This window comes from Pelodiscus sinensis, chromosome 22 (assembly GCF_052426305.1).
Source record: "Pelodiscus sinensis isolate ZL-2025 chromosome 22, ASM5242630v1, whole genome shotgun sequence".
NCBI classification, from domain to species: Eukaryota; Metazoa; Chordata; order Testudines; family Trionychidae; genus Pelodiscus; species Pelodiscus sinensis.
The window spans coordinates 23,822,869-23,954,906 of record NC_143073.1 but is presented as its reverse complement, the minus strand read 5'-3'; the positions used below and the strand labels follow the sequence as shown (position 1 = coordinate 23,954,906).

Here is a 132,038-nt window from a genome sequence, read left to right as displayed (position 1 = left end):
ATTGGGGGGCTGCAGGAGAGCTTCCACCCCCAGAAGCCCGCAGAGCCAGCCCAGTCCTCCCCATCGGGGGCTCGTACCCCATTCCTCCCTCACCTCCTTCCACTTACCCTTCCCTAGCCCCCCTTCTTATTGATGTACAAAATAAAGATAACGTTTCTTCCAACATTGACTCTGTCTTTATTGAAAAAAACTGGGGGAGACTGGGAAAAGGAGGTGGGAGAGGGGAAGAGAAAGGCTGGGGGAGGGGAGGGCAACTAACATGATCAGGGGTTGGGAACAGGTCCCAGATGAAGAGAGGCTACAGAGACTGGGACTGTTCAGCTTAGAAAAGAGGAGACGGAGGGGGGACAGGATAGAGGTCTCTAAAAGCAGGGGTTGGGTGGAGAGGGTGCATTCAGAAAAGTTCTTCCTGAGTTCCCATAAAGAAGGACTAGAGGACACCAAAGGAAAGGAATGGATAGCAGGCTTGAAACTAGTAAGAGAAAGTTGTTGTTCTTGACAAAGCAAATAGTTAACCTGTGGAACTCCTTGCTGCAGGAGGCTGTGAAGGCTACAACTAGAACAGAGTTTAAAGGGAAGTGAGATCAAATCATGGAGGTTGGGTCCATGGAGTCCTATTAGCCAGAGGGTAGGAGTGGTGTCCCTGCCCAAAGTTTGTGGAAGGCTGGAGAGGGATGGCACGAGACAAATGGCTTGGTCATTGTCTTCGGTCCATCCCCTCCAGGGTCCCTAGGGTTGGCCGCTGTCGGCAGACAGGCTACTGGGCTAGATGGACCTTTGGTCTGACCCAGGACGGCCATTGTAAGCTCAGGGCTCAGTGTTGGGGGTCTCAGTGGACCCCCTTGATTTTCATGCACACCTGGTCCTGGGTGGCCAGGCTGGCAGCTCTCCTGCCCTAGACGGCCACTTTCCTGTGCCTAGTGCGGAGATCGTGGACGAGGTCCACGATGTCCGCACTAGCCCAGGAAGGTGCCCGCCTCTTGCGGTCCAGGGCAAGCTCCCGGGAGCCGCCAGCCTGGTCCCGGGAAGAGGGGGTGGGCTGGGGGGCATCGGGTGGGTGGCTCTGTGCCGTGCCAGGTGCAGGGTCTGCTAGCTGGGTGCTGGCAGGCTTGCACCTGGCACGGGCACCGTAGCCAGCCCGTGCCCCTTTAAGGGGTCCGGGGCCGGGAGGGGGGCATAGAGTTTCCCTGGTGTTGGCCAGAGTGGCCACCAGGGAAACCTGGGGAGGGCTAGCCTCCCACTAGTTCGAACTAAAGGGCTACACAGCCCTTAGTTCGAACTAGCTAGTTCGAACTAGGCGTTAGTCCTCGTAAAATGAGGTTTACCTAGTTCGAACTAAGCGCTCCGCTAGTTCGATTCAAATTCGAACTAGCGGAGCGCTAGTGTAGCGCATAGGAAAGTTAGTTCGAACTAACGTCCGTTAGTTCGAACTAACTTTCTAGTGTAGACATACCCTTGGAGAGTTCTCTGCAGCTACAGAGAGGGACAAGCATGTCTCTTTCTCTCCAAGACACCATTCTCCATTTTCTGTAAGTAGGGTAAAGTTTAGGTAGTTTCGTTAGGTTTTATTGTGTTATGGATTGGGTATGGGATCTGAGATCTGGCACTGTTTAAAGATGTTTTGGCTTTTCTTTGTAACTAAGTTCTAGGCCCATGGAGTTTCTCCATGAGTATATTTTGTTACCTTCCTCTCCAGTCATTATACTTGCAACAAGAATATTGTTGTAATAATAAAAGTTCTTTCTTTTCTTTTATTAACCTGGCAGTGGTTAATTGTGTGTCCTGATTTTTATTTTAGGGGTGAGATTTCCCAAATGATCTTTCCCCTGATTTCTTTATCAACATTTGGGTGGTGGCAGCAGAAGTTTTATTCCCAAGATCTAGGTTTTTAAGATCTTGGGGGAAGTTTTATACCAAAGCCTGGTAGAGAAGGCTTTGGGGTACACTTGCTGGCCCCCACTTCGGCATTTATCATGCCAGAGTGGGGAAGGAGCCATGACAGTGTTCCCTTCCGGTTTCTTTCTTGTTAGGTCCCTTCCAAAGCTTTCAGCACTGCAGAGCCTGTGGAGAGAGCTTGAAAGCGATTACTTACCTCTATAGCATTGGGGGATTCCCGTGTTGGCCTTTTTCCCCTTCTAGAAGTTACATGCCACCAGTTCTCTTCTTGGTCACGTACTGCCCTCTCTGGCTCCTCTGCTTGCCGTGCTTGAAGGATTAAACGCTGCCTTCTATCGAGGAAGTCTTCATCCTCTCTGATCAAGCGTAGGGTTGACACTTGGGCCTCCAGTCCTCTAATTTTTTCTTCCAAAATGTCGATCAGCTTGCACTTCCTGCAGATGAAATCCGTTCTTTCTTCCGGGAGGAAGACAAACATGGCACACGCTGTGCAGGTAACAGCAGCAGACCCATCACCAACCATTGCTGCTGTCCAGGAGAAGGGATTTAAAAAGAAGGCAAGAGAACCTCGCGCCCTTCCCAACTCCCTCTCTAAACTCCCTGTTAGCACTCACCTGTTCACAAGCTCCTTGGTTGCTTGCCCACTGCCTTATAAAGGCCTGGATCGCCTGAAAGTCCTTCCCCCTACCAAGCCTCAGCCAATCAGCAGAGGCTTCTAGAATTCAAACTTTAATTAGAAGCCAACAGTTTCCACCTGCCAATCACAGCACCTACCACTCATAGCCAATCACAGCACAAACTCCATCTAGGGGAGGGGGAGGGAAAAGGGGAAGTGGAAAAAAAAGCCTCACTCTCAAACACAGGGGGAAAAAAGCAAACAAAAACAAAAAAAGAACACACACCAACCCTCACTCACAAGCACAAGCTCAGCACCCAGCAAAAAAGCCTCTAACACAGTGGTCTCCAACCTTTTTACACTGAAGATCACTTTTTAAATCTCAGAACAGGCGAAGATCTACCACACCGCCCCATTCTTGAAGCCCCGCCCCTTTCTATTCTCTTCCTGTCCATCACTTGCTATCCCCAGCCCTTACTTATACACTCTGATAAACACAAGAGGTGGAGGGCTGGGTGGCAGCGGGTGGCTGGTTCGTGCCGTTCCAGGTGCAGGGTCTGCTGGCTGGGTGCTAGTTCGACTTAAGTAGCTACACAGCCCTTAATTCGAACTGCTTAATTCGAACTAGGCGTTAGTCCTCGTGGAATGAGGTTTACCTAGTTCGAATTAAGCGCTCCGCTAGTTCCAATTAAGTTCGAACTAGCGGTTTGTACTTGTAGCGCCTATGAAAGTTAATTTGAACTAACAACTTTTTACCTCCTTCATCCAGTAAGGGCCCCACACCCTCTCTGGTCACCCTCTTATTCCTAACAGGCCTGTAGAAACCTTTCTTGTTCCCCTTCACATCCCTGACTAGTGGCAATTCCAATTGAGCTTTCACCTTCCTGATAACTCCCCTGCATGATCAAGCAATCGATTTATACTCCTCCCTAGTCATCTGTCCAAGTCTCCACTTCTTGTCAGCTTCCTTTTCCTGTTTAAGATCACCAAGGATTTCCCTGCCAAGCCAAGCTGGTTGCCTACTATATCTGCTCTTCTTACTGCACATCAGGATGGTTTCTTCTTGCACCTTCAATAAGGCTTCTTTAAACTACTGCCAGCTCTTCTGGCGTCCTTTGCCCTTCATGTTAGGGTCCCAGCGGATCCTGCCCATCAGTTCTCTGAGGGTACGTCTACACTAGCCCCCTAGATCGATGTAGGGAGGCTAATGAGGTGACTGAAATTTCAAATGAAGTGCGAGATTTAAATATCCCACGCTTGATTTGCATGTTCCCGGCCGGTCACCATTTTAGAAATTGACTACCCCGAAGTAACTGCCCGTGTCTACATGCGACAGTGAAACGGGATTCTGGAATAAAGCCCTAACTCGAATTAGCTGGTATTCCTCCTGCAATGAGCGAGAGGTGCACAGAGTGTGTCCGGCAGGGCCACTGGCAGGCTGGGAGTGTCTCATCGCATGTTGTCAGCTGCATTCCTGGATCACACACCCGGGAGTGGTCGGGGCAGGGAGGGAGGCTGAGGTCAGGGGGTGTTTGCTACAGATGCCCCTCATGTTCCCATGGCGACATGGCCCACGGGCAGGAGCAGCGCTGGGGACACAAGGGGTGTGTCTAGACTACAGAGCTGTTTTCAGAAAAACGGCCGTTTTTACAAAAAACTTCACTTACGTCCACACTGCAATGGCGTTCTTTCAAAAGAAAATGGAAACAACAGAGGGGTTTTTCCCACATTGGTAAACCTCTTTCTACGAGGAAGAAGCCTCTTTGTGAAAGCGCTCTTTTGGAGAAGGCGTGTGTGGACGGGGAAAAGGGAGTTCTTTCGAAAGACGAGGAAAGAGGAGAAAGCACAGGTGCCCTGGTGGCCACTCGGCCCATAGCAATCCCAGCTTCCATGCGAGAGAGCGTCCATTCAGTGTGGGCGCTATCTTTGCAGAGAGCACATCGCTTTTTCGATGGGCTTTCCCAGGGTAGACGCTCTCTTTTGGAAAACGTTTTGGGGAAGCTTTCTTCCGAAAGACGCCTGCAGTCTAGACGTGCCCCAGCAGAGCCAGGCAGGGAGAGGGCTGCTGTCCCAGGCGCACTCAGGGGTTCATTGTCCCCGCAGCCGGCCCAGCGTTGGGGTGTCAGGCTGTGAGGCAGCACTGCACAAGGACACCTGGGAACCTGTGACCGGCTGAGCACAGCGCCCTATGCCCAGCGCAGCACGAGTTTGCCAGGTCTCAGCCCTGAGAGGCCGTACGCTGGGCTGGTGGTGTAACAGCAGCGAGGTTACAAGGGCGTCACCCCAGAGACTCAGCCTGCGTTTTCCCTCTTGGCCTTTCTTCTCCCCCGACCTTCGTGCCTGTTTTGTCGTACGGCAGCAGGGCCAGTGACACAAACGCAGCTTTCACAGAAATGGCTCCTGGCTCTGCAGCTGGCTGGCCCCACGTCGCTCCTCCAGGACAGCCCCAGGTGCACCAGTGGCATCACCGCTATGGTGAGAGGCCTCAGGCGGGGTTCCCTCTGGCCACGCCCCCAGCAGCTGGGCCCTGGGAAGAACAGGGACATTTGGGACTGAAAGGCTGGGAGGCAGAGCCCCAGCGGGTTGTGGGGCAGTGGCAAAAGAACCTGCCAGGTCAGTCGGGTCTGGCTCTGGTTGCTGCCCGTCACAGTCCTGCGAAGGAGTCCTGGGAACTCTGGGGTTAGGCTGGGTCTCGGAGGTGAGTTCTCCTGCCAGGTCCTCCTCCTCCTCCTCGCTGCTCCTCTCTCCCTTTTCCCTGTGCTCCCTCTTTTCCCTTTCCTGCCGGTCTCCTTGCTGGATCCCCGTGTATACAGTGAAACCCGAGTCCTGCTGAACTAGACTGTAACCAATGATTTTAGTTCATTTTTATTAACCAACCCTGACGCACAGCAACAGCATTACCAAACCGATCAGACCCGCCGCCTCAGGTGCTTTACAGCCAGCAGAATTAATTACACAGCAGCCAGGAACGATTCCACCCAGGCTGAGCTCAGACAGGCGGATGATAGGGGAGTGAGGGCCATAATCAGAGGGAGGATTTCACAGCCCCAGCTGTTGATGAGCAGTTTCTTGCCAGAGGAAATCCCGTAACTAAGTTTCCTCTGCCCAGATTGAGCTCTGGCTCTGTGTCTGGGGCCGGTGGGGGCCATTTGGAGGGGATCTCCGCTCACAGCCTGGCGACACTATTGCAATGCAGGGTAGATCCATGTGAGTGTGGGACTCCAGCTGAACCGCTAACAGCTGCTGCTCCTCCTCAGGCCTTCTAATAGGGCTGCAGAACCAGTATTTGGCCAGGCTCTGCTGGGGAGCGAGAGGAGCTTTTGAACAGCTGTTGGGCGGACGCCAGGCTACACCGCCCCACAGGCCGTGGCCTCGCGTGTGCTACCTCCCCTGTGTTTCCTGGCAAGAACTCAGGGATGCCGGAGCTCTGTGCTGCTGGACAAGAGCCGACCCCACTTCTTGCCGCTCGCTCATTTCTGGGAAAGGGGCCGCTCAGCCTGTTGCTTTTGGTTTCTTCACACCCCCAGCTGCAAGCTGAAGCTGAGTCAACAGCAGCGTTTGCCTCTCACGTTTCCCACCCTGAGCTGGATGAACTGTATATGTGGTGGGGGCCAAGGGGTGGGAGGGGCTCAGGGCTGGGGCAGAGGGGTGGGGTGCAAGGGTGAGAGGGTGGGCTTGGGACCAGGCCGCTCCAGCTCCAAGCTGCTCCTGCCACCGCGGGAGGGAGGGTCCAGGCCATCCAGGCTGCAGTGAGGAGGACGGCTGGTGAAGGGACGGCAGGAGGGGGTGACTCAGCCCACCTCTGGCTGCTGCTGGATCCTGCCCTGTGGTGGGTGGCCTGTGTGGAGCTGCGCAGATTGGTGCACGGCCGCCCAGCCTGCCGGGAGCTTAGCACAACAGCAGAACACTGGTGCAAACCAGCAAGCAGGGGTCTGGGATGTAGCAGCAGGAGGGGCGTAAACGAGACGGCAGCAACCATTCTCTACTCGACTAGAGCCCTGTGTCCGGTTCTGGGCAGCACATTTCCGGAAAGAAATTGGGGAATGTGCAGAGAAGTGCAAGGAAAGTGATGAATGGTCTAGAAAACATGAGTTATCAGGGAAGACTGAAAGAATTGGCGGTATGTCTACACTACAGCACTAATTCGAACTAACTTAATTCGAATTAGTTAATTCGAACTAAGCTAATTCGAACTAGTGCATCTAGACCTAAAAACTAGTTCGAATTAGCATTTTGCTAATTTGAACTAGCATGTCCACATTGAGTGGACCCTGAACCGGGGTTAAGGCTGGCCGGAAGCAGTGCCGGCAGGGCATCAGATTAGGACTTAGAGCGTGGAGCTGCTGTCTCAGGTTAGCCGAGGGCTGTGTTTAAAGGGACCCGACCCCCACCCCAGACAGACAGTTCTCAGAGGTTCCCCGTTTGCAAAGCAGTCCTGGCTTGGAGAGCCCTGAGTGCCCACACTTGGCACATCACAGCACTCGGCCATCAGCCCGGCTGCACTTGCCGCAGGCTGTCATCTGGGGAGAGGGGGCAACTGGGGGGCTGCAGGAGAGCTTCCACCCCCAGAAGCCTGCAGAGCCAGCCCAGTCCTCCCCATCGGGGGCTCGTACCCCATTCCTCCCTCACCTCCTTCCACTTACCCCTCCCTAGCCCCCCTTCCTGATGTACAAAATAAAGGACACGTGTGTTCAAAAATAGAAACTCTCTTTATTGAACAAAACTCAGGGGGACTGGGAAAAGGAGGTGGGAGAGGGGAAGAGAGAGGGGAGGGCAACTAAAATGATGAGGGGTTTGGAACAGGTCCCATATGAAGAGAGGCTAAAGAGACTGGGACTTTTCAGCTTAGAAAAGAGGGGACTGAGGGGGGATATGATAGAGGTCTATAAAAGCATGAGTGGTGTGGAGAGGGTGCATAAGGAAAAGTTCTTCATTAGTTCCCAAAGTAGAAGGACTAGAGGACACCAAATGAAATGAATGGGTAGCAGGCTTCAGACTAATAACAGACAGTTCTTCTTCACAAAGCAAATAGTCAACCTGTGGAACTCCTTGCCGCAGGAGGCTGTGAAGGCTAGAACTATAACAGAGTTTAAAGAGAAGTTAGATAAATTCATGGCGGCTGGGTCCAGGGAGTGGTATTAGCCAGGGGGTAGAAATGGTGTCCCTGGCCTCTGTTTGTGGAAGGCTGGAGAGGGATGGCATGAGACAAATGGCTTGGTCATTGTCTTCGGTCCATCCCCCCCCAGGATACCTAGTGTTGGCTGCTGTTGGCAGACAGGCTACTGGGCTAGATGGACTCAGGGCTCAGGGTCGGGGGGTCTCACTGGACCACCTTGATTTTCATGCAAACCTGCTCCTGGGTGGCCAGGCTGGCAGCTATCCTGCCCTAGACGGCCACTTTCCTGTGCCTAGTGAGGAGGTCGTGGATGAGGTCCACGATCTCTGCACTAGACCAGGCAGGCGCCCGCCTCTTGCAGCCCCTGGCCGGCTCCTGGCAGCCTGGTCCCGTTAAGAGGCGGGGGGCTGGGTGGCAGCGGGTGGCTGGCTCGTGCCGTGCCAGGTGCAGGGTCTGCTGGCTGGGTGCTGGCAGGCTTGCACCTGGCATGGGCACCGTAATCAGAATGTGCCCCTTTAAGGGCTCCGGGGCCGGGACGGGGGCAGAAGAGTTTCCCTGGTGGTGCCATGTTTATTTATTTTATTTTAATGAAGCCGGGGATATTTAATTCCCTGCTTCATTGACTATGTAGGGTAGCCTATTTTATCTATGTAGTCTAGATGTACCCCTAGACTCCAGTCCAACCCTTCTTCCATCCCCACACTAAGCCCCCGCTCCCATCCACACCCCGATCAGTCTGACTCGGGCCTGGAAACGTCTTGGACTTGGGCCCAAGGACCCTGGAAAGAGGGTAAGTGAGACCCTGAGTCCTGCTGGGATTCCCAGCCAAGCGCTTCCTGCCATTTTGCAGTGTGGACGTCTCTGGGGTGTGTTGCTGAAAGGAATATGGGTCACCATGTGGAATATCATAGAATCCTGGAACCAGAAGGGACCTCAAGAGGCATCAAATCCCTTCCCCTGCGCTCACGGCAGGGCCCAATACCGTCTAGACCATCCCAGAGAGCTGTCAATCTAACCCGCTCTTGTATATCTGCGGGGATGGAGATTCCACAACCCCCCCAGGCAATTTACTCCAGAGTTTAGCTGCCCTGACAGTTATGAAGTTTTTCCTAATGTCCAACCTAAACCTCCCTGGCTGCAGTTTAAGCCCATTGCTGCTTGTCCGGTCCTCAGAGGCCAAGGAGAACAATTTCTCTCTATCCTCCTTGTAACACCCTTGAAAACCACTCTCATTTCCCTTCTCAGTCTTCTCTTTCCCAGACTAAACAAGCCCAGTTCTTTCAATCTGGCCTCCTAGTTCATGTTTTTTTTACCTTTAAACAGTTTTGTTGCTCTTCTCTGGAGTCTCCCTAATTTCTCTTTCCTGAAAAGTGCTGCCCAGAACTGGACACAATGCTCTAGCTGAGTAGAAGAATGATTTCCTCTCTTGCTTATGACCCTCCTGCTCTGACATTCCAGAACACTGGAACAATATGCTTTTTCTGTAGCCATATTAGAAGGCCTCAAGCCTTCCCCTGCAGCCAGGCTGAAGAGCAGCAGCCGTTAGCTGTACAGCCTGGAGTCCCACACACACGTGTAAAGGTCGGGGGAGAAGAAAGGCCAAGAGGGAAAACGCAGGCTGAAACTCTGGGGTGACGCCCTTGTAACCTCGCTGCTGTTACACCACCAGCCCAGCGTACGGCCTCTCAGGGCTGAGACCTGGCAAACTCGTGCTGCGCTGAGCATAGGGCGCTGTGCTCAGCCGGTCACAGGTTCCCAGGTGTCCTTGTGCAGTGCTGCCTCACAGCCTGACACCCCAACGCTGGGCCGGCTGCGGGGACAATGAACCCCTGAGTGCGCCTGGGACAGCAGCCCTCTCCCTGCCTGGCTCTGCTGGGCACGTCTAGACTGCAGGCGTCTTTCGGAAGAGATCTTCCCCAAAACGTTTTCCAAAAGAGAGCGTCTACCCTGGGAAAGCCCATCGAAAAAGCGATGTGCTCTCTGCAAAGATAGCGCCACACTGAATGGACGTTCTCTCGCATGGAAGCTGGGATTGCTATGGGCCAAGTGGCCACCAGGGCACCTGTGCTTTCTCCTCTTTCCTCGTCTTTCGAAAGAACTCCCTCTTCCCCGTCCACACAAGCCTTCTCCAAAAGAGCGCTTTCGCAAAGAGGCTTCTTCCTCGTAAAAAGAGGTTTACCAATGTGGGAAAAACCCCTCTGATGTGCAGTAGGAGGAGTTCACGAGGAGTAACGGTAGTTCGAACTAGGAAGTCTAGTTCGAACTACCTAGTTCGTGCCCCGTGTAGCCACGCTGCACAGGGTTCGAACCAGCGGGGTTTTAAAAATGGCGGCTCCCCGCTTATGCAAATGAAGCCCGGGAAATTCAAATCCCGGGCTTCATTTGCAAGTGCGGTATGCCTACATTACCCTCCTAGTTCCAACTAGCGGGGTAGTGTAGACATACTCTGGGATTCTATCATTCTATAATCTCTTACTGGATGAGTTACAGACAATTAGACCCCATCATTTTGCAGCTATGGATGGGATTTTATTTTGCCATGTACATCTCTTTGCTTTCACATTGTATTGGATTTCATCAGCCCCTTGGATGCCAAGTCCCCAAATCTGAGACATGTCTTTGGAACTCTTTGCAATCTGCTTTCGATTTCACTGTCTTCACTAGTTCTGTCCCCCGTTTCCCCTGTTTGCAGGGTATTTCTGAATGTGTTCATCGGAGCTGGTCCCAGCCCAGACCCCTGAGGGCCACCGAACCTTGCCTCTCTCTGTTCTGAAAATGGACCATTTATGCCTACCCCTGGTTGCCCTTCTTATAGCTGCAGGGCCTGGTGTTGCTTTCAGGATCCTCTAAGCAACTGTAATGTAGTTTAAAGCCAAATTGTTTGTTGTCCCAATCGCCCTGGATCCTCGGTGTCACTTATGTCAAGCCATTTGCTGTCCTATGCACCCTGCCCCTGTTGTTAACCCCCTGCCCCAGGGGCAGACGTTGTTAGTAGCACAGGACTCAGCACATTCCACCCACAGGCTCTGACTCCCTGGCGCTGGCACCCGAGTTTCTCCCATTGGCGCTGGAGCCCCAGAACACCCGGAGTCAGCAGCTCTGCTGCAGGGGAGCCCATCTTTGCTGCGGGAGCCAAACCAGCTGCTGGGAGAGCTCCCCGGGAGGGACGTTGCCCAGGGAGTGAGGCAAAGAGAAGGGCCTGAGTGCTCTGAGTGCCTGAGTTTCCTCTCTCCTAGGCCAGTGTATCTGCCCCTGACTCCAGTGGGAACCAAAAGCAAAAGGCTGAGCTGCCCCTTTCCCAGAATTGGGAGGAAACCAGGAACTGGGCTGGGTCCCAGGGAGCAAACAAACCTCTGACCAGCCAGGGAACAGCAGGTGGAGCTGAGATTTGTGTCCAGCTGGCAGCGGCTCGCACTCACATTCCTTTCCTGGCAGAAACTGACTCAATGGAACACGGGACCTTCCCTGACTTGTCTCGCCCCCAACCGCTGCCTCGTTGACCCCCTTGTGCCCCATGGCCTGAGGTGCAAACATGTGAGAGAAGCAGGGACCCCTCCCCCCTTTCCCGCCATGTCCTGTCGCTGCCTGCCACAGCCACGGCTTGGGTCCCTCAGACACTTGCACAGAACGGGCCCAGCACAGCCTGCCCGTGAAACCAGACAGGTTTGTGTCTGGCAGATTTGTGTGAACCTGTGAGGGTGTTTGTGTTTCCACGGCTCTTGTTTGGGTTCAGAGCTGCCATTTCCTGCAAAGGGAGCAGCCCATCGAATGAGGCGGGTTGGGGCAGCCTGACCCCCTGCCAGCAATGCAGACCCATTCCCAGGACACCCTGTGCTGATCGGCCAGCCGGGCACAGGGCAGGGCTGGAGGAAGGTGAGATCCCAAGCCAAGCCCCTGAAGGTGCCACAATAGAACAATCAGACCCCCCCCCAGCCCTGCAGAATGGGGCTTCCATGACGGTGCCTTTAGATCCTGCCCCCACCCCCACCAGCCCTTGTTAGTTACCCGGGGTAGAGAGGCTCACTCAGGCCATGGCTGATCGACTTTCCTCCTACACCCCCTGTGCCCCTCTGGCCTGACCCCGTCACAATGGGCTGGGCCAAGGCCGGGCTCAGCTGTCACCCACTGCATGGCTTCTGGTGCTATGCAATGAATCCAAGCTACCACCCCGAGAAGGGCACTGGGGGGCCTGGAGAGCTGGGGGGCTGAAGGAAACTCATTTAGCTCCTGAATGGGCCTGCTAATCAAGGGCACTGACGATAGAAGTGCCCCCCTCCTGCTGACCGTGCTAGTTATTAGGGGAGAGGGAAGAGCAGCTACATCTGGTTTCCCACATCAGTAATTCGTACTAATAACTCCCAGACCTTCTTGGGGTAGCGAGTCCACATTAACGGAGCCTGCCTCACACTCATTGGGATGTTTCCCCATAGTGAGGACATGCTGTTTCGACTTTGTTTACTCAGGAGTTATTCAGTCTAATTTAGTAACTTTGAAATACTTTCCTAGTGCAGACTTGGCCTTAGGGGAGTTAGGAACACGTTAATATCAGGGGGTATGTCTACACTACAGCACTACAGAATTAAGCTAATTTGAATTAGTGCATCTAGACCTAAAAACTAATTCAAATTAGCATTTTGCTAATTCGAACTAGCATGTCCACACTGAGTGGACCCTGAACCGAGGTTAAGGATGGCCGGAAGCAGTGCCGGCAGGGCATCAGGTTAGGACTTAGACCGTGGAGCTGCTGTCTCAGGCTAGCCGAGAGCTGTGCTTTAAGGGACCCGACCCCCACCCCGGACAGACAGTTCTCAGGCTACTGGGCTAGATGGACCTTTGGTCTGACCCAGTACGGCCGTTCTTATGTTCTTATGTTCTAAGCTCAGGGCTCAGGGTCGGGTCTCACTGGACCAACTTGATTTTCATGAAAACCTGCTCCTGGGTTCGCATGTGACCTTTGGTGGCCAGGCTGGCAGCTATCCTGCCCTAGACGGACACTTTCCTGTGTCTAGTGCGGAGATTGTGGACGTTGGAGGCCTCCCCCCAAACTTGGATGAGGTCCACGATCTCTGTACTAGACCAGGCTGGCGCCCGCCTCTTGCAGCCACGGGCAGGCTCCTGGCAGCCACCAGTCTGGTCCTGGGAAGAGGCGGAGGGCTGGGTGGCAGCGGGTGGCTGGCTCATGCCGTGCCAGGTGCAGGGTCTGCTGGCTGGGTGCTGGCAGGCTTGCAACTGGCACAGGCACCATAGCCAGACCGTGCCCCTTTAAGGGCTCCGGGGCCAGGAGGGGGACAGAGTTTCCCTGGTTTGGCCCAGAGTGGCCACCAGGGCAAGCTGGGGAGGGCTAGCCTCCCACTATTTGGAATTAAGTGGCTACACAGCCCTTAATTCAAACTACTTAATTCGAACTAGGCGTTAGTCCTCGTGGAATGAGGTTTACCTAGTTCAAACTAAGCGCTCTGCTAGTTTGAGTTAAGTTCGAACTAGTGGTTTGCATGTGTGGCGCCTATGAAGGTTAATTCGAACTAACAGTTATTAGTTCAAATTAACTTTGTAGTGTAGACATACCAGGCTGAGCTGGTGCTGTCTGAGAGTGGAATGTGCCTTTGGCAGATTGAAAGGGAGATGAAGGTGTCTCCAAGGCAGGCTAGACCTTATGGGGAGAATATTCCTGTGGTTGTAGCTGCCTGCTGTGCTTTGAACAATAGCTATGAAAATAAGGGTTAAATATTTGCCCAGGGGTGTGTGACAGGGTGCCTGCCCGGCACTGGCCCTTTAAGGGCAATACCCAGCCCTGAGCGAGGGCTGAGAGTGAAGCTCCGGCTGAGGCAGTTCTTGCTAACTGGGGCACTAAGGAAGGGCTCCTGGAGGGAGGAAGGAGACTCACTCTTGCTCAGGCTGGGGAGCAGGAGGGACCTGGCTGCCTGGGAGGCAGGAGGCTTCCTGGAGATAGTGCAGTGCTGGGGAAGGCAGAGCAGGGGAAGTTCGCTCCAGCCTAGCTCCCAGGCTGCAGGGCCTGAGGCCAGACCTGAGTGCAGAAGGGGTCAAGAGACACTGGAGCGGGCAGGGTCCGTATCCTGAAGGCAACAGCACAGTCTAGGTGGCGATGCAGCTCTGGGACACGATTGTGGAGTGAGGACACGGGGAAGCAGCAGCCTGAGGGAGGTGCCTGGAGGGCACATGAGCTAATTCCCAGCACTACTGGCAGGGGGCGCCGTGTGGTGAGTCCGCCCTGTGACAGGTGGAGCACCGAGGCACAGTGCCTGGCTGCAGAGTTTCAGCAGGTGATGCTAGCACTGTCGTGGGAGCCCCAGCGCTGCTACTGATATCAGGCTGGCTTTGAGGGAGCATGGGGTCCAGCAGTGGCATCCAATAGAACCCCTGGCCACGCCGGAAAATGCCTGAGCCGTGGAGCCTGGGCCAAGAGGGTTGTGGCACAGAAAATACGATTGTACCTCTACAAATGTCACCAGCATTGGTCACGGCACATTGCAGTGAAACATACAAAACACCTCGGTTTGATGGTAAGGCAGGACCTTGGGCCTTGGCACTTTCTGCAGGTCCAGCTGCCACAGGGAAGTTGTGCGAGGGGAACGGGCTGTTCCCAGAGAGCCAAAGGGCACACGTGGGCACAAGGGGGATTGATGGACCAGGACTGGGTGTCTGCTGTGGGGAAGGTGAGGCCCATTGGGCTCACTCGTCGGAAGCATCTCAGTTCAGTCCTCCATGGCCTTCATCATGTGGCCCAGGGCCAGCCTTAGGCCAATTTGCCCGATTCCCCCAAATGGGGCCCCGCACCTAAAGGGGCCCCGCACCCTGAACCCGGAAGTGTGTTGGGCGCCAGGGGCGGCGAGTGAATATTCCGAGCCGGGGGCCCTGCTCCAGCAATATATGGAGTGGGGTCTCTCCCTCGGCTTTGCCTGGAGCGGGTCCTGCCCTCCCCCCCTCCCCCCGCCAGCCCTCCCGTGCATCCTCTCACCCCGCCCCCAGAGCATCCCCTTCAGCCCTGGACCATCCCTTCTATGCACAGCTCTCAGCGCAGCTCCCCCTCCTCAGCTGCTGCTGCCATGTGTGGTGTTTGCAGGTGGGCAGGGAGAATGCCCGAGCGTGACGTGACGCCACGGCCCGGGACTTTAAAACTCTTCAGGGCCCCGTTGTGTCACATGGCATAGCTCTGGGTTCGGAGTGTACTTATGCAAGAAGCTGAAAGTGTAGACATAGCCTTAGAGGGAACACCTCCCCCAGTCTCTCTGCCCCCGAGTTAATGTCACACACATTGGGTTAATGCAATTGCAGGATAGTTGCATGAGGGGAGTTTGGTGGGGGCCAAACTAATCCCTGTTGGTAGGAGGATAGTGGGAAAAGTCCTTCGAGAGGGGTGACATGACACATAAATGCTTTGCAGTCCCACAGTGAGTCAGGCAAGCAAGCAGGGACACCTGAGAAGCGGCTGCCCGGGGGAGGGGTGTCCCCTTAAGCACAAGCCTCAGAGAGCCTCAGGCAACAGCCACACAAAAACACTCCTGACCTGAAGCCTTACCCATGACCTGGTTCCGGCCGGCTAGGGGACAGTCGACAAAGGCTTTTGATGTGGACCGCGAAGCGTCCGGACTCCCGCGCTGTGCCAACAAACATGATCAGCACAGCACAGCAGCCATTTTAATTTAAATGAAGTGGTGATTATTTAAATCACTGCTTCATTTTCCTATGTCTACAAACGTAATCTATATGGCTCCATCGATGAAGCCATGTAGTGTAGACATACCCTATGATTTCATGATCACTTTTACCCAGTAGTTTTTTCAACCTTCTGAAATAAAAAGTTGTCTCCAAGGCAGTCCAAGAACTTCTTGGATAGTCTCTGCCCCACTGTGTTATTTTCCCAATATATATCTGGATAGTTGAATTCCCCCATCACCACCAAATCTTGGGCTTTGGACGATTTTGTTAGTTGTTTAAAAAAAGCCCCATCCACTTCTTCCACCTGGGTAGGTGACCTGTAGTAGACTCCTAGCATGACATCCCCCATGTTTTTAATCCGTTTTAGCCTAACCCAGAGACTCTCAACACTTCCGTCTCCTATGTCCATCTCCACCTCACTCCAAGTTTGTTCATTTTTAATATATGCCGGGGACTCGAACCCGGACGGCCTTTGTTCGTTGTCTGACCGCAAAGAGACAGGCAACACCAGCAAGATCCAATCACGAGCTCTTTATTGAATAGTGCACACGACAATAGAGAGCAGCCCGTCTCCAAAGAGAACCAGCCCCGATTTCATTAACAGGTAGGCTTTTATAGACAGTTCCGTCGCGTCATAGACTATTCACCCAAGCAACCCACCCCCCTTTATCGGTTAGAAACTTCCAGTATCCATGCACACTTGGCCAACTATACATCATGGCCTTAAGCAATTCATCAACAATTTCTTATCAGCCCAAAAGACAGGTACTGGGCAACAAGGAGACAGTTTGTTATGGCCAAAAGGAGAACATAAACAGGGAGTTTGGAACTAACAGGGGAAGAGCAGAAACAGGGAGTCTCCTTATCAGTTCTCAAAACAAACTGTTCCTCATCTCAGCAGGTACAAGAATGCAGCTTCTTAGGCAAGCGTATAGGGTGCGTCCCTGCCTGAACTCATCTCCAGTTCTGCTCAGGGACTACCCAGAAACCTGGGTTACATTTGCTTTAGCATAACTGCACTAGGCCTAATTTTCTAGGGCCTAACAGATATAAGGCAACACCTCCTCCCTTTTTAATAAATAAGGCTACACCTCCCTTTTGTTCCCCGTCTATCCTTCCTGAGCAAGCTGTACCCTTCCATACCAACATTCCAATCATGTGTATTATCCCACCAAGTTTCTGTGATTCCAGCAATGTCCTGCTTGTATTTATTTATTAGCATTTCCAGTTCTTCCTGCTTATTACCCATACTTCTCACATTTGTATATTGGCATATAAGATACTGATTTGACCTTGCCTCCCAGTTTTGCCCTGATCCTCTTTTCTCTCTGCCATTATAGCCCATGCTCTCTCCCATTTCCGACCCATCTCCCAGGTCTCCATGTTCTCCACTTACCTGTGGGCTTTGCTCACCTATCCCTGTCGAACCTAGTTTAAAGCCCTCCTCACAAGGTTAGCCAGTCTGTGTCCAAATACGGTTTTCCCCTTCCTTGAAAGGTGAACACCATCCCTGCTTAGCAGTCCTTCCTGGAATAGCACCCCTTGATCGAGGAAGCCAAAGCCCTCCTGGTAACACCATCCTCGCAGCCAGGCATTCACCTCCAGGATGCACCTGTCTCTGCCTGGGCCCCTACCTTCAACAGGAAGGATCGAAGAGAATGCCACCTGTGCTCCAAACTCCTTCACCCGTACTCCCAGAGCCCTGAAGTCACGCTTAATCCACTCAGTGTCACACCTGGAAGTATCATTTGTGCCCACATGGATGAGTAGCATGGGGTAATAGTCAGAGGGCCGGATAATCGTTGACAATGCCTCCATAACATCTCCGATATGGGTCCCTGGCAGGCAGCATACCTCCTAAGATAAAATGTCAGGGCAACAGATGGGCGCCTCTGTCTCCCTCAGAAGACAGTCTCTGACCACCACTACCCTACGTTTCCTATTCGCAGTGGTGGCAGCAGACCTTTTTGATTACTGCTTACCCCTCCTGGCTTTCCTAATTAGGCTACATTCCTGCAAAGGTCTTCTAAACGCTGAGGGGGGCTCTGAGGATTTCGGGAGTGCCTAACGTTGGACTGAGGTGACACAGGTTACGTCTAGACTGCAGGCTTCTTGTGCAAGACGCTTTTATTGGAAGACACATTGCACTGCTTGGCCCAGGATCCTGAAGCGTCTCCTCCCCGCCCCACAGCTCCAGGAGGGACTGTATCTCCGGGCCAGATCAGGATGGGGTGCACCTCTTTGTCCCCCTGGGTTGGTCTTGGGACCCCTGGGGCTGCTCGCTGCAAGGGCCAGGAGGGTTGCAGGAGGCTTCAGGGGCAGACATGGCTGGCAATGGCTGTGGCAGGGAGAGCTGCATCTCCAAGGTGCTGCTCCCTGTCCGACTTCCTGCCACAAAGCTTGGCCAGGGTACTTGCAGCCTAAAGAGGGGCCAGGGGAGTGGTGATTAGTTTGCATGGAGTGGCTGCCAGGGCACCTGTGCTTTCCCTGGAGGCCTCTTCTTGAACAACCCCCCCCCCCCCCTCCCCGGCCACACATGCCTTTTTGTGCAAGAGCTCTGGAGTGAAAAGGCTTCTTCCTTGTAGAATGAGCAGGGCTTGCCGAGCGGCAGCGAGCCCTGCTCGCCAGCCGTGCGGTTCTGTGCTCTGCGCAGAACGCTCCGTGCGGGTTCTTTCGGGGTGTAATCTACTCGCCACAGGCGGGTAGATTACACTATTTGTCAAGCCCTGTGAATGAGGAATACCAGTGCAGCAAAAACCCCTCTGTTCTTTCGATTCACTGTCAAAAGAACGCGCTTGCGGTGCCGACAGAACTCAGGTTTTGTCGGAAAACAGCCATTTTTCCAACAAAACTCTGTAGTGTGGATATACCCAAAGAGCCAGGTGCCCAAATCCCTTTGTGAGTGTGGCCCTCCATCGCTGAATGATTCAGTTCCCCAGCCTGTGGCTTGCGGACAGCACCGGGCCACCTCCCAGGGATGCTGAAAGGGTCAAATTCATTGGGGTCTGTGAGGTGCCTAGACCGTATTGTAAGGAGGACTATGGACAGATGGATGGACATAGGCATTGACCCACCCTTGGACAGGATGTGGAGATGGAGACAAGAAAATCTTCACTCCAGCAGCATTAGCAGGTGAACCATCTAGGAACTGGTCGAATGCCCCGGAAGGGCCCGGACTGGACAACTCGTGTGCTGGAGCTCACAGGAGGAGGGGAGGGACGTGTGATAGAGATCTGACCGTGCCGAGTCACACAGCACAAACCGCTCAGGATGGGGACACGCAGTAGAGCGCTCCCAGCCTCTGTGTCACACACCTGCTTCCTGCAGCCACAGGCGCAGCTTCTCCGTGGATCACGTGTGCTTGGGAGCCAGGATAGGAAGCTCAGCTCTTTCTGCTGGAGAGCACAGTCCTGGAGCGCCCGTGCTGGGGGGGAACCTCCTTCAGGGGCAGCAGTGTCACCTGTACGGCAGGTGTGGCAGATGTGCGTGGCCCTATTCTCGACCCACCTTGCTGAAGGACCTTGAGTATCTTGGAGTGTGTAGAATTAAATGCCGCTGTCTGTCTGTCTGTCTGTCTGTCCTTCTGGGCTAGGGATTGTTTGTGTCTCCAGGAGCGGGGGCGGGTAACTCCAGCTCCTGGAACCATGGGGGAGTCTGGCAAAGTCACTGCAGCTACAATAGCTCCAGAACAGCACCGACACCTACGGAGCTTCACAAATATTTGTCCAGGTGGGTGCTTCGGGGGCCAACCAACCAACCCGGGTCTGGGATAAGTGAGCTGAGTGTTCACTGCCTCCAGCGTCCTTTGGGAGGCAGCGCATGCTACAAGGAGTTACTTAGATGGGTGTTTACTGCTGGTTTATTATCCTATACAATGCCCCAGACGTATGCTCCCACTTCAGCCAGAACCAACCCCAAGTCCAGGGCTTGGCCACCATGCCCAGGTGAGTGACCTCCAATCCCCACGGAGTCTCTCTCTCTCTTGTCCCACGGGCATGACCTTTTGGCTCTTCTACAAATCGGAGTCCCCACTTGCCCACGATTGCCCGTCTCCGGCCGCCAGTGGCGGAGTAGGGGGCCCGGTCCCTCCCTTTCCCCCAGGTCCTGGCCAGAGCCCTAAGGTGGGGTCACAACTGCTCCCCTGTCTGGTTGATGGGGAACCCTCCCGAAGCGCATCAACCCGTGGGCCCAAAGAGCTCTGCCCGGGGCTACTTCCTACTTCTTGCCCCCATCCCCGGGCTCCGCCGATTCACTGAACGCGATGCAGTCCTACCCTCAGAGCGTCCCGCCGTGGGGCTCGTGGCGGGAGTGGCTCTGGAGCCTTTCGCTCCTCTTCCCCCGTCTGCTCACACTGGGGGGTTCCGAGCCCACCTGCCCCTCTCCCCGGGCTCCAGGGTCAGTCTCTCCTCCCTTCTCCGCATCCCCCGGGTTCACCTCACCCGCTGGCCTTTCCCGCAGGCACCCTGGCATGGTGTCGACGTCGTGCCTGGTCTCTGCCCTCTTCCCGGCATCGCCTGCCCGGTGTTGTGATGCAGCATTCCTGCTCTGCTCTCACAGTTCCGTCTGCCTCCCAGCTGGATGCCCGGGAACAGGCGCCGCACAGCCTCCGTCCTGTGAAGGTGCTCCCCACAACGCCAGGAAGAACCCGGCATGAGTGCGCCCTGTCACAGCACATGGACGGTACCGCTGGCCCAAGGGCCCCAGTCCTGAGGCCAAGCTTGGATGGGCCAGGCTTACCTGAGGCCCACATGACTGAGTGCTTGTTCTGAGAGCTCACAGGCAGGAATTGGTGGCAACAAGCAAACCTGTGGGGGGGGGGGGAGTTCCAATGGATGCTCCCCCAGTGCTCTGGGGGGAGCCAGGGGTCTCTCCTGAGCTACCCAGCACATGGGCAGGGTCTGGTTTGTAACAGTCTCTCTGCAAGGGCAGCGGAGGAACAAAGGGGCCCCCGGTGCAGGAAGGGTGGCCACAGCTGTGGTGATTTCTCTGTTGGGGAGGGCTGAGGAGAGAGCAAAGGGGCCTGCTAAGCAACCCACTCCCTGGGGCAGGCAGCTGTGCAGCTGAGCTGTGACCTGCTGCCTTCACTTTCAGTATGAGTCAGTCCCGCCCCAGCTCTCTATATAAGGAGGAGGCTGTGCCCAGCCTGTGAAGATCACAGCTGGAGACCTGACTGCTCAGCAGCACAGTGAGTGGAGGGGCTATGGGTGAGAGATGATGCCAGTGGAAGGCTGGGTGCAGCCAGGAGGGGGAGGGTGTAGCTGCCCCCCCCCCCCCCCCAGTTTCCCAAGGAGCAGGCTGGCTGGCAGTCAGAGGGGCTGTGTTTTAGGGAGTGGGCTCCATGTGGGATGCTGTTCAACAGGCATTGGGGCTGAGTGTCAGGGAGGGGCTCTGTGCTGCAGGGAATGGCTGGGGCCCCACTTGCTGCAAGGAGGGGGTGTGGGGTCATGGGGGCTTTGTACTGCAGGGAATGTTGGGCTGTGGGGGGTGCTAGGCTGTGGAAGGGGGGCTGGATGGCTCTGGGTCCTGCTCTGCAGACAGCTGGATGAAGGTCTGTGGGGGGTGCTGGGCTGGGTGTGTGTGGGGGGGGCTGGGCTGGGTGTGTGGGGGGGGGTGCTGGGCTGGCTGGTTCTGGGTGCTGCTCTGCAGATAGCCGGATGAAGGTCTGTGGCGGGTGCTGGGCTGGGTGTGGGGGGGGGGGGGCTGGGCTGGGTGTGGGGGGGGGTGCTGGGCTCGCTGGTTCTGGGTGCTGCTCTGCAGATAGCTGGATGAAGGTCTGTGGCGGGTGCTGGGCTGCAGGGGGTGGTGTCTGGGTTGAGGGATGAAGCACTGGGCAGCAGCTCAGGGAGGATACGTGTTCTGTGGGTCAAATCGGCAGCCAGGGGATGGAGCAGGCCCTGGTCTGGAGCGGCAACGAGGCAGGTGGGGTCGCTGTGGAGAATGGATCCGGTTCCCCTGAGTTTAATGAAGCCCCGTGTTCAGTGCGAGCAGAGAGCGTCTCTTGCTGAGATGCTTCCCGTCTTCCCAGCACAGGGAGGGAGCTGGGCACTGGGTGTCTGGGAGGCAGGGACTGGCAAAAGGGCTCAGGCCGCACGGAGCAGCAGGTGCAAACGGGAACTCGCCATGGAGTGACAAACAGCTTCTCCCTCAGGCGGAATTACCTCGTTCTCGCCTTGCGCTGTGGGGAGCTGACAACACCCCCGCTGTGTCTGGCCCTTCTCCTCAGGCAGGAGGGTTAAACGGTCCCTGGGCTGGAGATGGTGGGAAAGTGATAAGAAATAAACACTCAAATGTTCACGGCCTTGGCTCTAGGGCCCGTTTGGTGGAGAATGAGCTCAAAGAAAAGGAATAATCATGCGTTGCAATGCCGGCTGGGCAGCGTCGGGAGAGGTCCTATTCCCCATAATGCATACATTTCTGGGGCCTGCTTCCTGCCTTGCCCATATTCTCCATGTGCTAATGACGTCCGGAGCGATTAGAATAACGTATCTGGGGGCAGGGCAGGGGGTGGTCTTCACCCGCTCCCCTTCAGCAGGCGCCTTTCATCCCCATCCTAGTCCTGCAGGGATCTTCCACCCCATCTGGAAGGGGCCTTTTCTTCCCCTCCACCTAGCTGCAGTGGCCGTTTCTCACCCACATCCAGAGGGTTTTCTCCCTCTGCTGTTGGCTTCAGCAGGGAAGTAGGGACAGTAAGAGGAGAGAGACCATGTCTGGCAACATGTCAAACCCCATCCTCATACAGACACTCTTTTGGTCTTCCCTGTACTCCCGGCCCCCTGGTGGTCACTCTGCAGTACACCATCCCTCTGACCAGTCCCTGCAGTCACTCTGCAGTATAGCATCCCTCTGTACAGCCCATCCCTTTGCATGTGATAGGAAACAGTCCAATTGCAGGCACTTTCCATTTTCCTTGCACAACCAAATCTGCTACCGAATTTGGTGGTCCTAGCTCTTACCATTTAGCATGACCTCTTCAGAAACAGACTCAAAGACTGAAAGATGCGGAGACAGAGAGGTGTGAACATTTCCGAAATATATAGATAAATAATTAAACTGCATCACTGAATGGGAGCTACATAAGATACATTTTGTTCTGTTTTTTCTTTTTTCAGCAAAAAAAATGGGTAGAATCTGCCCCCCACCCCCGCACGGTTCAGGCTGTGTTTGTGAGTTCATTGCTTGGTTCAGAGCTGGCATTGATGCTCCAGTGCACATCCTGTGGTCTAAGTTGAATGGCAGGTGACCTGTGCTGCAGAAGCCATGGCACAGTGCACTTGCCGTCTTCTGGGTTTGTGTGTTCTCTGTGTCTGGGGCAAGGCAAACTTCCAACAGTCTTCTGTCTGCATTGACAGCAGGATAATTTGCAATGAAATGGGACTGCTACGCTCTTAGGCCTTACAGCACATTGTTAGCTCCCTGCTACATATATAAACGTAGAGGCGGATCTTTCCCACCACTTCTGTTTTTCCTTCCCTCGGGAAATTAGTGTGACCCTTCTGACAGGTCAGGGTCGCGTTCTATATCTAGGGTCCTTTCCCACACTGTACCACAGACCAGCTAGAACCCCACCCAGCAACCTGGGGAAATTACGTTGCCCCTGGCTGCCTTGGCCAGGCCGCACTTCCCTGCCGCGCACACGGACTGAGCGGAGAGAAACCACCAACGAAAGAAGTTCCCTGACATTCATTAGGGAAACGCCCCGAGCAGGCTCCTCCCAAAACTGAGCAGGACGCCCACCCCAGAGTCCCTGGGGCAGAGCCTTGGGCCTCGTGTTCATGGGTTCTATGGCCAAACCGTCCTTCCCTGGGCCCCTCTCTGCTCCCTCTTCCCCTCACAGGCTGCCCTTGGTCAGGGAGGCCCCAGCGATTGTTCACCTCTCACCCCGGGGTGGGGAAGAAGGCATCTTGCGGGCTCAGGCAGCGGAGCAATTGCTCCGGCTGCCTCTCCAGCTCACTCCCACTGCCCTGCCAGCCAGTCTTCACTCACCTTCTGCTCCACCTGCCTCTGCTGTGAGCCCTGCAGGGCACTCTCCTGAGGTGCCGCCCAGCCCGTAGGCAGCGTCAGTGCCCAGTGAGCTCATACAAACCGAGGGTTCCCAGTGGAGCCTCTGTCTGTGTAACCAGGGTGGGGAAGCGGTTAAACCAGACCAGGGACCTGAAGCAGAATCCACACTGTGACGGGTGGGATCACAGGGGTCCCCTTGGGGTTCTCATTCGGAGGAGGGATCAAGCCACTGAGCCCTCATGCAGCCCCTCTGGAGCACCCCACCCCCACAAGTGCTGGTTGCAGCTCCGCACCGGGAGGGCTCAGCTGTAGCCCTGCCGCGCCCAGGAACACGCACCCCAAAGGGGCCAGAACCCAGAATAATCCTGTTTTCCTTTGTATAAATGGGTTACAGGAAAGCTTAGCCCCCCCTTATCAGGGAATGAGAGGTGGCCAGTGGTTGCTCCCCCTCCCGGGTAACAGCTATTCACACGGGCCTTGTATGAAAGATGAATAGTCAGTTAAGGGATTGCACGTGAAAAGTGAAGCTCAAAGTAAGTCACTCAGCCAAAATAAACAAACACGCCAGCTAGTTCCCTAAGGAACCTGTTCTGTGGATCTCCTCACTCTAAACAGCTGTTCTAATCCTCTCTCTCTCAAGCTAGGCAGCCTCTGACCTTGGGCCTGATCCTTCCTCCTGCGCAGTCTTAGGAGTGTCCAGCTGGCATCGTAAGTGGTAAGTGGGAATCTCCTGGCACCCGCCTGTATTTTTTGGTCCCCCCTGTAATACACCTTGTTGCTCAAGGCAGGAATTCTCTGTGCTCAGTCCAAACTCTTCTTGCCATGAGTGGGAAAGTGCCACATGCAAAATGGTCCCAGCATCAGGTGGGGAAAATGGGACTCGCACAAAGAGACAAACAGGCTTATTATCTAGCAAGGAAAGTTTGCAGGCCTGGCCAGACCAGACCCCTGCCAACTCTGCAAGCCTTCCCAAGCCCCCACTGACTCTGAAATATCCCCAAACCACGCAGCCACTTGTAACTGTAAAGATGAAATGGGACAAGGGGGGGTGTGGCCCCCAGCTTGCCTGGATCTGGCCCCCGAGGCTCAGGGCTCCCCCACCAGCACTGGGGAACCTGTGCTGCTGCTCCAACTCCCTGTGATCCCCTGGGGGCCCCCAGCCTGGACTCCCCTAGGCTCTGGTGTGCGAGGGGAATGTGGGGAGTGTCTCTCCTTCTCAGTCGGGGCCCACATCAGGGAGGGGCTTCTTGGTTTTTATTTTTGCTTCTCACTTGTGCATGGCCCCCGACTGATTTTTTTTTTTCTGAGGGTCGGTTCACCCCCCCCCCCCCCATCTCTCCTGTTCCAAGCTAGCTGCTGGAGAAAGCTCATTCAGGCCTTGGATGTTTGGAACTGTCTATTTGTTACGGATTCCCCCTTTAATACAATCAAACATCCTAGAGCATCGCTATTGCCGGAGGCTGGGTGTTTGCTTCTAGGCAAATCAGCCTATGTTAACCTTCATCACAGCCTCATGCAATTGAAATTGATGTCAGAATGAACTCGTCCCCCAACCAGTCACAAGCTCTGAAGGGAAGAGATTTGTCTGATTGATCCTAATCAGACACATCACTGGATGTTTGTCTTTTCCTTTGTTCAGATCTGCAGTAAGAGGAACTGAGCCGTTGCCGAAGGCTGCCATGACTGATAAAAAGGAAATTGAGCACCTGAAGGCCATCGCTGAGACAGGAAACATCACAGAAGCTGCTGCTAAACTGCAGGAGAAGCTGGAGTCATTGGATGACACCCCACTAGACATCGCCATCACGGGAGAGTCGGGGTCAGGGAAGTCATCCTTTGTCAATGCCATCCTGGGCCTGCGTGATGATGATGAAGGTGCTGCAGCGACGGGGGTGACAGAAACAACGATCGAGCCAAAGGCTTATTCACACCCCACTCTGCCAAATGTAAAAATCTGGGACCTGCCAGGAATCGGGACCCCCAATTTTCAGGCAGACAATTACCTCAAGCAGGTAAATTTCAACAGCTACGACTTCTTCATCATCATCGCCTCACAGCGCTTCACTTCCCACCACGCCTCCCTGGCCCGTGAGATTCACAAGATGGGCAAGAAGTTTTATTATGTGCGCTCCAAAGTGGATAATGACTTGAAGGCTGAAGAAAGGAAAAGGAATTTCAACAAGGAGAGAACTCTGTATATGATCAGGGAGAATTGCAAAGAAAACCTGAAAGCGTTGGGTGAAGCCCCCCGATGGGTTTTCCTGATCTCCAGCTGGGAACTGGCTGACTATGATTTCCTGCTCCTGCAGGAGACACTGGAGAATGAGCTGGATGCTCAGAAGAGACACGTATTCATCCTGGCCATGCCCAACATCTCGGCAAAGATTGTGGAAAAGAAAAAAGCTGAACTGCAGGAGCTTATCTGGGAAGCAGCCCTGGTGTCGTGTGTTATGGGTGCTCTTCCTATTCCAGGCCTCTCTCTCGTCTGTGATGTAGTCATCTTGATGTCTCGCATGAAGCATTTCTGCAAGTACTTAGGCTTGGATGAGGAATCTCTCAGCAAACTGGCCAGTCAGGTTGACAAACCCGTTGAAGAACTGAAATCTGTCATCCAAAAGTCTCCACTGGCCTCAACCGTAACAAAAGACTTTGTAATGACTCTGCTTTCTAGATCTACAGCTGGAGGCCTGATGGCAGTTGAACTTCTTCTGGATTTTGTACCAGTCCTTGGCTCCCTGGCAGGTGGAGCACTGTCTCTTGGGACCACACGCTACATGCTGAAGGGCTTTCTGGATGATGCTGCGGAAGATGCTAAGAAAGTTCTAACCAAGTTCCTTGAACTGAAAGCTGAAAAAGTTGCACAGCAGTAACAAAGCGACCTACACGTGTACAAAGAAAACCCTCCGTGCCCAGCCCAGCCCTCTCAACCTCTAGAAGTGGGTGAGAACAACAAAACCAACAGACACAAAACTGCACCTGAATCCAACAAACAGCAGAGACAACGACCGAGTCAGATCACACAGGATACTGGTGAATCAAAAGCTTGTCCCTTCCCTTGCAATATCTCCAGGGGCTCACAGCTGAGAGTGATAGGAAGGGGAAGAGCAAGAAGCAACCTGGTGTGAGCCCTGGGGGGAGGCATCACTTCCCTGCCCTCCTGAACTCCCACACCCCTGACCTGAGTGCCCCACAGCCCCTTCCTCCAGCACGGACTCCTGAAACCCCACAGCCGTATGCCTGTCCTGAGCCCCCCACAATCCCAGGCCCCAGCCCAGACTCCAGCACCCCTTCACCTCCGCCCCTCCTCACCCTCCAACCCTGACTCCTGCGCACCCCACACTCCCACCGCCTACTGTGAGCCGCCCCCACACTCCAACCCCCTGCCCTGAGAACCTCCTCACCCCAACCCTGAATTCTGCACCCCCATCCACTAACCACATACCTTGAGAGCCTCCCCACCCCAGACCTGACTCCTGTAACCCCCACTCCTCCTGGCCCTGGCTCTGAGCCCAACCCTGATTCTTGCATCCCCTGGATCCTGCAGCCCCCTGTCCTGAACCCCTCCTCCCCCCAGTCCTGACTCCTGCACATCCCTGACCCCCAGACCCAGGCCCTGACACCAGAACCCCACTGTAGAGAGACTCCTATGCAACTTTCAACCCTGACTCCAGCACCTCCCAGCCCTCTGCCCTGAGCCCCTGCCGTCTCCTAGCCCTGTCTCCTGCACCCCAGGCCTTCATTACCTGAGCCCCTCTTCACCCCCACCCTAACACCTGAACCCTCCACAACCTCTGCCCTGAGCCCCTCCTCACCCCTATCCCTGTTGCATCCCCACACCCCCAGCCTCTGGCCTTGAGCACCCCCTAACCCCATCTGTGATTCCTGTATACACACACACACACACACACACACACACACACACACACACACACACACACACTGAGCAGCCCCTGGCCATGAGCTCCTCTTTGCCCACCAACCCTGACTCCTTCACCCCACCCCCACACAACACTCTGTCCTGAGCCCATCCTCACTCCCCCAACCCTGACTTCTGCAGGGCTCCCATCACTGAGGGGGGTGTGGTGGGATATGACCCCTGCTGCCATCCCACACCAGCCCACCCCCAGTAACCCTTAAAGAACTGCTCCAGAGGATGCAGTCTCAATGAGGGCAGAGAGCAGAGCATTGTGGGAAGGGGCAGAGCTTGGGGACATCCTCCTGGGATGCTGGGAGTCCTGGGTTGTATTGCAAAAGTGCTCAGGCTGTAGTTGGTCTCCAGGCCATGACTTTGCGCCCCATGGTGAGGTTGCTGTTTACAGTGGTGCAGAGGGGGGATCCATCACGGTAGGGTGTCCACCTTTGTGAGTGTCCCCAGCGAGACTGGGAACCAAGGGCTAACCTGCTTGTTTGCATTTAAGTATCTTTTCCTGTAGGTTTTTGTTTCCTTCTGGCTATTATAATAGGCTACATATGAAAGTAGTTTTGCAGTTAGGCTGTAACGCAAGGGACCTGCAGGCCACGTCCTGTATGTCAAGCTAAGGCAAAGTTAGCAAACCTACGTGTGGGACACTTGCTCTCTGGGTGAAAGTCAGGCTACATCTAGACTGCAGCCTTCTTGTGCAAGGAGTTTTTTTCAGAAGAGATCTTCCACACAAACTTCTTGTGCAAGAGAGTGTCCACATGGCAAAAATGCATCGGAAAAGCAATGTGCTTTTGCACAACAGAGCATCCAGACTCTCGCAAGTAAGCAGTGATGGCTTTGGACAGAATAGCCATGAGACTACCTGTGCCTTTTCCTCTTCCCTCTTCATGCACAAAAACTTCTCTTTCCATCCACACACGCGTCTTTGTGCAAGAGTTCTTGATTAGAAAGGCATTCTTCCTCGTAGAATGAGTATTAACAATTGCACAAACCCCCCTCTGGATTCTTTCACTTACTCAACCAAAAACATGCTTGAGGTGTGGACTCTGCAAGGTTTTGTGGAAAAGCTCTGTAGTATAGACATAGTCTGGGTGTGCACATTCAGGATCTTACAGCACAATAGAGCGACTTTCAGTGGCATAGGGGCATCCAAGAATACTCTCTCACTCAGCTGGAACACCACCTCTTGGAGAAACCCGCAATCACCAGGTAGAATAGAGCCAGTAACTGCGCCAGGCAGAAAGAACTGATGTGGTATGTAAGCACGGAAGGGGCTATGGTAACACATGGACATACAGGAGAAGAAATGGGGGTCAATGGTAGACTGACCGATAAGAAGCGACAGGAATATGGAGTAAGGGAAACATCGGCTCCTGAATATGCATCGAGCAGAACAACGTCAGTGCACCGGATGATCAAAGTGGCACCCCAACCTAAAGGCGGTAGGAAGAGAAGTGGTCCGGGGCAGTGCCAGAATGATGGCCCCTGATGGTGAGGGGAGGGTGATAGAGGCAAATGAGGGTTAACACCTCAAGTTGCTCTAGAAGGAATGGGGTGGGTATAAGGCTCTGTAGATGTACAGTCCCTCTCTATCTTGTGGTGTTCAAGTGTTTGTGACTGGGCCCCATGTATTAATAAACTCTATTTGCAAATATACAAGAGCGCCCGTAGCGTGAGTGTGGCATCTGTGCTCAGCAGAGTTCCCAACCGCAGAATAATTTAAATTATGGGCCTGATCCTGGGGCAAGAGCTGCCAGCCCTCCAGGTGGTAACTGGAAATCCCTTAGGATATGTCTACACTACAGTGTTAATTTGAGAACTATTTTGAATTAAGATAATTCGAATTAATGCGTCTACACACAAAATGCTTTTTGAATTAGCATCTTGCTAATTTGAAATACTGCGTCCACACCGAGTGGACATGGATTCAGATGTAAGGCCGGCCGCAACCAGGTCGGGTGGGCATCAGGTCAGGAGTGTCTTTGTGTGGCTGTTGCCTGAGGCTTGTGCTTAAAGGGACACACACAAACATCCCTCCCCTCCCCTCCCCTGGACAGCCAGTTCTCAGGTGTCCCTGCTTGCTTGCCTGCCTCGCTGTGGGAGAGCAAAGCATTTGTCTCGGAGTGCTGTGGTTGCCCTCACTCAAGACACCGTAGAACTCTACACCATGGAGCTAGAGCTGCTCCTGGGCACTCTGGTGCATCTCGTGGATGCATTGCTATCAGCCTGGCTGCACTTGCTGCAGGCTGCCATCTGGGAGGTCCATCGGGGGGCTGTCAGTATCCAGGAGGCCCTGCAGGAGAGCATCCACCCTGAGGAGCACTAGGAGCCTCCCTGGTCTACCCCCCTGGGGGCTTCTGCCTCATTCCTCCCTCACGTTCTTCCACTGACCCCTCCCTAGCCCCCTTCCCGATATATTTTCATAAACACAAAGTCTCTTTATTTAACAAAATTGGGGTGGATATGAAACTCCATTGAGACTGGGGAAAGGAAGCAGGAGAGAGCGAGGGAGACGGGAGGGGGAAACCTGGGAGGAGGAAGGGGGAGGAGAAGCTCAGGGTTGGGGGTCTTGCTGGCCCTCCTGTCTCACAGTACTGCATGTACAGGAGCCTCGGCATCCCGGGGCGGGAGGGGTGGAACGGGCATAGCGGGTGGTTCAGGTGGGGAGGGGGAGAGCAGAGTGGGTGGAAGAAGCGGGAGGGGGAGCAGACGCGATCACTACGGTGGCCACGGGCTGGAGCAGCAGCAGGCACCAATCTCTACACCAGGGTCTGCAGGTGGTCGTGGATGGCATGGCCCTGGTCCAACAGCGCCCACAAGCCCTCCCACCGCAGATGCAGGTCTTCCTCCACCCAGCGCTCCTGGCAGCGGACCTGCCTTGCATATAATTCCAGGTGCTGTCGCTGGTACCCCTCCTGGTTCCGGGCCATCCTGCTGGCCTGGGTGCGGGAGGCTGTCCTTGGCGGGGTGGTGCACCCTGCACTCGCAGCTGGTGCGACTGTGGAGAAACCAGAGAAGTGGTCATTTATCCCTGGGGCACAGTGGGTAAAACCCAGCCCCACTCTGCAAGGCGAGGATGGCAGGTCTTTGCACCATCATGTCCTGCTATCCCTCGGCATGAGAGTTGGCCCGGGACTACATCCATGCCCCTGTGCTGTATATAGTGTGGGTGTGTCGGGTGGGAGGGGAGATGTGCTCTGTCTCTGTGTAAAAGGGCTTCTGGAGGAAGGGCATTGTGCAGTATCCCTCTCCAGGGTCAGGAGCATGTCATGTGCCTTCATACATACATGCCAGGGTACCACGGCCCCTGTGTGGCAGGAAACGGGCCACATGCCCTGGCTGGCACAGCACATGCACAGGTTGCTGCATGATCCGTGCTCAGCAAGGCCCACACGCACAGTCCCTGGGCTCCCTCGCCCCTCCCCCCTGCTCTGCATAAGGGGACAGTGATGGCATTCACATGTCGAGGCCTCCCCGGCATCGGACGACACAGGCAACAGGCTTGCTGGGAAGGCTCTGGGTTCCGGGCTTCACGGCACACTCCCTCCAGGCTCCTGGCCATCGTCGTCGTCCTCTTCCTCCTCCTCTCCGTGCTCCTGGGAGCTTGCAGACTGCTCCTGGGGAGTGGTGGAGGGCTGGCTGGCACCGGGTGGCTGGCTCATGCTGGCAACTAGGTCGGGGCAGCACCTGAGGGCTCTGGGCTGACAGGCCCTGTGGCCAAACAGACTCTGCCCCTTTAAGAGCTCCGGGCCTGGGCGGGAGCAGAAGAGTTTTCCTTGTTTGGCCCAGAGTAGCCACCAGGGGAAACTGGGAAGGGCTGGAGCTCCGCTAACTCAGAATGAGCATCTACACAGCGCTTATTCCGAATGAGCTAATTTGAGTTTGGAGTTACTCCTTGTAGAAAGAGGTTTACCAAACTCAAAATAAGCGCCCAGCTATTTCAAATTTATTTCAAAATAGAGGTTTGACTGTGTAGAGGCTATGAAAGTTAATTCAGAATAACGGCTGTTATTCCAAATTAACTTTGAAGTGTAGATATACCCTAAGAAAACTATATAAGGGTATGTCTACACTAGCAACCCTAGTTCGAACTACGGTGGCTAACGTAGTCATTCAAACTTGCAAATGAAGCCTAGGATTAAAATATCCCAGGCTTTATTTGCATGTTCCCGGCGCCGCCATTTTTAAATGCCCAGTAGTTCGAACTCCGTGCCCGTGGCTACACGCGGTACGGGCTACGTAGTTGGAACTAAAGCCCCTAATTCGGACTACCATTACTCCTCATTGCAGGAGTTACATGGCAGGAGTTATATGGGCATTATATTGCTCTCTGCTGGGGTCCACGTGTCCGGTGTACAGGTTCATAAGCCAGGACATGAGGGGGTAGGTTGCATCTCCCCCAATGTACAGTGGCATCTGCACATCCCCAACCACAAATTCCGGAAGAATGTGCCCGTCTCCAGCCTGCAGAAGAGGCTGGAGTTTAGAAAGATGCTTTGCCCGACCACCCCACAAAAATATCCATGAAGTGTTCACAGTGGTTGACAAGGCCCTGCAGCACCATCGAAAAGTAGCTCTTGCAATTGATGAAGTGGGCCGCTCGATGGTCCAGTGCTCGGAGGGGGATGTGGGTCCCATTGATGGCTCCCCTGTAGTTGGGGAACCCCAGGGCAGCGAATCAGGCCACGACCATGTCCAGGTGTCGCGGACAGATGACCCTCTTCAGCAGGATGGAGTTGATGGCCCTCACCACCTGCAGAAGGACACAGAGAAACACACAAAAGAGAGAATGAGATAGAGGGGATGCCTGAGCCCTTAGGAGGTATGCACCCTGTCTCTCTCCTCTGCCCCCCAAACACCCCAGAAGCCTCCGTATTAAGCTGCTCCTCCCCCAGCAGCAGAGCTGTGTGGGGGCAGAACTGTACAACCCCGTGGGGGACTGGGTTTTCCCCCACCCCCACAGCACTCCCCCCAGCCAGGACTCTCCCTACCCTCCTGTGCAGGGACTGCAGCCCCAGAGGGCCTTACCTGCATGCGGACAGCTCCAACAGTAGAATTGCCCATGCCAAACTGCAGCTGTCCAGGGTGGTGAGCTTCCAGAGGGTGATGGCAACCCTCTTCTCCAGGGGGATGGCTGCCGCAGGTGGGTGTCTTGTCTCTGGAGAGCAGGGGCAAGCCAGGCACACAGCTCCAGAAACGTCTCCTTCCTCAAGCAGTTCTGCAGCTACTGCTGGTCGTCCCACCATTCCATCACTATCTGTCCCACCAGTCGGAACCAGTGTCCTGCCTCCAGAAACACCTCTCCACAGTGTAGCCACCACATCCAGGGAGAGGGTCTCCACATTGAGCTCCGAGTCGAGCTCCTGCAGGAGCAGTACGGCGCCATGTGGACAAGAAGGTTTTGCAGAAGATCTTCTCCACAAAGAGGAGCAAGAAGCCTGCAGTGCAGACATAGCCTGGGTGTTAGGTTGGAATCATGGGCGATGGGTTTAAAAGGCAAGAGGCGTCAATGCCTCCCCGGTCTTTGTGCTCATCCACTCCCCTCAGCCCATCCCCATTCTGACTGTTCCTGAAGGCTCCCACAACCGGGTGTTGGAACTTGCAGACTAGTAACCCACCACCCCCGTGGATGTTAACTTAAAAGTGAAAAGCCTTTCGGCTTGCTAGATCTATCAGCAAAAGACTGAATCTGCAAAAAACCATGAAGAGGTAAAAACCATTTAACAAGCACGTGTCTACCTGAATTTAGTGACAAAACCAGTTGTGCTTTGTTCTGCCTGCTGGACCTTAGCTTACAATTTGATTTACCTCTTTCATTTGTTTGTTCCTCAGGCACATCTCTAAAAAATCCAGGCAGAGATATTTAGATGCACATTCTGGACCTTTAGAGATTTTTAAATACATTCTGGAAAAAACCTCCCCCCCCCCCCATCTAAAATACACATTTTAACTGTATTTGCTACCATACAAAAACTTGCTTCCAAACTCTGCCTGTTCCTTCTATCACCCCTACTCCCTTTTACCTCACTGTTAAAGAGAGTCCATAAAGAGACAATGTCCCTTTTCAGCTCGGTCAGTGATGGAAATTCCCATTGGCCCCTGTGCTGGGCAAGGGCAACCCCTTAGGATACATCCTTATACACATCAGCCCTGACGTATCAGGGTGCCTCCCTCTGATGTACCTACGTACCCCCGTCTGTGACAGGGTCAGGTCGGAGGGGCGCAAGGGAATGACAGAAGGGAGGTATATTAGCCTTAGACTGAGTAAATTTCTGTGCCCAGGGTAAACTGGCAGGGGCTAGTCCAGAACCAGGGGAACATGCGAGAATCAATCCAGACAATTTAGCACCCGGAGCTAATTAATTGGGCTTCCCGAGTTAAGTGAGCCACGGCTGGTTGGAACATCTGGGGCCGAGTAAAGAGCCAGTTGAGACTGGCTGTAAAGAGCAGCTAGCGCACAGGGAGCTGAGAGGACAGAGGGAGGGCTGCAGAGGATCTAGGAGGAGCAAGCACTGATGGATACTAGGAGGGAGAATCTGGGCTAAGGAAGGTGCGGAGAAGGAGCCCAGAGGGTGTGTAGCTGCCTCACGGCTGGTGTTTTATGGGCAGCTGCTATTACAGGGCCCTGGACTAGAACCCAGAGCAGAGGGTGGACACAGGTGCCTCCCACCACCCACTTTCCCATTTCCACTCAGGGAAAGGATCGTCTGGGGAAAGAAAAGGGTCTACTCAGCCCTGTGTGATTGGTGGCCCAGCAAGACTGCAGAGTTTGGTTTCCTGCCATACCTCATGCTGGCCATGATGACAGGAGCTCAGCAAAGATCAGGCTGGTGCCCAAGGGGTGGTGCCTAAACTGAGGACTGCTGCGATCCTCTGAGACAAGCCATCTGCCTGCAAGTGCAGGACCCACTAGGACTGAGTAGGAGCTTTGTGGCACAACCATTATCTTGTACATGGTGCTTCAATCAAGACATCGCGATCGACCAAGACCCTGTTCTGAACCTGTTCGGCATGTGCCTGTTCTCCGTGGGGACTGTGATGGTACTGTCACGGCTCACAGGTCATGCCCACGCTCGGCCCGTCCATCCCCAGGCAGGACCCCCCACTCTAGTGCGGCAGCCCACTCCACGCCAGCGGCAGTGAGACAGCCCTTTCTCAGGGAATCCACTCCAGTTCGGTGACCCTCTCTTGAGGAGCCCACTCTCACCTGGGGGTGCCGCCCCTCCACATCCAAGATGGCACCTCTCAGGGCCTTCAGCATTCCTGTCACACTCCACCACTGACTCGTCATCTGGAGAGGCCTTCCCTTCCCATTCATCCCTCATCAGGTCAAGGGGGCCCTCACCCTTCTCCCGCACAGCAACTTGAGTGGGGAGAACCCCGTGAATTCCTGGGGCACGTCCCTATACACAAACAGCAGGTGGGGTAAGTACTTGTCCCAGTCCTGGGGGTGCTGGTCCATAAAGGTTCTCACCATTTGTTAGAGTGCTCCATTGCATTTCTCCACCAGCCTGTTGGACTGGGGGGATGTGCCGAGGCCCAGGTGTGCTGGACCCCGCACTGTTCTCACAAAAAGCAGCAGGGCCGACATGAATTTGGACCCCTGGTCTGTAAGGACCTCCTTGGGGAACCCCACTCTGCTGAAAATGGTCAGCAGCGTGGCTGTCACCGTGTCGGACTTGACAGAGGGTAGTGCCACAGCCTCTGGGTGGTATGTAGTGAAATCCAGCACCATTAGGATGTATTTCTTCCCTGATCGGGTTATCCTGCTGAGAGGCTCCACTATATCCATTGCCACCTTCTGGAAAGGTTCCTCTATGATGGGCAGGGGCCTCAAAGCCTCATTACACGTATCCGGGGCTCCTCCTCCCCCCCCCCCCCCCCACAGCAGGAGTCACAGGACCTGCAACACTGGCGAACAGCCTCAAAGACCCTGGGCGAAAAAGGGATGCAATCTTGACGTAGCCTTGATGAGCAACTGTTAAACTATCCCTTTTGTCCTTAAGTCCTAGCAGTGGTAGGTAGGAAGAGGCCTCAACTCTTTAACAAAAAGAATAGGAAAGCAGGGGCCTGGGTCTTTTGGGGGGGCTGCACCTAAAGGAAGGAGCCTGAAACCCCAGGGTGGGGAGACAGCCCTGGTTTGGAGAGGCAGCTGGAAAAGAGGTTTCGGGTGAGTTTGAGTAAGTTTGTACTGAGGTCTCAGCGTAGATTTAGCCAAGCACTTTTGTTACTTTTGATTTGTAACCTATTTTTCTCTGCTTGTTCTCACTTATAACCACTTAAATTCCACTGCTGTTACTGAATAAAATCATCCTTATTTTCTATTAAACCCAGTGTAAATAATTGTTACCAGTGAACTGGCTCAGGAGAACCAGGTGGTGAGAAGCCCCGGAGAGTGGGAAGGCGAATGGCTGTGGCCATATTAGCACCCCGGGAGGCACCCTCAATGGGTCCTCTGTGACTGCACCCCATCACACATCCACCGCAGGCGCCTTTGTTTGATCCCACATCCATTGGGAGATGGATCATACTCCTGCTTCTTCTACGCCCTGGCAGAGGATGGAACCCCCCTCACAGATGTGGAGCAGATGTGTGGAAGGGCCAGGCCCCTCTATGCTAGTTTGTTCTCCCTGGATCCGAGAAAAGCCAAAGCCAGCAGGGTGCTCTGGACCGATGTCCTGACAGTCAGCACGGGTGACTGAGATCGGCTGGAGCTGCCTGTCACTCTGGCTGTGTTTTCGGACTCCCTCCATCTCATGTCCACTAACAAAACCCCAGGCACAGGCCAGCTGACTGTGGAGTGACCTTGTCAGTGTCTGGGACAAGTCCTTTGAGAGCGGGGTCCTGTCTCTGTTGTGCCCGCCTAGTCTAATACGGAGATTGTGGACCTCATTGAGGTTTGGGGGGAGGCCTCCAACGCCCACGACCTCTGCACTAGGCACAGGAATGCGGCCGTCTACAGCCGCATGGCTACCAGCCTGGCCGCCAGAGGCCACGTGGACCCAGGAGCAGGTCCGCTGCAAAATCAAAGACCTGCAGCAGGACTACTCCAGGGCCTCCCAACCAGGGGCTGACCCAGATGAAATATGAGAAAAGGTTATTTCAGTGTTTGGGCAAGGGATGTAGCGTGCTTCTGTTTGGACACATTTGGTTGCTTTTTTAGAGAGTCATTAGAGGAAAGGAGTTTGAAAAATTGAAAGTTTGATTTAGGCGGAGTAAGAGAGATTATGAAAGGAAAGAAAGCTTGTTGGGTAAGAAGAAAAGATTTGAAAAAGAGAAAAAAATGAAATTAGTGGATACATTAGGTTTAAAGGAGAAAAAGAAGGGAAAGCCCTAGGAGAGAGAAGGGTGCTGTAAAAAGAATAGTTTTGTTGCCCTTTAAGAAAATGAAAAGGGTCATTAAATAAAAGAGGAGGTAATGAAAGCAAAGAAAGCTTGTTGCTGAAGATAGGATGAGGCTTAAAAAGAACTAAAAATTAAATACATTGTAAAAGCTAATTAAATAAAGAGGAGAATAGAAAAGAAAGCTTTTAGAGGAGTGAGCAAAACACAAGAAGTCTTTTTTCCGCTTGACTCCATGCTGATTAGGCCTCAGTTGGAGTTTTGTGTCCAGTTCTGGGCACCACATTTTAAGGAAGATGTGGAGAAACTGGAGAAGGTGCAGAGAAGAGCAACAAAAATGATTCAAGGGCTAGAGAACGTGAGCTAGGAGGGAAGACTGAAACAAGTGGGCTTGTTTGGCCTGGAAAAGAGAAGAGTGAGGGGAAACATCGTAACAGTTTTCAAGTACCTAAAAGGGTGTTACAAGGAGGAAGGAGAAAAATTGTTCTTGGCCTCTGAGGATGGGGAGGTTTAGGTTGGACACTTGTAAAAACTTCCTGCCTGTCAGGGTGGTTAAACACTGGAATAAATTGCCTGGGGAGGTTGTAGAATCTCCAACACTGGGGATATTTAAGAGCAGGTTGGACAGACACCTGTCAGGGATGATCTAGACGATGCTTGGACCTTCCATGAGGGCAGGGCACTGGATTGATGCCTCTCGAGCCCCCTTCCAGCCCTAGGATTTTGTGGTAGAGAATCAGACTAGGGCCTGATCTCTGAGAGGGGGAGACATCTTGGCAGGGGAACAATTTCCCATGTTTCTCTTTGTGCACCAGCAGTTTCTGTGTGTGGAGAGTTTGGGGTTTGAGGGATACGCTCTGCATGGCAGGCAGCAGCTGCCCGAGGGAGAACAGAAGAGGGCCTGCAGTGACAGAGAACAGGGAAATGCACAGTAAAACTGGACAGGGTTTATCTAGAATCTGGTCCCACTCCGGTTTGCAAAAAGCCGCTTCCTGCTCAGCCCTAACCCATCACGTCACTATCCCTGCAACCACCTCACTCGTTAGGGGAAAGTCAGCTCCTCCTCTTGGTTCACCTCCTGAAGTAAAGCCCTGAGGGTTTCCCCTAAAGGCCGAATTTGTTCCAGCCGCAAATATCGGTTCCGCGGACCCTGCAGGGGCTCCAGGACCGGGATTCAGGGTGCACCAGTCCAGTCTGTGGAAGGTACGTCCCCAGCTCGACTGCTCCATGCTGCTGCCAGAGGGCGGGGCTGCTGGCTCTTGGGGGTTGGTTGCATTTGAACCACTTGGGCTTTGGCTGCATTTCTAAAATAAAGGCACAGCCGTGGCAGCACATTCCAGTGAACTGTGGCCATGACTGGAGTGCGGGGGCGGAGGTCTCCCAGATATCTAAGTAAACCACCTCCAGGAGGGGAGCAGCCACCAGTGCTGGGAGCCCATTTACACTGGCCTGGCGTGTTATAGCGCTGGGACCTGCTGTGCTGGTGGGGGGGGGCGGGGTTCACACCCTATGAGCCAGAAAGTTGCAGTGCAGTACAGTGGCCGTGTAGACATAGCCTATGAGTTTCCATTAGCTTTAGGCCCAGGGAGTTTTAGCATGCCCCCCCCCCATGCATTCCCTTGGGGACCAGCCACCCCCACGCATGGGGGTTCCGGTTTGGGCTTCCCCAGACTGGGGAGCTCGGGGCAGTGGGGGAGGGGAGCCAACTCACTGTTTTTATTGCGCGCCGTTTCTGGGGAGCCACAGCCTTTGGCAGGGTGCGTGGTACTAAAGAAACCCTGACACTCTGTGGCACTCATCCTATGTCCATAGTTCTCGAAAAATCGTGGGAGTTGTGTGGCGTGGAGCACCAAACGGCTGCCCCCTTCAGCCCTGAGACGACGGGATTGGTCGCAAGGTTCAGCGGGACTCTCAGTGCTTACGAGGCAGGTTTCTAGGTGGCTGAAATTTTGGCTTGAGGTGCCCGGGCATCCCCCCACCCTGGTGACAGGGAACCAACTTCCCCTTGGGGTCAGAGGCTCTGAACTCTGGATTCCAGTGGGATGTGTTTCCAGGGTTTCTTCTGGCCCTGCCGTTATCACCCTGGTGACAGGGAATCATAGAATAATAGGACTGGAAGGGACCTCGAGAGGTCATCGACTCCAGCCCCCCCGCCCTCAAGGCAGGATCAAGCTCCGTCTACACCATCCCTGACAGATGTCTATCTAACCTGTTCTTAAATATCTCCAGAGAGGGAGATTCCACCACCTCCCTTGGCAATTTATTCCAATATTTGACCACCCTGACAGTTAGGAATTTTTTCCTAATGTCCAATCTAAACCTCCCCTGCTGCACTTTAAGCCCATTACTCCTTGTCCTGTCCTCAGAAACCAAGAGGAACAAATTTTCTCCTTCCTTCTTGTGACACCCTTTTAGATATTTGAAAACCGCTATCATGTCCCCCCTTAATCTTCTTTTTTCCAAACTAAACAAGCCCAGTTCATGAAGCCTGGCTTCATAGGTCATGTTCTCTAGACCTTTAATCATTCTTGTCGCTCTTCTCTGTACCCTTTCCAATTTCTCCACATCTTTCTTGAAATGTGGCGCCCAGAACTGGACACAATACTCCAGCTGAGGCCTAACTAGTGCAGAGTAGAGCGGCAGAATGACTTCACGAGTTTTGCTTACAACACACCAGCTTCCCATTGCGGTCAGAGGCTCTGAACACTGGATTCCAGTGGAACAAGTTTCCAGGTTTGTTGTGACCCTGCTGTTATCAACTAGGCGAGGGGAAGGGCCGATCAGTCACCTCCCCAGGGGTTTGGCAGCTACCACACCCGGCAGATAGCGTCTCTCCTGCAGCCCTGCCACTGCCGGGCAGGGTCCGACCCCGCTAACTAAACACCCGCACTCTGCTCCTGCCTCGCACAGAAGAAAGCTGGTGGCTGCTCCTGCTGCAACAGAGAGGAAGCTTGGAGGTAGCTGGGGAGAGATGGGCTTTGGGGGCAAATTAGGGAGTTCAAGGGGGATGAGAAGAAGCCAGGGAGGGGGCCTGAGGGAGACGGGGGCAAGGTGGAGCTGTGGAGCTCTGAGGTGGGGGAAGGTACAAGGAACTAGGAAGTGTCACGGTTATGCTAAATCCCCGTCAGGCTGCCCCAGTGCTGTGATGAAACAGAATTGTGGGTTCAGACCCTGAATTCCTCTTCCCAAAACCCAACGGCAGTTCCTATAACTTATAAGGCCTGAAAACAAGGGATTGAGGACACCAGCCATCTCTCCCCACCCGTCCTGGAGATTTGAAACCCTGGAACCAATGCAGAGGGGGAAAAAGGCCCCGATGTGGCTTGGCAGAACCTGGTTGTACTTTATAGCAATGTCTGGGGTGTAAGTGTTTATTGCACGTCTAGTGATTTCAGGTTTCCCAATTGCATAAAATTTGGGCTTCAAATATTTTTGTCGATTTAAATGTCCACAGCTGTGGGAAGCGTCAGACAATCTGGGGGGCAGGGTGTATCATGCCAGTAGACATTGAGACACCAGAAGTGGAAACTTTCTTGCTGTACAAACACAAGCCGTCAATGTTCTGTGTCAAAACTTTGGCCTAGAATCAAATTCTCATCAGCACCTTGGGGCCAGGGCGGCAGTTTTCAGCACACACGCTAGTGAGGGTGAAACCGGCTCCCTGCTGCACGTGTGTAGGGTGCTTTGTGAGCTGCTGTGTGTTTTTAAGACTACATTTTCACTCCCTGAAACACCCCTTTTCCTTTTCTTTTCTTGGGAAGAGGGGCTCTCTTGCAGGTGCCATGGATCTGGAGTCCGTCTCCGCGTTCATGAAGGGTCTGGAGTCCGTCTCTGAGCTCATGAACGGCGTGGAGTTAATCTCAGCTCACATGGAAGCCCTAGATCTCAGGTTGGAGCCAAAGGATCTGTTCAATGGCAGCATAAAGGTGTTTGAGGAGTTCATGGATCTGTTCCAAGACAAAGGGCAGGCTGACGTGGCTTCTATCACACAGGCAGAGCTGGACTCGTTCAAATCCACCATGCTCAACATCGCAGTCACGGGAGAGACGGGGGCGGGGAAATCGTCCTTCATCAACGCCCTGCGGGGCCTGACGGCGGAGGACGACGGGGCTGCCCCCACTGGGGTGACAGAAACGACAAAGCAGCCAACTGTTTATCCGCACCCGAACCACCCCAACGTGAGGCTGTGGGACCTGCCTGGCATCGGGGGCCCGGATTTCCACCCACACACATACCTGCGTAAAGTGAATTTCAAGAGCTACGATTTCTTCGTGATCGTTGCTTCGGAGCGCTTCAAATTCAGCCACGCTGCCCTGGCCCAGGAGATCGGGAGGATGGGCAAGAGGTTCTATTTTGTGCGCTCCAAGGTGGACGAAGACCTGCGCAATGAAGAAAGGGATCGCCCCAGGACGTTCCGTCGGGAGATGGTCCTGCAGCGACTCCAGGCAGACTGCAGGGAGAACCTGCAAAGGGCAGGAATGAGCCATCCTGAGATTTTCCTTCTCTCCAGCTGTGATTTCTCGCAGTACGATGCTCCTGCTCTGCTCAGGGCTTTGCGGGATGATCTCCCAAGCCTGCAGAGACTCGCCTTCCTGCTCAGTCTCCCAAACCTGTCTGCCGACATCATCGACGAGAAGGAAGCTGCTGTGCAGAAGCTGGTGTGGCTCATATCCCTGGGGTCGGCTTTAGTCAATGCTGTGCCAATCCCACGGCTCTCAGTTGCTTGTGATATCAGCATCCTGATAGGCTCCATGATCAGCTTCTACAAGTACTTCGGGCTAGACGACGGCTCCTTGGCTGCACTGGCCAGGCAGTGTGGGAAGCCCATCGCAGAACTGAAGGCTGTTATCACATGCCCTGAGACTGACAAAATAACCAATGATGTTGTCATCAAACTGCTGCTGAAGGAGAAGGCTTTCCCGGCATTAATTGCAAACCTGCCAGTGCTCGGTCCCATGCTCGCCGTGGGAATCTCTTTTGTAACCACTTACTTCATGCTGTTGAGCTTTCTCAAAGAAGTGGCTGAAGATGCCAAAAGAGTTCGGCAGACGGCTTTGGAGGAAGGCAGGAAAAAGCTTCAGTGATCAGCAGACCTGTTCGTGGATGAGACACTCAATCCCAGATGGAGATAGATTGGGCTGTAAACCCTTCCCCCCCCCCCCCCCCATGTTCAAAACCAAGCTAAAAGAAAGCAGCTTTTTCACTCTTTAATTTCCTATCATGAGTATCTAGTTTCTAAGCTTTCTGATGAACTCTTGGAGCAGCCAAAACATCTAATGCAGGAAACCCAACCGAATGCGCCACGATCCTCAGTGGATGTAACTCGGTATCAGAACCAACTTTGCCTTCAGCTGGTGTCTCTTTAGTATCTGGCCTGCTTGACCGGCCAGCCAGTGCCTGGAGCAGACTTGGATGTGAAGAAGTAAAGCTGACGAGCAGTTTGTACGTATCAGCAGGGCTACAAATCAGCGAGGTCGCTGGAACAAGCATTTCCCAGTAACGTCGACCGGGAATGTTCAAACATCATGCAACTGAAAAAACATTTTGCTTCGTTTGTCTCCCGTTTTGAGGCTTCGTTGGGCCACTTTTCCTGCTATTCTGCAGAGCCACTAAAACTAAGGCTGGAAAATATGTTTTAAGTAAAAACAAAAATTCTCCAATGATCATACAACTCCAGAATCGGTAACGGGAAATCCAAATACTGCAGGCGTCACAAGAGTTAGCCACACGCATGTATGGAGTGTAATGGTGCTGGGTTTGGCATCAGTTGATCCAAAAAGCAGTTTGATCCTAATCCCATAATTGTGTGATAATCTCATAATGCCGTAATTGGGTGAGCACTTGGACAAGCCAGCACATTGCTACGCATTGGGCATAAAAGATAAATTCTATATAATCTATCACCATTGCAACTGCATTGCTACTTTATCAATAATTTGAATATTGGTGCTTTATGATTGCTGCTCTCACCGAGATAGCTGTACCATGTAATAAATTCACATATAACTTAAATTAAACCTCTGTGTGGCTCGTGATGACTACGTTCAGAGAGAGAAATCCAGTGGCAGGGAGTTCCACAGATTAGCCTCAGTAATTTCCAGTGACGGGGCTATGTCTACACTGGTGGGTTCTTGCACAAGTACTCTTGCACAAGAACACATCCACACTGCCATAGACTTTGCACAAGAGCATCCAGGCAGTGTGGACGCTCTCTTGCACAAGAAATCTCTGATGACCATTTTAGCCATAGGGCTTTCTTGTGCAAGAAAGCCCTGTCGCACATCCACACTGCCTTCCTGCATAAGAGCTCCTGCACAAGAGGGCTTACACCTGTTAGAAAAGAGCGTAGCTCTTGCACAAGAAGCCCTCTCTTCTGACACCGTACTGTAAATCTTCTTATGCAAAAGCGGGCGGGAAGTATGTCACTTTGGCACCTTGGAATTTTTAACCCTGATCTAGTGACTCGCCCTCCTGGGGGTACTGAAATGTCTAGGACTGATCCACAGTCAGTTTAAATCAGGGTGGTTCTGGGTTTGGCCTCTTCTCCTCTATCTTGTACCAGCTGGAGTGATTGCTCCTCCTCATAAACCTCTGAAGCTGAAAGAATTGGGCTTGTTTAGTTTGGAAAGGAGAAGACTGAGAGGGGACATCAGAGCAGTTTTCAAGTATGTAAAAGGATGTTACAAGGAAGAGGGAGGAACATTGTTCTCCTTGGCCTCTGAGGACAGGACAAGAAGCAATGGGGTTAAACTGCAGCAAGGGAGGTTCAGGTTGGACATTAGGAAAAAATTCCTGTCAGGGTGGTTAAACACTGGAATAAATTGCCCAGGGAGACTGTGGAATCTCCATCACAGGAGATATTGAAGAGCAGGTGTCAAGGCTGTTCCGCACTTTGGCATGACGAATGCAGAAGTGAGGGGCACGCCAAAGCACCCCCAAACCTTGTCTTTACAGGCTTTGGTACAAAAAGCTTTTCCCCAAAATCCTAATACCTCGACATTGGAGACTATCCACTGCCACCACACAATTCCAAGAAAACCAGGGACCAGATCACTTGGGGAATCCCCTCCCTAAAAATCAGGGTACCTCAAGCTCTTTTCCCCGTAGAGCTTGGAAAGATGAGAGAAAATAAGCTGCAGTCTGTGGTAGCTGACTCCTAGTCAGACCGACAGACCTCTCAGAACACAAAAATGAACTAATACCGGTTAGTAAGAAAAAGAAAACAAACTTTTATTATCAAAACAAAATTCCTGTTGCAAGCATAGTTGAGGTGGCTAGATGGTAAGAGCCACTAATTAATATACTCGTGGGGGAACCTCCCATGGGCTCAAAACTTAATTATAAAAGAGAGGGGGGAAAACATGTTCAAAGAAAGAAAAAAACATTTCTAACAGCACAGACCTCAGTTCCAAATCCCCAAACCAGAAATCAATAAAACCTGATGGTCTAACTAAACTTTAACCTACTTACACATTGCGAGAAGACTTTTCTTGGAGAGAGACGGGCCTTCCTAGCTCCCTGTTTCTTGGGAAAGAAACCCTCTAACTCAGACAAAGGAGGGAAAAGTTAAAAATTCCTCTGTCCCAGTTTGAAATCCCTACCTGCATTGCTATTGACAGACCAGATACCTGGATAGGAACAGGAGATATAGTTAACCCCTTAGTCACCAGGCTGCTGGTCAACTCCAGGTCTCTTGGTTATGACAGGAGGTTGGACAGACACCTATTGGGGATGGTCGAGATGGCGCTTGGCCCTGCTATGAGGGCAGGGACTGGACCTGATGACCTCTCGAGAGCCCTTCCAGTTCTACGATTCTGTGGTAGAGAATCAGACCCCCTCCTGATCTCTGAGAGGGGGAGACATCTCGGCAAGGGAACAATTTCCCATGTTTCTCTTTATGCACCAGGTAGTTAATGTGTGCAGAGAGTTTGGGATTTCAGATGTGGCAGAAGGCTGCTGCCCGGAAGGAACGATTCACCCTGCAGCTGAGACACAGAAAAGGGAAATGAAAAGTAAAACTGGACAGGGTTTATCTAAACTCTGTTTCCGGTAGGGGAGGGATCAAATCTGGCCCTACCCCTAAGTACAAAAAGCTTCTCCCTTTTCAGCTCTAACCCACCACCTCACTATCCCTGCAACCTCTACAATCGCTAGGGGAAAGTCAGTTCCTTCTCTGGGTTCAGCTCCTGAAGTAAAGCCCTGAGAGTTTCCCTAAACGCCGAATTTGTTTCAGCTGCAAATATTGGTTCCCCGGACTCTGCAGGGGCTCCAGGAGCGGGACGCAGGGTGCACCAGTCCAGTCTGTGGAAGGTACGTCCCCAGATCAACTGCACCACGCTGCTGCCAGAGGGTGGGGCTGCTGGCTCTTGGGGGTTGGATGCATTTGAGCTGCTTGGGCTTTGGCTGCATTTCTAAAATAAGGGCACAGCCAGGGCAGCACATTCCAGTGAACCGTGGCCATGACTGGAGTGTGTGTGTGGGGGGGAAGTTTTCCCAGCCTTCTAAGTAAACCACCTCCAGGAGGGGAGCAGCAGCCAGTGCTGGGAGCCCGTTTACACTGTTATAGCGCTGGGACTTGCTGTGCTGGGGGGGAGGGCGTGTTTCTCACCCTATGAGCCAGAATGTTGCAGCGCAGTACAGTGGCCGTGTAGGCTTAGCCTAAGAGTTTCCATTAGCTTTACGCCCAGGCAGGTTTAGCAGCCCGCCTCCCCCGCATTCCCTTGGGGACCAGCCACCCCCACCCGTGAGGGTTCCGGTTTGGGCTTCCCCAGGCTGGGGAGCTCGGGGTGGTGGGGGAGGGGAGCTGACTCACTGTTTTTATGGCGCGGCGTTTCTGGGGAACCACAGCCCTGCTCCCTTTCTCTGGCAGGGCGCGTGGTACTAAAGAAATCCTGACACGCTGTGGCACTTATCTTATGTCCACGATTTTGGAAAAATCACGGGAGTTCTGTGGCGTGGAGCACCGAACGGCTGCCCCCTTCGGCCCTGAGATGACGAGATTGGTCGCAAGGTTCAGCAGGACTCTCAGCGCTTACGAGGCAGGTTGCTAGGTCGTCTGAAATTTTGGCTTGAGGTGCCCGGGCATCCCCCCACCCTGGTGACAGGGAACCAGCTTCCCCTTGGGGTCAGAGGCTCTGAACTCTGGATTCCAGTGGAACAAGTTTCCAGGGTTTGTTCTGGCCCTGCTGTTATCAACTAGGCGAGGGGAAGCGCCGAGCAGTCACCTCCCCAGTGGTTTGGCAGCTACCACCCGCAGCAGATAGCGTCTCTCCTGCAGCCTTGCCACTGCCGGGCAGGGTCCGACCCCGCTAACTAAACACCCGCACTCTGCTCCTGCCTCCGCACGGAAGAAAACTGGTGGCTGCTCCTGCTGCGACAGAGAGGAAGCTTGGAGGTAGCTGGGGAGAGAAGCGCTGTGGGGGCAAATTAGGGAGTTCAAGGGGGATGAGCTGAAGCCAGGGAGGGGGGCTGAGGGAGACAGGAGCAAGGTGGAGCTGTGGAGCTCTGAGGTGGGGGAAGGTACAAGGAACTAGGGAGAGTCTCAGTTACAGTAAATCCCCGTCAGGCTACCCCAGCGCTGCGACAAAACAGAACTGCGGGTTCAGACCCTGAATTCCTCTTCGCAAAATCAAATGGCAGTTCCTGTCAATTAGAAGGCCTGCAAATGAAGGAATAAGGACACCGGCCATCTCTGCTCACCCCTCACGGAGATCTGAAACCTGGAGCTACACTGGAACCTGCGCAGAGGAGAAAAAAGGCCCAAATGCAGGCTTTGCAGAACCTGGTTTTTAAGTTAGAGCACTGTCAGTGTAACCATTCAGCCAAGAAGTGCTGGCAGCAACCAGGGCTGGGTTCAATATCTAGGGGTTCCTTTTCATCCATCCCACACAGAACCGGCTTGAACCCCCACCCAGTAGCCTGGGCGCCTGTGAGAGGCAAGCACAGAATCTGAAGGTAGAAAAGAATCTTCTAATGAAAGAGAGAGAGAAGTCACATGGTATTAACTTGGGAAAATACCTTAAAGAGTTCATAACCCCCTCCCCCCCCCCAGCTCATATGGATTGAGCCATGTCCTTTGCCCCTCAGGCTCACTAGTCCAACCATGCAAGGGTCCCATTCACCTACCCAAACTTTCTCCGTACCCCACTTCAAATGGCCACTTACAGCTCTGTCCAGTCAGTGCGAACCCCAACACGTCACCCTGATGACTCCACTCCCTGAGCCTAAGGCCAGGCCACCTTTGTGCTGCTCCTGTGATCCACTTGCTCCACCAGCCAACCTGCTGGCTGCCTGTCACTTCTCTTGCCAGCTGCCCACCAGTTGCTCCTTCCAGCCATCCTGCTGGCCACCTGCCACTGCTCCTACCAGCTGCCCACCAGTCACAATGGGTCTGACTCCAGGCCAAACCAGTGAATTCAGCTCTTAGGCTATGTCTACACTGCAGGCTTCTTGTGCAAGAACTGGCACAAGAGTTCTTGCACAAAATGTCTTGCACAAGAGTGCATCCACACTGCTATGTGCTTTTGTGCAAGAAATGTGCTTTTGCGCAAGAGCGTCCATGGCAGTGTGGACACTCTCTTGAGCAAGAAAGCTCTGATGGCCATTTTAACCATAGGGGTTTCTTGTGCAAGAAACTCCTGTTGCCCGTCCATACTGCCTTCTTGCGCAAGAGTTCTTGCACAAGTGGGATTATTCCTTGTGGGGAGAGGAATAACTCTTGCTCAAAAAGCCCTCTGTTCTGACGCTTTACTGTCAATTTACTTGTGCAAGAACACACGTGCAGTGTAGACGCTCCACAAGTTTTTGCATAAGAACAGCTGTTCTTGCACCAAAAGCTTGCAGTGTCGATATACCCAAGGACTATGTCTATACTGGCGGGTTGTTGCGCAAGAACATCTTGCGCAAGAACACGTCCACACTGCCATGTGCTTTTGCACAAGAGCATCCATGGCAGTGTGGACGCTCTCTTGCACAAAGACACCTCTGGTGGCCATTTTAGCTATAGAGCTTTCTTGCTCAAGAAACTCCTGTTGCCCGTCCACACTACCCTCTCGCACAAGAGCTCTTGTGCAATAGGGCTTGCACTTGTAAGAAAAGAGCGTAGCTCTTGCGCAAGAAGCCCTCTCTTCCGACGCTGTACTGCAAATCTTCTCGCACAAGAGCGGGCGGGCAGTGTGAACTCTGCGGGTTCTTACGCAAGAACGGCCATTTTTGCACAAGAACCTGCCAGTGTAGACATTGCCTTAGGGATTTCAACACTTAGCCGCCACCTAGGATGGCCAAAAGATTCCTGCTTCCACTGGTAAAACAAAGAGACTCCTTATGGAGTCTGCTTTAGGTCTATCCTTAAAACAGGGGGAAAGGAAATAGGTTGAACCAGTCTTACAGCTCACACCTGGCAGGCATGAAGCTGGGTGCACTGCAAGTAGTCGTTCAGACCCTGCTTACATCTTGGTTTGAGTGTTTATTGCATGTCTAGTGATTTCAGGTTTCCCTGTTGTGTAAAATTATGAGCTTGACGCATTTGTGTCGATTTACATGTCCACAGCTGTGGGAAGAGATGGAGGATCAGAAAATCTGAGAGGGGGTGGGTAGACAGTGATGCCAGTAGACACTGAGACACCAAACGTTTCTGGCTGTTCAAACACAAGCCGTCAATGTTCTTTGTCAAAACTTTGGCCTAGAATCGAATTCTAATCAGCACCTTGGAGCCAGGGCGGCAATTTTCAGCATATACATTGGTGGAAGTGAAACCGGCTCTCTGCTGCACGTGTGTAGGGTGCTACATGAGCCGCTGTGTGTTTTTAAGGCTACAATTACACTCCCTGAAATGCCCCTTTTTCTTTTCTTCTCTCGGGTATAGGGGCTCCCTTGCAGGTGCCATGGATCTGGGGTCCATCTCTGCGCTCATGAAGGGTCTGGATCTTGGGTCGGAGCCAAAGGATCTGTTCAATGATGTCATAAAGGTGTTTGAGGAGTTCGTGGCTCTTTTCCAAGACAAAGGGCAGGCTGACGTGGCTTCTATTGCTCAGGCAGAGCTACAGTCATTTGAATCCACCGTTGTCAACATCGCAGTCACGGGAGAGACGGGGGCGGGGAAATCGTCCTTCATCAACGCCCTGCGGGGCCTGACGGCGGAGGACGACGGGGCTGCCCCCACTGGGGTGACAGAAACGACAAAGCAGCCAACTGTTTATCCGCACCCGAACCACCCCAAGGTGAGGCTGTGGGACCTGCCCGGCATTGGGGGCCCGGATTTCCACTCACGCACGTACCTGCACAAGGTAGATTTCAAGAGCTACGATTTCTTCATGATCGTTGCTTCGGAGCGCTTCACATGCAGCCACACCACCCTGGCCCGGGAGATCGGGAGAATGGACAAGAGGTTCTATTTTGTGCGCTCCAAGGTGGACGACGACTTGCGCAACGAAGAAAGGGATCGCCCCAGGACGTTCCGTCGGGAGATGGTCCTGCAGCAACTCCGGGCAGACTGCAGGGAGAACCTGCAAAGGGCAGGAATGAGCCACCCTGAGATTTTCCTTCTCTCCAGCTGTGACTTCACGCAGTACGATGCTCCTGCTCTGCTCAGGGCTTTGCGGGATGATCTTCCAAGCCTGCAGAGACTCGCCTTCCTGCTCAGTCTGCCTAACCTGTCTGCCGACATCATCGACAAGAAGAAAGCTTCTCTGCAGAAGCTGGTGTGGCTCATATCCCTGGTGTCGGCTTTAATCAATGCCGTGCCTCTCCCAGTGCTCCCTGTCGCTTGTGATATCGCCTTCCTGCTATGCTCCATGATCAGCTTCTACAAGTACTTCGGCCTAGACGACGGCTCGTTAGCTGCTCTGGCCAGGCAGTGTGGGAAACCGATAGCAGAGCTGAAGGCTGTTATCACATCTCCCGGGGCAAGCGACGTAACCAGAGACATTGTCATCAAACTGCTGCTAAAGGAGAAGGCTGTCCCGGCATTAATTGCAAACATACCAATCGCTGGTCCCCTTTTAGCTGCAGGAATGTCTTTTACAACCACTTACTTCATGATGTTGCACTTTGTCAATGAAATGGCTGAAGATGCTGAAAGAGTTCGGCAGACGGCTTTGGGGGAAGGCAGGAAAAAGCTTCAGTGATCAGCAGACGTGTTCGTGGATGAGATACTCAATCCCAGCTGGAGATCGGACCATAATCCCCCTACCTCGCATGTTAATAATCAAGCTAAAAGAAAGCAGCATTTTCATTCTTTAATTTCCTACCATGAGTGTCAAGTTTCTAGGCTTTCTGGTGGACTGTTAGAGCAGCCAAACATCTAATGCAGGAAACCCAACCAGATGCACCACGATCTACAGTGGATGTAACTCGGTGTCACAACCAACTTTGCCTTCAGCTGGTGTCTCTTTAGTACGTGGCCTGCACGGCCGGCCGGCCAGTGCCTGGAGCAGACTCTGTGGCCTTTCACACCCGCCTTGGATGTGAAGAAGTAAAGCCGACGAGTGTTTGTATGTATCAGCAAGGCTACAAATCAGTGAGGTCCCTGGAACAAGCATCTCCCAGTAGCGTCAACCAGAAGCATTCAAACATCACGAGACTGAAAAAATATTTTTCTTTGTTTGTCTCCCGTTTTGAGGCTGTGCTGGGCAACTTTTCCTGCCGTTCTGCAGCACCACTAAAACTAGGGCTAGAAAGTTCTTTTTGAAGTAAAAACGGAAATTCTTCAATGATCATACAACTCCAGAATCTCTAGTGGGAAATCCAAATACTGCAGGCATCACAAGAGTTAGCCACACGCATATATGGAGTGTAATGATGCTGGGTTTGACATCAGTTGATCCAAAGAGCAGTTTGATCCTAATCCCATAATTGTGTGATAATCTCATGCTTTCCACAGAGACTTTACCAACCTACACCCCACCATCAATCTCAGCCTGGACCATTCTACACGAGAGATCCATTTCCTGGACACCACAGTACAAATCACAGATGGAAAATTAAATACCACTCTCTACAGAAAACCCACTGACTCATACAGTTACCTACGTGCCTCCAGCTCCCATCCAGAATGCACCATATGATCCATCCCCTATAGCCAAGCCCTTAGATACAACCGCATCTGCTTTTATCCCGCTGACAGAGACCAGAAACTTCAGGATCTCTACCAAACATTTATAAACCTCAATTACCCACCCGGTGAAATAAAAAAAAAAAACAAATTGAAAGAGCCAGACAAATACCCAGAAACCATCTACTTCAAGACAGACCCAAGAAAACCAACACTAGAACACCACTTGTCATCACCTTCAACCCCCAACTTAAACCCCTCCAGCGCATTTTCAATAACCTATAACCTATACTAGAACAGGATACCACACTCCAAGAGGCTCTGGGACACAGACCCATAGTCTCCTACAGAGAACCACCTAACCTCTGGATGATTCTTACCAACAACCACAGGACATACCCCACTAACACCAACCCTGGAACTTTCCCTTGCAACAAACCCTGTTGCCAGCTTTGTCCACATAGTTACTCTGCTGACACCATTACAGGACCTAACAATGTCAGTTAGAAGATCAAGAACACATATTCCTGTTCATCCAGAAATATAATTTATGCCATCATGTGCAAACAGTGTCCATCTGCTATGTACATTGGACAAACTTCTCAGACTCTTCGCCAAAGAATCAATGCCCACAAAATAGACATCAGACATTTTCATAACGAAAAAACAGTTCCTTGTCATTTCGACCAGCCTGGACATTCTCTCAATGACCTTGCTACATGTATCTTTCTACAAAGAGACTTTATCTCCAGACTTCAAAGGGAAACCTCAGAACTGTCATTCATGCTTAAATTTGACACTTTACAAATGGGCCTTAACAAAGATGCTAATTACCTCACCCCTTACAAAGATTGCTTTACCAATTACCACCGCTAATATCATTATCTCATAGCCACTAACCTTCCCCCCCCTCCGCCCCACCCTGCCTCTGTTCTAAAATCTGATTTGTCAACTTTATATGCATTCACTTTTTTTTATTGCATTCCTTTGGTATATATGGTCATGCCAATTTTCTTCCACAATTTGATCAGAGGAAGTGGGTCTGGCCCACGAAAGCTCATCACCTAATAAACCATCTTGTTAGTCTTTGAAGTGCTGCATAGTACTGTCATTTTAGCCACAGGGCTTTCTTGTGCAAGAAATCCCTGTTGCACGTCCACTCTGCCCTTTTGCACAAGAGCTCCTGTGCAAGAGGGCTTACACCTGTTAGAAAAGAGCGTAGCTCTTGCGCAAGAAGCCCTCTCTTTTGACGCCGTACTGTAAATCTTCTTGCGCAAGAGCAGGCAGGCAGTGTGGACACTCTGCGGGTTCTTGCGCAAGAATGGCCATAGTCATAGAGTGTAGATATAGTCCTGCTGGTTAACCCCACAGCTTCCCCACTGGTTCCCAGGGGCAGGAAATATGGTGAGTTTTGTCAGAAGCTGAAAATGGGTGACTGTGGAGGGGTCATTTGGGGATTCCCTGTTCTGTTCACTCCCTCTGGGGCACCTGGCATTGGACTCTCTGAGCAGACAGGACACTGGGCTAGTTGGGCCTTTGGTCTGACCCCATATGGCCACTCTTATGGGTTAAGCCCGCTGATTCCCAGTGGCAGGGAGTCCCACAGGTTAACACTGCTAACCCCCAGTGCGATAACAAAAGGCGTAAGTGTCACTTTAAACTAAATCTGATTTGTCAGTTTAGTAATGTGTTCACTTTTTTCATTATATTCCTTTGGTATACATGGTCATGCCAATTTTCTTCCACAATTTGATTAGAGGAAGTGGGTCTGGCCCACGAAAGCTCATCACCTAATAAACCATCTTGTTAGTCTTTGAAGTGCTGCACCTTTTGTTTCACTTTAAACCCAAGACTTCAATGTGATCGCTGCTCAAGGGCATAAAGTTCTGCTGCCTTTAAGTCAGTGGCTCTCACTGACATAACCCACCCACCCACACACACACCCACGAGGTTGGCGAGCCAGCGCCGGCTTCCCACTGGGGGGTGGGGAAGAAAGCCCTGAGTCTCCCCACCAGGAGCGCAAGCGGCTCCAGGGCTGCCACTCTCCCTCAGCTGGGGGGGCAGCAGCGTGTGGAAGTGCTGACTGGACACTTCCCTGCTGCTCCCATTGGCCGGAATCGTAGGTGCCTGGGAGCAGAGGGGGGCACAAAGGCAGGTAAGTTGCCCCCTTCCCCTCATGTACAGACCTCGCACCCCCAGCCCGCTCCTGCACCCTCCCCCCTGGGCAGACACCTACCCCCAGCCCACTCCTGCACCTTCTCTCCTGGCCACACACTGCACCCTCCCTTGCTCCTGCCCTCTTCCCCCAGCCAGACACCCTGCTCCCTGCCTGCTCCTGCACCCCCAGCCCTATCCCACTGACTGCCAGCCCCAGCTCCCACACTGAACCCCTCATTTTTGGCCCAACCCCAGATCCAAGGGGAGCCACAAAATCCACCCAGAACCCCAGAAGAGGCCACCCTGCCCCTGCTGTTGGCCACCACACCTGGCTCCCCACATTCACCCCCTGGCTGCCGAGGAGGGCCGAGACCCCGCCCTCTCCTCCCTGCTGCAGAGGGGGCGCTCTGAGGCCTCGCAGGGCCCAGCCCAGCACACGGGGGGGAAGGGGGGGAGGAGGGCAAAGGGAGGCGAGACTGCCCAGCACGGGGGGGCTGCGGGACGCGGTGGCCTCACTCTGTCCCGCAGGAGAAGGGTTTTTAAATGAAGTTTGATGAACTAACCCGACAAAGTGGAGGCGCTTCGACGGGTTTAAGGATTTCCAGGAATAGCCCCCTTCCTACGGGTGAACCGACAGCGCCCTGCCCGGCTGCGGCCTGGCACCGTGGCTGGGGGGTATTTACGTCAGTAGCAGCGGGTGGCCTGGGAAAGGTTTGCATTGAGCACTGAGCGGGGGGCCAGGGCCAAAGGGTGGGCAAGGCCCTGCCCTAGTGTGCGCTGCGCCCAGGGCAGGGGGACGGGGCTGGATTGAGGAGTGGTTAGAGCAGGGGGAAGTGGGTCCAGTCCCGGGCTGGCCAGCCAGCGCTTGGCCTGGCCCCAGCACAGGGGCTGTGACGCTGCCCCCCAGGGACCCTGGGGATGGGGGTGTGAGTGTGTGTGTGTTGCCTCCCCCCCCCACCGCACACAACCTGCGCGGGACCCTGGGGGGGTGAGTGTGTATGTGTGTGTGAGTGTGTGTGTGTGTGTGTGTGTGTGGCCTCCCCCCCACCGCACACACAACCTGCGCGGGACCCTGCTGCCCGTGTGGGACCCTGGTGGGGTGTGTGTGAAACCTGCTGGGGGGGGACAGCGAGCCCCCCGGAAATGCCCCAAGCGGGGCGTTGCCAGCGCCGCGGCCGGGGGGGGGGGGGGGGGGGGGGGGGGGGGGACCTGCCCCTGCCCGGCAGCCCCGCTGCTTTCGCTTTCGCTTCCCCCGCGCGCAGCTCGGCCGGAGGAAGGTAGCTGGAGCGGGGGGTCCCCGGGCCGGGATTCCTCAGCGCCCCGCGCGGTCCCTGCGCGCTGCCCCCGGCCCCGATCCCGGCGCGCTCTGGCCCGGGCGCGCAGCCGGCACAGGGCGCACGAAGCGGGGCGCTCCGCGTCCAGTGGCCCCGGGGGGAGGCGGGAGCGGCCGGAAGCGGCTGGGGGGGGGGGGCTGCCCCGCTCTGCCATTTCACGGCCCCTCCCGCGCCCCGCAGGGCAGCAGGTACCGGGATCCCCCCCCCCCCGGTTGTCTCCGTGTCTGCGCGCTTGGCCAGGCCCCCGTGGGCCGCAGCGGCAGGAATGCGGGTGGTGCCCAGACCCCGCACCCCTCCGAGGGAGGGAGGGAGTTTGGGGAGGGGAGGGGAGCCGGCTCTGGGAGGGGGTGGGGCCCTGACTGCAGGCTGTGGGGGAGAGTGTGGGGGTGGCTATGGGGAGTTTAGGGCAGGACGAGGGAGAGGGGGCAGGCTCTGGAGGGAGTGGAGTGCACAGAAGGCTGAGGGGGAGGGGGTGGCGGTGGGGATGCCACGCCTACCTGGGGGCACCCCCCTCTGGCTGTGGGGCGGGAGGGGATCTCCATGCTGGGAGCGGCGTGCAGAGACCCTGGGCCGCAGGGATGCACAGGCCAGCAGCCCTGGCAGCAAGCAGCAGGCGGAAGCCTCCAAGATATTGTAAATCACCATGCGGGGGGGAGGCAGGAGAGGGCAGGCAGCAAGTTTTGATGGAGCCTGGCTCCCAGCGGGTAATATTCCTGGTGCCGGGACACCACGGGCTCATGGAACCCACTGCCTCTGCTTGCGAGTTGGGCACCCGGCCCGACAGGGGCCTTGGTTTTGGAGTGGTTTGTGCCGCCACTGGCATGATGGGGCCCTGATCTTGGTCCAGGACTGGTCGGTGCCTGGCACAAAGGGGGCTGATCTCGGGCCGGATTCATACGCACGGTTATATTAAACATGAAATCATGACTACAGCCATGAAAGGATTTTGGGGTTTTTTTTCACACTGGCCCTGCCTCATTCCGTGCCTGGGCCAGATGTGTGAGGAGCAGAGTTAAGGTGACACAGGTCACAACAAATGTGTGTTTTCCTTACTGCCACGGGCTTGACGTTGCCAGCATAAGCTATGTGCTGTCAACACAGGATTTTCCAGCGGGAGCATTAACTTGGGGCTGAAATGTTTCTCCCGCTCTGCCGCAGACCGAGCACCATGGCTCTCGCAAGTTTCCAAGCCACAGTCTCGCGAGGGAGCCTGACAGATGCGATTTCCGACGTGCAGCAGAGAACGCCGGAGTCGTTCAACAGCCACACGCTCCACATCGCCATCACGGGGGAGCCAGGCTCCGGGAAGTCCTCCCTCATCAACGCCTTGCGGGGGCTGCGTGCTGGTGATGAAGGTGCTGCTGAAACTGGGATGCTAGAGACCGTGACGGAGACAATGGCTTATCGAGACCCTGTCCTGCCAGGCGTCACCCTCTGGGACCTGCCAGGGGCGGGCACATCCCATTTCCCTCTGAACACCTACTGTGAGCAGCTCAGTTTGGGCCGATTCGATTTCTTCCTCCTCGTCGGCTCCCAGCGCTTCCGCGCCGCGCACGCCCAGCTGGCCCGCGAGATCCAGGGCATGGGCAAGAGGTTCTACTTTGTGCGCTCCAAAGCTGACATGGACCTGGAGGCTTCCCGGCGGCAGCGTCCCTCCAGCTACAACGAGGAGCGGATCCTGCAGGAGATCCGGGAGGACTGCCGGAGGGGCCTGGCCGCTGAAGGAGTGGGCCACCCGCAGGTTTTTGTCGTGTCCTCCTGGGAACCCGACAGCTACGACTTTCCCCTCCTGCGGCAGACGCTGCAGAAGGACCTGCCGGGCCTGAAGAGACTCGCCTTCCTGCTCAGCCTGCCGGCCGTCGCCTCCCCCATCATCATCCGGAACAAAGCCGCCCTGGAGGGGGAAATTTGGAAACCAGCCCTTCTCTCCTGTCTCCTCGCTGCCATTCCTCTCCCAGGCCTCGCTTTCTTGGGCACCTTCTTCATCTTCTGGAAGCACCTGCTCCGCTACTACAGCCGCTTCGGGGTGGACAACAGGTCCCTCTCCGCACTCGCCCGGCAGGTTGGGAAACCGGTGGAGGAGCTGAAGGCTGTGATGTCCACCTTGGGACCGACCCCCATGATGGCCCTGAGACTGCTGGTGGATGCGGTGGGATTCGCAGTGATGGTACAAGAGTGTTCGTGGAAGCGTCTCCCCATCTTCGGGGCCATGGTGTCCGGAGGGGCGGCGCTGCTCGCCACTTACTTCATGCTGTGGAAGGGCTTGGCCTCTGTGGCTGACGATACCCGGCGGGTGCTGAGCAAAGCCCTGGAGGCAGAAGGGAAAAAAAGCATCTAGAATTCAGGTGTCGCACGGGAGGGGCCTGTCTAGTGGACACGGCCTTGGACTCCACGCAGGGAAGATTCGTGTTTCTCCCTGCAGGGGTCCCATGTTCCAGCCCCATAAGCCGTCCAGGGGGATCGTTGCCAACCTGCCAAAGCGCCCTAAGGAAGGAGACCTGGTGGTGACGACTCAGCGCTTCTGCGGTTCCACCCCACAAAGCAGCTTTCCCTTTGACATTCATACAAGAGAAATAAAATTGTATTGAACCCGCTTCTGTCTACCTGGGTCCCTCTGGGCTCCTCCAGCGCTTCAGTGTCTGAGCATGTTACCCACAGTAATGGACCAGGTCCCTCCACGGGGGCAAATCAGCTGTAATAGCTCCACTGGGGTCACTGGGGCAGATCCCATCTGGGGCAATGGGCCATAGCTCCCCTGAAGTCAATGGAGCAGATCCCAGCTGGGGTCATTGGGCTGTAGCTCCACTGGAGTCAATGGTCACTGGAGGTGAGAAGCCAAAGGCCTTCTCCTTGTGCGAAAGCTTTTTCCTATAAGCCCAGATGTGAATTTGAACTGATCGAGTGTGGATGCTCTCATGCTGGCAGCCAAACAGCTTTTTCAGTTCAGTGTCTGTCACCCAGGAGGAGTTTAAACTAATACTAACTAATTCTCTCTCTCTCTCTCTCACTGGGTGTATCTGCACTGCAGAGTTTTTCCGGGATACAGGAACTATCCTGGAAAAACTCTGCTGCATCCAGGGAATGTTTCTTCTCTTCCAAAAAAATTTTCAGAAAACCAGACACACTTTTTCAGCATCCCTGTCAACCTCGTTTTACGAGGCAGGAGGGATGTTCTGAAAAAGAGTTTTTTTCTGACATTTGGCCCAGTGTAGACAGGCCATATGTTGGAAAAGCCTCTTTCAAAAAAAGAAACAGAAAAAGCTACGCAAATTGCTCTGGAAAAGCAGTGTAATGTAGACATAGCCTCTGGGACTATGCCTCCAGATTTTAGAGTCTAAAGGGGTGGCGGTGGAGAGAAGATCAGAGCCTCAGAATCTCTGTTGCTTGAGCCACTTGGTGCTGGCCACATTCAAGGCCTGGAAATCACCAGCTTTAGGTGGGAGATTTTTTCCCTGCCCAGATCTTTGCCCCTTAAAATCACTGGGAGAGCTGGGGTTTCTGTTGCAAAAGTTCCCTTTTCCCCTCTCACCACTGGGGCAGCCCCATGACAGCCCCGCCCATTCGGTCATCCCCATTGTCAGGTGTGACCGTTAGTTACCCCTGCTGTTTCTTGCAGATGGCTCAGCTGGAGCCAGCAGTGGGCCGGTTCTAACCAGTGATGAGCTGGCTCAAGGCCTCCTTAGCTGCATAAACAAAGTTGTGAGATAATTAAGTCCAAGGACTGTTGCATAAAAAAGCTTCCACCTGAGCTTACTTGACTTATATACATGGATTTTCTGAAACTACACCAAACTGTAAGGTCTAAGGTTTTAAACTGCAACTTATTGTGATCTCTGTCAAACTTTATCATGTGCCGTAAGTGTCCATCTGCTTTGTACATTGGACAAACATCTCAGACACTCCGCCAAAGGATCAATGCCCACAAAACAGATATTAGACAGGATCACAAAGAAAAAACAGTTTCTTGCCATTTCAGCCAGAAAGGACACTGTCTCAACGACTTAATTACCTGCATCCTTCTTCAGAAGCCTTTCAAATCTGCACTTGAAAGGGAATCCTCTGAACTGTCATTCATACTAAAATTCGACACTCTATGCGTGAGTCTCAACAAAGACTCTGGGTATCTTACCCATTACAAAGATCGCTTCCCTAATTATCACCTCTAATACCATTAGCTCACAGACATCTACCCTGCTCCCCTGCATCCCCGTTCTGTTCTGAAATGTGATTTGTCCTTTTCATATGTGTTCATTTTTTTAATTGTATCCTTTGGTATATATGGTTGTGACTATTTTGTTCCACTATTTGATCTGAGGAAGTGGATCTGGCCCACGAAAGCTCATCACCAATAAACCATCTTGTTAGTCTTTAAAGTGCTACATAGTCCTGCATTTTGTTTCAGCTACACCAGACTAACACGGCTACATTTCTATCACTTTATAATCTGTGTAACTCTCAGAGTACTTGGCGCGGTTCACCCCCATCCCTGACACCTGCCCCTTTTGCGGCATGAGGGAAAACTTGGCGCATGCCTATCTTGAATGCGCCATGTTGCAGCCCCTATTCCGGCTTCTCTAGAACCTCTTATTGAGGTTCTGGTTGCACTTTTCCCCCCATCTGTTCATCTACTCACACCCTATCTGTGGCCCCACAAAGTCGCGGGACCTCCTCATCAACCTCCTCCTGGCACTGGCTAAAGCTGCTCTATATAACACGAGGAGGAGGATGCTGGACAAGGGGGTTCCCTGCGACTGCGGGGCCTATTTCTGTTCCTCCCTTGTGTCATGTATCCGGGCAGAGTTCCTCTGGGCAGTGTCCGCTGGCTCCCTTGTCAGCTTCGAGGACCAGTGTGCGCTGCCCAGGGTTCTCTGCTCGGTGTCCCCATCCGGTTCCCTAGTTATAAACCTTTAGCCTGCACTTCTTGCCCTGTTTGTCATTATTTGTCCCCAGTAATTAGTTGGACATGGGTCCAGTCGTCCCTCCTGCAGGACGGACTTTCCCATGTTTCAAATAGAACCCATTACAGTGCATGATTTCCCTCTATAATTAAAATCCCACACCACCTTTTGCAAGCTCAAGGGCTTTTTTTTTTTTAACTCTAGTAATCTTAGTTAATCAACTCAGATGGTCAAATACTAATTTAGGACATTGGATTCTGCATGCCTATTATAAATGCTTCCTGCAGTTTTGAATGAAAAATAAAACTCTCAGAAACTTACTGTGAGCTGCAACTTTGTGATCTTTGTAACTCTCAGCCCCGTGCTTGGAACTTTCCCTGAGCTGCAGTCTCCCCCAGTGAATGGAGAGAGAGCATGAGTATGAGAGTGTGTTTGAAGAAGGCTGGGCATGCTCCCTGCTGACAGTCTGGGCATGCTCCCTGCTGGATAAAGGGAAGTCTGGGCCTGCCCTCTGCTGATGAGGAATGAGTCACAGGAGCCATTGGACACTATATAAAGAGAAGGAGCACATGTGAGACTCTCTTCCTTCCCCTGCTCCGGAGAAGCTCCTCTCCAGTGTCTCTCCTCCTGACCAGCTTCCACAGCCATGAAGAGAAGACAGACCCTCCAGGATTCACATGCCTTGGCTCCCTCTGCAACCCATATGTCTGTGTAAGTGTGTGAGTGCCTGAGGGCAGGAATGAATGGGTGTGAATGAATGGAAGGGGGGGGGTGCTTGCTTGTCTGAGTGTGTGGGTGAGAGAGAGAGAGTTCTCCCTTCTTTAGTCTGGTGGCTGCTTTCTTCTCTTTAATTTTACCTAGTGGAAATAAACCCATACAAGTGTAACCCTGGATGGTCTCCAGTGAGAATATTTTTGGGGTAACAAGGACATGTGTAGGAATTGGATAGCTGTGGTGTTTCTTGCTAGAATCTGCTTGTGCATGTTTGTGCCTCTCAGAAAGAAAGGGTTATAAAACAGCTAAAAGGCACTGCTTGAACAGACAGCCCTACCTGTGGATCTAAGGCCATGTGGATGTCCAGGACCGTCTGTAGCCAAAGGGGCATAAGCATTGGATTCTTGCTCGCTTGCTTGCTTAATTGCCTGCTTCTCCGCAGTGAGAAATACATATTTAGTAATGTGTGACAGCTGTAAGGCGTACTATGCTTTGGCAATAAACCTCTTGGCTATGTCTACACTGGCACCCTTTTCCAGAAATTCTTAAAACGGAAATCTTTTTCGTTATAAGCATTTTCAGAAAAAGTGCGTCCACATTGGCAGGATGCTTTTCTGGAAAAGAACTTTTTGCGGAAAAGCGTTCGTGGCCAATGTAGACGCGCTTTTCCACAAAAAAGCCCCAATTGTCATTTTCGCGATCGGGGCTTTTTTGCGGAAAAGACTACTGTGCTGTCTACACTGGCCCTTTTCCGGAACAGTTTTCCGGAAAAGGACTTTTGCCCGAATGGGAACAGTATAGTTTTTCCGGAAAAGCACTGATGATTTTACAGTAGATCGTCAGTGCTTTTCCGGAAATTCAAGGGGCCAGTGTAGACAGCTAGCAAGTTATTCCGGAAAAGCGGATGATTTTCCAGAATAAGTGGCCAGTGTAGACACAGCCCTTATGTTTATGCATCTGGCGTGGCTTCACAGAATGTATCCGAGCCTCCTGATAGAGCAACATCTGGCATAGTCAGCGGGATACACTCAGGCTACGTCTACACTGGCCCCTCTTCCGTAAGGGGCATGTAAATTTCAGCAGTCGTCGTAGGGAAATCCGCGGGGGATTTAAATATCCCCCGCGGCATTTAAATAAACATGGCCGCCGCTTTTTTCCGGCTTTTAAAAAAGCCGGAAAAGAGCGTCTAGACTGGCCCCGATCCTCCGGAAAAAGCGCCCTTTTCCGGAGGGTCTTATTCTTACTTTGAAGTAAGAATAAGACCCTCCGGAAAAGGGCGCTTTTTCCGGAGGATCGGGGCCAGTCTAGACGCTCTTTTCCGGCTTTTTTAAAAGCCGGAAAAAAGCGGCGGCCATGTTTATTTAAATGCCGCGGGGGATATTTAAATCCCCCGCGGATTTCCCTACGACGACTCTTGAAATTTACATGCCCCTTACGGAAGAGGGGCCAGTGTAGACGTAGCCTCAGGGTATGTCGAGACTGCATCCCTCTGTCGGCAGAGGGATTCAGATTAGGCAGGTCAACATTGCAAATGAAGTGGGGATTTAAATATCCCGCACTTCATTTGCATAAAAATGGCCACCACGTTTTGCCAACTCAGCACTTTGTCAGCAAAAAGCAGCAGTCTACAGGGGGATCTGTTGAGACAGAGCCTTTTTTGACAGATCCCTTATGCCTCCAGCAAGGGATATTTAAATCCCCGCTTCATTTGCAATGTCGACCTGCCTAATCTGCATCCTTCGGCTGACAGAGGAATGCAGTCTAGACATACCCTCAGGGACGCCTGGAGGAGTGGGCACAGCAGTAAAGCAAGTTTATTAACTTCCAGGCAAGAGCTCTTGTTCGGTGTATTAGCCACCAGGACTCCCATGATTTGCTCTTAGCTGCAGGCATTGATACTGTAACATATAACAACATGTATTGTCCGCCTGGGCCCAGCTTGTCATGTGATCTGCATGTCTGACCTGTCCTAGTCGTTATTTACTGCTCCCCTGCTCTGTACGTCATCTGCAAATGTAAAGATCTGCTGCTTTCTGCATGGATAGAAAATGTTAAATAGCAGAGGCCTAGCACCCAGTCTCTGCGGGCAGCGCAAAGCTCAAACACAGCCAGTCCCAGCTGCCCAAAGTTGTTCCCCATTTACAGTGACACCTGGAGAGCTGTCAGGCAGTTTGTAATCCATTTCCCGGGTGCCACCCAATTTTTTTTTATCATTTTAGGTTTCTATTCATCTGAATGACATGCAGAGCCAAGTCTCACAGATCTCTAGGCATTATGACAGGGTAAGAGCCGAAGGTTACAAAAAAGTACTCCTAATGGAGTTGGGAAGGTGAGCAAGCATTAGCCCACTCACATCTAAAAGTCCTCCCCCCCAGCCTACGGAGACAATCCACAGAACCCAGAACACCAACTGATTCCAGGGGATAAAAAAAAGAAAATCAGAGATGGGTGTGGAGGTCTGTCAAGGCTGTTCCCCACTCTGGCACAATGAATGCAGAATTTGGGGCCCGCAAGAGTACTCCAAAACCTTGTATTTTACAGGCTACGGTACAAAAACTCCCCCCAAAATCCTAATACCCAGATTTTGGAGAATCCACTGTCACCATCAAGTACTTTTAAATCCACAAACGGGTGGACACTCAAAACCAACCTGAGGACACCCCAAGCTCTGTTTTCCCCAAAGAGCTTGAAAAGAGAAAAACAAGCTGCAATGTGTGGTAGCTGACTCCTCAGTCAGGCAGGTGGATACACATAGACAGACCTTCCAGGACACAAAACTCAACCAATCCCAATTAATTAGAAAAAAGAAAAAATCCTTTATTATCAAAAGAAAGCTACAGTTGCAAGCATAGTAAATTGGCTAGATGGAAAGAGCTGCCATTGGGATCCCCTTGGCTAGCAGCTTTAGTTACAAAAGAGAAAAGAACACTTAACAAGCTCAGACATTATTTCCAAATTCCCAGACCAGGAAAACAACAAAATCCTGAGGGACTATCTAAACTTTTCCCTACCTACACATTGTAAGAAGTCTGTTCTTAGAAAGAGACAGGTCTCCCATCTCCTTCAGACTTGGAAGAAACCACTCTAAATCTTGAATAAAGAAACAGAGAAACACTCCTCTTTTCCAGTTTCAAATTCCTACCTGCATTGTTATTAGCTGGCCATCCAATACCTGGCTAGGTACGGGAGACATTAGTTAACCCTTTAGTCACTGGGTGCTGGTCAGCTGAACAGGCTATAACAAGGTCAAATGGCTAAAACGAGGGACCCAGATGGGGACACAGAGCAGAGAACCCCGGACAGCGCCCACTACCCCCCGAAGTCTTGAGAGAGCCAGCAGATGCCACCTAGTGGAACTCTGCTTGGTTGCATGAATGGATGCGGGAGCAGAAATAAGCCCCACAGTCGCAGGCCTCTTCCTCGGCCAACCTCTGCTCCCTGGTTTTATAAATCGCCATCTTGGCTATAGCCAGGAGGAGGTTGACCAGGAGGTCCCATGACTTTGTGGGGCCACAGATGGGGTGTGCATAAATTAAGAGTTGAGGAGAGAAGTGTAGCCGGAACCTCTTGTTGAGGTTCTGGAGGAGCCGAAAGAGGGGCTGTCACCTGGCACACTCAAGGTAGATGTGCACTAGGGTCTCCCTCTTGCCCCAGAAGGGGCAAGTGTCAGGAACGGGGGTGAACCGCACCAAGTACATGCCCCTGCTCACAGCAAAAGGCTGGTTGCATGGGGTAGGTGGGGGAAAGAGGGGTGGGCGGGTGCTGACATTGGAAGGCAGCTGGGCTGGGGAGGGGGTACGGAGAAGCAGTGCATGGTAAGCTGGGCTGGGGGACACGGAACCAATGTTTTGCTCAGCTGGACTACAGGGGTGGGGGGGAACCATGAAGCCCAGTGTGGGGTGGCAGCAGGGGGCCTGAAATAACCTCCCAGGTCCAGCAAAATTGCTCATCCAGGACCAGTCAGGTCCCGAGGGTGCTGGACCAGGGAGGTCCAACCTGTACCCCAAGATTGCTTCTTCATCTTCCCCCTTGGCCAAACACTTTACCCCTGTATTTCTCAAACGGTGCTCCGCGGAGCCCCAGGGCTCCACGAGACATCTCCAGGGGCTCTGCGAGGTTGACAAACTGGAAAGCCTTCAAAAGCATAATTGAGACTCACCTCGAACTAAAACTAAATACCGCAACAGACTGGATGCAGAAGCAGACATGCGAATCCAACTTTCTTCTATCAAGCCAGACATTGGAGAACTTTGTAAGAATAGAAAGTAAGCCCACTCTTCTCACTAAAAATAATGATTGGTTTTGATTTTGGGCAAAATGCAGTAATTTTTCTTATAAAAAATGTTGTGTTTTAAAATCTGAATAAAAAAGTATTGTACAAGTAAATGATTTGATTTTTATTATTTATGGATCAAACCCACATGAATTGATAAATATATGTGCAAAATTTGGAAGTCTAATGTGGCCAACATCGATAGGTACAACACATACACTCAGTGGGCCGCTGGGGCTCCTCATAAATTTTTACGCATGTAAAGGGCTCTAGAGCCCAGAAAGTAAGAGAACCGCTGCCCTACCCCCATCCTGCTCCTGCATCCACCATAGCTCCTGTTCCCTCCACCTGGCCAGACACCCTACTCCTGCACCCATCCCTACCTCACACCCAGATCTTTCAACTTCTCCCTCCTTTTGCCCCCCACCTCCCTCCCAGCTCTTATACCCCATCCCTATCCCACTCACTGGCAGCCCTGTCTTGCACACTGAACCCCATAGTTTTGTTCCACCCCAAAACATAAGGGGGTCCATAAAATCCACCAAAAAAGCAACTCTGGCATATGGGAAGCCCGGACCCTCAGTAGTCCCTGCCCTTCCCCTCGCCCCGTTGGGGCTGGAGTGCCAGAGGAGTGAGGTGTCTCAGCTAGGGACCACCTTTGTGAGGATGGGGGTTTTGGGAGGAGTTTCTTTGCTTCGCACTTGTGTGGTCCCCGACTGATATTTCTGTGGGTCAGTGGCTCCCAACCCAAAAAAGGTTCCTCAGCCCTGCCATAAATAAAGAAAACATTGAAATCTTTTGTGTTGGAGATAAATTAATATTTTACTGTATTTAAAATGAAATTTGAAAAACTAACATGAGTTAACACACTTGATCTGTTCAATCATTTAAATTAACCCATTCTCCCTACCTGCCGTGCTAGCAAAATGGCTTGCTCATATTTATGTAATTAATGGTGAGTTTCCATTAGCAGCTGGAAAGGTTTACATTGAGCTGGGGGTTCAGGGGCCAAATAGTTTGAGAACCACTGAAATAGAGCCACCCCTGGTCTCTCCCCTTAAGAGACAGCTGTAGGGGCCCTGATGTTCCACAAGAGCCCACAGAGAGATCAGGTCTCTTAGGGTGTGTCTAGACTACATGCCTCCGTTAAATACAGCTGTTTATACATCCAGGTGAACTGGGGATTATTTGTGTCCTGATGCAGGAAGTGATGCCAGGAACATCACTGAGAGCATCTGTCATGGTTTAATTTCCCAACCTGACACGTCAAGTGTAGAGACGGGGGTCAGCTAGCACAATAAACTCTGTAAGAACCTGCCTCTGTAACTCCCCAGAGACAAACTTGTCCGGTCGCAGTTTCCCTGAGATCCAAAAGAAAACGCTGCACCACCCAAGTGAGTAAACAAATATCAAATAAACCCTTTTCCAGAGAAGGGAATTGGGAATCACCGCCCTAAGGCAAAGCTCTTCCCCTACCCCAGCCTCCATTTTCCTTGGAGTTGATGAAAACAAACAGAGGGAATCCGCAGAGAACAATGGGCTCTGCTCCTCCTGGATAATCAGACATGTAGGTTTCAGGACGCAACCATCAACCAATGCCAGTTAATCAAAGCAAAAAGGAAAACATTTTTATTAACAAAACAAAACTACTGCTGCAAACATAGTAAATCACTGAGGGTACGTCTAGACTACAGGCTTTTGTCGACAGAAGTTTTGTCGACAGATACTGTCGACAAAGCTTCTGTCGACAAAGAGCATCTAGACTACATTCAGTTCTGTCGACAAAGCAAGTTGCAGATGGAACGTGTAGATGCAATAATGCTTTCTGTCGACAAAAGGCGTTATTCCTCGTAGAATGAGGTTCACAGCCATCGACAAAACTGCTGAGTTCTGAAGTTATGGTGACAGAACTCAGTGGTAGTGTAGACGCAGGTATAGTTTTGTCGACAAAAGTCCACTTTTGTCGACAAAACCCTGTAGTCTAGACATACCCTGAGTGTTGAAAAGCCAGGGAGTGAAATAGACATGGGGAAGCCTCTGGCCTGTAATCCTTAGTTACAAAAAGAAAAACAATGAACCAGCTCAGACATGATTTCCAAACCCCTAAACAAGGAAAACAACAAAACCTAATGGACTATCTCAACTTTTTTCTATAATCAAAGAATCATAGAATCTTAGGGCTGGAAGAGACCTTGCGAGGTCATTGAGTTCAGCTCTCTGCCCAAAGCAGGACCAACTAAATCATCCCAGCCTGGACTTTGTCAAGCCGAGACTTCAAAACCTCTAGGGCTGGAGATTCCACCTCCTCCCTAGGGAACCCAGCCCAGGGCTTCACCACCTGCCTAGGGAAATCGTTTGTCCTAATATCCAACCTAGACCTCCCCCTCTGCAACTTGAGCTCCTTGTTCTGCCATCCATCGCTACTCTGAACACCCTCTCTCCATCCTTTTTGGAACCTCCCTTCCGAAAGCTGAAGACTGCTCTCAAATCCCCCCTCCCTTTTCTCATCTGCAGACTAAAGAAGCCCAAATTCCTCAGCCTCTCCTAATAGGTCATGTGCTTCAGACACCCAATCATTTTGGTTCGCCTCCTTTGGACCCTCTCCAATGTGTCCACATCCTTTCTGTAGTGGGGGGCCCAGAACTGGGCACAGTATTCCAGATGTGGCCTCTCCAGAGCCGAATGAAGGGGAATAATCACTCAGCGGCGGATATAGGGTAGGGCGAGCAGGGCAGTTGCCTCGGGCCTCAATAGGCCCTGTGCCCATAGGCGTGCCCAGGCACACCCTAATGTTTCAAAAAGGCCGGCTGGCGGCTGCTGGAGGAGGAGGGGTGTGACGGGGAAAGCCCGTCCCCCTATCCCCACAAGAAGACGCTGGCAGCCGCGGCATCAAAAGCTGGGCTGCCCGGCATTCCTCGAAACTGCTGCACATGCTCCGCAGTTGCGTGGGCACTTCAAAAGCCGGGGCCACGCAGCTGAAGAAAGTGAGCGGGCCAGAGAGAGAGCTTGGAGGAGAGGTCACTTGTGTGTGCCACAGCAAACCAGGATGCGTGCACGTCCTGGAATCCCGATCTTTGGTGGCTCTGGGCTGGGGTGGGAGTCCAGCCCCACGCACTGCAGCGAGCCGGGGGCGACTGGCAGGCTATGCAAACTGCAATCGGCCATTTTAAAGGTAGGGTTACCCATTCCCTACTTCTGGCGCCTGACTCTGTGGGACGCGGATTTGGGGGAGCTAGGAGTGCCTGGCTTTGGGGGAGGCGTAGATGCATTGGGATGGGGAAGGACTGGGATGCCTGACTCTGTGGGAGAGGTGGGTGCTTTAGGATGGGGGAGAAGGAAATGAGGGTGCCTAACTCTGCGGGAAGGGTGGGGCATTGGGCTAGAGTGATGGGTTGGGTGCCTGGCTCTATGGGAGGGGGGTGTGCATTGGGGGTACTTATAATTTTTTTCAAAAAAGTACTTTATAAAAAAGGAAAAACTTAAAAAACAACAAATAATCTAGTGGCACTTTGAAGACTAGCAGAACATGTAGATGTTAGCGCAAGCTTTCATGGATACAACCCACTTCTGCCCATGAAGGCATCTACATGTTCTGTTGGTCTTTGAAGTGCTACTAGACTATTTGTTGTTTTTTAAGTTTTTCCTGTTCCAGACTAACTCAGCTCCCCCCTCTGAGGCTTATAAAAAAAGCTGAGAAACCTTTGGGCAGGCAGGCGTTTTGGTAAAAATATATCACACGTGCACAAAGTGCCTGCTCTACCTCAGCTGGTGCTGGATAATCACAGCCTCCATTCTAAAGGAGTTGGCATTACTGAGGTGATAGATTCTTAGGAGTCAATGGCCCCGGACACACAGGAATCACCAATTTGGCCACGTGCAGCTTGCTCTGGGGAGCTACATTTCCCAGGCAGGTGGGATGTTGAGCCCAGAGGATAAATGTGGCTTCCGGTGCCTCTGCGTGCGGGTCCCGCCCAGAGCGTTGGGGCTTCGAGCTCTGTGGTTACTATGGTCTCATGGCCCTGGGCCAGCTGCTGGAGCGGCTCCACAGACTCCAGCCCCGCAAACTGGCAGGCAGAAGGTGGGGGAGGGGAAGGGGGAAAAATAGGGGAAAGGGGTGGGAGAGGAAGGGGCTTGTGCTGAGGGGAGGGGGGCAGGTCAGAAGAAGAAAGGGGAGAGAGTTGTATTACAGTTCATGATTGTTTGAAAATAATTTGTTCAAACAATATGGAAGACATATGTCCTAATATTTATAACGCTCTTAGGATACTTCTAACTAGTCCAGTGACAGTAGCTTGGGCAGAGAGACGTTTCTCTAAATTGAAACTAATGAAGAATTACTTAAGATCTACTGAGAGCCAGGAGCGTTTTGTAGGTCTTTCAATTATATCGATTGAAAACGACCTGTGTAAAGAAATGGACTTTAATGATATAATTGAAGAATGTGCTGCCAAAAGAGCTAGACAGCTATAATAGACTTAAATACAAATGAAAATTTGTAATTGATGCAGGATTTTGTTTAAGAATGAATTGCAATATAATTAAAATAAAATTATCCAACTAAATTAAGTTTCTATCAAATTTACCCAATTCACATGTAATATGAAAATAGCCTTACATTTGCGCATTTGATGCCTTTTTTTCTATTTTTTCTCCAAAGGGGGCCCCGCGACATTGTGCTGCCCTGGGCCCCGCAAAACTCTCATCCGCCCCTGTAATCACTTCTCTGGATCTGCTGGCAATGCTCCTCCTACTGCACCCTTATATGCCATCAGCCTTCTTGGCTACAAAGGCGCCCTGTTGACTCTCATCCAGCTTCTCATCCACTGTAACCCCCAGGGCCTTTTCTGCAGAACTGCTGCTTAGCCAGTCGGTCCCCAGCCTGTACCAATGCCTGGGAGTCTTCTGTCCCCAGGGCAGGACTCTGCACTTGTCCTTGTTGAACCTCATCTGATTTCTTTTGGCCTAATTCTCTAATCTGTCCAGGTCACTCTGGACCCAATCTCTGCCCTCCAGCGTATCTGCCTCTCCCTCTAGCTTAGTGTCATCCGCAAACTTGCTGAGGGTGCAATCCATCCCCTCAGCCAGGTCATTAATAGATGTTGAACAAAACCAGCCCTAGAGTGGATCTTTGGGGCACTGTGCTAGAAACCAACCACCAAATGGACATCGAAACAGCTCGAAGACACAAGTCAGCAGCACAGCCCTATCTTCAAGTCAGAGGCACAGGCACGGGCACCCGCACGGCACCACAATATGCCAATGTCTTTATGGCTGACCTTGAACAACATTTCCTCAGCTCTCGTCCCCTAACAACCTTACTCTCCTCATACTACATGGATGACATCTTTATCATATGGACCCACGGAAGAGACGCTTGAAGAATTTCACAAGGATTTCAACAACTTTCACCTCACCATCAACCTCAGCCTGGACCAGTCCACATGGGAAATCCGTTTCTTGGACACTACAGTACAATTAAATAATGGACAAATTTCCACCACCTTATACCGGAAACCCCCCGACCGCTACACTTACCTTCGTGCCTCCAGCTTCCATCCCAGACACATTTCTCAGTCTATTGTTTACAACCAAACCATAAGATACAACTAGATTTGCTCTGATCCCACAGACAAACACCTACAGGATCTATATAGAGCATTCCTAACACTGAAGTACCCACCTGGAGAAATGAAACAACAGGTTGATAGAGCCAAAAAAGTACCCAGACATGCAGACAGACCCAGAAGAGAAAATAACAGAACTCTACTTGTTATTACCCACAGTCCACAGCTCAAACCCCTCCAATGCATTATACACAATCTACAACCTATCTTGGAAAATGACCCCTCACTCTCAGAGGCCTTGGGGGAAAAGCTTATTCTCACTTACAGACAACCCTTCAACCCAAAACAAATTCTTTCCGGTAACTATGTCACACAACCAAATCATAAGCATCCAGGACCCAGCCCTGCAATCAGCCCCAGTGCCAATTCTGCCTATAGCTGAAAAACTGTTACAATAGTTACCACCAGACTGGTCAGAAGGGCTCTGTCTACACGGCACATTTATTTCGGAATGAGCTAGTCTGGAAGAAATACTCCGAAATAGCTTATTTCAAAGTAAGCGTCTACACACAAAATGTGCCTCAGACTAGCACTGAGCTATTTTGAAAGAAAGCATCCACTCTGACTGGATACTAACTTGCATTTAAGGCCACCCGGACCCAGTTCAGGCAGAGCATCAGGTCAGCAGGAACTTTGTGTGGCTGCTGATTGAGGCTACTTGTGGCTCATGCTTAAAGGCCCCCCCCTCCCCCCCCGCCGCCGGTACAGCCAGGTCTCAGGCCTTTTCTCTTTGCCTTCCTCCTCAAGGGGGCAGCAAAGCCTTTTCTTCTGGTAACCACCCGATGAGCAAACCCCACAGGATTTTGGGCACGACAGGGATCTTTAGCTTGAGTACAAGAAGTGTTGTTGCAGAGCGAATGGGGAAGCCAAAACAACCCCCCTGAGGGAGAGGGAGAGAGAGAGAAGCAACCAGGCTAACCATGAAAGTATTTATTTCCAGGTAGTGAATATAGATATGGATATGTGGGGTAGCCAAACACACAAAATAGTTACAAACTGAAACTGATTATGAGTGTTAGGGCTAGCCAACTATAGAACTGATTACCTAGGGCAGGGTCAGGAGGCTTTCCAGAGAGGTAGTTGGGGTGGGAAGAGAGAGAGAGAGAGATCTCACCATTCCACGGAGCTTGCACTGATCGGGGTTCCCAGATGGTGATGGTAGCCGAGGGTCCAGAGGGCAGGAGACAAGCACAGCAAAGCCCCCAGCAAGATCAAGCAGGAGACGGAGTCTCAATGGAACCTTGAGACCCATTCCCAGTGCAATGGGGGAAATCTCTTTGTGTAACTCAGGGTAGGATTGCAAATGCTGCACAGTCCACATAGGCAGGGTACACTTGCTATCACAGCTACCAATTGTAGTTACATTACAGAAACAGTGACTAGTGTAAGACACCAGGGGTTGAATCCAGTGTCCATTAATCTAGTGTTTCTCAACCAGTGGTATGAGTACCCTTAGGGGTACTCGAGAGAAGTCTGGGGGGGGGGGGGGGGTATGTCTGAAATCTGGAGAAAACTAAAGTTTTGTTTGAAGTTTTACAGCACTTTATTATTTTTGTACTTTTTACACCCCAAAATTTCATCACCCACATGGCTATGATTAAGTTATTTAAACAAATGTGTTGCAATGGTCAAAAAAAAGTGTCTGAAAACTGTAGGTACGAGGGGTACATATATATATATATATATATATATATATATATATATATATATATATATATATATATATACATACACATATACACACACACACACACACACAAATTTATTTATTTATTTTTTGTTTGTTTGTTTGTTTGGAAAAAGCGGTACTTTATTTTTAAAAAGTTGGAAAACACTGCATTAATCAATACCATACTACAGCTTGTTCATACACACCTGCATGCTTTACCCTCATAGACAACAAGAGAACCAACTTCCTAGAGAACAGGGCAAGAACAGTGACACCAATTCCCAGGTGGTGGGAAGAAGCACTCATCATGGTCCTCCAGTGCTTGGTCTTCACAAATGCAGTGCAAATGTTCTTTCCTCCCACACTTTTGTACATTTACCATGTTCCAGAACTTCTATGTTTGTGGCAGCAACTAAACAAATTCCTGTTCCTGCAGGTGCAATCCAACCTTCTAACTCTTTTTTTAAATCCTATTTTACATGATCGAGCTGGTAGGTAATAGTCCTGAGGCCTTCCAGTACGGCTACAGAAAAAGGCAAAGTTTGGGCTAACTGACTTTCTTTGAGACTCTTGCTGGAGCTGGAATCTCGTGATCCCAAGCTTTCTTTTGCACATTTTTAGCATCTTCTGCAGCATCTTCCAAAAATGAATCCAAGACTCTGTAAGAAGCCTTGTAAGTAAGCCCCGCATTTACGACCATGCCAATCACAGGTACCCACAAAAAGAAGGAACCAGCTAATGCCAAAGCAACAGTGGCCAGTAATGTGATTACAAAAGCCTGGTTTATCTCTTCAGCCAGTCGTGTTTTTACAATAGCTCTTTCCAGTTCCTCTGTGGATTTCTGTGATCGCTTTGAGAGTCTGGAGAAGGAATCTCTATCCAAACCAAAGTTCTTGCTGTAACTCCTCGTGTTTTTTACTAAGACAGCAACATTGCAAGCAGCAGAGACACCGGGAATAGGAACAAGGGCTCCAACACATGCTGCAGCGGCTACCCGCCAAATCCCCTCCTTCAGGACTTCTTTCTTCTTTTCTATGATTTTGTTGGAGTAGCTGGGCAGGGCAAGAAGAAGAGCGTGATTTTTCTCACTGGAGAGCTCTTCCATCAGAGTCTCCTGCAGCAGGTGAAAATCATACCTGGCTAAATACCTGTTGGAGATGAGGAAAATCTCAGGGTTCTTCACCCCCTCTTCCTGCAGGCACTCCCAGCAGTATTCTCGGATCTCCTGCAGGATCGCCTCTTCATTGTAGCTGGATGGCCGGCGTCGTGCGGCACACTGCAAATCCACATCCGTTTTGGAGCGCACAAAATAGCACTTCTTCCCCATCCTCTGGATCTCCCTGGCCAGGGCGAAGTGACTGAGTCGGAACCGTTCGGAGACAATGACAATGAAGATGTCATAGCAGCTGAAATTCACCTGCTGGAGGTAGCTCCCTGCCTCAAACATTGGGCCCCCTATCAACCGCAGTTTCCATATGGTCACATTAGGGTGTGTAGGAAATGCATACGGCACTGGCTTTGGTGAAATTTCTACAACTCCGGTCACTGCGGCATTCTCATCTTCATCATCCAGGCCACGGATGGCATTGATGAATGATGACCTCCCAGAGCCGCACTCACCGATCACGGCGATGTTGAGAGCAGCATTTTCTGAGTATGTCCAAGTTTTCCTCAGAACAACAGCCATAGCTTTTGATCTTCCAGCTATCACAATAGCATCAATGGCATTTTTTTCTGCTTCAGAAGAAAGTCATCTCTGTCATTGTTCCTGTATGTGTAACAGAGAGCAGATTTATTATTATTATTATTATTATTACAAGTTGCACCTCTCTAGTCCAGTGCCCTCAGGACCTGACTGGTGCTGAACCAGAAAATTTGCTGGACCATGGGAGGTCGATATTCTCTAGCAGCATGACCAACATTTCCACTGCTCACTGGGCTCTGGGAAGACTCTTTGGGGGTAAATTAGAGCTGAATAACAGCACAGAACCCTGAGGCTGTAGCCTCGTGGCTACAATAACAAATATTATGGGACCACGGGAAACGTGGCCACACCTGTGAAAAGTGGACATCCAGCTAACTCAAACCATGTCAGACCACTCTTTTGACCCTGAGAGAGTGGCTCTGCAGCTACAGAGAGAGACAAGCATGTCTCTCCCTCCCTCCAAGAAAAGACTTTCTTCTCTTTCTGTAAGTAGGGTAAAGTTTAGATAAATCCATTAGGTTTTATTGTTTTATGGTTTGGGTATGGGATCTGTGGTCTGTGCACTTTTTAAAAGATGTTTGGCTTTTTCTTTCTAACTAAGTTCTAGGCCTATGGAGTTTCTCCATGAGCATATTCTGTTACTTTTCCATCTAGTCATTATGCGTGCAACAGGAATATTGTGGTGATAATAAAAGCTTTCTCTTTTCTTTTTATTAACCTGGCATTGGTTAATGGTGTGTCCTCCTTTGTACTTTAGGGCTGAGATTTCCCAAGTGATCTCTTCCCTGGCTTATTTCTTAATATTTGGGTGGTGGCAGCGGAAATTTTATTCCCAAAATCTAGGGTTTTAAGATTTTGAGGGGAAGTTTTATACCAAAGCCTGGTAGATAAGGTTTTGGGGTACACTTGCTGGCCCCCACTTCTGCATTTATCGTGCCAGAGTGGGGAAGGAGCCATGACAGTAGTGATGGCTGTTTTATTGCCTCTCCCCTCTTTTTATTTTGTTACAGAAAAAGGGGAGCTGGGAAAATAGAAAGGATCACACTAAAAATTAAACCATTTCCCGGGGGAGGGGGAGGGGAGTTTGTTTGACAATTTCATTAAAAAAATAAAAAACTATTTAAAATGCATGTACATTTTCATTTTAGAAAAATGGCCTGTTTTGATTAAAATGTTGTGTATTGAAATACATTGGCCAATGCTATGTGTAACATTGTTTTATAGCGAATTTACTAATGCTGTAAGGTTTTGAGTTACAGTATTTATGCTTAGTCTAAGGCCTCTAACTCAACCAGAGTTATTTAAAAGACCTTTGTGAACACAAGAATGCAAGGCATCTTTTCAAAAAACTCATAGCTTTCTTAATGCCGGTTCTCTGTGTGCCCTGAATTTAGTAATGAGTTGACTTTACTGCTTGTACCCTGTATCACATTTTAAAGTTTATCTCTTTTAAAACAAAATATTCTATGCTAAAAAAAATGCATGGCTGACAATATTTTTACTTGGTAGGAAAAGTAACATGTTTTTATAATTCAAACACAGCTGAAGAGATTTGTCTTAAAGATAAGAAATCTGTCACTTGTCACGGATCATTTCAGCACCCCCAACATTCAGAATGTCACAAAGGTCTGACAAAAGGAAAGTAGAGTGGAAAGAATCATGCAACGTGACACTTTTGAGCATGAAAACCTTAGAACGATGCTTTTGCAAACTTTTTAGGCAGCACTTCCCTTTCCAAATAATGTTATTTATGCATACTTCCTGCTGAGAAACAGTCACAGTGTAGCTATGGGTAAGTTGCCAAACCTTACTAAACAAAATATGCTGTCTGGTATTACAGGATTTTTCTTACATACCCGTGACGAGACTTCCATACCCCTGTCTGAAAACCACTGAGGATCTGGCCCTAAGTTTCTGGTGCTCTTGAAAATGTTACCCATGGCGAACACAGGAATATTGTACTCACATGGCACACGCAACTCTGCACACACGATTATTTTGACATCATCTTGCCTGGATCCAGTCCCTGAGGCTCAGGGGGCCCTCAGCATTGGGAGCCTGCACTAGTACTCTAGCTCCCCGCCTCTCCATTGTGGGGCTGGAGCCCACAAAATCTACTAGCCTGGACCCCCTAGGCTCTGGTGTGCGGGGGTAATGTGGGGAGAGTCTGTCTCTTTCTCTGTCGGGGGCCACGTCAGAGAGGGGTTTGGTTTGGGGTTTTTTTTTTTGCTTCTCACTTGTTGCAGCACCCAACTGATTTTTCTGTGGCTTAGTGGCCCCCGATCCAGAAAAAGTTCCCTGCCCCCACTTTAGAACCACAAAATCCATACAGTGGGTTCATACTCGGCAGCCATTTTAAGGGCCACATAGCCATTTTAAACAAGCCTTCAACTTTTAAGCAAACAACAGCAAGTGACAAAATACAGCACCAGAATAATTTAAAAAGGCACAAACCAGAGGAGATTGTCTTACCTTCCAGTCTTAAATATTCATACAGTCTGAGCTCCGGGGAGAAGTCAAGCAAAGAACACGACATTGCTTTTCTTTTTCTGTCCTTCCTGTCCGTGCCTTTCGGAGTCAGAGTGGAAGTGAAAGCAACAAGCGTCAGGACAAACTACCACGTAATAAAGTCCTGAGCACAGGTCTGAATGCATAGTCCCTAGTTACAGCAGCAAGGCACAAAGCCAGATACTTGAATGGTACAAAAAGGCTGGACAAAAATGCCTGACTGACCTTAAGCAGAGTCGGGTTTTGAGAAAAGCAGGTTTGGTTGGATTGTTGTAAAAATCCTCTGAAAAGATTTCCTGCAGCAGCCTGGAATTTAACCAAATCAGATATCATAGGATAGGCAGGGTTGGGCCCAGTGTACAGACAGATCTCACGGAAACACATAAGCCTTGAACACAAGTGGGACAGGTGATTCCTCTGGGGTGCACTGTAATTGCAATGGCAGCTCCCACCCCACTTAACCATCCAGGAGTCCTGGCTTCTGGCTTGTGCCTTGCTCTAACCACTAGACCCCACTCCCCTGCCAGAGTTGGCAACATAACCCAGGTGTCCTGTCTCCCAGCAGTGGCATCATTTAAGGAATCTGGGATGGTCTCTTGCTCCTTCTTGTGGGTTTCAGGATCAGCTGCTCCAAGAAGCAGCCGTTTAAGTTGTCAAGAAACTTTCTCTCTGACTCCCATCGTGAGGTGACGTGAACCCAGTTATTGTGGGGAAAGCAGAAAATGATTTTTTAAAATATTTATAGGCGCTCTACCCTCCCTGAGCATTTCTGTCACTGTTGCCATCCTGGTCGATGACATTCTGCTGTCTGTAGTGAGAACGTGGAATTACTATCCCTAGAGAGTCTACAGGACACTTCGGTTCATTTAAGATTTTTGCTTCATTTGATTCGGTTTTCGTTCCCATTATCGTGACCTTCCCCCACGAGCACGACCTGTTCTGTCCTTCCAATACAGAGTACCCTGCTGTTTGTGTCCCATTGATCGCCCTCCCTCTGCCAAGGGTCTGTGGTGCCTGTTATCTTGAGCTCCTCATTCAGTACGAGGCCCTCTAGTTCACCCTGCTAAGTATTTGGACTTCTAGCCTTCACCTATAATGTGACAAGGCTCCAACCTTGTTTTGGTGGGTCCTGCACCTCCAGGCAGATTATGCTGGCCTCAGAAGCTCACAGCAGAGCCGACAGTCACTGCGGGACCTGGGGCAAGGGGTGAGAGGGTCTGGCTCCACATCCCAAGAAGGGGTGGGACTGAGGATAATCAGCCCTTAGCCCACCTGTACCACAGCACACGGGCCACCCTCCAACCCTGAGTGCTGCGTGGAGCTGGCGCATCCATAGGAATTCAAAGGGGCCCATTATCTACTCTATAAAGGAGAATGTTTGTACCTTTGTGCTCTAATAACTTGGACACTGTAAGAGCTACCGCAACCAAACTTTGCATGGGATCACCTTTCCTCCAGGAGAAGGGTTTAAGGTACTTTTGGACCCAATTGGGCCTGATCTCAACCTGTAAAAATCAAAAATAACCCACCATGCTGTGCTGCAGGGGCAGCCCCGCCCACCCTAGGTCACTTGCCTACCACCTACGGCCCCCAGCACCGTCCGGAACTCACCCCACCCCACCCCACACGCACAATGGCTCGAGCACCCGCCCTGCCCCCCGCGGCTACGATCACCAGGTAGTCTAAACAAAAATACCGGACACATTTGATCAGGATCAGGGGGTTGGGGCGGGAGAGGAACCGGCTGGTAGGGGAGCAGAGCTGGCCAGGAGGAAGGGGGGGCAGGAAGCAGAGCTGGCGGGGGGAGGTGAGGGGCAGCGGGGCTGGCCTGGGGAGATTGGAGTGTGGGGGCGGCTGGCAGGAGCGGGGCAGGCCAGGGGAAAACGGGAGGGAGCGGCTGGCAGGAAGCTGGGCTGGGAAGGGGGAGAGGGAGCGAATCTGCTGGTGGGAAGCGGGACCAAGCAATGCTGGGTAACTCCAGCTAGTGGGATCTAACTGAATGGGATACTTTCATTTCTCATCAAACCCTCCTGTCTTTTCTTTTCCCTCTTCCCCTCCTTACTAGGACACAGACAATCCCCATTAATAGACTGTCCCCTGAGGGATGTCTCTGTCCGATCCATGTGCTCTTCCACACCCGTTGGCTTTCCCTCAGCCCTTTGTTTAAAAGCTCAACGACTTTTTTAATGTTAAGTGCCAGTAGTCTGATTCCATGTTCATTTTTGTGGAGCCCAACTTTACTGCATAGGCTGCCCCTTTCCTCAAAATTATCCCAGCTCCTAATAAATCGAATCCCCTTCTCCTGACACTCTTGTCTCATTCATGCACTAAGACCCTGCCGTTCTGTCGACCTAATTTGCCTGCTCATGTAACTGGAAACATTTCAGAGAATGTTACCATGGGGGTCCTTGACTTCCGCCTAGCAGCCTAAATTTCAGGACCTCTCTTCTATATTCCAGTGTCACTATTACCAACGTGTACCATGATCACCAGCTCCTCCCCAGCACTATGCATAAGTCTGTCTAGATGTCTTGCAAGATCCGCAACCTTCGCACCAGGCAGGCAAGTCACCATACGGTTCTCCGGTCATCACAAATCTATCTATCTACATTTCTAATGATCAAATCTGCCATTACTAATGCCTGTCTCTTCCCTACCTCAGCAAGGGTATGTCTACACTACCCTCCTAGTTCGAACTAGGAGGGTAATGTATGCATACCGCACTTGCTAATGAAGCCCGGGATTTGAATTTCCCGGGCTTCATTAGCATAAGCGGGGAGCCGCCATTTTTAAATCCCCGCTGCTTCGAACCCCGTGTAGCGCGGCTACACGGGGCTCGAACTAGGTAGTTCGGACTAGGGTGCCTATTCCGAACTACCGGTACACCTCGTTTCACGAGGAGTACCGGTAGTTCGGAATAGGACCCTAGTCCGAACTACCTAGTTCGAGCCCCGTGTAGCCGCGCTACACGGGGTTCGAAGCAGCGGGGATTTAAAAATGGCGGCTCCCCGCTTATGCTAATGAAGCCCGGGAAATTCAAATCCCGGGCTTCATTAGCAAGTGCGGTATGCATACATTACCCCGCTAGTTCGAACTAGCGGGGTAGTGTAGACATACCCCCAGAGATCCTCATCTTGAAGGAGGGTCCCAACTATGGGAGCGTTTCCCTCTGCTCCAGTTGACTGTTCTCCTTCCCTGAGCCTTTCACCCTCCTTAACAGCACAGGGGCTGTCTGACCGGAGGTGGGAGAGTTCTACAGTGTCCCAGAAAAACCTCAGCTACGTATTTCTTTGCCGGTCTTAGCTCCCTCAATTCAGCCACGTTGGCCTCCAAAGCCCTGTATGCTGGGGTGGGAAATTTTTGACCAGGGGACACTTCAGAACATTTTTAAGTGGCCCCGGGCTGCCCTGGAAGGGGTGGGGTCGCAGGCAGAAAGGGCGGGGCCAGAACTTCAGTACTTCCCCACCCACAAACTCTGATTGGTCTGGGGGTGGTGGAGAGCGTGAAGTCTTTGCCCCAACCCCTCCCACAGAGACAACCGCCAGATGTTCTGACCCAGCTGATGATTCCCTCTAGGTGCCTGCGCCCCTGGTGGTAGGAGAAGACTTTGCATGCTCCACCCCTCTTTCCAGCCAATCAGAGCTTGGCTGGGGGCACATGAAGAAGTCTCCTCCCACTCTGCCCCCTACCTGCAAGAAGTGTGTGACATTTCGAAGCACTGCAGGGTGGGAGCGGGGCGGGAGGAGACTTTGGGTGCTCCCCCCCCCAAGATCTGATTGGCCTGGGGGGCAGGGGAGTGGCAGGGCCTCTGTGGACCCCATCAGCCTGCTTGGTGGGCCAGCTCCAGCCTGCAGTGGCCCTTTTGCCCACCCCTGCCATACATGGTCTCGCAGGGCCAGGAGCTCCTTGCAGCAAATGAACAATAGGCCCCTCCGGCCATAGGGCAGAGAATCACACAAGCTGTGCACGTGGGCTCTGAGCGCTGCACCAGCTCTGACCAGACTGTCACAAGGTTCACTCGGTTCTCAGGGGCGCCCCCTTAGCCGAGTGTACCTGCCTGCCCCCTGTTGCCTCCTGCTGTGGGACTGAGCAGTGTCCTGCCACGGAGCACATCCTCCCCCTCTCATCGGGCTACTGTGCTTCAGCTCCTTCCTCGAGGTGCCTCAGAACAATCAACCCTCTTTCCCCCAGGGCCACCCATCGCTCCAGGGTCCCAGCCTAGGGTCCCTGGAAATAGCAGCTGTCTGTTCAGTCAGCATCTGCTTCTCTTCTAATGCCCTGGGCCAGTTCTCCAGGGCCCTGCATCGACTTCTATGGGCTTTGCCCAGATAAAGTCCCAGCACCCGACAACGGGCTTCTTCTCGTGCCCTCTGGTTCCTGGCAGCACCATGCTGGCCATGGCTCTGGCCCAGCAGCTCTCGTTATACTAGTGTGCTGGGCCCTGATTGGCTGCTTCTCATGCAGCCGCTCCCAGGAGCTCGAAAGACTTCTCCACTGCTCTTTTTTCTGAGGTGGGGTCACAAAGCCTGCAGCAGAGAGCCCGGGGTCCCATCCCACCCTGTCACACCCAGGCAGTAGGCTCCAATCGAACTGCCCAATAAGACCACAAGACTTGGTTTAATAATAAAAGCACCTGGCAGGTTTAATGCTGATGAAGAACAGTGCTAATGCCCCAATGCAATGGTTAACAGCAGGACCACTCAACACGCGGCCCGCAGGTGGGATCCTTTGAACATGGGAACATGCTCCACAGCGGCGAGGCATCTCCTAGGCGGGGTGAGCACTGACAGATCCAAATGGATGGGCCTGCTGAAACAGACGGGTACGGGGTGTCGGTGTTTCTAGCCCTCAGGGAGGAGGTGCCGGGAGCGCTGGGGCATAGCGGGAAGTGCTGGCTGTTCAGCCTTCTGGGCAGAGCAAGAGAGATGCTGACTGGCACACACTGGCCACGATAACCAGGCCACATTATGGCAATAAGTTACACACAAAGTAAATTTACAACATGCATCCAGAGCCTATACAGCTAGGCTGGCTGGGGCTCGTCAGTCCTGACACAAGCATGTCATTTGGCCTCTGTGGTGAAGGATCCAGGTGTGGCCGTTGGCCTCCCAACAGACACTCAAGCAATTCAGTGCATTAAAAACCAGGACACTCTCTCCCCAATGTGCATTTCAGTGCCCAGATTTCCTTTCTTGTAGCTTTTGAAAGCTGTTCCTTAGTGCCAGGCACAAAATGCAAATAGTCTCAAGGCACAAGGGGCCATGGCCAGGCAAGAGACAGGTCTCTGTTACCTTGGAGGGGGTCCTTTCAGACGGGAAGAATTTCACTTCCTGATGTTTTGGTGTTAGGACAGGTCCTGATTTCCAGTAGGGATACAAACCTCCTAATGGAGCCAGTTCAAGTGTCTAGTCACAGCCAAGAACTTTCTCTAGGCAAGGAAAATCATGTTGGTCGTGATCAATGCAAGAAAGGAGAAAAAGCTGCGGTTTATGGACCTTCCCCTCTGTCAGGCTGTCTATGCAGGTCTTCCGGACTTCCTCCAGGATTCCTTCTTTCTTACTTTGGCTATTGAACAGGTTCAAGTCCACCTTGGAGCGCACAAAATAAATCATCTTCTTCATTTGTTGGATCTCCCAGGCAAGGCTGGCATGGAGGGGTGTGAAGTAGTCAGAGGAGAAGAGAAGGAACACATCATACTTGCTCATATCAATGTCATTCTGTAGTAAAAATTTTCCCAGTGTGATTCCTGGCATGTCCCAGAGTGTAAAGTTTGGGTGTCTGGGATGCTCATAACCCTTCGTGTCCCGTGTTGTGTTAATCACCCCAGTCTGGGCAGCATCAGCATCATCGTCCAACCAGCCGCAGATTGTGTTGATGAAGGAGGACTTCCCAGAGCCCGTCTCTCCCAGGAGAGCGATATTACACGTAGTGTGTGCTGGTGACTCCTGAGAACCTGAAGATGAGTCTGAAAGGTCTCTTGTTCCACCAGCAGCCCCCAGTTCCTCACCACCATTCTCAGGGAGATCGGCACTGTCTGCATCAGGACTCAGGAGCTGTTCCTTGGACCCCTGGGCACAGTCTTCAAAAAGGAGGAGAAACGGTTTGGTTATGGTTTGATTTTAAAGTTACTGGATGAATAGTAAACTCTCTGCACGTGATACAGGCTTCGGCATCGTTCTCTGGGACGGGGCGACTGATGACGGGGAAGCATGGGGGGGTGCCAGCTACATGACCAATCCCCCAACCTGGGGAAGGGCCAGGACAGCCCCCCCATCCACTCCAGACCCTGCCTCTCTCTGCGCCTTCTCTGCCCCTTGTTCTACCTTACCCCACCTCTTCCCCCAACACCCTCCCTCCAGTGATGTGCCCTGGGGGACTAAAGCAACAGGCCAGTGCTGGCAGCTGGGATCTGCCCCCCTCTCCCCGCCCTCACTGGCAGTGATGGAGGAAGAGGAGCAACTTGGATCCACTTTGCTCCACTTCCCGTCGGTAAGAGCCGGGAGAGAACACACTGTGCTGCCTTCCAGCCAGCAGGACAATGCCTAGGCATGTACCAATATCTCACATTGAGGGGACATTTCTTGCAAAGCTCATATGCATGTTGCTGACTAGCTGGAGCCCGGAAGCCTGTTACTCGAGAAGCATGTTGAGAAGGGGCCAGAGAAGAGCCACGAGCAACAAACATTGGAGAAAGGGCTCTTCACTCAAGCAAGGGAAGGGCTGACCATCTAGCAGCCGGGAGCTGAAGCTAGACAGATTGCGGCTGGAATTAAGGCATCATTGTTTAGCAGTGAGGGGAATTCACCACTGGACTAATTGACGTGGGGCTCATGCTGGAATCTCCACCTTCTGACAGACAGAATTATTTTACCTTCTTCACTGGGGTTCAGCAGCCTCGTTTCATGGTCCCCTGCTTCAGAGCTGCTCTGGATGCTCCCACAGGTTTCACATCTTGGATCTCCATTCCCAGCTGGCCTCTAGAAAAGATTCACATTTGGAGAGGAAGAAAAGTGCTTAGTGGGAGGAATTAAAGACTATTTCTATGGCTGGGAGTGTGAGGGGGGGAGCTCAGGACGGAGAGTGTGACCAACACTCCCCAGAGCTGGCTCCTTGGGCTGGCCAGGGAGCAGTGACTGCACTGCCTGGCTGCCAGGTCCTCAGGGCTGGCCAGGGCGTGGCAATGGCACTGTCTGGCCACTGCATCCCCAGAGCTGGCGGGTGCACAGCTGTGCTGTCTAAGCACTGGGGCTGCAGCCTGGTTGCGCTGAGGCTGCACTACCAGGAGGCTGTGGGTACTGGCTTGCACCCACCGGAGCTGGGACCTCTTCGGATGCGCTGCCCATGCCCAGCACTGTCATGGGAGCCTTACCAACATACAGTGACCAGCAGCAGCCACAGCTGCATCCCCAGACGGCCCGTCGGTTCCTGGTGCATCGCACCAGGCCGCACCAGCTTACTTTGCCCTTCGGCCCTGTTCACAGCTGCACTTTTTATGGCAAAACATTTGTCCATATGTTTTAAAACCGAATTTCTGGGACAGCCCCACAGCAGGAAATCAATGGGAGAAACTCTCCTGTCACCTTCCCTTACTCCTCACGACTCTAAGGTGTATTGGGATCTGACAGGGGTGCCATCAGGATTTGATCTAGTGGGTCCTTACTAGACCCGCTCAATCAAACGCTGAAAACTCGATCTACAGAGGGTCATTTTTCCCCTAAGTGTAGCCAAGGCCTAATACACAGAAGAGCAGATCTCCACAATCTGTTCTAGGAGAATAAAGCAGGGGCAGTTGGAGCCAGCGACTGAGGGTGGATGCAGAGAGAGGCTAATGTGTGAGAAGGTGACTGCTACTCGGCAGCAGATGTCTGTGAGCTCCAGGGGCAAGATGGCCCACCTGTAAACTAGCACCAGTCTGGTTGTGACTGGAAAGGGGAGGCTGTGCTGTGCGGTGGAGCTTGTTGCAGTGAGTCTCAGAGCGCGGGTCTGCGGCGCTGCAAACAGCTGTGCTGATGTAGCAGCTCAGACTTCCCCCCCCCCCCCCCCCCCACACACACACACACAGCAGGAAATCCAAATGTCTGGAGAGTTACCTGGGGCCTGCCATCAGGCGAGTGCTGGACTGTGTTGTATTGTCCTGATGGCGGGGTTGCTAAGGGTGTTCTCAGAATGGAAGGGTGACCTCGCATCCGCGCTACACATAGGCCAACACACACTAGAAGAACACGAAGCAGAAGCAGAAGCCATAGGAGGCGGCCATTCTCAGGCGCTGCGAGAGACCAGAGATTCCCAAGGGAACATTTTAAAATCCTTCCCTTTGACCTAAGCAAGCGGCTCTGCAGCCTCCTCACATCAGAGAACACAACGCCCAGCTTGGCCAATGGGATATCCCCGCCCCCCGGATCTCCCTCTCAGCCACGCTCTCCATTCTCCCCACACTCAGCCCCCACCCCCTCTCTCCCTGCCTGGCCCCCTGCACCCCCATCGCTGCCTCCCCCCCTTCCCTGTCCTCTGTCAGCCAGCCCCCCGTCTCCTCCCAGACCCTGTCAGAGGTCCAGAGGGGCCCTGCTTTTGAGGCCCCAGCCAGAATAAAAATAAAAAATGACGAGACCTGTCAACAAAATGAGGCACCAACAAAGGGGTGAGACGTAATTTGAATATTTACGTATTTAACCAATTCTTTTTTTAGCCTTTTTCTGTGCAAGACAAATGAACCAAGGTCTAAATTTGAGGGCCCCCCCTTGAGGCCCAGGCCCAATGGCCCTCCTGATCACCCCCATTGGCCCTGACTCCTCCCTCACCCTGTTCCCACCCTTTCACCCAGCCCTCCATTCCCACTGCCCCCTTGCCCAGCCCCATCCCTCCCTCACCCAGTCCCCCCACCCTCTCCTCTTCCGGCTCCATCTGCTCTGGCCTTTGTGCAGCCCCATCCACCCTCCCGTTCCCCTCCCCCAACTCAGGTGCTATTTAGGGCTGCACAACATCCCGGTACCTCTCTGAGCTGCCCCAGCCTCTGCCCTGCGCAGTTATGGCTAGTTCACAACTCACTAGTACGTCTGAGCGGCTCAGAGCGTCCTGGTGGCCAAGCTTTGGGGCTGTGCTGCACCATGGAGGAGGGGCTGCCTTACCTTCCTGCACGGACAGTCGGATCCGCACTGAAAACCTGCCCTGTTCCAGCTTGACGTGGCAGGTGTAGAAGCCCTCGTCTGCCAGACAGACCTTCCTCAGTCTGAGGGACGCGTTCCCCTCGGGGAATCTCTCTGGATACAGCTGGGTCCGGCCCCTGAAAGCCTCCGCCTGGCTTTCCAGCTGGTCCCACTGAGAAAAATAGCTATGAACTAGGAGCTCGGGTCCCTTCTTCCAGGTGATGTTCAGCAACCGGTGGTTGGACACTGGGCCAATGGAGCAGTTCAGGGTGACGTCCTCCCCAGCCTGAGCACGGATGGTCTCCTCTGCCACAGCCTCCCCTTAGAGAGAAGCAAATTGGGATTATTCATCCCAGCCCCAGACTCGCTTTTTGCAAAAAGTTTTTGTTTAATTTCTCTGAAACCTTCCATGGCCACAATACACCGAACACCTCACTCTTCACACACACAACAGTGCACACCCCCACACACAGCCTGTGCACAGATTTTCCATCATCGAAGAAGAATTTGCAGCACATTATTTATCTGTACCTGCGTTCCCCTCCCCCCCATTCTTATTTGCATGCCGGCCCCCAAAGGAGCAGCCCCTGCCCACAGGGGCTTATCTGTTAACCAGAACCAGGAAGCATTTCCCATTTAAAGTGATGCACGGAGCCCAGTTACTCTCGTTAAACAAGAGCATGTCAGTTCTCATGCAGACAGCACACACAATTATTTTCTCGTTATTTTCTCTTCCAGCACAAGTGGGGCTGGGCGAGGTGGCTTGGCAGGCTGGCTCCTGAGAGCGGCCCAGCACCGCACCTCGTCTTACAATGGGCTGTGTCCAACAGGCACCATCTGAGTTGAATTATGCAGCACTGCCAATGATTTACCCCCCAGCCTTGCCAAGAGGAGAATCACACAGCCTCTGACACAGCCATGGGATCCCAGGGCCAGGGTCTCGACAGGGCGAGTCCGCGCTGGGGAATGGAAGCTCGTCAGAGGCAAGAAAAGTGCCCAGGCACCGCCAACGTACTGATCACAAAGAGGGACATCGTCCTGGAAGATGACTGGAGTTCAGATTCGACAGAGCAGCGGTAGGATCCCTCATCCTGCATGCAGACACTACGGAGTCTCAGGGACGCATTTCCTTCCGGGAATTGCTCTGGAAAAAGCTTTGTGCGGCCCTGGTAGCCCTTGTCCTGTTTGTACAGTCGGTCCATGCCCCAGTAGTATTGGTGAACCAGGAGAGCTGGTCCATTGTCGCTTTCCTTCAGCCAGGTGATGTTCAAGCGCTGAAACCTGACCCCAGGTATGGACAGGAAGCTGCAGTTCAGGATAACGTTCTTTCCGTACTGAGCAGTGATGGGCGACTGAGTCCCAACAACCCCTGAAAGGCAAGCAAAGGTCGGTGCTAGTCTTTTCATTTCATCCTTAGTTTCCTCTCCCCCTCATACTTATCATGTCTCATGGGAAAAACCTACCACACAGGTAAAAGTTATGTCCCGTTTCTTACGAGACACTGTGGTTACGAAGTTTGTTATTAATAAATAATATATAGTTTGAAAATCACAATATTCCTTTGTTTTAAATAGCCGTGATTAGTTGAGCCTTAGCTTCTGATTAATGGATCAGGTCAAAAATGTCTCTTCTTCCCACCATGGAAATCTAACCACATATTTTAGAAATGTGTGTCAGTCCTGCTGTTCAAGAACTCTTCCCAAACGGTAAGAGCTAGGACCACTACATTTGGTATGCAGCATCTTCTTTTCCTAGCATAAAGCAAGGTCAGGGTTTGGGTTGGACCAAATTGCTGCTTCGCCAGTCAGTCACCCAGCCTGTAACTATGCTTGGGATTCTTCCATCCCAAGGGCAGGAATCTGCACTTGTCCTTGTTGAACCTCATCAGATTTCTGTTGGCCCAAACCTCATAAGAACAAAAGAACGGCCATACTGGATCAGACCAAAAGTCCATCTAGCCAAGTAGCCTGTCTGCCGACAGTGGCCAGCACCAGGTGCCCCACAGGGGGTGGACCGAAGACAATGATCAAGCGATTTGTCTCGTGCCATCCATCTCCAGACTTTGACAAAGAGGCCAGGGACACCATTTCTATCCCCTGGCTAATAGCCATATGGACTTAACCTCCATGAATTTATCTAGGTTCTCTTTAAACTCTATTATAGTCCTAGCCTTCACAGCCTCCTCTGGCAAGGAGTTCCACAGGTTGACTACCCGCTGTGTGAAGAAGAACTTTCTTTTATTAGTTTTAAACCTGCTACCCATTAATTTCATTTGGTGACCTCTAGTTCTTATATTATGGGAACTAATGAAGAACTTTTCTTTATTCACCCTCTCTACACCACTCATGATTTTATAGACCTCTATCATATCGCCCCTCAGTCTCCTTTTTTCTAAGCTGAAAAGTCCCAGTCGCTTTAGCCTCTCTTCATATGGGGCCCGTTCCAAACCCCTAATAATTTTAATTGCCCTTTTCTGAACCCTTTCCAAGGCCAAAATATCTTTTTTGAGGTGAAGAGACCACATCTGTACACAGTATTCAAGATGTGGGCGTACCATAGTTTTATACAGGGGCATATTCTGTGTCTTATTTTCTATCCTTTTCTTAATAATTCCTAATATCATATTTGCCTTTTTGACCGCCATTACACACTGTGTAGACGTTTTCAGAGAACTATCCACGATAACTCCAAGATCTCTTTCCTGATTTGTCGTAGCCAGATTAGCCCCCATCATATTGTACGTATAGTTGGGGTTATTTTTTCCAATGTGTATTACTTTACACTTATCCACATTAAATTTCATTTGCCATTTTGTTGCCCAATCAGTGTGGTGAGATCTTCTTGAAGTTCTTCACAGTCTGCTTCTGTCCTGACTATCTTAAACAGTTCAGTGTCATCCGCAAACTTTACCACCTCACTGCTTACCCCTTTCTCTAGATCATTTATGAATAAGTTTAATAGGATTGGTCCCAGGACTGACCCTTGGGGGACACCACTAGTTACCCCTCTCCATTCTGAAAATTTACCATTTATTCCTACCCTTTGTTTCCTGTCTTTTAACCAATTCTCAATCCATGAAAGGACCTTCCTTCTTATCCCATGACAATGTAATTTACACAAGAGCTTTTGGTGAGGGACTTTGTCAAAGGCTTTCTGAAAATCCAAGTATACTATATCTACTAGATCCCCCTTGTCCGCATGTTTGTTAACCCCTTCAAAGAACTCTAACTACCATTAGTTCTTGTGGAACGAGGTTTACCGGTAGTTCGGAATAGGAAGCCTAGTCCGAACTACCTACTCCATGCAGCGTGTAGCCACGGGCACGGAGTCCGAACTAGCGGGGATTTAAAAATGGCGGCGCCCGGCAAGATGCAAATGAAGCCCAGGAAATTCAAATCCTGGTTTTCATTTGCAACTTGGGTTGCCTACATTAACCACCCTAGTTCGAATTAGGTTGGTAGTGTAGACATACCCTAAGAGATTAGTAAAACATGATTTCTCTTTACAGAAACTATGTTGACTTTTGTCCAACAAATTATGTTCTTCTACGTGCCTGACAATTTTATTCTTTACTATTTTTTCAACTAGTTTGCCTGGTACTGAAGTTAGACTTACCGGTCGGTAATTGCCAGGATCGCCTCTAGGACCCTTTTTAAATATTGGTGTCGAGTTAGCTATCTTCCAGTCATTAGGTACGGAAGTCGATTTAAAGGATAGGTTACAAACCACAGTCAATAGTTCTGCAGTTTCCCATTTGAGTTCTTTTAGAACCCTTGGATGAATGCCATCCGGTCCCGGTGATTTGTTAATGTTAAGTTTCTCTATTTGTTCCTAAACCTCCTCTAAAGACACGTCAATCCAGGACAGTTCCTCAGATTCATCACCCACAAAGGACGGTGCAGATTTGGGAATCTCCCTGACATCCTCAGCCATGAAGACTGAAGCAAAGAAATTATTTAGTTTCTCCGCAATGGCTTTATCGTCCTTGATTGCTCCTTTTGTATCTCAATCGTCTAGGGGACCCACTGGTTTTTAGCAGGCTTCCTGCTTCTAACGTACTTAAAAAACATTTTGCTATTGCTTTTTGAGTTTTCGGCTAGCTCCAATCTGTCCAGGTCACTCTGGACCCTATCCTTGCCCTCCAGCTTATCTACTTCTCTCCCCAGCTTAGTGTCATTTGTCTTGTAAATGCTTAAGATAAATTCCTTTTCAGTGACTATTCTTCTGTCTTGTCTTTCATCTGAAAAGGCCATTTTAATTCACAGTTGTAATAAAAGAATTGTTTCTCCAGCACTATCTCAGAGCGAGGGACTGTCTTCAGGGTAGGACAGAAGCCCATGGCAAAAGGCTGTGTACATGTGTGGGTGTGCGTGTGGGTGTATACATGCAAATACATGCCAGTACACCCTACTATTGCATACGCTGCAGCTGCTTTCAGGTACTATTGCTGGAGGCTGTTGATCTGATGCTTCCAGTGCCTGAATTTTCACAGGCCAACAAGCGAGGGGACAGAGGAGACACCAAATCAGTCTGCAGAGGCGCAGCAGAGCAAAACAGGATACTCACTGCTGATAGCCCACAGTGTGACCAAGCGAACCAGCCAACGGGCAGGCAACCTCATCATGCTGCAGTCAGGCTGATGTCTGCAAAAGAGAGGGCAAGATGCTCAGCACAGCTGGATTCTGCCCAGAGCATCATCAGAACTTCAAAACCGCAATTCCCAAACCTGATTGCCCTTTCTCTTGCTCTGCAGAATCAAAATCAGCAGGGCTTGTTCAGTCTACGGGATGGACCGGGAGTGGGGCAGGGCAGTGTAGTGAAGAGGCTATTCTCTGTAGGGCCCTTGCCTTATGGAGAACAGACGTTGGAAGATGTATTGTGTCTGAGGCAGGGGCTGGTAGAAAGAGGAAAGATGGCAGCTGATTGAGGAACCTGAATGCCAGCACTGGAGAGCTGGGTTCTATCCCTGCCACTGCCCCCCGAGCTGATCCAGGAAATACCCTTCTAATCCTTATATGACCGTTCTTACAGCCCTTTGGTTTGTTTGCAACCTGCTGCCTATTCAGTTCATTGGGTGATCCCTAGTTCTTGTGCTGTGAGAAGAAGTAAGTAACTTTTCTTTATTCTCTTTCTCCACGCTGGTCGTTATTTTATAGACCTCTATCCAATCCCCCCTTTGTTGTCTCTTTTCGAAGCTGAAACATCCCAGTTTTATTCTCTTCCCTCCTATAGAAGCTCTTCCGCACCCCTAATCATTGCAAGCACTGAAAAAATGTTGATTCAGAGACCTCAGTGTGCTAAATTTGGGAAATGAAAAAAAAAATGATGCACGGGGCAAAACACGATCCCATCCAATGTTCCCTCCAATCATTTCAATCCATGTGTGGAATATTGGTATGTGCACTGACACATGTGTGAATGTGCACCACAAGTAGAAAGAAAACTGAGCTGTGGGTGCCCTGCTAGTCAGCTGGGCAGCACTGGAATCTCTCCTGAGGGGCCACACAAGCGCACAGCTCGCAGGGAACACTGCCTTGAACCATGGCTGACCTGTGGCTGTGCATGGGAGGTGCACCTCTCCCCATAAATGAGGTGCCCAGATACATCCTCTCTGCTCCTATGGCTGGCCCTCCCTGCACCCCCTCTTCGCACTGTAGGCAAAATGTAATATTTTAGTGTTGGAATAAGGATATAAGTATATTGATGGCAATAAGTCCTATGAAGTGATTGGCATAAACATCCTATTTGCTTCTCTTTCATCCCGCCAGCCATGCTTCGTTATTAGCCAGTGTTTGCTATAAGGTCTTACTTCTCGTTAGCATCACAAATGGAGTTGTGCCTCTTGTCTGCATTGCACACTCAGTTGTGTAAGGTTCTTTTGTTATGCTTTGAGTGACTACGTGATCATTTCTAGCAGGTAATTCTGCCCGTAACACTATTTAACAGGAAATGCTCTGTTCAATTGTTTGCTGGGAGTGGCGGAGGAATGCCTAGGGAAGGGTAAGTGTGAAAGCCATCACACACGTCCAGATGATCAAGAAGATGTGAGAAACTTGGAGCCAGCCAGGAAGCACACGTTGTACTCAGTGCTAGAAACAAATTAGTAGAATTGACAATCATTGGAGACAGGCAGATCCCCCCACCACCCGAACAGTGAAATGTCAAATGAGAGATAATGGTGGGCAGCCTGACAATAACCATTAAAGGATAACATTGGAAAACTCTGGCCACTTAAACATTGCTGATTGCAGCATGACATTGCAAACCCACAAAGTCAGGTGGGAACATGTAAGTGTAAGAATGGGGTGATTTCCCATGGCTCTCCAGGTTCAGTCCTGCAGAGCCTCAGCACATTGGATCATGACGGACAGAGCCCAACTCCTCACTTGTGTTCAATCTAACTGGCCACTAGATTGACTCAAGCCATGACAGACCGGGAACTATAAGAACATCAGCAGGACCCATGTGCGTGAATGAATATGCTGCTTTTCATGTTTCATTTTCACTAAACACAGCGTATTGCCTTTTCCCATGTCCCTCTTACAAGCATAACACCTTAGGCACCAGTTATCTATGATCCCAACTGTACATATACAAATAGCTGGTAGCACTTTATAGACTAACAAAACATGTCGATGGGATCATGAGCTTTCTGGGCACAGCCCACTTCTTCAGATGGCCGCAGTTTTGAGTTTAGGATGTGCAGACCTAAAATAAATGGGGGGGGGGGGGGCAGGAAGGAACAAAAAGGAAGGAGATGGGAAACAATAAGCAGAGGATATGTAACTATCAAAGGGAAACCCAAACAGGCAAAACTGGTAATCTATAAGCACCTAAAGATTGCATAGTTAAAAGAAGCAGATAAGGATCATAGGATAGCAATAAGAGAGGAAGAGTACTAAACCAAGAATCTACACAGACAAAGAGATGTTACCCAAAATACACAAACCTGGAAATCCCGGACAACCCATCATCTCAGGCATTGGCACACTCACCACAGGATTATCTGGCTATATCGACTCCCTCCTCAGACCCCCTGCTACCAGCACTCCCAGCTACCTCTGTGATGCCCCTGACTTCCTGAGGAAACTTCAAAACATCAATAATCTACCCGAAAATACCAGCTAGCCCCATGGACGTAGAAGCTCTTTACACCAACATTCCACATGAAGACAGATTACAGGCCATCAGGAACACCATCCCCAATAACAGCTTGTGACGGACTGGGCCAGATCTGGGCACAGCTGAGGGCATCTGCTCAGGGAGAATTGCTCAAACTCGGGGCTCCGTACAGCCCCAGACTGGAGACCTTCCCAAACAGGCCACAAACCAGTCACACCGAGTGATTCAACTGCTGGTCTGGCCAGCCTGAAGCCTCACGAGCAAATCCCCTCTGACACTCCAGTTCCCTCCGTGTCGCAATCAGCCCCTGGCCTAACACACAGGTGAGGGGTTATAGAACCCAATCTCACCTACCCCAAACGGGTTCTTCAAGAAACCAGCCACAGTTCCCAGGTCAATTTACACTCTGGATCTTACCCACAAATCACGCTGAGCCAATCCTTTAGAATCCACGATCTAAAGGTCTATTACCAAAATAAAGAAAAGCATGAGAGTAAGGTTGTTAAAGTATCATACATTACAGGCATCGAATCACCCAGTTCTCGATACAGGCTTGTAGCAGAGATGTTGTAACTGCTGGCTTAAAAGTCTTTGGTGTACATCCCATGTCAGGATGGGTCCACAGTTCTTTCCGGCTCGTGGTTCCCTGCAAGGCTGCCTCTGGGATTAAGAGCTGAGCTGAAGACAAAAATGGAGGATGCCACATGGCATTTATATACCTCCTTGGTCTCTTCCAAGCTGGAGTGTCACATGGTCAGCGGCCAGGCCTTTAGATTCATTCCCCAGGTGTGTCTTTGGCATTTAGAGATCTATTGTCCCTGGAACCTCACTCATCAGCATAGCCACTGCGCAAACATTCCTGGCTCATTGCTCTGCCTCAGACAGAGAATTTTCCCGCATCAACACAGAGTACATATTTATAACTCCACATACAGATGATATACAAGTATACGAATAGCATATACAGAATCAGTAGAAAGTAAGCTTTCATTTGACACCTCACATGGCCCCCTTTGTACCAACGTTTGGGGCAAACACCCCCTCATGGGTGCAGCAGTGATCTGGTTGCTCCCCTTAAAATGCAGTAATGTGACACAGCTCTGCACACCTGATTACAGAGCTCTGTGCCTTTATCCTCACCCACAACTACTTCCGATTCGGGGACAATTTGTATCTTCAAATCAGCGGCACATCCATGGGCACTTGCTTGGCCCCACAATATGCCAACATCTTTATGGCTGATCTTGAACAACGTTTCCTCAGCTCTCACCCCCGAACACCCCTACTTTACTTATACTACATGGATAACATCTTCATCACATTGACCCACAGAAAAGAGACTCCTGAAGAATTTCACAAGGATTTCAACACTTCTCAATCTATTGTATACAACCAAGCCCTAAGATACAATCGGATTTGCTCTGATCCCACAGACAGAGACAAACTTCTACACAGGATCTTTATAGAGCATTCCTAACACTGAAATACCCACCTGGAGAAGTGAAACGACAGATTGATGGAGCCAAAAAAGTACCCAGACATGAACTACTTCAAGACAGACCAAAAGAGAAAATAACAAAAGTCCACTTCTTATTACCCACAGTCCACATCTCAAACCCCTCCAATCTGTAACTCAGGGGTTCCTGAACTTTTTGACACGGGGACCAGTAAATCCATTCACGAACTTTTGGAGGACCAGTAATGTTCATTTGCATATTTGCATATTCATTAATCAAATGATGAATATTCAAATAAGTTGTTTCTGGTCCTCCCAAATCTCCCAGTGCCAGCTTTAGCAAAGCTTTTGATATGGTCACCCACAATATTCTTGCCAGCAAGTTAAGGAATATGGATTGGATAAATGGGCTGTAAGACAGACAGAAAGCTGCTTAGACCAACATTTCCCAAACTTTTTATTTTAACTGGAACCCTTTTTTTTCAGTTCTGCTTTTTGCAGCCCAAAAATATAAACACATGAAAAACAAACTGAGAAAATACCAGACACATAACATGTCTGGTATTTTCTCAGGAGGTGAGTTGTATTATTACTAGATGTATCAGTTTGTAGTTTCGAACTGCCTGGCTGGTAAATGTGCTCAGGTTGCATGAGTGTGTCTACCAGCCAGATAGATCGCGACTACTCGAGGGGTTTGGGGGGGGGGGGGGGATGACAGTAGAATCCCTGTGCCAGACTAACTCGTGCTTTGTGCTTTGTGGGGGGGGGGGGGGGAGAGGGGAACAGGGTCCCACTCCCTGCAGGCCGATTCATTCCTCCCCCCTGCTCTCCTTGCTGCGCCTCTGGCCAGCCCCACTTCCCCCAACCCTCTCCCTGGTAGCCAGTTCTCCCCCGCTTCTCTTCCCAATCTCCCTTGGCCAGCCCCGCTACCTGCGTCCAGCTCTCCTGCCAGCGACCCCTTCTCCCACCCCGCCCACATCTGCCCCGGCCAGCTCCCTGCTCACACCCCCCGGCAGCCCTGCTTCCACCAGCCCCCCAATCTCCCCAGCCTGCCCTGCTTCCCCCGTCCAGTTCTGCTTCCGGTGGCCAGCTCTCCCTCCTTCGCACCCCAGAATCCCCTGGCACCTGCACCGTCCCTTAGCCCTGCACCCTCCTGGTGCCTCCCTTTGCCCTCTTTATCCCTAATACCCACCCCCTCACCAGTCTCTGCTCCATCCCCTCCTGCCCCTCTGGGCCCTCACACCTGACATTCCTCATGCCCACCCCTTCTCTCAAGCCTCCTCCCAACACCTACCCCTCCAGCCCCCAGTGCCCTTCCCCCCTCCCAGCATCACCCTGTCCCCCTCCCCCTGACACCGCCCTACCCACCCTTTCCCTCATGGTCTGCACTTGGCCCCCGGCATTTGTCTCTCCTGCACCCCTGTCCCTGGGTGCCTTCCCCTCCCAACCCCTTCTCCTTCCCTCGCCTCCGCCGCACGAGCCGGTTCCCCCCCTTCTCCTTCCGCGCTGCGGGGCCGGGTCCGCGCTCAGACCCCAGAGGCCGAACCCGGAGCCAGCCAGGCCCCGTCACGTGCCTCCCGCGGGTTCCAAACCCCCGGGCCGTGACGTCACGTCATGCCCGGGCGTCCTCCCCGCCCACGTGCAACGCCGCACACTGGCGGCAGGGATGCCCGGGGCCGAGGGGGACACTCTGGAGGCGGGGCGGGAGGATGTGCGGGGGCGGGGCCCACTCCAGGCGGAGCCAGGGAGAGACCAGCCCCGCAGAGTGCTGGGGCAGAGCCCCGGCTCATCACTCGCCGGCACTGCCGGGTGCAGGGCCCGATTCCACCAAAGGGCCGGCAGCCACCAGGCACGCTGAGGCCCGGCATTTATTTTCCACGGCCCGGTACCGGGCCGCGGACCATAGTTTGGGAAACGCTGCTGTAACCTATCTTCAAAAATGGCCCCTCACTCTCAGGCTTTGTCTACACTGCCAGCAAAATATGCAAATGAAGCACTGATTAGCATTGTTGCACTTCATTTGCATAATCTATTCAAGCTGTTTTTGTGCAAAGTGGTTTTGTACTTTGCAAAAGCCGGCAGTGTAGACAAAGCCTCACAGGCCTTGGGGGACAAGCCTATTCTCGCTTACAGATAACACGCCAACCTGAAATGAATTCTTTCCCGTTTCCGTGCTCTACAACTACATCATAAGCATCCAGGATCCCAGCCCTGCAACCAGCCATGGTGCCAACTCTGTCCAAATATCTATACAAGAGAATTCATTACTAGAGCCAACAACATAAAATACCAAATCAGACGTTCATTTAACTGCACATCCAGTAATTTGATCTATGCCATCAAATGCCTGCAATGCCCCACTGCAATATATACTGGACAAACTGGATAGTTCCTACAGGAAAAAAATCAATGGATACAAATCAGATATCTACAAAAGGAACATACAGAAACCTGTTGGGGACACGTCAGTCTACCTGGTCACACTTTAAAAGATCTCCAAGTGGCTGTCTTGTTACAGACCAATTCTATAAGCCAAATACACAGAGCGGCATTGGAATTACAATTCATCCACAAATTTAATTCTCACACCTACGCCTCAATCGAGATAATGGAGGGCTGGGACATTATCAAACAAACAATGAAGGTGCCAACATCTCTTTGTCTGGGTAGATTCTTGTGTTAGTACTCTTCCTCACCAATTGCTATCCTATGATCCTTATCTGCTTCTTTTACCTATCCAATTTTTAGGTGCTTATAGATTACCAGTTTTGCCTGTATGGTTTTCCCTTTGATATTTACATACCTTCTGCTTCTTGTTTCCTGCCCACTTCCATTTTTTTTCCTTCCCCTCCCTTCTCCCCTATTTATTCTGGGTCTGCACATCCAAAACTCAAAACTCTGGTCATCTGAAGAAGTGGGCTGTGCCTAGAAAGCTCATGATCCCATCTACACGTTTTGTTAGTCTATAAAGTGCTACCAGACCATTTGTTGGTTTTTAAGTTTATCCTGCACAGACTAACTTGGCTACCCCCTGAAGCTTCTGTACATATAAAGTGGTGGGCGCTACATTAGCTGTTACTAGTCAGGAAAGAGATATTGGGGTCACTGTGGATAATTCCCTGGAAACATCTACTAAATGTGCCACAGCAGACTAAAAAGAACACAAGAACATCAGAATGGCCATACTGGGTCAGGCCAAAGGTCCATCCAGTCAAGAATCCTGTCTGCCAATAGTGGCCAATGGCAGGTGCCTCAGAGGGAATTAACAGAACAGGGATTCGTCAAATGAACCACCACTACCACCCATACCCAGCTTCTGACAGAGGCTCAGGAGGACACAATCCCTGCCCAGCCTGGCTAATAGCCATTGATGGACCTAACCTCCATGAATTTATCTAGATTTTTTTTTTAATCCTGTTAAAGAGTCCTGGTCTTCACAACATCCTCTGGCAAGGAGTTCCACAGGTTGACTGTACATTGTATGTCATGACTGGTGTGAAAAAAGTAAATAAGGAAAAGTTATTTATTTGTTCCCATAACATAAGAACTAGGGATCACCAAATGTAATGAATAGGCAGCAGGTTTTAAACAGACCAAAGGAAGTTTTTCTTCGCATAGCACGCAGTCAACCTGTGGAACTCCTTGCCAGAGCAGGTTGTGAAGGCCAGGACTTTAACAGGGTTCAAAAAAGAGCTAAATAAATTCATGGAAGTTGGGTCCATCAATGGCTATTAGCCAGGATGGGTAGGAATGTTCCTAGACTTTGTGTGTCAGAGGCTGAAAATGAATGACAGGGGAAGGATCGCTTGAGGATTCCCTGTTCTGTTCACTCCCTCTGGGGCACCTGGCACTGGCCACTGTGGGCAGACAGGATACTGGGCTGGATGGGTCTTTGGTCTGACCCAGCCTGGCCACTCTGATGTTCTTTATTTTTCTGAATGGCAGACTCAATGCATGAGTGGGTCCAGAGTCCCGGTCTATACCGCTGCAGTGCATCCCCCATCATCTGTCAGGTAGCCCAGCACTGCCTCATTCCCCCATCACCTGCAGCTTGCGCCCTGTAACTATGAGGAGCTCAATGAGCGAAAGGCACTATTCCCAACCAGGTGTCTTGCTCAACACCCAGGCCATGCTGCTTCCCAAGAAAACCAAAAGCCAGAAGGCCAAGAGCAAAACTGAAAGTCTTGTCAGTTCAACGTCAATCCATCTTCCACTAAGCCAGCGGTTCCCAAACTTTTCCAGATGGGGACCCATTTTTTCAATTCAGGAAGACTTGGTGACCCAAGGCAATACAAAAATGGGGGGAGGAGAGGGGGCAGAGCCACCTGGGGAGACACTTGGCAACCCTTTTGACATGTGATAGAGACTCATATTTGGGTCCTGATCCATAGGTTGGGAAACCCTGCACTAAGCCATCCCAGTGCCTCATGGGGGTTGTTGTTTGGGTGCCTCAGGCCCTTTGTCCCTTATGGGACAGGCTCCACAAGGGAGCTACATTTCTCGTGTTGCATCCTGGCTGCTTAGCCACAACAGAGATCCCAACATACTATGGCAGATGTAACCCTGCCCACGGAGGAGACTGACTAGCTCACTGGAATTCCAATCGCAATTTTTGTTTCTTTTCATTTTTCTAAAATGAATATTTTTGGGAGTTGATTTTCAGTTTTTGGATTGTTTTTGTTCTCCATCCATATCCTCCTCTTCCTCCTCCTTCCCCTTTATTTTATTTTTTTTAAAAACCACCACCCAAAACACTTCTCCCTTTTACTGGGGAAAAAAGTTTTTAAAAATTAAACCCATGAAAGTTGGAAACATCTGAAAAATCCCAAACCAGAAAATCAAAACATGACATTTTTTTCTAATAAAATTGAAATCAATATGAAAATGTTCATTTTGAATTTGTTGATGAAAAAGTATTTCCCCACATTTCTAACAACATTGCATTTTCAATTAAACAAAATTTATCAGAAAAGTTTTGATTAGCTCTAAATGCATATAGTACATTATTCTAATATGGGATTTGGACCAGCCTATGGAATTATGCATCAGGGTTAGGATTCTTCCAAATTTGAGTGTAAAAGCTATACAAAAATCCTGCCATTTTCTATGCCTTACTGTGGGACTCATTCTCTTCTGTCTGGCAATCTAGTTTTGTATATCTGAGTAAAATAGAGAAATTTAGACCTGAAATAAAGTGTTAATTTTTAACAGTGAAGGAAGTTAACCGTGGGAACAATTTCCCAATATTCATGGTGGATGCTCCATTCCTGGCAATTTTAAAATCAAGATTGGATATTTTTTTCTGAGAGATTTGCTCTAGTTCAGCCAGGAATTAATTCAGGGTAGGTCTCTGGCCTGCGTTACCTAGAGCAGTGTTTCTCAAACTTTTTTTTTTTATAAAGTACACATTTAAAAAAAATATTTAAGTACCCTCTTTTTCAAAAAAAATTATAAGTACCTACGGTTTTCAGACACAATTTTTTTTCTACTATTGCAACACATATGTTTAAACAACTTAATCGTTGCCAGGCAGGCGATTAAATTGTTGGGTGTAAAAAGTACAAAAATAATAAAGCACAGTAAAACTTAAAACAAAAATTCAGTTTTCTCTACATTTCAGTTGTGCTGACGTATCCCCCAGACTTCTCTCAAGTACCCCTAAGGGTTCTCCTACCACTGGCTGAAAAACGCTGGCCTAGGGGGTCAGATTAGTTAGCCACATCGGTTCGTTCTGGTCTCGAAATCCAGGAGAAAGGCCTCCTCTCCCGGAGTCGTGTGACCCTAAATACCGAGCAGAGGCCGTGGGGAAGAGGGCTGGGTCCCTAACAGGCATCTCAGAGGGGAGCCGAGTTAGTCTGTAGCTTAAAAAACTTTAAAACTCACCGAACAGCCCGCAGCCATTTTCAAAATGCATCTTAGCGCGTCACGTTGCATCATTCATCTGCCCTGAAGGAAGCAGCAGCGAGAATCTTCGGAGAGCCCAAGCCGAGGAGAAACTCTCACCTGACCGCCCTCCCGCGGTGCGGCCCGAGCACCTCCTAGTCTGGCGGAGCGCGGGAGCGGGGCGCAGCGGAGGAAGGCAGAAAGCCCCACAGAGCTGCTGGGACGCCGGGAGAAGCGCCCGCCCAGCGCTGCCGCTTCCGCAGGCACCAGCCCGGGGCGCAGCCCAGCCGGGGGCAGGTAACTGGGAGGACTCCGGGCCGAGATTTCCCCGCACCCCCGCGGTCAGCTCCATCCCGGGGCGCTCTGCCCCGGGTGCGCTGCTGGGCCCGATCCCCGCGCGCTCTGCCCCGAGGCGCTTAGCAGGGATGGGGCGCAGACGCGGGGCGCTCTGCCTCCTGCAGCCCGGGCGGGGGTCCCCGACTCAGAGGGAGAGGGGCTGCGGGGGGAGGGGCTGCAGCGCTCTGCCCTTTCACAGCCAATTGCGTGGCCCTGCAGGGTAGCAGGTGCTGGGGTCCCTCCAGCCTGTCTCCGTGTCTGCGCTTGGCCAGGCTCCCCCTGGTCTGGGGCAGCGAAATAGCGGGTGGTGCCCAGACCCCACACACACACTCATTCCCCCCCCCCCCCAGGCTCTGGGAGGGAGTTTGGGTGGAGCAAGGGTGCTAGCTCTGGCAGGGGTGGGGTGCACAAGGGGGGAGTGGGATAAGGGGAACCCCCTGTCTGGCTGCGGGGTGGGTGGGGGTCTCTGTGCTGGGAGCAGCGCACAAAGATCTCGGGTCATGTGGACATACAGGCAGGCAGCCCTGGGCTGCAGGAAGCTGCTCTAGCCCTGCCGTGCTGCCAGTGGTGGCAGCGAGGGCCTTTGGGACATTATAAATTGCCATGCAGGGGGGAGCGTGCAGGGCAGCAGGTAGGCCTGGAGCACGGTAGGGCAGGAGACGGCAGGGAGAAAGTTTTGGTGGAGCCTAGCTCTCAGCCAGCAATATTCCTGGTGCTGGGGCCCTGATCTTGAAGTGGTTTGTGCAGCCACTGGCACAAAGGGCTCTGATCTCAGTCCAAGTCTGGTCAGTACCTGGCACAAAGGGGCCTGATCCTCAGTCAGGAGTCATGTGCACTATCATACTAGACATAGGATATAACAGTTACAACCAGGAAATGGTTGGGGGGGGTCACACTGGCACTGGCTTATTCCGGGCCTGGGCCAGATGTGTGAGGGGCAGAGTTAAGGTGACACAGGTCACAACAAATGTGCGTTTTCCCTACTGCCACGGGTGTGACGTTGCCAGCATAAGCTATGTGCTGTCAGCACAGGATTTTCCAGCGGGAGCATTAACGTGGGGCTGAAATGTTTCTCCCGCTCTGCCGCAGACCGAGCGCCATGGCTCTCGCTAGGTTCCAAGCCGCAGTCTCGCGAGGGAGCCTGACAGATGCGATTTCCGACGTGCAGCAGAGAACACCGGAGTCGTTCCACAGCCACACGCTCCACATCACCATCACGGGGGAGCCAGGCTCCGGGAAGTCCTCCCTCATCAATGCCTTGCGGGGGCTGCGTGCTGGTGATGAAGGTGCTGCTGAAACTGGGATGCTAGAGACCGTGACGGAGACAATGGCTTATCGAGACCCTGTCCTGCCAGGCGTCACCCTCTGGGACCTGCCAGGGGCGGGCACATCCCATTTCCCTCTGAACACCTACTGTGAGCAGCTCAGTTTGGGCCGATTCGATTTCTTCCTCCTCGTCGGCTCCCAGCGCTTCCGCGCCGCGCATGCCCAGCTGGCCCGCGAGATCCAGGGCATGGGCAAGAGGTTCTACTTTGTGCGCTCCAAAGCCGACATGGACCTGGAGGCTTCCCGGCGGCAGCGTCCCTCCAGCTACAGCGAGGAGCGAATCCTGCAGGAGATCCGGGAGGACTGCCAGAGGGGCCTGGCCGCTGAAGGAGTGGGCCACCCGCAGGTTTTTGTCGTGTCCTCCTGGGAACCCGACAGCTACGACTTTCCCCTCCTGCGGCAGACGCTGCAGAAGGACCTGCCGGGCCTGAAGAGACTCGCCTTCCTGCTCAGCCTGCCGGCCGTCGCCTCCCCCATCATCAGCCAGAACAAAGCTGCCCTGGAGGGGGAAATTTGGAAACCAGCCCTTCTCTCCTGTCTCCTCGCTGCCATTCCCCTCCCAGGCCTCGCTTTCTTGGGCACCTTCTTCATCTTTCGGAAGCACCTGCTCCGCTACTACAGCCGCTTCGGGGTGGACAACAGGTCCCTCTCCGCACTCGCCCGGCAGGTTGGGAAACCGGTGGAGGAGCTGAAGGCTGTGATGTCCACCTTGGGACCGACCCCCATGATGGCCCTGAGACTGCTGGTGGATGCGGTGGGATTCACGGTGATGGCACAGGAGTGTTCGTGGAAGCGTCTCCCCATCTTTGGGGCCATGGTGTCCGGAGGGGCGGCGCTGCTCGCCACTTACTTCATGCTGTGGAAGGGCTTGGCCTCTGTGGCTGACGATACCCGGCGGGTGCTGAGCAAAGCCCTGGAGGCAGAAGGGAAAAAAAGCATCTAGGATTTGGGTGTCACATGGGAGGGGCCTGCCGCCGCCTAGGGGACAGAGCCTTGGACTCCACACAGGGAAAATTCGTGTTTCTCCATGTAGGGGTCCCACGTTCCAGCCCCATAAGCCGTCCAGGGGGATCGTTGCCAACCTGCCAAAGCGCCCTAAGGAAGGAGACCTGGTGGTGACGACTCAGCGCTTCTGCGGTTCCACCCCCCAAAGCAGCTTCCCCTTTGACATTCATACAAGAGAAATAAAATTGTATTGAACCTGCTTCTGTCTACCTGGGTCCCTCTGGGCTCCTCCAGCGCTTCAGTGTCTGAGCATGTTACCCACAGTAATGGACCAGGTCCCTCCAGGGGGCAAATCAGCTGTAATAGCTCCACTGGGGTCACTGGGGCAGATCCCAGCTGGGTCAATGGGCCATAGCTCCACTGGGGTCACTGGGGCAGATCCCAGCTGGGTCAATGGGCCATAGCTCCACTGGAGTCACTGGGGCTGATCCCAGCTGGGTCAATGGGCCGTAGCTCCACTGGAGTCACTGGGGCAGATCCCAGCTGGGTCAATGGGCCGTAGCTCCACTGGAGTCACTGGGGCAGATCCCAGATAAAGGGTTGGCTATGGAGAGAAGGTCAGCGCTTCAGAATCTCTGTTGCTTGAGCCACTTGGTGCTGGCCACATTCAAGGCGTGGAAATCGCCAGCTGTAGGTGGGAGATTTTTTCCCTGCCCAAGTCTTTGCCCTTAAAATCACTGAGGGTATGTCTACATGGCAGAGTTTTTCTGGAAAAACCTTGAGTTACATCCACACTGCAATCGCATTCATTCTAGAAAGAAATTGAAAGAACAGAGGGGCTTTACCGACATGGGTAACCCTCTTGCTATGAGGAGCAATGCTTTTTCCGAAAGAGCTATTTCAGAGCAAAGTTTGTGTGGACGAGGAAAAAAGTCGTCTTGTGAAAGAAGAGGCCTCCAGGAAAAAGCACAGGTGCCCTGGTGGTCACTCGTCCACAGAACTTAATTGAGAGAAAGCATCCAATCCATGTGGACTCTATCTTTCGATAATCAGGCGGCTTTTTCGATGTGCCTTGGTAGTGTAGACGCTCTCTGTCGGAAGAAGTTTTTTCAGAAGATCTCTTCGGGAAAAGCTTCTTCTGAAAGAAGCCTGCAGCCAGGGAGCATTGGAGTTTCTGTTGTTTGGTTTCCCTTTTCCCCTCTCACCACAGGGGCAGCCCTACGACACCCCTGCCCTGACATTCGGTCGTCCCCATGGAATAAGGGAGCTTTCAGTTCCATTTTCCAGCAATCGCCAGGGTGTCCAAGGGCCACGTATCCAAGCGCCGTGCGCGGCGATCTCTGAACGAGAGCCTCACGTCTTTGTTTTATCTCAGCCTAGCAGGCTGGTGAGCGGGGGCTCGTTCCCCTTCTCCCGCTACCAGAACTCAGCCGTGTCCGTGTACAGGCCTGCGTACCAGTGCAGAGAGGGGAATGAGCTATGTTGGTGGGCGGCATTTTTGTGGAGCTAGATCTGTGCACTCACTGGAAGCTGGGCTGGGATAGGTACGCAGGTCAGAATAAAGCAACACAGCCCGGCCCCAATGGCTCTGTAAGGACCAAGATCTGTGCGGAGACCAGGCCTTTAAAAGCTCGGCAGCACCAGAATTACAGTGACTTGTGCAACCTTAGCACAGAGCCGCTGGGCATGTGGGGTATGAGACGTGCTCACAAGTGTGGCCTGTTCCCTTCCCCTCACAACACTGATTCCTCCCAGCTCCCAGGGCACTGGGGCTTTCTCCATCCCGTGAAGTTGTCCAGCGTGAACCTGGGGCCTTTCTGGAGGGCACTTTGGTCCACAACTCACAACCACACCAGGCAGGAGGCTGGGGTGGGCAGGGATGGGCAGATCATCTATCGCTGTCTGGTTTTAAACTCTACAGCTCTAGGCCAGGCTGCATGTGGCCCTGAGCAGCCCTGCTGTGCCCTGGGCAGCTGACTTGATCTACAAAATTCACAGTGAGTGGGGGAGGGGAGGTGTGATGGACTGGGCCAGGTCTGGGCACCGCTGAGGGTGTCCACTCATGGAAAATTGCTTAAAACAAGGGCTCTTTACAGCCCCAGACTGGAGACCTTCCCAAATAGGCCACAAGCCAGTCACACTGAGCGAAACCCCTCCAACACCCCACCTCTCCCTGTGCCACAATGAGCCCCGGGCCTGCACACAAATGAGGGGTTATAGAACCCAATCTCACCTACCCCGACTGGTCCCAAAGAACCAGCCACAGATCCCTGGTCAGTTTACACGTTGGATCTTACCCACAAGAGCACACTGGGCCAATCCTTTAGGATCTAAAATCTAAAGGAAGAAAAGATTGAGAGTTAGGTTGTTAAGGAGAATACATCACATGCATCGATCAGCAAGTTCTTGATACAGGCTCTCAGCAGGGCTGTTACAAACTGCCAGCTTAGAAGTCTCTGGTGCACATCCTATGGCAGGATGGGTTGGCAAATCCTTCCCGGCTCCCTGTCCCTCGCAAGGCTGCATCTGGGATCAGTAGCAAGACTGACGACAAGATGGAAACTGCCTCATGGCATTTTATATCCATTCCTGGTGTCTCCCAAGCTGGAGTGGGTCACATGGTCGAGTGACCTATCTGTGTTTCACATACTGGCAGCCATTATGCCCTGGCTGGTTTGCAGGTTTCCAGACACCTTCCTCAGGTGTGTATTGGCCACCTGGAGAGCCATTGTCCCTGGAGCCTCGCTAATTAGCATAGTCATTGACTGGACATTCCTTCCACAGCCCATTGCTTTGTCTCAGGCAGAGAACATTCACAGCACCAGCGCTGAGCCCATATTCATAACTCCACATACAGGCATCACACAAGTACATGAGTAGCACACACACAATCAGTAGGACACAAGCTTTCATTTGACACCTCCCATGGCCCCTTTGTACAGACTTTAGGGCAAACACCCCTCCTCCCTTGGAACCAGCAGTGATCTTGCTGTTCCCTGTGAAATCCCATAATGTGACAGCTGGGGTGGAGCCTTTTCCAGGCCAGGGACCGCCATGGGGAGCCTGCTGGGGGTGGTGGGGATTGTCCCTGGAGCAGAGAGGCCCTGGCTGTGCCTGTGACTGGAAAGGGCCTGCAAAGAAGTGATTGTGAGTAAGGGAGGCTGTTTGGGAAAGCTCTCCCTGGGCGGAGCCCAGCAAACAGACGGGCTCTGAGTCTGCAGAGAGGCCAAAAGACCTGCCCAAGGCACCAGAGCCACTGGCAGTTAGTGGGGCCTGCCCCAGTGGCAGGGGATTGTGCAGCTGTTGCTACCTGGACTGACACATACACACACCCTGCCCAGGGCTGTCTCCACTCCAGCCAGAGGCCTGCAAGTGCCTAGGCCAGCCAGTGTATGGGACTCTGCGATGCAGAGGGAGCCATGCGCTGGGTGGGATACATGGCGGCCAGGCAAATGCCAGTGAGATGTAGGGTTACCAGGTGGCTTAAAAAAATACTAGAGACACTTGATCTCAAATAAGAGGGCGGGGAGACAGGCCGGGAGGGGAATGAGGCTGGCCAGGAGGAGGTGCGGGGGAGGGGGAGAACCAGCCGGTGGGCAGCAGGTCTGGCTGGGGGAGATTGGGCAGAGGGTCGGGGGCATTGGGGCTGGCCGGGGGAGATGGGGGTAGGGGTCGGGGGCAGCAGGGCTAGCCGGGGTATATCGGGGGGGAACCAGCCAGCGGGAAGCAGGGCTGGCCGGGAGGGGGTCAGGAGGAGCAGGGCTGGCCTGGGAGAGGAGTGGATGGAGAGAATCGGCCAGCGGGGAGCGGGAGTGATCCGGGTGCACACGGATCCCGGGGCCCTGCCCGACCCCCGCAGGGTCCTGGTGAAGCACGAGCAAGTCCAGCCCCAGAGATTCGATCCCGCCCCGGCTCCGTCCACCCCCTCGCCTGGTTGCGAACTGTCTGGCTGGTGGACACACTGATGCAGTGTGAGTGTATCTACCAGCCAGGCAGTTTGCAACTACGTACGGATACTCCTGATAATAATAAAACTTCCTTAATTAGAAAATACCCAACATTTTATATGTCCGGTATTTTCTCAATTTGTTTCCTGAACAGAACCCTCAAGTACCAGACTGTCAGTTCTAAACCGGACACCTGGCAGCCCTTTATTTCTGGGGGCCTTGTGAATTGATTTTATTCACTCTTAGAATGTTCAGCCCGGTTTCCGTAGTACTTCAGTACAGGTGGGTGAATTCTCCTGGGACCAGTCCGGTGTGTGGTATTTCCAATGGTTGATTTGGGGCTACAGCCAGATTACTACTGGAATACGTTGATTCCTGGAGGCTCCTAGGGCACCCTATTCAGTGTGCGCAGGCCCAGCCAGGTGGCGGCACCACCCTATTATACTCCTTTAGGAGTCAAGGGCTGCAGCAAGGGGGTGGAGAGGATCCCCGACGATCCCACATCACCCCTGGGGTACTCGGGGTCTCCTGTAACATGAAGCAGGCAGCGAGGGGCAACTGGTGGGGAGGTGTGAGGCGGAGCCAGCAGAGCCGTGGCAGCGAGGGGTAACAAATGATCAGCAGGGCCGCACCAGAGAGCAGAGAGCCGGTGGATGACAAGTGACCCGCAGAGTGGGCGAGATGCCTCCTACCCCTCCTCCCTTACCCCTTCCCCTCCGATGGGAGGAGAACTCTGCAGATCACCTCTGAGCTCTGGTCTGCCCTGACCAAGGGCCGTGACTGAGGGGGGTGCAGAGAAGGGTTGGGCCTGTGAATGGGACACTTACATTGCTGGACTTGAGAGGACAAGGACATTGCCCAACTCATTTGAGTAGGGACGGTCACTCGTGGGTTTGTGTGAACTCTGTGGACTGTGTCTGTGGTGTTTTCCTGTGGACTGTGTCTGTGGGTTTTCCAAAATCAATGCCATGTTACTGCTCTCCCTTTGTATTAAAAGTTTCTTTTCCACACTTGGACTCTTCCACACCTGGACTCAGAGGTGCCCAGGGGTCTGTGTGGATTTCCCAGGCTACTGGTGGGGGCTGGAGTCAGTTCTGTGTTGGATGGATGGAGAGGAACCCAGCCCTGGCTGCTGCCGGCGCGACCTAGCAGAAGGTTATATATAAAACAGTGGAATTCTGCTCAGCCAATGTGGATTACCTCAGCACTGTTAGTTTTGGCACTAAACTAGCAATCTCCTTTGCAGCAATGAATCCAGGTTTCCTACGTGCTAGGTTGCTGTCCCGCGGATGGGGCTGGGGGACGTGCTGTGGTGCCAGCTCTCTCGGTCTCTTCTGGTGATGCTGTTCCACATCGTACGAATCGGGGACGTCTCCTCGGCACACTGTGGCGGTGTCGCTCTGCCGGCGTGGGAGGCTCATGAGGAGCGGATCCCGGCTCTCTTGCCAGACCAGCAGGGTTCAGGCCGACCTTTGGGTGAGAAATAGCCCGTTAGACGGGAGGGAATTTGTTAATCAGTTCAGGCTCTAGGTGGTGATTTATAGTTGTCTTTTATCTGTAATCGTACAGTTCCAAGCCTTAAACTGAGGACTGACAAGAAACTCTGCTGGGCCCTGGGAAGAGCCAGCTCTGAGCTGCCCTGAAGGGGCGGGGCCACAGGGAGAAGGGGCGGGGCCACAGGGAGAAGGGGCGGGGCCACAGGGAGAAGGGGCGGGGCTGAGGGCTAAGGGGTGGGGCCTCAGGCAAAAGGGGTGGGGCTGAGGGCTAACCTCCCGCCACCAGGCCTTCACTGCTGTCAGGGCTACAGAGGATACTGGGGGACAATTTGAAGGTCCTGGGGCTCTAGTCGCTCCAAGGAAGCAGTGGCCATGGCCAGGAGTCACTAGTCCCCAGGGCAGCTCCCCACTCCTCCCCAATCAGCGGCCCTGCGTAGACTTGTCCTCATTGGAATCTTTATGTGGAGCCGTGTCAGACAGACGTCTGTTGGGTTTCATGCCAGACACAGCTGAGGGCCGGGGCTGAGGCGAGGGCCAAAGCGGGGGGAAGCTCATGAACGGAGGGTGTTGCTGGCAGGGAGACAGTGAGTCCGTGCCCAGAGGCTGAGAGAAACGCCCAGGGTGCACAGACGGGAGGGTGGGACCTGTTCCCCCAGCCAGAGCTGGGCTCAGAGGGAAGCTGTCTCTGCAGGCCCCTCCCAGGAATCTCTCCTCTGCATCTGGCATCCCTCAGGGGGTCTGAGCGCTGGGGGGGGGGGGGGGGGGGGGGGGGGGGGGGCCTCTGGGTAACCCTGAACATCACCCAGAAAAGGGCTCCTGGGGGGGAATCCTGGGCAGATGGAGGAGACTAAATCCCTTAGGCCAAACCCCTCGGCTCAGCAGGCTGGCTTCTGTGGGTCCCACTCTCAGCTCCTCCTCTCTGTGCATTGTTCGGGGAGCCCAGGCACACAAAGCTGAGCTTTCCCAGGCCAAGTCCAGCCCAGAGGTTTTTTTTTTTCCCAGGCTCTGTCCATGAGCCAGTGTCCAAGCAGAGAGTAGATATGAAGAACACTGTCTTTTCCCTCCCCTATGCTATAACCACTAGACCATACTCCCCAGTCTATGGAACCAGGAGTCCTGATGCCCAGCTACCCCCTGCTCTAACTGCTAGATACCACTGTCCTCCCAGAGCTAGAACCCAGATCTGACTCCTGGTCTGCAGTGACCTAATCCCCTAGACCCCACTGCCTTTCATGGAAGGAACCAGAGATCCTGATTCCCAGAATTCCCATTGGTCTCCCCATACACCAGCCACTAGGTACCCCCCTCTGTTCCGTGGAACCCAGGAGTCCTGGCTGCTGGCTCAAAGCCAGGCATTGTACCCAAAGAGTCCAGTCTCCCACTTTGACTTCCTACCCACTAGGCTACACTGCCACTGTTCCACATCTACCTGGCAAGTCCACTAGGGTTGTCAGGCATCTACTTTTAAACTGGAACACCTGGTCTGCCCCTTCCTGCACAGTATCCCCCTTCCCCACCCTACACCTCACATCCCCATCCCCACCCCCACCTATCTCCCTGCCCCAGGTCAGAACCTTTTCCTGCACTCTATTCCTCCCAGAGCCTGCACCCCAATCCCTCTCCCCACAGGCCCACCCATCCTCTTGCCCCAGATCAGAGCCCCTTCCCAGACTCCAGCCCTCCATCCAAACCCTCTCCCAGGAACCCTCTCCAGCACCCAAACCCCTTCTCAGCACCTGCCCCTTACTGCTCCCACGCACCAACCACTTAGTCCCCAGCCCAGAGACCCCTTCTGCCCCCTAAACCTTCCAGCCGCTCCCTGGGGCCCTCCTCCCACATGCCAACCCCCGGATCCAGCTCAGTAAAGGTGAGTGAGGGTGGCAGAGAGAAAGCAACAGAGGGAGGGGATGGAGTGAGTGGCAGGTGGGGTCTCAAAATAGTTTGAAATAGTTATTTCAAAATAAGGCATGTGTAGATGCTTGTAGGGGTAAACTGAGGCAGTCAATGGTATTTTGCTAAGAGCCCCTATTTAATCCTAAATTTGAGACAGGCCTGGGAATACACAGCACAAGCAGTTAACATGACCCTGGTCGCCCTGGCAACCACATTCCAAGAGGGCCTCATTCCGATAAGACCCTGGCTGGTACCAAAACTAACTTTATGGAAGTTGTTCTCACTGTCTCTGTGACGGATTTACGGGTGCGAGCACCTCGCGCCCCCTCTTTTTGGCTCAGCGTAGAGCCGGGGGCGGGGCTCCGCGGACCCACCGCCTTCTTTATTCTCCTTGTCCCCAGCCCCCTGGGCTTGTTGACAGGGCCGCCCAGGAAAGGGGTGCGATCACCTCTCGACCAGGGATGGCCGAGAGGGTTCGGCGAACCCCGAGTTCAGGCCCCCTTCTCCAGCCGGGGGGGGGGGGGGTGTCCGTGGTGTCTCTGGGGTTGGGGTTGGGGACCTGACCCGGGCCAGCTTCTGCGGCGGGCACCGTCCGCCTTGCTTCCGGCTCTTGAGGGTTGTAGGAAGGGTGGGGGAGTGGGGGACCCGGGCCCGCCCTCACCACCGGGTCCCAGCCCGAGGCCCTAAGTGGAGTTGGCGTCTACGCGTCGCCCTCCACGGCGGATGGGGCGGCAGCCCCCGACTCCTCCGCCCACGGGCGCCAAAAGGGCCCTGCCTCGGGCTCCTTCCACTCCCTGCTTGTCCGCCCCGGCGATGGGGCTGATTGGGGTGCACTCACCGCGCCGAAGTCTCCGGGTGCGTCCCAGCGCGAGTCGCCAGCTGCTGACTCCTTCCTTCTTGGTCGCCCCGGGGGCCGAGCCCTTGGTGCCCCTGGAAGCCAGGGTCGCTGCCTCCTCGCTCCTGCCCCCTTTTCCGTCTGCCCGGCCGCCATGTTTATGGGCGCCAGGGAGTGACGTCCGGGCGTTCCGCCCTGTCTGTGCGCCGCCGCCGCCCCCGCCCTTTCCCCAGCGTGGGTCCGTGCCCCGTTTAACGCCGCCAGCCGAGGCGGGCGGGCTGGCTGCTTCCGCGCGGCCCGCCCCCTCCCCCGCTCCCGGCGGGGTGCTCTGGGTTGGGCTTGCCGCGGCCCCAACTCTGGGGCTGCGATGCCGGTCGGCGCGCCGCTTGCGGCGCGCGGTTTCTCCAGAGGGGGGGGGAGTCCCGCTCCCTCCTCTAGTGCGGACCCCGCCGGGTCCGTCACAGTCTCCCTTTAACCCTAGATAATAAACCTGGAACCCAAGGACCACGCCAACGCGAGGCAGTATCACCCCACAGTAGACGCATCATAATTTCAGCAAACAAAGTTGCCATTAACATGTCTGTTTTGTTTATGTTGGCTTATTTAGCTTGTGAGGAATAACTACCTGTACTAGTGATAAGATGTTTAATTGGCATTGGGCAGAGATGCTGTGTAACCTTCGTAGTTTATTGACTTACGTGCTCTTTTTGTCTTGCCACTAGAATCTATGAAATTGCTTCCCCTCCACCCATCTGTTGCCTATATAATATATTGTAATGTTTTGATTAACTAGTGCTCACCAGGTTAACCCCTGGTTGGTACTCCACCAGCGCTGGTGTGTAATAAATCCTCTGCTTGTTTTCACTGCATCCAGTTGTCCAGAATTATCCCCTACAGTGCTCCACTGTGACTGTGTTTTTAGGGCAGCAATATCGTCTGTTCAGGTTTCACTTCCCCATTCCCCATTTGTCCATCGCTGTGATGTCGTGTTGGTACCTTGCTAGTTGCTAGGCTTGGGCTGTGGGTGACCCCCGCAGGCTGCTGTCTGTAGCATGGCCCAGCAGGGCAGGGGATGAGTCATTATGCAAAGGGGGCTCCAAACCTGTCAGACCAATTACTTCCCAGGGAGCCGAACGAAGAAAGGAGGGCGAGGTCAGCCCTGGCTGGGGGGCAGGTCTGGAGGAGAGTGGGGGAGTTTTCTGGTTGGTATCATGGAGGAAGCAGCCTAAGCAAGGGGGCTGGAATTTAGGGGCCCAGTCTCCCCCTTCTCAAGGGGGGCTGAGGCATCCTAGGCCTGCCCTGTAACCCGATTACATCTGTGCTGTATCCTGGACTCCCTCTATTCTACTGGCTGGTGGAGTCTGTTCGTGCCACTACAGGGGTGCAGGAGACGGGAAAACCACAACGCGCCGTCACAGTCGCATGAGAGGTTTGTAGCACTAAGGGGACCGCAGAGCCCAAACAGCCGTTTGCGCCAATTGCTCCCATGTGGTGGCCCAGCTGGGTGACGCAGAAGTCAGCCGAGTGCCACGACAGGAGGGGGGGGGGGCCGTGAAGGACAGTATGGGGGCAACAGCACCACTCAGAGGCAACACCAAACACTACAGCGTTACAGAGTCACAGACATTGGGCTACTAAATATATGATAACGCTGTAGTGTAGACATGCCCAAAGAGGTTACTGGGTCACAGATTGTTGCAATGAGCCCTAAAGCAAGGGCTTTTGTTCAGTCCATGGTGTTTCGGCTCAGAGTAAAGCTTTGTCTACCCTTACTCTTGATCACCAACATTTTTGTTGTTAATGGATGCTTAAAATAACCATGGACAACCACGTTTTGCCATGGCAAGTGCACGTGTGAATGGTGCTGTCTCAGCAGGAGCACGCTCCTGCTGACAGAGCAAAACTCCCTCCCAGAGGATGCAAATGTTTTGTCACCAGAAGTGCCAACAGTGTTCACACACGGAGCTGGTCTTAGCGGTGGACAAGCCGGGTGGTTGCCTGGGGCTGCCATTTTCAAGGGGCCAGCAACAGAGCTGGTCTTAGGAGCATGACCACATTTCGGCCCCACCTCCCGAATCCTCTCCCCAGGTTCCCCCTTTTTGCTTGACAATTTTTTTTCAGGTATTTTTTTTAAAGCATCTGGCAACCCTACAAGTGAGCCCAGCTGCCAATTGATTAGAACCAGCCCTGTTCACACAAACCAAACGTAGCATGGTGTAGATGTTCGCCAATTACCGTATGCCCCAGAGTCTCCTTGGGTACGTCTACACTACAGCGCTAGTTCGAACTAACTTAGTTCGAATTAGTTAATTCAAACTAAGCTAATTCGAACTAACGCGTCTAGAACTAAAAACTAGTTCGAATTAGCGTTTTGCTAATTCGAACTAGCAAGTCCACATTGAGTGGACTCTGAACAGGGCTTAAGGATGGCCGGAAGCAGTGCCGGCAGGGCATAAGAGGAGGACTTAGAGCGTGGAGATGCTGTCTCAGGCTAGCCGAGGGCTGCGCTTAAAGGGTCCCGACCCCCACCCCGGACACACAGTTCTAAGGGGTGCCCCGCTTGCAAAGAAGTTCTGGCTTGGAGTGCCTGGAGTACCCACACTGGGCACATCACACCACTCGGCCATCAGCCCGGCTGCACTTGCCGCAGGCTGCCATCTGGGGAGAGGGGGCAATTGGGGGGCTGCAGGAGAGCTTCCACCCCCAGAAGCCCGCAGAGCCAGCCCAGTCCTCCCCATCGGGGGCTCGTACCCCATTCCTCCCTCACCTCCTTCCACTTACCCTTCCCTAGCCCCCCTTCTTATTGATGTACAAAATAAAGATAACATTTCTTCCAACATTGACTCTGTCTTTATTGAACAAAACTGGGGGGCTGTGTCTACACTGGGCCACTTATTCCGGAAAATCAGCCACTTTTCCGGAATAAGCTGCGAGCTGTCTACACTGGCCCTTGAATTTCCGGAAAAGCAACGATGCTCTACTGTACAAAATCAGCCGCTATTCCGGAAAAACTATTCTGCTCCCCCTCGGCCATAAGTCCTTATTCCGGAACACTGTTCCGGAAAAGGGCCAGTGTAGACAGCCCCGTAGTCTTTTCCGGAAAAAAGCCCCGATCGCGAAAATGGCGATCGGGGCTCTTTTCCAGAAAAGCGAGTCTACATTGGCCACAGACGCTTTTCCGGAAAAAGGGCTTTTCCGGAAAAGCAGCCTGCCAATGTAGACACTCCTTTTCCAGAAAAACTGAAAACGGAATAGTATTCCGTTTTAAGCATTTCCGGAAATTCATGCCAGTGTAGACACAGCCGGGGAGACTGGGAAAAGGAGGTGGGAGAGGGGAAGAGAAAGGCTGGGAGAAGGGAGGGCAACTAACATGATCAGGGGTTGGGAACAGGTCCCAGATGAAGAAAGGCTACAGAGACTGGGACTGTTCAGCTTAGAAAAGAGGAGACGGAGGGGGGACAGGATAGAGGTCTCTAAAAGCAGGGGTTGGGTGGAGAGGGTGCATTCAGAAAAGTTCTTCCTGAGTTCCCATAAAGAAGGACTAGAGGACACCAAAGGAAAGGAATGGGTAGCAGGCTTCAAAGTAGTAAGAGAAAGTTCCTCTTCTTGACAAAGCAAATAGTTAACCTGCGGAACTCCTTGCTGCAGGAGGCTGTGAAGGCTGGAACTAGAACAGAGTTGAAAGGGAACTGAGATCAAGTCATGGAGGTTGGGTCCATGGAGTGGTCTTAGCCAGGGGGTAGGAGTGGTGTCCCTGCCCAAAGTTTGTGGAAGGCTGGAGAGGGATGGCACGAGACAAATGGCTTGGTCACTGTCTTCGGTCCATCCCCTCCAGGGTCCCTAGGGTTGGCCGCTGTCAGCAGACAGGCTACTGGGCTAGATGGACCTTTGGTCTGATCCAGGACAGCCATTGTAAGCTCAGGGCTCAGGGTCGGGGGTCTCAGTGGACCCCCTTGATTTTCATGCACACCTGCTCCTGGGTGGCCAGGCTGGCAGCTCTCCTGCCCTAGACGGCCACTTTCCTGTGCCTAGTGCGGAGATCGTGGACGAGGTCCACGATGTCCGCACTAGCCCAGGAAGGTGCCCGCCTCTTGCGGTCCAGGGCAGGCTCCCGGGAGCCGCCAGCCTGGTCCCGGGAAGAGGGGGTGGGCTGGGGGACATCGGGTGGGTGGCTCTGTGCCGTGCCAGGTGCAGGGTCTGCTAGCTGGGTGCTGGCAGGCTTGCACCTGGCACGGGCACCGTAGCCAGCCCGTGCCCCTTTAAGGGGTCCGGGGTCGGGAGCGGGGCATAGAGTTTCCCTGGTGTTGGCCAGAGTGGCCACCAGGGAAACCTGGGGAGGGCTAGCCTCCCACTAGTTCGAATTAAGGGGCTACACACCCCTTAATTCGAACTAGCTAGTTCGAACTAGGCTTAATCCTCGTAAAATGAGGTTTACCTAGTTCGAACTAAGCGCTCCGCTAGTTCGATTCAAATTCGAACTAGCGGAGCGCTAGTGTAGCGCCTATTAAAGTTAGTTCGAACTAACGTCCGTTAGTTCGAACTAACTTTGTAGTGTAGACATACCCCTTCAGAAAGTGCTGTGCAGGGTGCCTTTGAGGGCGAGGACAGATCATTTTCCTGTGTGAGCTCACCAAAGAGAGAAGTGATGGTCCGGTTTAACCCCACCAGCTGTCTCTGGGACATTTAGGGAACTGGATGAGGTACATAGGTTGTGACAGGTGTGCGTAGAAACCATGGATCTTGGAAGGTGAGTTGCAGGGGGCAGAGATAAATGGAGCAGTTGGGGATCTGGCTGCAGGTTTTTGTTTCTGGCATTCTGGTCTGTGTTTGGAGGCCTGTTTCCTTGCAAGAAAAGGACTTCCGGAGTTTTCTGTTGATGACTCACAGCCAGGCCCCTTCCTGACAATCTCCTATTTCTGGGAAAGGGCAGCCCAGCCTGTTGCTTTCGGTTTCTATCAGATGCGAAGGTGCGTGCCGCGCCGGCCCTGGAATTGTTCCAAGCTCCCTGTAACTCAGACGGTGCTGCTGAGCCATTTCAGATTTTCCATTCCTTGCATCTTGCACACTCAGTTTTGTCAGCAAAAATTACACTGCTGACCAAAAGCATTGTAACAGCATCGGTAGTGCACATGCTCAGATCCTGCTTCGGCTTCAGCGGCCTCTGTTTGTGGTGGGCTCGCCATCTGTGTCTGAAAGAATAGATCCCACGCTGCTCTCTACCGCTGTGCTCACGGCGATGGTGACATTACGGATGGTCACACAGTGTGTCAGTGTTGGGGGGCTGGCTCATCACCCTGGTACCCCCAGCCAGCTGTCCTGGGAATTAGCTCTCTTGCCTCTCTGGATGCCTCTCTCTAGGTGGTGTCCCCCTGCGTTTCTCCTTGGTCATGGCATCCTCTTCGAGAGACTGACCTCTTGACCCAGATGTCCTGCCCATGGATCAGCATGGGCGAGGTCTAATACCTGCCTCCGGTACCGTGTGGGGACCAACAATTTGCTGACTTATGTCTGTCCATCAGACAGTCTCATGATACGGTACAGCCGGTCGGCTCTTACCTCAAACCGAGGGTTGGGCCGCAAGGTGTCCCAGGGTCACGATCTTCTGTCCCTTCCTCATCTTGCTCTCACGCGTGTCAAGAAAGGATCCTCCTGTTGTTCCTGTTGGAAGTCCTCATCCACTCCTACCTCCTCCGAAGCGAGGGTCTTCTCGGGGTCGTACACCTCCCCACGATCTCGGGATGTTTCCCTTCTCAAGCTCTTGCTCGTTGCTGGTCGCGGTTGACCCTGCCCCCACTGGTCCCAGTTGTGCAGAATGCGCCCAAATCTGTGCCAGTCCCACCCCAGGAGGACCAGGTATACGAGTTTCAAGATTAATGCTACCCTACAAACAAACTCATCTACCCCATCAGACAGGCAGACCCACCCTGTCGGATACATCTTAATATCTCCGGGGATACATTGCATCAGGACTGTACCACCTGCCCCCTCCTACTCGGGGACCAACTCTGTCTAGACCATGGTCTGGCTGCACCCAGAATCCACCAGGGTTGTCACTGGTTTTCCCTGTACAGTAATCTTTGTCTGATCCCGGGGTCTCGCTTGGAGATTAGCAGCCATGGCCTGGCCATACGCGCAGTCCATAAAGGGGTACTCTTGTTTCCAGTGGCCTTCTTGCCCATGCTCATAACATACGCTTTGGGGATTAAGGTCTGGCCTCAGCAGGTGGATCTCTTCTTCAATGCGCATTGGCCCTTCGGTCTGGGTTCCCCACCCCGGCATCCAATTAGGGGGTTGTTGGGAATCTTCCCCCTGTGTCTGTGAAGCCGCTTGTGCTCCACCGTGCCTGTTTCACCCTCCCCTTTTAACAGGGGTCTAGGTACCCACATTCTCCATCACATGGAGTACTGAAGTCATCATCCATTACCCCATAAGCATGGGTGGTCAGTGCAGCTAGGGCTGGGGGAGGTAGGCCCCCAGTTCTCCCTGCAGCCCTGTCCCTTCTGCTGAGGTCCTGCCCCCATCTTGAGGAGGAGAGGTGGAGGGGTAGCACGTTGAATGTGCATGCCCCCCACCATGGGGAGGGTGCGAGTGCACACTCACCCCAGACTCCCCATCCCAGAGCACCGGGGAGAGAGGAGAGCATGGGGCGTGAACCTCCCTGGCCCTGGTGCATGGGGAGGGTGGACACTGCCCCCATGCTGCTCCCAGAACACCTACAGTAGGCAGAGCCTGGGCTGCCCATGGTCATGAGGGAACTGTAAATAGGAAATATTTCCCCTCAACTGGACCATGTGCCAGGACTTGGGGCACAGACTAGCTGCCTGGCCAGGTACTTCATGCTGGGGCCCAACCACCAGGGTTCCAACTTGCTACATGACCTGGATCAAGTCCCTCAACCTCTCTCTGGCCCTGCCGCAGTGCCGCTGAAGCCAGCGGGAGCCGCCCGCGCACTGGAGACGACCCAGACCGGCCTGACATGGGCAGTGTGGGCTACGCTGACTCTGTTAAGTGCTCTGCAGTCAGAGGCCCTGGGAAGCAATGTACCACTTGTGCGCCTGTGACAATGGAAAGCTCCTGGGAGGGTTTTGCATGGGAGCAAGGTTCCAGGGCCCCCTCCTGGGGCTCAGGTCTGCCTCCGATCCTCTCTCCCTGGCTTGAGCAGCTCCACACGGGGAGTTAATTCTTCTGCCTCACTGTCCTCAGCTGTGAGGAGGGTCACAGAGGGTCAGTGACAATGGCAGCCTTCTGGGAAGTGGGCCAGAGCCCAATGGCTAAGCTGGACGACCTGCTTGGATACTAAACGTGCTATGGATTGGCTAGGCCCAACTATTCTTACGAAAGAGGTGACTGTTTTGGGGCACCAACATCCTCTGTTCAGGTTTCACTTCCCCACTCCCCAGACCCTTGTCCCTGGCGTGAGAGGTTTCTAGCACAAAGGAGAACTTGTTTATGATTTCCTGGCAATCTACAGAGAGAAGAATGTTTGCTCTGCCTGTGTGAAGGTGCATTGTCAAGCAGGGCTATTTGCAGGGCACCCACCCTCGGACTGGCAGGATGCACAGAGCAATGGGGACAAAGTATCCCCAGAAAATAGCAGTGAACATTCCTGAGAGTTTCTCCCAGCACCAGCCTTTCTTTCACCTGAGGAAGGGGGCTGTGCCCATGAAAGCTCCTGATCCCATCGACATGGTTTGTTCGTCTCTAAGGTGCTGCAAGACGATTGGTTGGTTTTTAAGTCTTCGCAGGCCAGTTTCACTGCACTGAGCTAAGGCTGCCGGGCGCAGCAGGCCAGGGGCTCTGCCAGAGGTCCGGGGGAACTCACTGCTTAGCTTAGCACTTCGGACACATTCTGAGAGACCAGTCCCAGTTATTTTAAAATATTTTCTGGTTTTCTGGCTGGGTGCCAACGGAAGCCTGGCGGGGGCGGGGGAGTGGCTGGGAGGCGGGGCATGATCGGTGCTGGGAGCCTGTGGCTGTGTGTGATGTAGGAGTCTGATGGGGAGGAGGAGAAGCCCTGTCTGTGCTCCTGAGCGCTGGTCAAGTGCGTTGTGGAGCCATAGCCGGACTCGCTCGTGCTTCGCTGGGACCGTGCGGGGGACAGGCAGCGCCCTGGGATCTGCATGTGCCCAGGTCAGTCCTGCTCCCCACTAGCTGATTCTCTCCCCCACCCCCGTTCCTCCCCCCAGCCAGCCCTGCTCCCCCCAACCTCCTCCAGGACAGCCCAGCTCCCCCTAAGCCCCTCCCGGACAGCCCTGCTTCCTGCTGGCCAGTTCTCCTTCTCCCAATCTCCCCTGACCAGCCCCGCTCCCCCTAATCCTCCCCCATCTCCCCTCGCCAGCCCTGCTGCCCCTGACCCCACCCTCGACCAGCTCTGTTTCCCGCCGGTCACCCCCCCCAATCTTCGCCGGCCAGCCCCACTGTTCCCGATTCCCCCACACCAGCCCTGGTTCCCGTCCCCCCCCCTCCCAGCCAGCGCCGCTCCCCTCCCAGCTGGTCCCGCCCACCCGCCTTCACCCCCATTCAAGTGTCTGGTATTTTTTCTGAAGCTACCTGGTAACCCTAACTGTGACAATTTCTCCTCCCCCGATACTTTATAACATTGGTTGCTAACTCTAAAGCATCACTTGAAGATGTTTCGGACAAAATACCTCATTTAACTTACCAGCTGTAATACAATCTGCTGCATCTGGGTAGCCGATTTGGCTGCATGCATCAGTCTTGTCTGAAATGTTAGAAGAAATATGAGGGGTGAAATTATTTATGGTTTTAAATGTGCCAATGTAAACCCTGAGGGGTGCTCCCAGACACCTTAATGACGGGCTGATCAATGTAACGACTTGAGAACAGCCTTGTTTGTCCTTTAAGTCTAAGCAGCAGCTAGTCCTAGGAAGACGTGGGGCCATTCCACCTGGTAGGGGTTTGACCAAATCATTTTCCATGGAAGGTGGAGATAGAGAGCAACAGATTTCCACCCCACGTGGGAACCTATATAAACAATGGGTCCTTTTATCTGCCTTTAGGCTGGGGAAAGGTCTGACCAACTAAGATACAAGAGAAACAAAGGGAACCACTGGAAATTCAAGTCTCAGTAAATGATCATCTATGACTTGAAGACAGGCCTGAAATAACAACAAGCTCGTCAGGGCAAGGGGCTGCTCGTCACGAGTGTTTTAGTGGATTTGAATTAGCTGTGCACTTTCATTTTAATTCTGTAATTTACTTTCTTCTGCCCGTTTTTCATCTGCAACCACGGAAATCCCACTGTTTGAACTTAATGGCTGGGAAGGGGCTGCTGTAGGGGATATTGGAGGCTCTGCTGGAAGACGGGGTCTGATCTGGACAGGGGACAAAGCCCACATGGCGGCAGGGAAGACTCAGACGTGCTCCGCTGATATTTGGAAACTCTTTAACCATATTCCTAAGGTCCTTCGGTGTCCAAGCAGCGTGTACTGTAACCAAGTCATCTCCTGCACCAGGTAGTTGTCTCAAGGGGGCCTGGATCAATAATGCCGGGTCTTGTCGGCTCCTAGTGTGGTTTGCAACTGGGCCTGGGCTAAAGGACCCAGAACTGGGTGAGCTGTTGGATAAATCGGAATCAGCTCCACTGGCTTGATGATGACAGGGCGGCGGAGGGAGAGAGCTCTCTCTAGAGGGATCAATTCGTACAGTTGACACGTGTCAGTGAGGTTTGTGCTGCAGCTTGTGGATCAGGAGGAAGCGCAGCTGGCTGAGAGGGAGAAGAAGGTAATGGCTGCTGCCGTGGGACACTGCAGAAGAAATCCACAATGTCCTGAGCTGCCTCCTCCTTGCTCTCAGTCTTAACTAATTGGGGATATAAAGGCGCCGAGGGGGTTAATGGAGTAGTTTGGGTGGGAAGGCATCTGGATGCTTTACAGTTTGTTTTTAAATCCTGCACTTGAGTTTTTAATTTTTCCTGGAAGTCTTTAGATTCCGCAGTAAAGACTCATGGAGTCTCTTCGTGGCTTCCTCCCACCAATAGACAAATGGCTCCCACTGTATACCAGACATTTTTGGTGATTTCAGGGTTTCTCTGAGGAATAAAATTTTATCTAGATTGAAGGTACCTTCTATTGGGAATTGTTTAGATGGAGTCTCACGCATGTAAAAATTCCAGTTTCCCAAATACCTGCAGGTCCTAGGACCATAATGAAAGCTTTTTTTAATTATTTTATTTTTTATTATTTTAAGAGGAATAAGGGATTTTTCAGAAAAGGCTTTATTTTCCGAAAGATCCGCGTCTAGACTGGCGCTTTTTTCTGGCAAAGCTCCGAGCCGGAAAAAAGTGGCAGCCATGTTTATGCTAATGAAGCAGGGGGGGATTTAAATCCCCGCTTCATTTACAATTGCGATGTGTCTAATTTGCATCCCTTTTATGGAAAAGGGATGCAGTCTAGACACAGCCCAACTGAGGCCTAATAAGCACAGAATAGAGCGGAAGAATGACTTCTCGTGTCTTGCTCACAACACACCTGTTAATGCAGCCCAGAAACAGCTTTGCTTTTTTTGCCACAGCATCACACTGCTGACTCATATTTAGCTTGTGGTCCACTATAACCCCTAGATCCCTTTCTGCCGTACTCCTTCCTAGACAGTCACTTCCCATTCTGTGTGTGTGAAACTGATTGTTCCTTCCTAAATGGAGCACTTTGCATTTGTCTTTATTAAACTTCATCCTGTTTACCTCTGACCATTTCTCCCATTTGTCCAGGTCATTTTGAATTATGACCCTATCCTCCAGATTAGTCGCAACCCCTCCCAGCTTGGTATCATCTGCAAACTTAATAAGCGTACTTTCTATACCAATATCTAAATCGTTGATGAAGATATTGAACAGAGCCGGTCCCAGAACAGACCCATGTGGAATCCCACTTGTTATACCCTTCCAGCACGATTGAGATCCATTAATAACTACTCTCTGATTACGGTTATCCAGCCAGTTATTCACCCACCTTCTAGTAGTCCCAGCTAAGTTATATTTGCCTAGTTTATTGATAAGAATATCATGTAAGATGGTATCAAATGCCTTACTAAAGTCTAGGTATACCACATCCACTGCTTCTCCCTTATCCACAAGGCTCGTTATCCTATCAAAGAAATCTATCAGATTGGTTTGACATGATTTGTTCTTTACAAATCCATGCTGGTTGTTCCCTATCACAGAGTTCTTGCGTTAAAGTATTTGCCCAAGAGAGCGTCTATATTGGCTGGGACTCATCGTGAGAACGATGCACTTTTGCGCAAGAGAGCGTCTACGTTGGTGGGACGCTCTTGCGCAAAAGCAGGAGCCCAGAACCATTTTGGAGAGGGCAAAAGGGCACCAGCCCTTTCCGGGGGCGGGGGCTGGATCTCCTTTGAAACACATTCTCAAAGGGATCTCCCTGGACAGCCGTTTCTCTCCTGCTGCGAGCTATAGGACCTCTTGCAGGGACTGACAGCTGCAGCAGTTCTACTTGTGGTTGCTCTCTGCCTGTTGGACACCACAGCTTGTGCCTTAGTGCCATTAGCTGATTTTTTGACCTCAGCTCTCTTTGTGTGCCATGGAGCCAGGGGTGGCCTTGTGCCTGCTCTGGCCCCTTCCGGCCATCTTGGAATGCCTGCAGCTGCTGCTCCAAGCTGCTGCACTCCTCGTCCAGGACCTCGAGGTGCAGGTCGCTCTGGACTCCCTCACCAGGGAGGCCTCGGCTTCCCTGTGGCATCCCCACCCCACCGTGGAGAGGCCCTTGTGGAGACTGGACACCGGTACCGACTGGTGGGACTGGCTGGTCCTGGGCCGATGGGACGACCAGCAATGGCTCTGGAACTTTCGCATGCGAAAGCGGACGTTCCTGGAGCTGTGTGCCTGGCTCCCCCTCGCCCTTGTGAGTGCAAAGTGCAACACTCACCAGTGGATCCTTCCCCGGCCTTCGATGATGCACGGGAGACGTCGGGGTTTCGGAGAGGACCCCCAGCTGGAGTTTCACGCTGCTCCCCTGGTCCTCCTCCTCCTCCAACCCACTGGGCAGCTGTTCCTCATCCCCCGTCTCACTGGGCCTGGTGACGGGGGGGCGCCTGCTGGTGTCAACTGGCACCGAGGGTCCCTGGGATGTTGCCTGGCCCAGGATACCATGGAGCCGCTGGTAATGGGGGCAGGTGTTGGCTCCTGCCCCCTGGCCCTCGCTGGCCTGGACATAGCCCAGGCACAGCTCCTTGACCTTAGCCTGGACCTGCTTGAGGGTCCGGGCTGGATGACCCTGCTCGGAGAGCGCCTGGGCCATGCAGCGGAAGATGTCTGCATTGTGCCAATGGGACCGGGTGTCGTGGAGGGTCTCCTCATCAACCCAGAGGCCCAGGAGGGTCTCGATCTCCCCTGGGGACCAGGACGGGGCATGCTGCTTTGTGCCCCTTGGGGCTTCCTGCACTGGGGGTGCAGGCTGTTCCCCCTCTGCAGCGGCCATCCTGGTGGTCTGGTGGCTGTTTGGGGAGGGAGGAGAGCCGCACGGCAGAGCTGGGTGGCAGAGATGGCAGAAGGGCTTCTGCCTCGTGGCCTCTGCCGGCTGCGGCTGCCTTTAAGGGGGCTCGGGTTACCAGGAAGTCCAGAGCTGCCTGCGCGTACGGAGCGTCCAAGAGGCCACTAGGGCTTTTTTCCGTTTGGACGGCTCTTGCGCAAAATCTCTTGGCTGCCTGTCTACAGCAGCCTCTTGTGCAAGAACAGTTACGCAAGAGGGTTTCTTCCTTAGCGGGAGCGTCAGAGTCCTTGCGCAAGAAGCCCTGATTTCACACATTAGAACGTCAGTGTTCTTGCGCAAGAACACACGGCCAGTGTAGACAGGCAGCAAGTTTTGGCGCAAAGGCAGCTGCTTTTGTGCAAAATCATGCCAGTGTAGACGTAGCCAAATTCCTTTGTCCCAGCTTGAAATTCCTGCCTACATTCCTATCGGCCACTCCACCAGGCTAGGTGTAGTTAACCCCTTAGTCCCCAGGCTGCTGGCTAACCCTCATAATCATGAGAACCCTACGCCCTGTTGTCGTAATCTTTGTACAAAATATGCCTTGTGAGGTATCATTTGAAAACTGATACTCAGACGTTATCAATATTCTGCGTGGGCATCCAGGGGCTTAGGCAGGAGAAGACCCACCCTTCCTGGCCCCGCCCACGCTCTGCCCCCAGAAGGTGCAGGGTAGATCCTGGGTTGCCCTTAAATTCAAAAAGTAAATGTTGGACATGAAAAGGTTGGAGGCCCCGGTCTGGAGGAACAAACCAACCATGTCATTTCTCTCAAGAGTCCAGGAGAGGGCTGGACATTGCAGAGCACATGGTTTGCAAAACAATCAGGACCAGGTGTCTGTTGGGGTCCCCTTGCTGGTTGTAACAAAGGCTGGTGGAAGCTAGAATGTGTCTGGCATGTTGCTTGTAGGCTGCACGGTTTCAAGCTGCTGGACCAGAGCTGCAGCTACCCATAGGTGCTCAGGGAGTAACTGACTGTGAACATCCCAGTTTAGAAGTTACAGCCACAAAACATTCTGAGGTACCCAGGATTAAGAGGCAGGCAGTGAAACAACCTCTCACTCATCAGGTTTGTCCCCCAGACTGTAACATTCACCTCCAGAGTCCACTAGCCTGATTCTCCTCCAGTGAGTAACTCTGATTTCAGAGGCCTTGATTTTTCAGCGCCTCCTAAAATAAAATTCTGTCTCTACTGGGATTAGTCACATACGTGTTCAATGGGGATTGAGATTTTTCTAATTAACTTTTTGTCCTCTGCAAAGCATAACTCAAAAAGTGATCATAAAAGGCTTTTTCTTCTTCCTTTTCAATTGTGTTGCTTAATAAGAAATAAACCGATGGATAATAATCTAACTCTTTCTTTGCCTTTTCTCAGAATTTAGGAATCTGCAAACCAGATCGGACCCCTGCTTCATCTTCTAGCCCAACTTCTTGTCTCCAAGTGTGACCACTTTGAGCTGCTGGTCAAGGGGAAGTGCAAGAAACTGCCTGGTTCACAGTGATGTGATAACCTTCCTACATGGGGTGTTGGTTTCACGATCTCTGTTTATTAATGTTTGGACTGTGCCCTGAAGCATGATGGTTTGTTGCCTTTGATGTCCTTTTCCGAGTGCTGCTAAACTCCTGGATTCAATAATATTACGTATCCCATTTATGAGAGTTGGCTTGGATCCAATTTTCTGATAGTAAGAAATAGGAGCTATTAATGCCATCATGTCAACAGAAGAATTCAAGGCAGCTGTCAAAACAGGTGACCTTTCAAAAGCAGTTTCTATTGCAAAGATGATTCTTTCAAGGTGTAATGTTGCTGTTATAGGAGAATCTGGCTCTGGTGTATCTTCCTTGATTCATGCAATTACAGATACGAAGAATAATGATAAAGGTGCTGCCAAAACAGGGACATGCCAAACTACACGGAAAAATGACTACCCATTTCCCAGTAATAATCGTGTAACTCTCTGGGATCTGCCAGGAATTGGCACATGTTTTAAAGAAAGCCAAAACCTTGAGAAAGCACATTTGAGCCATTATGACTTCTTCATTATCGTCGCCTCTGAACGCTGCACAGCCATCCATTTCAGCCTTGCCAGAGAGATTCGGAAAATGGGAAAAGGCTTTTACTTTGTGCGCTCCAAAGTGGACAAGGACTTGGATAATGAAAAGGAAAAAGGCTACTCCGAGGAGAAAACTCTGGACCAGATCCGAAAGGATTTCAACAATCGTCTGCAAACTGCAGGGATTTACTACACTGATGTGTTTCTTACATCTATTCAGAATCATGACAAGTATGATTTACCCCGCCTGAAGACCTACATTTCATCCATCCTCAGCAGACATACTGAGATGTTATTTACCATCTCTCGCTCTGTCCTACAAGAGAAGAAAAAGGAGATCCAGGGGACAACATGGAGGCCAGGTACCCTAGGTTTCGGTCTCTCTGTCGCTTTTATCTTCTCTAAGGAGGCGACTGCTGCAATTGTGGCAGATTGTATGAAAGATTATTGCAAGGACTTTGGCCTGCATGACAGTTCCCTCGAAGCAATTGCTAACCAGACTCGGAAGCACATCAAAGACCTCACAGATGTTATGAAGACTCCACTCGCCTCAACAATAACATATGCTGATATAAAGACCAAGATGGAAAATAGAGCAGGGAGCGGACTGTACTGGTGGCTACCAGTGTTCAGTTCAGGTTATGCTTTAGTTCAAATACAAGAGGTTCTGGATGCGTTTGTGGCGAACCTTGCCGATGATGCCCAAAGTGTGCTGACCGAGGCTTTGCAATGAGAATGGGAAAGTTAAAATAGAGTTGGGGGACCTTTGGGGTTCTCTCTTTCCCTCTCTCCCCTCCCCCTTTTCTCACGTGCCTTTGAAGGCTCACGCCAGACATGTAGATAGCGGAGTGGTACATACGTGGAAGGAAATAGTCATGTGACTGTATGAAATGTTAACGGTTACGTGACTATTCGATGGTCCCTGGGGGAGGGGCTGGCAGCCAATGCACTCCAGCCCCTCTCCCAGGGAGCCCCCAGTCACTCTGCATTGCTGCTGCTGGATCAGAGGCAGCAGCGTGGGGTGCCAGGTGGGAGCTGGTCCGCGAGGGGAGCCAGTTGAAAAAGGGCTCCCCTCACCCTGCGCTGCTGCCTCTGATACAGAGGCAAGACCATGGGGTGGCAGCAGCCCCTGTCCACAGGGGGTCCGAGCTCCCCATGGACAGAGGCAGCAGCACATGGGGAGGAGAAGCACTCCACAGACAGAGGCTGCTCCGCATCCCACTAAGTAGCCCCTGTAATGTTGTCTGTTCATCTATCCCTGCACACACATCTATCCCCCATACACGGGTGCTGGGGTTTCTGGAGATTCCACAGTAGGTGGGTGGGGGCTGGAGGATCTCAGGGGGGGTGCACTGAGGACTGAGGGGTGTTGGAGAAACAGGATGAGTGGGTGTTGGGGTTTGGGGTAGGATTATCAATTAATCACAGTTAACTCATGCAGCCGACTCTAATCAATCAAGCACAATTTAAAAAACATAAAGAGATTGCAGTACGGTACCGGTAGGAGGTGAACGAAAAATAATATTTCTTTTGTTTTTACAGTGCTTTTGATCTGTAATCAAAAATAATGTGAGTGCTGTAGACTTTGGATTCTGCTTTGTAATTGAAATCAGTATATCTGACAATGTAGAAAAATCCAGAAATATTCCACGAAATGGCGAGCTCTTATTGTGTAACAGCGCGATTCAGCATCATTCTTTTTTTAAATTTCTTGACAGCCCCGGTTTCTGGATAGGTGAGTGGGGGGCCTGGAGGGTCTTTGGCGGTGCTGGTGTTGGTGGATGGTATCTAAAGGGTCTCGCATTAGCGGTTGTGGGGACAGGTGGGAGGCTGGACTATGAAATACCAACTCTACCTGTTACACCAGAGCTCGATGCGGGACTCACAGCAGACGAGCTAAGCAAGGTCAGTCATTTGCCGTCAAGTGGCAAGGCTTTTGGAAAAGATGCCATCCCAGCGGAAATCTGCAAGCGTGAAAGACAACCTGTTACCGTTGTGACGAACCCCCCTCCCCCGCTTTATGAACTGGACTGATGGACACAACTATGCAGAACTCCGAGATGCTTTGGACAAAACGTTTGAGGGAACCTATCGCCCTCCATGTCACAGTCTGCCGGGGCTGTAGATCTTGCTTTGGTGTGTGTCTCACCCTTGTGTGATGGGATAGGAAATGGCTGATGGCTTTAAATGTGCAAACAAAAGCCACCCAGGGTGTTTCCTTCGATGTCTGAGTGATCACCAGTAAACAGCTTCCTTTGTCCTTTGAATCCAAGCAGAGACTGGTCTTAGGAAAACTTGGGACCACCCCAGCGGGTAGGGGCTGGTCAGGTAACTTTCTGTGAAAGGGTGGAATGTAGAAACAGAGAATTCCCACCCCAAGTGGGATCTATAACACCAGGGCCGGCTTTAGGCCAATTCAACCGATTCCCCCGAATCGGGCCCCGCGCCTAAGAGGGTCCCGCGCTGGCTGCTCCCCTCCCACAGCTCTGTGACATGCCGTGCTCAACAAAAAATCTTGGTTGCCGGGGCTCCGTCGAAACTGTTCAAATTGTGCCCCGGACTTCCCAAAGCCGGCCCTGTGTAACACAATGGGGAACTGGCTGTCCCTTGGTCTTTGCCTGGCATGGCCACCAAAGAGGACAACTAAAGAGTCCGAGGAAAGGGGACTTCCCTGGTTTGGAGGCTTGGCTGCAATAAGGACACTTTTAGGGTGACTGTCGTGATCGTGAGTGTATGTTGGAATTGGCTCTTGCATTATGGTTGTTTTAAACTTGCAATTCACTGTACTCGGCCTGTTTTCACTTGCAGCCACTGAAATCCCGCTGCTTGTCCTGAATAAAAACACTTGTGTGTACTATCCAGCCCAGTGTAAACGACTGTTACAACATCAGTGCACACACCCTCCTTTCAGTGCTACAGGGGGCTGGCCGGGATGATAGATTTGGGTTCTGAGCCCATGTGAGGAGGGGTGTCCCAGGAGGCCTTGGTGCAGAACTCACTAGTGCACCAGGCAGGGGGCCTGGGGTGGGCAGGGGATCAGATTAGACCATCTACAAATCTTTTCTGGTTTTAAACTTTGCAGATCTAGGCCAGGCTGCGTGTGGCTCTCAACAGCCTCTGCTGTGCCCATGGGCAGCCGGCTTGATCCACAAAACTCACAATGAGTGGAGGGAGGGGAAGAGGGGAGCAGCTCAGCCATGCAAAGGGGCTACCAGGGGCAGGGGCTGGGTATAGGGCTGTCAGATGGTTTAACAAAAAATACCAAACACCCCCAAAAACACCCAGAAAAATTCTGTTGAGAAAAAAAAGGCAAAGATCAAAGCTGACAAGCAAAAAAAAGGGGGGGAGGGGGCTGTGCCTTTAAAGGGCCCTGCACGCCTCACCTCCCTGCCCCCCGCCATACAGGGCAGGGGAAAATTGTCCCCACTGGGCTTTCATCCGAGGGAAACAGGAAATGAAACATGCGGCATTTTCTGGGGTTTTTTACCGGGCGGGGGACCCGAATACTGGGTGAAAACCAGACACCTGGCAACCCTCGGTGGGTGTGGTGATGACATCGTAAGGGCCTTTAGCAGCCCCAGATCTAACCATGAGTGAGTTGGGGAGGTTTGGAGGGGGGCAGCTGAAGATCCAAGAGTCGGCCAGGGCAGGAGCGGGTGCACCAGCGACATCGCACTGCCTGGGTTCTTCACGCTGCCGGCTGAGCTCAGGGGGTGCCCCCTTGGCAGATGCAGGGGGTGGGGGCAGGGCTCACCTGCGGGATGGGGGGCACAGGAGGAATTACAAGTGGGGCTGGGAGGGTGAGTTGATGCGGAGGACGGGGGCTTGGGAATGGCTGGACGGAGCCTTTGGGAACAAGATGGATTTAGGAATTCGGGGCGTGATGGCTCCTGAGCCCACTAGGGCACCGGAAATGGGAGGAGAGTTCCCCGCACGCTGGGGAGGGACAAACAGACCTGCCTGCACCAGCGGATTCTCTAACACAGCTCGTGATCTCAGGGGCCTGACTCGGGACTTTCAGCCTGCGGGCTGGGCCGTGCAGAGGGGCTGGATGGCTGCGGGGAAGGGGAAGAATGGCTGGGAGCTGAGGGAGGCTTTGGGGCTAGGGGGCTTTTGCTGCCGGCAGGGGCAGAATAGCTCATTTTGGGCAGACTTACGGGTGCCGTGCGCTCAGGGGACACCAGGGCTGGACACAGGATTCCAGCAGGAGTCGCACCCGCGCCAGGCCCAGAGGGGAGCTCTCCAGTTCCCCTGTTTACACCACTGTGACATCCCCAAGGCACAATCCAGAGCAGCGGGGTCAGCCTGGCCCGCTAACTGAGGACACGCTTAGCTCGGCTTCGCTGCGGTAGCCTCCCGGCAGCCGGCTCACACTCACCCCCGCCCTGCGCACCTCTCCCCGCTCTCTGTGCGCGCTTGCAAACCGCCAGGCCCACCCAGGCCTTCCCAGCCTGAGTTACCCCCGGGGCACCCCAGCTCACTCCCAGCCCAGAGTTAGACCCGGAAAGGCCCCCGCCCCGTACTGCCCTGCCCACTCCTGGGCACAGCCGGCTCCTACAAGGTCCCTTCAGTTATGAACAGAAACGATCCAAGCCAACCTACTTACCTCACGTGGAGTGTCCCAGACCCGTCCATTCAAACCCGCGGGATTGGGCGCAGCAGTGGGGCAGGCGTATTAATGACGGGGGGCGAGACTGTAAGTGAATCCAAGGCAGAAATGCTGCAAGAAAAACCAAGACGAAAGGCAGCCGGGGCCGTGACAGACCAGGGGGCGCTGAAAGCAGAATTCTCACCACGTGTTCCCAGCAGTCACTGGCCGGACTCCGTGGGCCAGGACCCTTCTTCGGGGTCATGGTTGCTCCCCGGCCCTGTCTCACACCGTGAGCCCATGCTCAGAGCGAGTGAGAGTCCTGGGGGGGGAGTCGTCCCCTTTTCAGAGGGTCAGTCCCTCCAGGGACCACACTTCCAGGAGAGGCTGTTTCCAGCTGTTTTTCCTCCTCTGCCTGGGGTTTCGGTCTCTGCCCTTCCCACTTGACAGCTTTGCTGAAGCTCGCACACCTGCCTCCTGGCATGCGCCACAGACCTGGGCAACAACCTCTGTGTGGGCAGGGCGGTGGGGTGTATCGTGTGTTGCCAGCACCCTCCAGTGGAGCTGTAGCACTTTGCACACACTGTCACCACACGTCATCTGCAGTCTGGGGGTTCTCGAATGACACCTCCCCACCATAGTGAAACAAAAAGCCAGTTGTGTAACACTTTAAAGACTAACAAAATAGTTTAGTCCATGGTGAGCTTTCATGGGGCAGACCCACTTCTTCAGATCTTATTCTGAAAGTGAATAGACATGACCATTATACAATGAAAGAAAGTAAAAAAAAAATTACTGTATATTGGACAAACTGGTCAGTCACTTCACCAAAGAATTAATGCTCACTGATCAGACATCAGAAATCTCCACACACACAGACCTGTCAGCCGGCATTTCAATCAAACTGGCCATGCTCCTAAAGACCTAACAACATGCGTCTTACTAGGAAGAGACTTTAACACCAGATTACAGAGGGAGACCTTTCATTTATGCTAAAATTTGAAACGTTGCGAATGGGCCTTAATTGAGATGATAATTATCTTACACATTACAAAGACAGCCTCCCCACCTTTTGATATTCGTAGTGATCCCAGATTAGCCACTTAATTGACTCTTACAATAAGCAATTTCCTCCTTTCTTGTCGCTCTCCCTCCTTGCCCCCATCTTCTGTTCTGTGTAGCTGATTTGTCAGTTAAAAACATTTTTTTTTTTACTTTCTTTCATTTTAACTTCTTTTGTTTAACTTTCTGTTGTATAATGGTCTTGCCTATTCACTTTCAGAAGAAGATCTGAGGAAGTGGGTCTGCCCCACAAAAGCTCATCACCGAATAAACTATTTTGTTAGTCTTTAAAGTGCTACATGACTGCTTTTTGGTTTTACTTCCCCACCACTCACCCCGTGCACAGACTGCTACACGGATAAGCACAGGAGCTGTTCTGTTCCAGCATCGCAGGCCGGATAGGTGAGCTCCGATGGCCCCAGTGTTGCACTGAGAGCTCATGTTCAGTGTATTACCTCACACGATCTGCTCCTGGCCGAATGCATTGACACCGCAACGACTAATAACAGGTCTTGTCCGCCTGTGCCCAGCTTGTCACGTGAGCCAGGTCGCCCTGCGTCGCTAACCTGTGCTGGTCGTTGTGTACCACTCCCCCGCTCTGTGAGTCATCTGCTAACGTTGTGGCATGGATCTGCTGCTGCCTGCAGGGATAGAAAATGTTAAATAGCAGAGGGAGGCCCAACACCCAGTTCTTGCAGGCAGTTCAAATACAACCAGTCCCAGCTGCCCAGAGTTGTTCCCCCTTTACAATGACACCTGGAGAGCTGTCAGCCAGCTTGTATTCCATTTCCCGGGTGCCGCCCGATGTTTGTATCGTTCTAGGTGTCTTTTTATCTGACTGACATGCAGAGCCAAGGCAGGTATCTCACAGATCTCTCAGTATGTTTACACTTGAAAAGATTATTTTTCCTTAGTAAATGTCAAATGGACCACACCCACACACAAACACACGCCTGCACCCATACACACACACACACACACACACCAATCCACACGCACACACACACCCCCCACACGCACACACACACCCCCCACACACACACCAATGAAAAATGATTCCGTCTGTGAGCACTGAAATTTAGGCAGAGGACGAAAAATGCAGCGGGCGACGTTACTAGACTTTGAAGTAAAGTCGCGTCGATTGCATATTTCAACAAGGGCTGGAGACCATGATTTTAATGGTCTACTAAGATCTAATGTTTTGAATTGCCTCTTCCACTGTCAGGAAATAAGCATGAAATAATTCCTGCCCGACCCCTCTCTCCATACTTTCTTGAAATGTTCATTGTTAAAAAAAAAAGGCTTAAAAATAAGCATGAATATTATCCATCAAAATTATATGATATTAAAAAAATCGAATTCTGCCAAGCCAAGTCGATTCCCTCAGCACGGTTCATTTGAGCAGCCAAACCAGCCATCTCATGGCTAAGTGAGGGGGCGCCGTGGCAGGTACGTCTGCACTGCAGGGGGAACGCCCCTGCACCAGGTCTGAGATCAGGCCAGTCGACTCACCCTCCCCAGGCTTGGGCTGCAGGGCAGGTGTCTGGGCTGCACACACCCACCCCCGCCGACACCCTCCCCGAACCCGCGTTGTGGCGTCTACGCGGCTCTTAGCTCCTCAGCCTAAGCACCCGGAGTCCAAGTCACCTGATGCTCGGCCCTGAGGGACTTTGGCTGCCCTGCAGACTGGCCCTGTCAGGCCTGCTCTGTGCTCGCTCCGTGCATCTGCCCAGCAGGGGTCCAGGACGTGAAAAACCCGCCACAGGCCGACGTGGCTCTGCTGACAGTCCCAGCGCAGACACAGCCGGGCCAGCGGACATGAGGTTTAGTGGTTAGAGCAGAGAAATGGGAGCCAGGACTCCCCATTACAACCCAGCCCTCTCCATCCGCCGTTAAGCCCCTTTGCTGCGGAGGAGACGGCTGCAAACAACGGCGGCGTCTGCCC

The 132,038-nt window shown here is 52.3% G+C and overlaps 7 protein-coding genes and 1 long non-coding RNA gene across 13 annotated transcripts; 6 read left to right on the top strand and 2 right to left on the bottom strand.

Annotated features, from left to right (window-relative positions):
- Window positions 1-20,347: 20,347 nt before the first annotated feature.
- On the top strand, window positions 20,348-28,890 carry LOC102446797 (interferon-inducible GTPase 5-like). Of its 3 annotated transcripts, none has more exons than XM_089772429.1 (3): window positions 20,413-20,490; window positions 23,951-24,021; window positions 24,946-28,890. In XM_089772429.1, exon 3 carries the CDS (start codon window positions 24,986-24,988, stop codon window positions 26,174-26,176), a length of 1,191 nt encoding a protein of 396 aa, XP_089628555.1. In that variant the 5' UTR covers window positions 20,413-20,490; window positions 23,951-24,021; window positions 24,946-24,985; the 3' UTR covers window positions 26,177-28,890. The 3 variants fall into 3 exon arrangements, with proteins under 3 accessions (XP_089628556.1, XP_089628555.1, XP_075763215.2); XM_075907100.2 differs by having other exon boundaries at window positions 20,440-20,490; window positions 23,947-24,021; XM_089772430.1 differs by lacking the exon at window positions 23,951-24,021 and having other exon boundaries at window positions 20,348-20,490.
- Window positions 28,891-39,373: 10,483 nt separating this feature from the next.
- Window positions 39,374-42,438, top strand: LOC149521866 (interferon-inducible GTPase 5-like). The gene is made up of 2 exons (XM_089772558.1): window positions 39,374-39,527; window positions 40,332-42,438. The coding sequence occupies exon 2, from the start codon at window positions 40,353-40,355 to the stop codon at window positions 41,652-41,654; it is 1,302 nt and encodes a 433-aa protein (XP_089628684.1). The 5' UTR covers window positions 39,374-39,527; window positions 40,332-40,352; the 3' UTR covers window positions 41,655-42,438.
- A 2,222-nt stretch (window positions 42,439-44,660) lies between these two features.
- LOC102449248 (interferon-inducible GTPase 5-like) lies at window positions 44,661-53,735 on the top strand. Its single transcript, XM_075908283.2, has 2 exons — window positions 44,661-44,880; window positions 48,434-53,735. The coding sequence occupies exon 2, from the start codon at window positions 48,453-48,455 to the stop codon at window positions 49,692-49,694; it is 1,242 nt and encodes a 413-aa protein (XP_075764398.2). The 5' UTR covers window positions 44,661-44,880; window positions 48,434-48,452; the 3' UTR covers window positions 49,695-53,735.
- A 233-nt stretch (window positions 53,736-53,968) lies between these two features.
- Window positions 53,969-58,435, top strand: LOC102446549 (interferon-inducible GTPase 5-like). 3 transcript variants are annotated; one of them, XM_075908281.2, is made up of 2 exons: window positions 53,969-54,054; window positions 55,270-58,435. In XM_075908281.2, the coding sequence occupies exon 2, from the start codon at window positions 55,280-55,282 to the stop codon at window positions 56,447-56,449; it is 1,170 nt and encodes a 389-aa protein (XP_075764396.2). In that variant the 5' UTR covers window positions 53,969-54,054; window positions 55,270-55,279; the 3' UTR covers window positions 56,450-58,435. The 3 variants fall into 3 exon arrangements, with proteins under 3 accessions (XP_075764396.2, XP_075764397.2, XP_089628935.1); XM_075908282.2 differs by lacking the exon at window positions 53,969-54,054 and adding an exon at window positions 54,073-54,299; XM_089772809.1 differs by lacking the exon at window positions 53,969-54,054 and having other exon boundaries at window positions 54,634-58,435.
- A 12,918-nt stretch (window positions 58,436-71,353) lies between these two features.
- LOC142819709 (uncharacterized) lies at window positions 71,354-99,245 on the bottom strand. Its single transcript, XM_075908277.2, has 8 exons — window positions 99,107-99,245; window positions 89,212-89,288; window positions 85,661-86,014; window positions 84,628-84,966; window positions 83,593-83,768; window positions 82,374-82,479; window positions 80,916-81,581; window positions 71,354-73,035 (listed from the first exon to the last, which is right to left on the bottom strand). The coding sequence occupies exons 2-8, from the start codon at window positions 89,267-89,269 to the stop codon at window positions 71,837-71,839; spliced, it is 2,898 nt and encodes a 965-aa protein (XP_075764392.2). The 5' UTR covers window positions 89,270-89,288; window positions 99,107-99,245; the 3' UTR covers window positions 71,354-71,836.
- A 23-nt stretch (window positions 99,246-99,268) lies between these two features.
- Window positions 99,269-101,972, top strand: LOC142819711 (interferon-inducible GTPase 5-like). Of its 2 annotated transcripts, XM_075908285.2 has the most exons (2): window positions 99,269-99,403; window positions 100,532-101,972. In XM_075908285.2, the coding sequence occupies exon 2, from the start codon at window positions 100,542-100,544 to the stop codon at window positions 101,709-101,711; it is 1,170 nt and encodes a 389-aa protein (XP_075764400.2). In that variant the 5' UTR covers window positions 99,269-99,403; window positions 100,532-100,541; the 3' UTR covers window positions 101,712-101,972. The 2 variants fall into 2 exon arrangements, with proteins under 2 accessions (XP_075764400.2, XP_075764399.2); XM_075908284.2 differs by lacking the exon at window positions 99,269-99,403 and having other exon boundaries at window positions 100,509-101,972.
- A 1,978-nt stretch (window positions 101,973-103,950) lies between these two features.
- Window positions 103,951-129,699, bottom strand: LOC112547806 (uncharacterized). The gene is made up of 5 exons (XR_012897529.2): window positions 129,050-129,699; window positions 126,299-126,407; window positions 118,547-118,606; window positions 106,861-107,130; window positions 103,951-104,050 (listed from the first exon to the last, which is right to left on the bottom strand). It is a non-coding gene; the product is annotated as an uncharacterized LOC112547806 (long non-coding RNA).
- On the top strand, window positions 117,858-126,305 carry LOC102449006 (interferon-inducible GTPase 5-like). Its single transcript, XM_075908287.2, has 2 exons — window positions 117,858-118,014; window positions 123,765-126,305. The coding sequence occupies exon 2, from the start codon at window positions 124,103-124,105 to the stop codon at window positions 125,174-125,176; it is 1,074 nt and encodes a 357-aa protein (XP_075764402.2). The 5' UTR covers window positions 117,858-118,014; window positions 123,765-124,102; the 3' UTR covers window positions 125,177-126,305.
- Window positions 129,700-132,038: the final 2,339 nt, after the last annotated feature.

What these genes read in the sequence shown, in the direction of transcription:
- LOC149521866 (XM_089772558.1), top strand. Translation starts at nt 40,353, where the DNA reads ATGGATCTGGAGTCCGTCTCCGCGTTCATGAAGGGTCTGGAGTCCGTC.
- LOC102446797 (XM_089772430.1), top strand. Translation starts at nt 24,986, where the DNA reads ATGACTGATAAAAAGGAAATTGAGCACCTGAAGGCCATCGCTGAGACA.
- LOC102449006 (XM_075908287.2), top strand. Translation starts at nt 124,103, where the DNA reads ATGTCAACAGAAGAATTCAAGGCAGCTGTCAAAACAGGTGACCTTTCA.
- LOC102449248 (XM_075908283.2), top strand. Translation starts at nt 48,453, where the DNA reads ATGGATCTGGGGTCCATCTCTGCGCTCATGAAGGGTCTGGATCTTGGG.
- LOC102446549 (XM_089772809.1), top strand. Translation starts at nt 55,247, where the DNA reads ATGTTTCTCCCGCTCTGCCGCAGACCGAGCACCATGGCTCTCGCAAGT.
- LOC142819711 (XM_075908284.2), top strand. Translation starts at nt 100,509, where the DNA reads ATGTTTCTCCCGCTCTGCCGCAGACCGAGCGCCATGGCTCTCGCTAGG.
- LOC142819709 (XM_075908277.2), bottom strand. Translation starts at nt 89,269, where the DNA reads ATGATGAGGTTGCCTGCCCGTTGGCTGGTTCGCTTGGTCACACTGTGG. An exon ending in CCGACTGTCCGTGCAGGAAG is followed by an intron (nt 83,769 to 84,627) that starts GTAAGGCAGCCC and finishes GGTCTCTCGCAG; the next exon opens with CGCCTGAGAATGGCCGCCTC. An exon ending in CCTAGAGAAAGTTCTTGGCT is followed by an intron (nt 73,036 to 80,915) that starts GTGACTAGACAC and finishes AGAGATGACTTT; the next exon opens with CTTCTGAAGCAGAAAAAAAT.